At 38.1% G+C, this 144,179-nt stretch overlaps 2 protein-coding genes across 2 annotated transcripts; one reads left to right on the top strand and one right to left on the bottom strand.

Moving 5' to 3' along the window:
- The first annotated feature begins 35,841 nt into the window (after window positions 1–35,841).
- plekhf2 (pleckstrin homology domain containing, family F (with FYVE domain) member 2) lies at window positions 35,842–76,874 on the top strand. Its single transcript, XM_038272447.1, has 2 exons — window positions 35,842–36,021; window positions 75,347–76,874. The coding sequence occupies exon 2, from the start codon at window positions 75,358–75,360 to the stop codon at window positions 76,093–76,095; it is 738 nt and encodes a 245-aa protein (XP_038128375.1). The 5' UTR covers window positions 35,842–36,021; window positions 75,347–75,357; the 3' UTR covers window positions 76,096–76,874.
- Window positions 76,875–107,282: 30,408 nt separating this feature from the next.
- wdr73 (WD repeat domain 73) lies at window positions 107,283–122,657 on the bottom strand. The gene is made up of 8 exons (XM_038272419.1): window positions 122,515–122,657; window positions 119,366–119,433; window positions 118,922–119,007; window positions 118,744–118,832; window positions 117,183–117,250; window positions 111,999–112,160; window positions 111,549–111,905; window positions 107,283–107,830 (listed from the first exon to the last, which is right to left on the bottom strand). The coding sequence occupies exons 1-8, from the start codon at window positions 122,583–122,585 to the stop codon at window positions 107,595–107,597; spliced, it is 1,137 nt and encodes a 378-aa protein (XP_038128347.1). The 5' UTR covers window positions 122,586–122,657; the 3' UTR covers window positions 107,283–107,594.
- Window positions 122,658–144,179: the final 21,522 nt, after the last annotated feature.

The following is a 144,179-nucleotide window of genomic DNA, read 5'->3' as shown; positions in this document are numbered from 1 at the left end:
AGTACATTGTTCGGTATACTTTCTAAACTTATACTAAAGTATTCTTAATAGAATTTACTTCAGGTATACTACTTTTTGCTAAGGGTGACCACATTTGTTTTGCTTTTCTAGACTTATGCAGGGTCATGTCTTACTTGCTTACTGAATGCTGTGTGCATAACTTGCGTAAAAAACGTGACGTAAGTTGTATTGCACAGATCTAGGCTCTGGTGCTGCCTGGAATCGTTAAGAGAATCGTTAAATGCGCTGCCAAACGGTGCCATGGAATACACAGAACCGGTTGTGAACAGGAACCGGTTTTCGATTTCCATCCCTAGCTGTGTATTTCATTCAGTAATTTGAAAACATACTGAAATATTTTAAAATTAACGTAATTGAATCATTTATAAAAGAAAAAATAAATAATTATCAACTCTAAAATTTAAGTGACTCAACTAAGGTCTATACAACCCTAAAAGGGAAAAGAAAAAAGAAACAAAAATAAAATTAAAAATAATTAAATTTAATGATTTCAAACTTACGAAAAAGAAAATGTGTCAAGCTTTGAAAAACTAAAATAATAAATTACAGTTATATCTCCTTGTCAGTTTTTTTTTTTTTTTTTGCAGAACTTTTTAATCTGTAAAAATGGTTGTTTATTCTGTGTTGATACCCATTTAATAGAACATTGCTGTGCAGTTATACTTTGGATGTTTCTGCAAAATATTCCCAAACATTTTTTTTTTTAGATGAACCTTTCTTTTATAGTGCAAATGGTGTTTATAGTAACACCCATATTTGATGTACGTGTTTGGTTGTTTCCTAAAACAAACAAATAATTTAATGTTATGACACCAACTCAAAGCATTTAGGAATTCACAATTGGTAAAGATGAGTTACTGAGCTTCCAAGCATGTATTATAATAGGAAACTAAGCGGATTTAGGTGACTTTGAACATGACGTGGTTATTGTTCCCAGGCGGAGCAGTCTGAGCTTTTTGGATAACTGCTGATCTGCTGGGGTTTTCATCTCACAAATAGAGGTTGAGAAGTGAAAAAATATTCAGTGAGTCTCTGCTGGTGTGAAAGAAAATGTTTTCTTAATGTCAGAGTAATATGGTTAGACAGCTATACTTTCTTCATTTTAGGACATCCTCAGTTCTTTGGAAAAAGGTTGTCCTTTCTCAGGTGTCAGAAAATGTTGGATCCCTTTTTTTACATTTTGTGAAATTATTACCAACTGGGCAGATAATTGAAATTAACAAAGCAACATTCTTGCCTAAAAACACCTTAGTTTTTATTTTGGGTCTTATAAAGTGAAATATATATTGATTTTTCAACTACAATTTTTGCCACCATTGTCCACCATTTCTGTCCGAGCTGACCGATCCGCATTGATCTGCGCTGACTGATGAGAAATGGAGGATCTCGTAAGATGCTTGCCACACATGTTCCCTCTTATTTTTCATGTGTCTGGACATAGACTCACAAGCCCCCTGAGTTCACTAAGGACTACTGTGAGTTCTGCACTGTGGCCACACACCAATTATAAATCTGTTATAAACCCATGATTATAACTAGTGTTGCGCCGATGCCATTTTTTGGCCCCAATACCGATACCCGATACCTGGCTGTGCAGTATCGGCCGATACCGATACCATAATAATGTAAAATAATTGCCATCATGGCTTTGTCGAGCTGTTGCCTACCTTTGTGAAGCAGAAAAAAATCTAATACCGGTACAAAGTGAAACCAGTAGAACTTTTTATTGCCTACCAGGAATGGGTGACAATAGTTGAATAAACTTATGGCTCTCAAAATGGTATCGGTACCCTATTTGTTGGTACTCGCCGATACCGATACCGCCATTTTAGGGCACTATCGGGGCCCCCTCCGATACTGGTATCGGTATCGGTGCAACACTAATTATAACAAGTTACATTGTTTATTAACAGAATATGAGATTCTAGCATCAATTTCCAATAGTGTAATTCTAATTGGGGCTCAATTTATATGACAAAAAATAAAATAAACAAAAGAAAACCTGTTTATGGTATGTGTAATATGGTTTATGGTATGTGTACCTGAGCAAGACCTTTAAACCCACACTTCTCCCTGGGCACCACGCAGTGGCAGCCCACTGCTCCCCCAGGGGATGCGTTAAATGCAGAGGTAAATTTATCCAATGTGAGATCAATAAAGAAAAATTATCATTTATTATAGATTTTATTTTTTAGCTGAGAGCACTGTTCGAGCACTGTGCAATCGCACAAGAACGCAGCTTAGAGGCAACATCGCTTGACGCTGGACCAAACATGCCAGCTTGCTGCATCGCTGGTTTGTTCTGTCACCTTACTTGGTAAACTAGCGTGTCTTGGGTTAATAAAGAACCCCTAACCCAAACTGGGTAAACAGATAAAAGTAGCCAATTACATTTTTTAGAGGACTCAGATCTAGCCTGTGGACCTTAGTAACAGGCAGGGAACTGAAGAGCGCTACTTCTGTCATTTTACGTTCAAATCATCCTTTTAACTTATTCCCTCTGGCCGTCAGCATTTCTGTTTTCCCTTGCAGATATTGTCAAATAAAGTAAGATAAACTGTAAGCATTGTTGCCAGTATTATTGGACACTGCTGTCCATGTAGTATAATATATACGTGTCTAATTGATTTCTAAATAGGAATAATTCATTACCAAAGGTAGGAAAGCCTGATTTATAAATGTTTTGGTGTTGGGTTTGATTTATTTGGATTTTCTGCTTCATCCCCAACATTCTATGAAATCAGTGGAGCAAGGCCTTCATGTATGAGGAACTCCTGCAGTGATAGATTTTCCTGCAAAAATCAATACAGTTATTTTCTTCCAATAACTCTGAATGTACAGAGTGAAGGCAGAAATAAATGACTGTTTTTAATCCATATTGTTTCAAGTCAAGTTTGACCTTGTCTTTGAAATCTGCTCTGCAAACAGCTAGAAGGGAGGCAATGTAAATCACAAAAAAAGAGAAAGAAACGTGCATTTGGAACTTTGTTCAGTGAAAAAAAATCAAAATGTTTAAAAGTCATTTAAGTAGAAAAAAAGTTTTTTTTGTCTCAATATATGCGTTGCGAACTGGATTGTTGTTTGTGGTGGTTTGTTGTGGGGCCAGACTTTTATCATTGCCGTTGCAGGGAGCAAGCTGCCCTGTTGTGCCGCCTAAAATAGGATAGACAGCAGAAAAAGTGCAGGGTTATACTTCACTGCACCAAAAGAAAATAAAGGAGCACAACACCTGCATTTTCCAAACAAATCCCAGAACAGACACGAGATTTTCCTAGAGCCCTTACTAACAAACATTCGCTCGTATTAACACATCCATGCATTGTAAATGAAAGGTATAGGGAAAATCTTTTCTTAGCTCCTTGTTTATTATTCCTCTCCGCTGTCCCACATGTCATCTTTGTGCATCCTTGTTTCCTTTTGAGCACCTCTAGTGTTTATGCATCCAGTGAACTGTGTTTTAAGCCATTTGTTGTATTTAGCTCCACTGCTTTCACTCAACTCTGAAAATTGCTGATATCTTGGAAGAGTCGTACAAGTTAATCAGAAATAGAGGAAGGCCTCAGAAGAGAGAAACAAGACTAGTGTGTATTTCAGAGATTCTTTCACACAATAGCGGAGGAGCAGGTAAGATGGTTTTAAACGTTCGCAGTTATTCAAAAAGTGACTTGGGCATTTCCTACCTACATTTTTGTAATAAAATCTTCCATTTCACCCTTTATTCATTTATTCATTATACTTTCTACTTTTGTTAAACTATGTAAACTAAGCTACAAAACTCTGATAAAGTATCACTTATCTCACTTTAGTAACATTTCTGACAATTCTGCCAATTGTAACATTTATTTGATAAAAACAAGCTTGTTTTAAACAAATTTGCACCACTGAGAGGCAGATTTTTTGTACACGCGGTTTATTGGTTTAGTGCTATTTTCCATTTGCTGAGTCTGTGTCATTTGGAGGTCTAGTGAAAATACAGTAAACAGTATATTATAATTTAACCCATTCCAACATTCTGTAATATATGTTTATTTTTATTTTTTTAACCTCATTCTTTGAAACATCAGAATTTGTATACAATGTAATATTTGATTTAATACTATTTTGTAAAACCTTAAATGGATTGTTAGGATAATGTGTAATGTGTAATAAATACTGGTAGATCAATTACTTAGTACTTAACGTTTCTACCAAATACCTTGTCGGTCTAACTTGAGTCAGTTTTAGGAAAGCTGCTTTTTACTTTTACTTTCTTACAATATTTGGGTCCTTTACCCACCTCTGCTGGTGCTTCACCTTCAAGCTACTACTGAAGCCACAGAAGTGACATTGAACTCCTTATGAATGGAGGGGATACTTTAACCTCTTTCACTTTTGTCAAATCAGTTAAAAGATGAAACGCATGGAACATTTTGTCTGAATTCAGGTTTGAAAGAGGCCTATGCTCTTAGGCTGGTATGACTTCTGGGAAGAATTTTAACAGCTAATAAATTTTGCAAAGGGTTTACCCTTTGCAACAGGGTTTACCCAGAATGCAGTTGTTTGTAGGTGAACGGAGAAACTGACTGCCACTGAGATTTCCTGCGGTACTTCAACGGGTCATAATGGAAATGAATCCCTTTCTCAGTGTGAAGCTCAAATGATCTCTTGGGGAAAGTGGATCCAAACCTCCTGTTTGAACCCCAGCTCAGTTTGAAGCTCAGTTGATCCTTCCAGGGAGAGAAGGTCCGAAAAATCCAGTTTGCAGGATGACTTCCCAAAACTGGCAAACACTCAGGCGCCAAGGTAGTGGCAGTCAGCAGCTTAAGAACAATCGGTTAACGAGGAAACCATCAGCAGGCACTGCATGAAAAGTGGGATTTTCGTCAATATGCGGCACTGTAGATTGTCGTGGAACTTCAGGTTAGCGGCAGTTTACGACAATTTGCAGGCTTCGCCAAAAACTCCCGTAAATTGTCAGAAATTGACGTGGAATTTCTTAGGCAGTGTTCCCCCCATGCCTCCCCCCCATGGAATTCTAGGGGAGGCTTTAACATGTAAATGAACATGCTGTGAGCTATACAAATGCAAACCAGGGTTGCAGGGGGGGTTTTACCCCAAGTGACATTTTTTTCTGGGTAAGAAAATCTCTGATACAAAGAGATCAGGCTTAGTATAGCCTCTTACATTTTAGCTTGAATTGATTTATTTAATTAAAGTATAGAGACCAAAACAGATCTTTAGCTGACAGAGCAATACATTTAGAGCAGTAATTATAAAAAAAAACTGCATTTAAGATAAAAAATAAAATGTTGTCTGTCAATATGCTCAATTCACAATTACTTAAGTGGAAAAGTTTCAAGAAATGAGTCTGAGATGATTTACTTTATAACATGGCGCATTATCCTGTTGGAAGTAGCCATCAGAAGATTGGTACACTGTGGTCATAAGATCCGGCCAGGTCAAGATCCACAATTGCAATCGCACCAAACAGGAAAAAGAACATCGACAAATTCCGGTTCGTCAAATTAAAATATAGCAGCAACAGATCGGTGATTAGAAATTATAGCACAATTCTTATATATATATAAAAAAAAAAACTATCACCGTTTATTTAAATGATTGGATCCAAACTATTGGTTATTCACCAACGAGGAAGCAGATTTCTCATCTCCATCAAAATATTTATTTTATACCGAGGGACTTAAACTTTAATCAAATCCATTCAAAAGAAACTTCTTATTACAGGAATGAAAAGAGATGCTGAGTTTGGGAGTAGTGAACAAGTTCATTAAAAAAAAAGCAGTTTTGAATTATCCTTATCCCCGTTACAAAAATCTACAAAAATATATATATATATTTGGGCAGAAACTGAACATATGCTGGATGATGGTGGGATTTTTTTAATATGTCATATTAAATTAAGCGCTCACAGGGTTCATACAGGAATGAGTGACTCTAATTTAATGCTATTTTAATTCTATTTGAAATGATTTTAATGCCATCAACAAGAACCATGTAAACAAGTTATTAGTGTACATGAAATATGAAGGAGCTGTAAGCAGAGTTCCATGACTCCTGTATGTATGTAAACACACACACACACACATATATACGTATATATATATATATCCTCTAGCTTTTTCTCCGCCTGGAGCGATATAATATATCTGACGAAATTGTTTTTATAAGCATTTTATATTAAAGAATTCTAAATACATCAATAAACATATTTAAATAATTTTAGTGCCAATTAAGGCCTTGATTTAAAAAAAAAAAAAAAGAATGATTTTTTTATTATTTTTATTGATCCGCGGAAACTCTGGTTCATCTCGCGCATGCTCTGTACGATCTCCAAGAAACTCAGAGCGGCGCGGCTGGATCCACAGTGGAGGATGTATGATTTGCTTTGTGCAGGCGGTCAGGAGCGGAGAATGGGGGATTTCGGGGTAAAACTCCTCTTGGACGCGATGGCGACTCTGCATCGAACAAGACGAACTCAAAGAAGAGAAGCTAGCGGTAAATATATGTTCGATTACTGCCTGCTAAGCTAAAAGCAGCCTAGCCTAAGCTACGGCTAATAGCAGCCTAGCCTAGGCTACGGCTAATAGCGGCTAATAGTAGCCTTGCAAGATCAAGCTTTATTAAAGTGTATTTTTTGTGATTCACAGGAAGCAGTACGCCGTCTTCACAAGTCGGAGACTAATTGCAGGCGCTATGAACCGGAGCAAGGGTAAGATTTAAAGAATATGCTTTCATTCTGCGGTAAAAGGCAATGGATACGGATGGATACCGATCATAGCTTTACATTTTGTTTTCACAGACCTCCTATTTGCTCGGAGCCATATCAGCAAGTCCAGATTTGCACGATGTTGATAAAGACGACATTGTGTGTAAGTGACTTGTTTTAATGTTTTCTCCTTCCTTGTTACTGTGACTTGCGTTTGATTTTTTATTTATACCACTCTCATTTAATTGTTTTCCAGCTGCCTGTAAGACGTATTTTCAGACGGTACGCAGGAGCTTCAGATATACGCAGCCAGCCAACACGCTGCGTGCGGAGGCAATCCGCTCGGAGTCGGGCCAGAAGAAAGAGGGTAAGACTTTATTTGGTGACTATTTTTCAGGTGCATTAATAGATGTGTTGTGTCCATACGCAGTGCGCTGATTCAATGTTTTTTTTTTTAAGCTGCTGAAAGCGAGGCAGAGTGTGCTAGCAGATGAGGAAGAGGAACTCTGGAAGTCCGCCGTCGTCAGCGGTGTCTCTGGATGGATTGTACGGTCGCCGCCATTTCGTAGGCCGGATCTCACTGAACTCTGTGTTAAGCTGCAGTCCCGGTTAGAAGCGATGCCGAAGTACAGGGCCACGCACAGTAGGCGTCTGCACATCGGACCTGCCTCGGAGGGAATGCTGCCAGTTACCTCCAACCCCGAGGAAGCAAACGGACCGTTCACGGACTTTTAATTTTTAGAAACGCATGTGTTTGGATATGCGTTGTATATAGTTGTGTGTGTTTTAATAAAGCTCTTTCTTTGCATAAACAGCTTCCTGGCAAATCTTCATTTCCTGTATAAATTCATTCATGTCCTTGATGGTAGCATAATAATTGTGTAGTAGTGTAGGATAACATAAATACACACCATATGAATGAATAAATATATGAATGAATAAATATATATATATATATATATATATATATATATGTGTCATGATTGGTTCTCAAATGTGACCCAATGATGCAGAACACCACTAGACGGAAACAGTTTCAAAGGTTTAACAGAGTTTATTGTTCACAAGCACAAATGAACGGGTTCTGGTTCTGGTCCTGGGAGACAGGTACACCGGAGTCTGTGTGGAGGACAGTTTAGTTAGCGGAGCACTTAGGAACTTGTCTTTAGGATTGTTTCTGGCTTGTACCTTGTGGGTCCTTGAATGAAGCTTGGAGAGGGAGGTTGTTGGAACTGGAGAAGGTTTGGTAGCAGAGTCCGCTAGCTGTTTCAGCGTCTTGCTTCTCAGGAGGTAGCCGACCTTGGTTAGTGTTTCCAGCTCTTGGTCCAGAGCTGCATAAAAAACCAGAGGGAGTCTTCAGGTTTGGCTCAGAGGGCAGGCTCGGCAGGTTAAGCTCTTCCAGAGCTTCGCGGGAAAAAACTGGTTTCCAACTGGATCAACACTGCGGCGTTGAGGCAAGGTCTGAAGACAGCTTAAGTAGTGGATCCTCTGATGATGGTAACGAGCAGCAGCTGTGCAGGAGGCTCTGCTCAGGAGGATCCACGGCGGACTCTGCTGGAGAAGGGTGGAACTTCTCCAGCCTCCAACAGTACCCCCCCCTCAACGACCGCCCCTTGGCGGTCCGGAGGAAGTTGATGGGCAGGAACGCTCGTACTCCTCGATCAGGGAAGGATCGAGGATGTAAGAGCCAGGAACCCACTGACGATCTTCTGATCCGTAGCCCTCCCAGTCGACGAGGTACTGCCAGCCGCGACCTCGCCGACGGGAGTCCACTATGCGACGGACGGTGAATGCAGGATGGCCATCGACTTCCAGGGCGGGTGGTGGGGAGTCGGATGGTGGGCACAGGGGGCTAGAAACCACGGGCTTAATCTGAGAAACGTGGAAGGTGGGGTGTATGAGAAGAGTAGGAGGTAACTGGAGACGAACTGCAGATGGGTTGATGACCTGGGAAACCTTAAACGGACCAATGAATCTTGGGGATAACTTTCGAGACATACCCTTGAGGGGGATGTCTCGGGTAGACAGCCATACCTCCTGTCCAATGGAGTACTCGGGAGCGGGACGTCTCCTGGAGTCAGCGAAGCGTTTTGTGGTTTCAGATGATCTGTTGAGGGTGGTGATGGTTTCCTTCCAGATCTTCTGGCAGCGACGGATGTGCTGATTGATGGTTCTGATGGATATCTCCTTTTCATCTGCGGGAAAAAGTGGAGGTTGGTAACCATGACTGACCTGGAACGGGGACTGACCGGTGGATGCAGATCTCTGGGAGTTATGGGCGTATTCAATCCAAGGTAGATATTGGCACCAGTCGGAGGGGTTGTTGGAGGTTAGACAGCGGAGGGTGGATTCGAGATGCTGGTTCATACGTTCGGTTTGACCATTAGTTTGTGGGTGATAGCCAGAAGTCAGAGATGACCTGCAGCCCAGAGCTGCACAGAATGCTTTCCAGACTTGAGATATGAATTGAGGACCACGGTCTGACAGAATCTCCTGGGGAATTCCGTGTAACCGGAAGACGTGTTTCACAAGAAGCTGAGCCGTTTGGAATGCCGAGGGGAGCTTCCTGAGAGGAATGAGATGACATGACTTGGAAAAACGATCAACAATGGTGAATATAGTGGACATACCTCGAGAGACTGGGAGACCGGTGACAAAATCAATAGCAATGTGGGACCAAGGGCGAGAAGGGGTCGGAGGAGGCTGTAGCAGACCCGAGGGTGGCTGGTGCGAGGCCTTGTTTCTGGCACAAGTGGGACAGGCCAGCACGTATTCCTTTACGTCCCTGTGAAGCGAGGGCCACCAGAAACGTCTTGTAATGAGAGCGATGGTTCTACTGACTCCCGGATGGGCGGAAAATTTGGCAGCATGCATCCATTGTATCAATCGGGACCTGACGGAAGATGGAACATAGGTTCTGTTAGCCGGACCGTTACCTGGGTCGGGTTCCGAGGCCAGGGCGGAGTTAATGAGATCAGTGATCTCCCAGTTCACAACTCCAACAGTGCATGATGCCGGAAGGACAGGCTCAGGTGTCTCAGGTTGGTCGACGGAGTAAAGACGCGAGAGGGAGTCTGGTTTCACATTCTTAGATCCGGGTCTGTAGGAGATAATGAGATTAAATCTTGAGAAGAAAATGGACCACCTGGATTGACGAGGGTTGGCCTGTTTGGCTGACTGGATGCTAGCAAGGTTCTTGTGATCTGTCCAAACTAGAACCGGGTGCTCAGCTCCCTCTAGCCAGTGTCTCCACTCTTCCAATGCCAACTTAATGGCCAGTAACTCACGATCTCCAACGCCGTAGTTCTGTTCTGCTGAAGAGAGCCTACGAGAGAAAAAAGCACATGGATGGATCCTTTGGTCTGTGTCGAGTCTCTGGGACAGAACGGCTCCAACGCCAGAATCAGAAGCGTCAACCTCCAGGATGAACTGCTTAGAAGGGTCAGGCTGAATTAACACGGGTGCTCTGGAAAACAAAGATTTCAGCTTTTCAAAAGCAGTTTGAGCTTCGGGAGACCATTGGAAAGTTCTTTTAACAGACATTAATGAGGTTAAGGGTAAAGCTGTTTGGCTATAGTTCCTGATGAACCGGCGGTAAAAATTGGCGAATCCCAAAAATCTCTGTAGCTGTTTGCGATTTTCAGGAACCGGCCACTCCAAAACCGCCTTTATCTTGTCTTCAGAAGGCTTAACCTGCCCGCCCTCGAGCACAAACCCCAAAAAGGTCACTGAAGGTTGATGGAACTCACATTTTTCAGCCTTGACAAACAACTTGTTCTCCAATAACCTCTGTAACACCAGGCGGACATGTCTCTTATGCTCAGATAGGTTTCTTGAATAAATGAGTATGTCGTCTATATAAACGAACACAAACACATTTAGAAAGTCTCTGAGGATGTCATTCACTAGAGCTTGGAAGCAGGCGGGGGCATTAGTTAATCCAAAGGGCATCACCAAATATTCGAACTGACCTAAGGGGGTTTTGAAGGCAGTCTTCCATTCGTCTCCCTCTCTGATTCTGAGGAGATGATATGCATTTCTCAAATCCAACTTGGTAAAGACTGTAGCCCCCTGGACAGGCTCAAAGGCAGAGGCTAGGAGAGGCAGAGGGTACTTGTTCTTAACTGTTATTTGGTTCAAACCTCTGTAATCAATGCAAGGTCTTAAAGAACCATCCTTCTTGCCAACAAAGAAGAACCCTGCACCCAGAGGAGAAGAAGATGGGCGAATAATTCCAGCAGCTAAAGACTCGTTAATATACTTCTCCATGGTTTCTCGTTCGGGCTTGGAGATGTTGTATAGACGGCTGCTGGGTAACGGTGCTCCAGGTAGTAATTCAATGGCACAGTCATAAGGTCTGTGTGGTGGAAGGGACGTAGCACTGACCTTACTGAAGACCGGAGCCAAGTCATGGTACTCAGGGGGAACTGTAGAAAGGTCAGGAGAGTCCATCTCCCCCCCACCTCTAGGAGGCCCCACCATAGGGGCTGCCGCACGAAGGCATGTTTCATGACATAATGTAGACCAGGATTCCACGTGACGGTCGGACCAGTTAATACGTGGATTGTGCTTCTCCAACCATTCGAAGCCGAGCACCAGGGGCGAACATGCAGAGGGAAAAACAAAAAATGTGATGGTTTCACGATGGTTACCTGAGAGTAGTAGCTCGAGGGGTTGAGTTTGATGGGTAACCTGGTGGAGTTTTTTCCCATCAATTGCAGAGACACGAAGTGGTTGAGAAAGTGGAATAGTTTCAATTCCTAATTGTTGAACGAGGTTGGAATCAATGAGGTTCCGTTCACAGCCTGAATCAATAAATGCAGAGAAGGAGAGGTTCTGATTATCAAAAAACAAGGTGGCTGGAAGAAACAATCGAGGAGATTTCTTAGAATTAGTTCGGCCCGCCAAACTCCTCAGATCCTCTGGCGGGCCCAGGCTTTTAACTTAGCCGGACAGGAAGCGATGAAGTGTCCACTCTCACCACAATAAATGCAGAGTTTACTCAGAAAACGTCTTTGTCTTTCTTCAGGAGTGAGCCTAGTGTGTCCAACCTGCATAGGTACCTCTTCCATGTCACCTGAATGAGAAGCCAGAACAGGCAGAGGGAGAGACTGGACCTTAGGTCTCAACTTAGGCAACTGTTCTGTGGGAGGAGAAATAACAGACACATTATTTGAAGCAGGAGCAGATGAATGAGATCCTAGATTTCCTGGCTTGGAACTCCTTCTAGCTTGGATTCGGTTGTCCAATCTTATTGTCAGCTTGATTAATTCTTCGAGGGAGGCTGGTTCGTCGAGAGTAGCAAGTTCGTCCTTAATATTTTCATTTAAGGCCATAAAATAAGCCCCCTTTAGAGCGATTTGGTTCCATCCGGAAGCGGCTGCCTTAACCCGGAAGTTGATTGAGAAATCAGCCACAGAAGAATTTCCCTGTTTTAAACTGAAAAGGGAACGAGAGTCAATTGTTTGGTCCGTCTCCTGGTTAAAAACCTGGGAAAATTCAGAAATAAAGTCAGCATATCGGCAGTTGAGACTTTGATCAGAGGGGAATCTGGCTTGAGCCCACTCCAAAGCTCTTCCTGTAAGTTGGGAAAGAATAAAGGTTACTCTTTTATAGTCCGTGGAAAAACTGTTGGGAGAATTTTGAAAAAGTAACCGGCACTGAAATAAAAAACCCTTGCAATCCTTCATATTACCGGAGAATCTCTCAGGGAGGCAAGGACGGAACTCAGGTGACGTCACGGCTGGTGACCTCGGAGGGGGAACCGGACCCGGAAATGGTTGCGCTGCTGGCGTGGCGTTAGCACTGTTTACATAGTTAGCATAGCCTTGGATTACCTGGTTTTGCATCTCAATGCGGGTGTTTAGTTCACGTAAGGCCAAGGCGTGTCCATTGAGTTGGGCCGCCTGTTCTTCCAGATGACGGGTGAGGTGATCCGCTGGGCCTTGTGTTTGGCCGCAGTGTTCTGTCATGATTGGTTCTCAAATGTAACCCAATGATGCAGAACACCACTAGACGGAAACAGTTTCAAAGGTTTAACAGAGTTTATTGTTCACAAGCACAAATGAACGGGTTCTGGTTCTGGTCCTGGGAGACAGGTACACCGGAGTCTGTGTGGAGGACAGTTTAGTTAGCGGAGCACTTAGGAACTTGTCTTTAGGATTGTTTCTGGCTTGTACCTTGTGGGTCCTTGAATGAAGCTTGGAGAGGGAGGTTGTTGGAACTGGAGAAGGTTTGGTAGCAGAGTCCGCTAGCTGTTTCAGCGTCTTGCTTCTCAGGAGGTAGCCGACCTTGGTTAGTGTTTCCAGCTCTTGGTCCAGAGCTGCATAAAAAACCAGAGGGAGTCTTCAGGTTTGGCTCAGAGGGCAGGCTCGGCAGGTTAAGCTCTTCCAGAGCTTCGCGGGAAAAAACTGGTTTCCAACTGGATCAACACTGCGGCGTTGAGGCAAGGTCTGAAGACAGCTTAAGTAGTGGATCCTCTGATGATGGTAACGAGCAGCAGCTGTGCAGGAGGCTCTGCTCAGGAGGATCCACGGCGGACTCTGCTGGAGAAGGGTGGAACTTCTCCAGCCTCCAACAATATGAATAAATATATATATGTAAATTTATATGTAAATATATATATATGCCAACCAATCACGAGCGACTTTACTTGTTTAAAAAGAAGTGGTTCCGTCCAATACTCAGTAAGAAAAATTAAAGCCTGGCGTGGCCACGTGTGGTTTTGCTGCCAATCACGAGCGATTTCATTTGTTTGAGAATAGTGGTTTCAGCCAATACTGAGTAGGTTATTCAAGCCAGACCTGGCCAGCCGCGCGGGTTTGCTGCATTCATATGCTAATTAGGGCCATTAGTACAGCTGATCGCTCTCCACATACGTCATGGTACGTTTCCGACAATTTGTGGCACGACAAACGCGGACAAGCACGGGTTGCAAATTGTCGGAAACTGACGAAAATCAGGCAGATCTGCGGGAGTTTACGGGCGTTTACGGGGACGAAAATCTCACTTTTCATGCAGTGAGGTGTGTGAGGAGGCAGACCAGAACCAGGCGCCTCCTGGTGGAGGAAGGGAGACAAACACAGAACACAAACACACAGACAGGAGTCCTGACACTCATCCATCTTTGACTTTACATTCAGGTCTATTTGCTTAAACTACTTATATGTTACTTGCATCAAAGGCCCCAGAAACAAATTTTGAAATGTTTCTGCTTGAATCTGTTTAATGTAGCAAAGGTTCAGACTGAAATAGAGTCATTTCTAAAGGCTCTGGTACTCTGTATTTAGCCTTTTCAGTATGGTTTGGGTACCGATCAAAAAAGTTGTTTTATTTCTGACCAGATTCAGGTGGTAGCCAGGAGGTCCGACAGAGCGATAGACCTGCTTGGAGCCATGCCTTCAGCTCAGCTAACAAACAGACCATTTGTGGTTGTTGCTGCATCCCATTTAACTAATTTTAGATCAAAGCCAAGGAGGTTTGCATCTTCAGGCTTCCAACCCTCATATTGTTTGCTAAATGGTGCTGTGATAGGTTTTTCTCGGTCTTATTTTTATTTCATTGCTTTTTATTTGGTCGACAGGCCAGTTTTTATGGGAATGATGGGATGCAGATGTATTTACGAAGCGTAGCAGTGGAGATCTTTCATTTTTTGCTGTGAGCTATTTGGAATCAGTTACTGCTGTATACTCCTTTATGAGCTTTTTCTTTTCCTTAAATTCACCTAGGAAAATAAAGCTGTAAATATGATATCTGTATGAGGCAGAGAATAAACAACCAAGCTCCATAGATTAGGGAAAGCTCTGGTGGGAGAGCTGGAACCAGATATGAGGGAATTTGATGCACTAGAGTAGGTCTGATGGGAAAAAAAACAACCATTTGATAAAGTATATTTATGGCTAAGCAATATGTTTCCAGACCCTGAGGAATTTTGCTGCTTACACTCTAAGATAGCCATGCATCTGTTCCACAGAGTTCAGGATTTGTATTACCAGAACTCCAATCTAATGTTTTTTCTGTTCATCTCAATAAATGATCATCACTGAAGACATTTTAGGAATATAATGTTGGGCAAGATACTTAGAAACATGCTGTGAGTTGAGCTACAAGTTATTTTACATTAAATGAAACTTCACCAAATTGTATTTACCCACCAGAGAAATATAAGCTAAATCATTGCTATCTGGTGGATCAATCAAACTCTGACAAACAGGTCGGACCGATTCAATTATTTATCAAACTCTTTTTTCCCCAGCAAAACTAATACATTCATATTTTGAATCTAACTTCACTATTATGGTATAAATGAACAGTTAATTCTAAGATATTTGGGTAATCATCTCACAAACACATCAATATTATATGTCTCAGTCTAATACAGCAACTGTGAGTGAGTCAGCCCAATAAAGTCAGTGTAAATCAGTCTTTAGTTTTAATTAAATCTTTGATTTACCTTTTTGTTTTGATTAATTTAAAGGAGCTAAAGTAACACTTTATTATGCTTGGATTATGTATTCTTGCTATGGAGATGTCTATGTTTAGTAGAATATTTACTAGCCCCATTTTGTACTATTGCCATCTACACAAATATTATCTGTTTACCACAATTATGTTTTTTTATAGCAGAAACCTGCAGAAACTAATACTGTTCATCCTAAATTTTTGTGCCTGAATTTTTTTCTTACACACGCGCTTAGAACACACAAGCACAACATTATTTGTCTTCCGAAGGACGTGTTTTTGGCTAGTGCTATGTCAGCTGTTGATATTTGCTGGCTGAGCTTTGATGACTAGCTTAGCTGATTGTGTTAACCTCAGCAAATATCTGAATGTGTCCTTAAATTGGTGTTGAATGTCTTAAACGTTGACTGGAGCTTAATCTGGGGGTTGCACAGTAAACACTGGTAATGCTCTGTTAGCTCAATAATACCCCTTTCCCCATGACCGAAAAACCTGTTTATACCCAAGAACAATCGACTTGTAGCTGCAGCGGGAACAGCTCACTAACTCAAGTCTACCCGGGTCAAATGACTCGGCAAGAGGCCCGCATTAAAATTGCCTCGGCTCTGATCAGCATGCTGTGGGAAAAACAGAGTTTGACATACAGTATTATGTGACACCATTGAACGCAGCACAGGGACTTCAACACACCGTGCCTGTCGATTCTGATCTATCAAGCTGAAAAAACTCTGTTTACCTTCAATAAACGTGGCTCTGCATTTGTGAGAGGGATTCAGACAGATAAAAGAGTGAAACAAGAAAGCAAACTGATGTGTTTCTCTCCATTGTTTACTCTCCTGATTTATGTCAGTTTTCTGCCAGCGAGGGAGGGGTTAGACTCAGCTGTTTTTTGCCAGTTGGAAGGGAGCCAAATACCAATTTTCAGCGGATCGAACATGCGTTGACCTGCTATTTTCAGTGGGAAAGAGGCTTAAATGACATGAACTTACTGAGATACAGACATGGTGATTCACAAGACAGCTCTGCCTCCGCCTCCGTCTCCTTCAACTCCACTGTCTCCAGCTACATGCTTTCCATCCCAGCTTCAGACAGTTCTCACGGCATCTTTTTTTACACAGTCTAGGGCAAGAACCAGGATAATAGGTACGTAGTAACAAGCCAGCATACTCCCAGCACATCTGCATTAGGAGCAGACACAGGAGAGATGTGTTTAAGGTCTAAAAAATGCCTTGGAAAACGTAGATTCTGTGGATAGTATATGTAAATACAAATGACAAATGACATTTTCTTTATTTTTTAATCTACTGGGATGCATCTGTACTGTATGTAGGCAATACATTTACAAACAAAATAAATTTATGTTTTATATTCTGGAAAAAATATGTATATTTCTCTTACTTACCCTTTTTACAGACCCTTTTAGGTTTAAAGTAGGAGTAAACTTGTAAAATCATCAAATATTGTTTGGCTGTAGGTGGAGTACGTGTTATGTAATGCTAATTATTTCCTACATATATATTCATGGTTAAATATGTTTGTGACTTCTTTTAATAAGGAAGTGTTGACCTGAAATATTCCCAGAATCACAAAACTAATAAGTTGGAGGGGGAAGGGAACCACAAGAAATATTGATTTTATGTGGGATGTTTGCTGCTCTTCGAACACAGTTTCTTAATTTTGCAAAGTTTTCAAATGTTTTAGTATTGTGGTGTTAAAGTTCATTTTTATACGACCTGAGCTCTCAAAGCTGGACAAGCAAGAGATAGGATCCACTCAGGGTTATTGACACCTTTTCGAAACAAAGAAGCTTGCATATGAATACAAGTTCTACTTCATATTTCCATTCTTGGAGAATAAGGAAAGGGTGATTTAAAAATAATGTTTTTTAAATCTTTGTATCAATTTTTTTTTATCTCTTTCTAAGGTCAACGTTTTATGCTCAAAGCAGACCAAGATCAGGACGGATCCTCTTCAAAAGAGAGACCGGGCTTTGTGATTGTAGATTTAGGGTGGGCCTATCTGCAGCCACCAGATTTCAAATAGCTTCACAGAGGCTGAGCTGAAGATCAACAACAGAAGAAAGGAAGCCAAGGGGGAAATTATCCAGCCCATAGAGATGGAGATGATCTTTGCGGTGTTAGGGGAGAGGATGGCACAGCAGCTTGCGAGGCAAGGGCACCCAATCCCTCAGCTGCAGCGGGCATGCCAAAGCTGGATGTTGGATTAGTTCACTGTCATTGTGATGAGCTCGATTGGGAAAGATAAGCACCAAAGCCCCCTTTCCCCTTCCCCTTCAGACCCTGACCCACCACCCTTAACTCCAATCTCCTGCTGGGTAAATCTCCAGAGTCTTGATGAGGCTCTGCTTGGGGCCGATGCTGTGGATATCAGACGACAGATGGGGAAGTTTGCGGGCAGCTGGGCTCTGCAGCCTGCTGGCTCAGCTGGCCTCTGAGTCACATTTCAGTGTGCGATGTTGTCAGCTCTGTTAAAAGTTGCGTGTCCAAGTCAGCAGGGGTAGCACAGAAGCAGGTTGCAGCAGAGGTTGTCCCAGCTGTTGCCGTAAGATCATTACAGAAGGCTCAGCTGGGTTTCAACAGCTCACAGTGCTTTGCTGAGTGTTTGTTATGAAAATGAAAAAAAAAAAAGGTTTTACATGAGTGGACCTGGTGATTGAATAAAAGATAACATCATGACAACTGTACAGAAAAGCAAAACAAAAACAGGACCTGGTTGTACTAATACAAGTCTTCATTGCTTTTAAAGGGAATTGAGGCATTCAACTGGTTCAGTAACTATATAGCTTTATATTAAACAATTTTAGATTTTCAGTAAAATATTCGATTTTGGTTAATGGCCAAAAGTGTCTGCAGGATTCACAAGGCTTATTTGTTTCTGTGCCTCACCTTCTTAGATTGGGGGGTGTATCTGGCAAGCGTGCCGCTGCAGCTGAAGCTTGTTCAGGCCCATCAGTATGGCTTGGTATTGGTTCCAAAATCAGGACTGTTGCTTATCCAGCAGTGCCTACTTCCTTGCTGCAGGAGGCTATATCCCTTCTGATGCCAGCTATAGATGTAATCATAAGCTGGAACTGGTAACCGAGCCAGCACTGGCAAATTAGATGTTGGAGCTAGTAGGAGGGAGAGTACTCACCTGCATGAAAGTTTAATAAATTCAAAACTGGGTTTAAAGGAAAAGATTGGTCCCATTCAGAATACAAACTTCTGAAAGTACTTTAAGTATGAAATTATTACAGAATTTTCAGTGAATGCTAAGTGTTTTTAATTAAGAGTAATTTCATTTGAATATGGAGACATCCATGTTTGTCAAAGAGCAGTACTGCCTTCAAGTCCCAGTGCTTTGCTGGTGTTTGTCACAACGCACTATTATCCATGATGGCAACAATCAGTCATTTTAACTCATCTAAAATTGAGTTAAAATGGGCTACCTTTGTATCACCACTCTGGCAGATAGTCCTGTGCAGCCCTTTTGCTGTGTGGTGCAGCGCCATATTTGTAGTTGAGTTGAGTTTTAGTATCAAGCAGCATTGATACTAAAATAACAACGATCAATATCATCTGACATATACAGAATTTGCTGTTTTATCTATAAATTCAATATTGATAGTAGGAAAAGTATTACAATAGATCATGATATATATATATATATATTAGGGGTGGAACGGTTCACAAAATCCATGGTTCGGTTCGATTCTTGGTTTCGTGGTCACGGTTTTCGGTTTCGGTTCGGTTCGATTCGGTATATGTTGATTGTTACACCGAAATCCCATAAAAATTTATGAAATTAATGAAAAAATCCCCTCAAAAATAATGGATTGTAATTATTTTAAATGATCCGCGGAAACCCTGGATCATTTCCGTATGTTTTGCTGCTTTGAATTTAATCATCTCGAGCATGCTCTCTACCATCTCCAAGGAACTCAGAGCGGAGCGGATGGGAGCCACAGTGGAGGCTGTAGGCTTTGCTTTGCTTTGCTTTGTGGGCGGTCTGGAGCGCAGCGGAGCGGGGCGCTGACGGAGTATGAGGGATTTCAGGGTTAGCCTGACATGTTGGTCATGTTGCTGTTAGCATAAACAAAACGTGTTGCACAATGCTTGCACACTGTTTCACTTTTATCCACAACTTTCTTTCCGCCGTCATCGTAGGTCACTCTAAATGCAAAGCGCTCCCATACAGCAGATCTATAAAGTGCTGCTGGCGCGTCTTCCAACTCCTGTTCTTTCCCACTCGCCATACCCACACAATTCTCCACAACAACTGATTTTTTCCCCTGCTACACCCGGCTACGCTGCTCCACTTTTTCTTCTTCTTGTTTACTACTGGTGGTTGCTTTGGTCGCAGTACCGCCACCTTCTGCTCTGGAGTGTAAACGCTTCGCCTATGAGAAAAAGGAGCAGCGCATGAAGCGAACGAAACACACGCGAATCGAACCGAGACAGTCGAACCGAACAGTTCTGACGGTTTTCATAAATCGTCCCATCCCTAATATATATATATATATATATATATATATATATATATATATATATATATATATATATATATATATATATATATATATATATATATATATATATATATACATATATATGTATATAGTATTATAACGTGTATCGTGCTGTAAAGTCGACGATATAGTCCCCACTCTATATAAGGATTTAGGGGTTAGGACGGACCTTCAGACACAGACTTAATTTTGGTATCAGTACTCTGCACCATGTATTAGCAGTGATGGGACTAACGGTGCTGAAAGTAACGGCGTTACTAACGCCGTTACCTTGTTTTAGTAACGAGTAATCTAACTAATTACTTTGGCTGTAACTATAACGCAGTTACCATTGCAGACACCCCGTTACTGCGCGTTACTCAGGTCGCACAATGAACCTTTTTTCATGATAAGACTCGTGCGCAGCTGCGTGAAGCTGACACACCACCCACGTCAAAAAAAACTCTGCAAATAGACTGAATGGTTAGTGCAACGTTAGTGAAGATTTGTGCAGAAAAAAATATTGTTTGTGCTACTTTTGTTTAAGAGATATTAAAGATTATTTTTAGGTCATCCAGAGGTGCGCGCCTTGTCATGAGAGAGGGGAGGATGAGAATGGCTGATGTATAGTGAGATTCCGTCTGTCAGTTGGGTAGGCGGGTGTCTCCGCTGGTGGGTGTTAACGTACAGCACACACAGAGAGATGGAGAGTGAGGATGACTCCAGCAGCAAAACAGCGTTTTCCACATGGAAATACCGGTGTTAGGTCGAGCTGCGTTTCCCCACCACATACGGTTTCCCCTGCATCTCCGCACCGCACACGCGACAGGAAACGCGCATGCTCGCTAAAGGCGCGCAACAGTCGCCCTGTGCTCGCGCCACAGGAGAACTATGGAGAGCGTGAACGATCAAATGATAGCCTATATAGAGAAAGGGAGAAATCTGGATGGATGGATGGATGGATGGATGGATGGATGGATGGATGGATGGATGGATGGATGGATGGATGGATGGATGGATGGATGGATGGATGGATGGATGGATGGATGGATACTCTGCCTTCTCAACCTACTGTATTTTTTATTTTAAACATTATTTGATGGCCTTTGTGGCAGGGATGGAGATCCATATTTTATGTCACACACAGAGTATAGATTTAGATAGATAGATAGATAGATAGATAGATAGATAGATAGATAGATAGATAGATAGATAGATAGATAGATAGATAGATAGATAGATAGATAGATAGATAGATAGATGTTGCAGTACACAGTATTTCAGAATTAGACATCCCCAGTTATTAATTTCATATACTCACCAGATCTGAATGTCCTGTTATAAAACTTCACATCGCGTTCCCCCCTGATGTCATTTATGTTGAGTTGCAATAAATGCAAAACTCTCTGCAGGTTCTTGTCTTTGTCGTCCGCTCTATTCAGCTGGCTTTGGAAACACACGGCGAGAAGGTGGGGGCAGGGTGGTGAGGGTTACGGGGGCGAGAAACGCAAAAGTAACGCAATAGTTACTTTTACTAGTAACTAGTTACTTTTATTGTGGAGTAACTCAGTTAGTAACTCAGTTACGTTTTGGGAGAAGTAACTAGTAACTATAACTAATTACTTTTTCAAAGTAACGTGCCCAACACTGTGTATTAGTCCTTGTACTTTTGCTTTACTATTCCATGTAATCTTCAGTCCTCTGCTCCCCCCTAAGATTGATTCACCCCACACACCATCATCTTACAACCACCTCCATACACAACCTCAATCAATCTCACCCCCTGTGTATAAACTCACCTACTGCCCCAAGTCCTTTTCAGTTGGATTGAAGGTGGTTCAGGACGTAGGGGTTCATCCTGTAGCCTGTGGGTTTCTGGTTTGGGTCCAAGTTCTGTCCATCTCAGTCATTGTTTCTTTGGGCAACTGCTGTTGGTGTCAGAAGACCTGGAGGCACTGATGTTTGGCAGCATCACTTCTGTCAGTCCTTCCCGTAGGCTACTACCATCAGAGTTTGAAATAATGTGAGGCCCTTTTAGAGTCCTCAAACTTGATTTATGGACTCTCTTCTTTTATTAAAAAAAAAAACAAAAAACAAAAAACATTCAGTTTAAAGAATGTGGTTTAATTACAGTGAAGAAATAACCTGCAACTATAAAACATTGTAAAATTATAAAAAAAAAAAAACATTTACAAAGATCCTTAAAAGATAAGTCAGTACGTTAAGTAAATCAAGTAAAGTAAAAGATGGATGGATTTTTCAAAAACATCAAAGTTGCTTAGAAGCCCCATGTATCTTTAAGATGAACTGACTTGAAATAGTTATTAAAATTGTCCAGAAACAGTTTTAAGCAGTCCATGCATTTATTGTAGTAGATTCCCTTAGATGTATCTGGAGTAGGTCTGAAAATGTTAATTGGATTATTCGTGATTAACCCTTTATAGGGCAAATTATCATTTTTGATCACTTGGCTTACAAATGGACTCCCCTCCGTCCCTCAGTGAGGTCTAGAAGCACAAGATCTATATCCAGCCATTCATCAAAGATACTGCTACATGGCTGCACACCTTATTTTGGCATTTCACCAATTAGATGAGCCCTTGAATGATATATTACCTGCTATAAAATTAAGTTAAAAAAGGTAAAAAGCTAATTCAAAAGTTAATAAGCCTAGTTAACAATAATATTTAAGTTTATAAACTAAAAAATGTCAGTGCCAGTATCTGCATTAATGCCTCTAAGGTTATGTTGTACCAAAAAAATCTGAGTGTTTTTCATGAATTTCTTTTCGAAGTACTTTTGTTATGTTTCTTAATATATTCCAGCAAGTTGGCGTTTCTTGTTATTACAATTACATTCATTTCTGGCATCAAAATATCCATATTTATTGAATGTTCAAAAGGTAATAAGGTCTTGTCCTTATCCTTTTCCCTATCTTTTCCCTTTTCCATCTTTTCCCTATCCATGATTGTTTTTTTATGTTCCTGTATCTGTATTTTGTATTTTCATCTCTCTTTTTATTTATCTTTTGTATTATTTGTAAAGTGACCTTGAGTGTCAAGAAAGGCGCTGCTAAATAAAATGTATTATTATTATTATTATTGTCCTGGATTCCAATAACACTATTGGCAGGAAATTTGGGATTTTCAAAGTATTTCAATGAGCACCCTATAAGGAGTTAATCAATTATTTAAATAATCATAATTGATTAATCGTTAGCTGGAATATACAGACTTTAACACATGTCTGCTAAAAAAAAAAAACAACCCATTTATATTGTAAAAACTATATAAACATTTTGCATTTAAGATGAAAAACTTTTTCTTCAAAACTCTTTCTTCTTTTAGCTTCACCTTGTTGCAATTATCCAGTCTTTTTTATTTTTTATTTTTATGTATTGTCATTACACTGTCACAAAAACATGCTGCTAAAAAGAATAAAAAAAAACATTTGAAACTTAAGCTTCAGCATGTGAATCTTTCTCTCTGTGTTTCAGTTCCATTTTTGTTGATTAAGGTTGATTGTGAACTAAATCTACAAAGAAAGGTTACTCTGTTGTATATCTAGTGTATTCAGTAACAATACCAATCCAGCATCAATACAAATCCAGTTATGCAAAATCATTGCAGCCCTGTTTATTTTTTCTTTATTCTAATTTTACAAGTTAGGTTCTTACAAAATCGGTACGAATAACAACCATAAAATTTGTTTTAAATGAGAAAAAAGCTGCTTTCTTTCAACCTTTAGAAAAGCATATGGAAACAAAGATTTCATCTAAAAATTCACTGCACTTCTTAGAAGTCTACTAAATGAATCTTTGGTATTCTGGTATTCTAGGTGTTGAAAAGGTCAAGCTTTCCGCTAGCCTGACCTTCCAAATGATCTATACACTCAACAATGCCTGGTAGTAGCATGTATGGAAGCACATTCTGCGTAGATCATCCGCCGCTGACTTCGACAGCAGCCAACGCCTCCACTGTCAGCAAACACGTGACCTTCTACCTGTCAGCCAAACTGCTGACAGGTGCAGTGATGCATCATGCGTTTCCAAACTCAGAGTCAGCGTCGATCCCTGACCTGGAAAACCAAGACTGACAAAAGTAGAGCATGGACCAGTTATCAACCTTGGAAAAAATAACTATGTGGCTGTAACCTAACAAAGCATAAAGTGGTTTTAGATTTACATGGCCCTGTAAGAAGTTTAAATGTTTCTGTTGATTCATTAGTGGCTTAGTGACAAATTGCTGCAGAGTCTTGGGTAACAGAGACTCTATTTTGAGGCGGTTAGCTGTCTGTTCACACCCTCCTGTTTTCATGGTTTCCTGGCATAAGGGAGGTGTGAAATGGTTAGCATGCTTTTAGCTATGGAGTGCATCATATTTGAGCAGGTCTTTATTGCACAGCAGGGATTCAGATGGGTTAATGCTGTCAAAACATCATAAAGAAAAAAATGCTTTAATTTTTAAAGCGAAACCATCATTATTTACACAGACCTAAGATGTTTTTTTTTATTGTTGTGACCATATGGAAAACATGCAAAGTTTCCAGTCCTATAGGGTCATTGTGTTTCAGCTCTAGTGGTGCGTTCTTTTGGGCGTCAAAGCATCTGATTTACATGCAAAGTCTTTGGGGGACAGTGTCGAGCATCAGGAGTGGCAAACAAACATTCTGGCATCCAAGTGTTTTGCCGTGCAAGTGTCAGATCGTCTGAAAATCTGAACATTCAACGCTGGAGTTCACAAAATTTTTGCCGCTGGATGCAGGAGTGTCAACCGAATAAAAAAGCTGATCTAGGAGTTTTTGGGGGGAGACAGACACTAAATGCAAGCTGTTATGGTTTCTGCAGAGCTGAAGCGTTGGCCTGCGGCAGACTAGCGACCTGGGTGTACCCTGAGTTTCGCTCATAGACAGCTGGAGACAGGCACCGGCTCCACCTGCCTGATGGAATAAGTGGGAGAAGATGGATGGAAATCATTGTAAATGGTGCATCTTACTTTTTTTTTTTTTTTTTTAGCAAAAACAACTCCAGGCTCCTCCTCATTCTCAGGGCAGATCAGAGCTCCTTTTAATTTGTTGAAAACTGCTCCCATATTTACTCTCATCTTGTTCTGCTGCTCGTCAGACTCCAATTTGACACTTTTCATCATGCAGACAACATTTTCATAATTATCCCTTTAAAGCCTGATCCAAGAATAAAACAAAACAGAAAATTACTTTTTTTGGTTTGAATTCCTTATTTGCCCTTTTATCAAAAATAATTAAAAAGAAAAAGCAGAAATACATTTTTGATATCAATAATTTATTACTATGCGATAAGTCAAGATTATTTTTTGTGTAGTCTTCTAGCTGTTATCAGGTATATCTGATTGTGTCCAATACGATTTTGACCAAAGTTTTTACCATTAAGTTATGCAAAAGGTGTCAGATGCAAAACATTTAAAAAAAACTGTATGTATCAAATATGATACGATTTGGCATTATGGGGTTATTTATCATTTAATAAATATCATATTTTACTTATTTTTTTTATTTTATTTTCTCTCAATCTTTAGTGAATTCTGTGATAGGGTTTAAGGTGAGCTTGTGGCTGATTTTGTGATCCATTTTCAGAGAGTCGCCAATGATCTCTGGCTGATGCATCAATAATTCAACAACAGTCTGATGAAAGAAAGGAGGAAAGCAAATATGACCTTGAATTTCTTTTTTGTAAACTAACTAATGTAGCCTATAGAAATAACTGTGGTAAATAGAGGAAAAGTTATCTTACATTCTGGGTAATTTGAAAGGACATGTATGGAAAAGAGAAAAATATGTTTAACTTTTAAAATTGAGCAATGAAACTTTAAAGGTAATTCTAGGGATTTACTGATATAAATGAGTTATGCTATAGTTATGCTGCTATAGGCTTAGACTTCTGGAGGACATAGGGACCCCTTTTTCATCATTCTGTTTCATTCTATCTCTATTCTCTCACTCTGCAGAATCTGTTAGTTCAACCTCTAATGTTCTGCTCTCTCTGCTTTTTGTCATCGTCTGTTCCTGTCCTAGAGACTAGCCACGGAGGATCAAAGCAGAACGCTGGAAGATCAGTTTAGTCTGCTGGGCGGAGAAAGGGCTGATGGCAGGGGAGAGTGGCTGAGGCTTACCCTGAGGAGTGTGGCATGACATCAAAGGAGCCGGCCAAGGCGACAGAGCAGGAAGAGATGCAAGGCTAGCATCTAGAGGATAACTGCTGAAGATAGATGTAGGACAAGTGAGGTTCAATGGAACTTGCAGCTGTAAGAGCAGCATAGTGGGATGAGAGAAGGCATCAGCTGGTCGGTGTCTGTGCAGGATACAAAACAGTCTTTCAAGGACTCAATTAAGATGTTTTTTTTTGTTGCTTTTTTTTTAATGCCACTCATAAAACCAAAACATTCCCTGCTTCAGCCTTTGTCAACATTATTTTCTGTTTTCCATTTCGATTTTAAAAAGCTTGTCTCTGCAACCTCTTCCAGTAAAACAGTGGTCAATTCATGATACTTTCTCATCTCCTAATTTTTCTACTTGTCAAGATACTTGAGACAACAGTAATAATTTATGGATGTGAAATAAACCTCGTCACACTTGACAAGATAGGTAAAGAAGATGTTGCGGAGGCCATTTTGTACCATGACGGCCCCCGTGCTGTTGGAGCGGAGAGGCAGTGTGTGTGTGTGTGTGTGGGGGGGGGGGGGGGTAGTTCATGTTGCTGCAGTCAGCAGCCAGACCATTAGATGTTGCTGAATATTACACATTGTAGCTTTAAGGAAAGATTCGTCCTTCTGGTTCCTTTGCATTTGCAAACATTTTACTGAGTTTGTTTTGAGATTTTAAAATTTCTCAGCATTAAATAAACTATTCCCACAAATCCTAAACAACCTTTTTGTTCCAAAGTGATGTCATGGTCCTTGCCTGCAAAAGCGCAGTGCAGTGAAAAGCAAACCTCCCACGGAAAGACATCACTTTAAAAGCAGTGAGCATGTCTGTCAGGACAGTTTGAATTTCATTTCACAGAGCATATAACAAGAGATTTAGCCGGCTGATATATTAGGAGCTAAAGGCGAATTCTTCAGCTCTTATCTGTTTTCTGAGATGAGCTGTGAATTTGGTGCAGAGATACTGAAACCGTCACACTTTTTAACAGACTTGATAAAAATCCACTTACTTCTTATTTTTGCCCACAATAGTGTCTCATTCTACATTTTAAAAAATACTGCATGGAGCTAAGCAAGCATTTTGCAGTTAAAACGGTATTCTTTTGAGATCTGAAGCATAACATGCTATTATCTGCTTCACATAAAATAATTACCTTTCTGAAAAAAAATATTGACAAAGAATTTTTATCATCTTGAATCTTAGATCCGTCACAGAAAACACTTTACACTCAGTTTACACTCCATTTAGCACCAGCAGACATCTGAGCCATGTGGTCAGAAAGAACATTGATTTTCTCTGCACCCCACTGAGCCACCATGGTGATCACATTTATTTAAATTAGAGGACATTCTGTTTTTACTCCCACTTCACTGGCATTTACACTACATGACATTTAGAGTAGGGCAAGCAGAATCAGAGTTTGGATTTAAATACAGAGCCGCTCGTAGTTTCCTCTGCTGCTGCCAAGACTGAACCTATGACCTTTTTCTTGAAGGAGAAGCTTTATGGATCACTGTGTCATGATACCCCCAATTAAACTGGCCTCCATAGTTAACATCCTAGCAGACCTAACTGGGCAACTGCTGTTTCAGAGAAAATGGATTTGTTTTCCTTTTTAGTGTCAAAAAACTACAATAACTGATCTACCACAACTCTAGATTTGCTATCAAAGTTAAGGGTGGGTGAAGGATCTTTCATAAACATATGATTCATCTTGTATTAAATGTTCATGGCTTCAGGTTAATTTCCATTGAGTCTTTTAATGCAATTAGCTTTTTTTTTAATAATCAAAATCACAAAACAACCGTCATTCAGGTCAAACTTGCAGAGATAAAACTAATTGTCAGGATTTGGTTTTAAGGTTTTTGTTAGGACCCAAAAGCAGAAGCTGAGAGGCAGGGGGGAGATCTTGGAAGGTTTAATGAAAAATCAGGCAGCAAAACAGGAATCCAAAAATCCAACTTAAAAATGTAAATCAAAACAGAAATCCAAAAAAAAAAACAACATAAGAACTGAACACTAACCAGGACCATGGAAACATCAGGGGAAAAAGTGATGAGGAGCCAGGGTAGTATGAAATAAGACGAGGAACAGCAAAGAGGGACTGAAGGGGGAGTGTATTTATGGCTGACTGAACAAAGGTAGGACTAATGAGCTGATAAGGAGCAGGTGTGAGCAGAGCTGATGAGGAAGCCAAGGGAAAAGAACAGAAGGGGGCAACAGAGGACAGACAGAAAAACCTAAGCAACTTAAATGAATCCAGACACCAATAAAGCTAGAAAACAAGGAAAAACCTGGCTAAACTTGAAACTGAAAACTTAGAGAAAAACAACAGAACCAAGATCGTTACACTAATAGGGTTTCCATGGGTCCTTAAAAAGCATTAAAAGTCATTAAATAAATTTTTTTAAAATTAAGAGATCCAGAACGGCTTCCGGTTGATCGTAAAGTTGCATGCTTGGAAAAGAAAAAATAAAGCTTGGCACAATGAGTGCCAATGGTTTACAATCTCACATGCAGTGGGAAATCTGCAGATCACCTGCATGGGGGAGACAACAGCTAACAATGTCAAGTTACTTTTCTGTAACCAATGCAGTCACGTCCGCAGCAGCTACCACCACAAACAGCACAGCACCAGCTGGAGCAAGCGCTACCGCCACAAAGCTTCAGAATATTAGACTGTCGTAAAACAATATTTGGAATCAATGCAGCACTGCATGCGGAGGAGCTCTGGTGTCTGAACATAACCATGCAACACCACTTATACGCTTTTAATGAAGGTGTATCTGAATTGTTTCAGGCAATCTGTGCAGATTCAGAAACAGCCTAATCTGGGCGTGCAGCAGTGGTCAGTGCGCATGACCCATGTACGGAGGCCCTAGTCCTCAACGTGGGCGACCCGGGTTCAAATCTGACCTGTGGTCCTTCCCCGCATGTCTCTCCCCTTCTCTCATACCCCCTTTCCTGTCAAAAAAATGAGCTACAAATAGCCAAATCTTTCACCTGTGGGAAATAAATTATGGCAGAAATGCTAAGAAAATCTAATACTCTAAGAAAGATGTACAAGGACAAATGTAGTGAACTGAAAAATGTTGAGTCAGAACTCGAATCAATTAAATTAGAGTTACTAATTTCTGTATAAACCCTGACTACTTCATAACCAAGTTACAACAATATATTTGCAGACATAATTTTTGTGCTAATTGAAATCATTTAGATAATGACTTTTTTTTGCAAATGATTGCATTAAGTCCAAAGTAACAATTATAATCTTCAATGCATCATATAGCATTATTAAAGACAGACCTAAACAAGGTTATGAATGGCTTTTATTACAAATAGAAATCTGGTGTGGAGCCTCAGTCAGTGTGTGTGAGACTTACCAAAGATTTTCAAATTGATTTTTATCTCGGCCATTAGGACACATGAATAGGCTTTGATTCATACCAAGGGGGTCCAGCAGCTTGGTTGTTATTTTTGGCATCTGGAATAATACCCAGTAATTTATTTTAAAGGAGCAAAGCGCCTACATCTACATTTAATTGATTTATAAAAAAAACTCACCAAAAGTAAATGTTTTTATTCTTTATTCTTTTTCTTTTTTCTTGGGAGAGTTGAATATGGAATGGAATATGGTCAACTATTCAAAAGAAAAATGTATGTTTTTTTTGTTTTGTTTTTTTGGTACAACCAAACTGCATCAACTCATTAACTCCAATGCAATCCCTCACACTAAGCATGTTTGTAGCGACTGTGGAGAGGAAAAACTCCCTTTAATCAGGAAGAAACCTCCAGCGGAACCAGGCTCAGTGTGAGCGGCCATCTGCCGAGGCCGACTGGGGTTCAAGGAGACAGAAGCAGAGATACAAAAAGAAAGCTTCCAGTCTCTTAGTTGCCATTTTAAGTCCATCATAGCACAGTTAACTTCCTGTTCATTAAACATCACTTTACTGATTCTGTTTCTCCTCAGAGACCTTCCTGCAAGTGGGTAAAGACATTGAATAAACCCAACAGCTTTGAGCTTAATGACCACTGGACACCCAATTCAATTCAGTTTATTTCTATAGCGCCAATTCACAACACATGTCATCTCAAGGCACTTTACAGAGACAATTCAACCAGATCATCCAGTCAAATTTATTCAAAGTTTTCTATCTAAGGAAGTACACTTGATTGCATCGACTTCTAGAAGGTGAACCCTTGCCCAGTCTGAGAGCTTTTTAACTAGATTGCCTTGTATGATCCACCAAGCCCTTCCCATACCACCATGTTAGTATGCCTATATTCCACGAGTATCAGCTCAGAGCGTCTCACTATAGATGGATTGACCTTTATTAATGTTTCTATCTGATTCAAACCATTCTCTGGGTTAAAGGCTCTTATTGGTAATAGATGAAAGAAAGGATTGAAGTAACTTGAACTATTGAGATGGATGAGCTTTGGATTTATTTAAGGGGAATAGTGGAATCCCTGTGGTGTGGTAAATTTGATCCTGTATCATTAATATTGACATTCTCACCTTGATAGTGATATGTTTCAAGGATGCACCTGTTAGTACTTCAACCTGGAAAAACCATAATCAGCTTTTTTAGAAAGCTTTGACATTTATCAAGCCCACTTAGGTTCTGCTTCTTATCTCCAGGCATTAGTTTGGTTCTTTATCTGGTTTCTTTAGATCATTTCTTATTCTGTTAGCTTTGTCATTCAGGGGTTTCCGTATATGTTCCTTTATATATGGTTTCATCGCTTGCTTGTTATTTATTTTCCATTATTGCTACATTTTAGTTTATTTGTTATAAACCAGGTTTTGGATATAATCTTTCTCACCATCTTCATCTTGTTTTACATTATGATAGATTCCTTCCCTGTGTTTCTTTATATTTCTAGCCCTCCTCTGGTCAGTAATCTCTTTCTCCCTCAGCTCACTACCTTTATCCTCTTAAGCTGTTTCCACTTCTCTCCTTATTGCTTCACCTGTCTGTCTTGCTTCCCTCTATCCCTCCATTCCTCATTGTATTAAAGCAGTTGCTTTTCCACTTCTCCTTGCTAACGTCTCTGTCTATTTTGATGGTTTCCATGTCCATGCTCCTTTTTTTGTTTTCTGTTTGCATTATGTTATTTTCTTTGTTTAATATTTAATATTTTATTATAATCTCAAAGTTTAACCTTGAAGTTCTTGAACTCTGCTTTGCAATGTAGTCCAACATATCCAATTTGGGGCCCTAGCCCAAGACAGGCAGTGCATCCTCTGAATTCAGAAGACAACACATAGAACAGTCCCATTACAGAAATTTTAATAGAATACACATCCATTATTTGTTCTTGGTTTTGTCCCTCTCTTCTTGTCCCTTTTCTTGTTGTTTTCCTCTCAATCTTTTGTACTCAGCTGACTTTTCATGCTGTCTCAAAAGGAATGAAAGATTTTTTTCCAAGAACTAAGCTCACTTAGCTGATTGCTCCTTCCTGTGTTTCCAAAAAGGCCAAAGTAAATAACCCAGTCCTTCTTTTCACTGTAGACAAGCCATGATCTGCTTATCTGTTCTCCATTTTTCATTTGGATGAAATAATAGCTGCATGAATCATGACAGCAGACAAGATAGAGGAGAGCAGGAGGCGGGGTTACCAATCTACTTGCTCTGGAGAGCAGAGTTCGCTGCTTTTAGATGGTGTTGCCAAAGTCTCCAGTAGCAGAAAAAAGTCACCAGATTTGGCGCTAGGAGCTTTTTTGAAATAAATGTACCAGAGCATCCTGAAAAGTTGCTAAATATAGCGACAAAAGCGCTAAGTTGTCAACACTGCTCTTTAAACTGTTTGTTTTGAAATGGTTTGCTGCTGTCTGTTTGGACCTTTTTAAACATTTGCAGCAAATAGACTGATCCAGTGCAGCAAATAGACTGATCCAATGGTGGTCACATCTAATGGTGGCTATAGTGATTCGATATGTTGTGCCTTTCAGTCTAAAACTTGCCCCTTGTTTTAGCTTTGCTGGTTTCTGATTAAACAATTAATCGTACAAAGTCAATCTAAAGCAGCTGATTGTTTTTCTGATGAAATATCTGGTTTCAGTAAATCAAATGTTTTATCATTTGCTTAGGGGATGATCACCTCTATGGTTCCTACAATACTAAAGTTTTAAACTAGACAATATTTCATACCTGATATCATTTGCAATAGCATGGACATATTCACTTAATATTATAAGCGTTCTGATGACATTTTAGAGAAATTATTTTTATCAAAAACATAATTAATGTGCACAAATAGTTATATTAACCATGTAAACAGAGTTTTATGGGGCCCCCAGGAACTTGGGGCCCTAGGCAACTACCTCGGATTGCCTTATGGTAACCCCCCCGTCCATCACACAGGGTGGAAAAACCTTAAAAGGACAAACCAGGCCACTCTGCAGAGCAGTGGTAAAGCCCAAACATAAAGCTTAACATTTTCTCAAGCGAGAGATTAATAAGGTTCAATGATGATTTTTTTTATTATTATTATTACTAAATGCAATAAATGTTTGAAATAATCATATTGTAATCGTATTGTATATTATAGCATCATAGTGCATGGATGAACAGCTGTTAGAACTGTTGCATTTTAGACAAAGCGATTTGGGTTTAAATCCTTTATGACAAATCTTTTGTAGCAGGCAGATATTGGTCCCGGGGTTTTGTCAGAGTCCTGATAATGGGAATATTTTAAATTTTAACCCGTGTTCTATTTAAAAAAAAGCTACATCATGGTCATGGGTGAGAAAAATCTAAATATGATTTACTGCAGCATTACTTACAGGGGCTGCTACGTTTATTGAATTTTGACTGGTTGTTCCAGTCATTTTCAATCACTGAGAAGGAATTCCCAATTCTTTGCAAAAATATTCTAGTGTGGAGGTTTTAATTGTTTAATTTAATACCACAGTTTCCTTTGTATTTATATAGGTTACCTTTGTCTTATGTAAAAATATTTTTTATTGTTTGAAGTATAGAGTGTGAAAACTAAAAGTAGGAGTAATCTGATAGAGAAAACTTTTTTTTTCAATCTGCCATAAAGCTACTATGTGTTGCACCCTGAACATATTTTATTTAGATATATAATATTTGGTCGCTGTGTTATTGATTTGTTCGATGTGACCGTTATTTTTTTTTGGTCAATGCTGTTATTTAGAACATCGCATCTAGTTACTATTGTTTACGCATATCTGATCTAGGCTCTACGTCAGTGTTAGTGGCGGGAGTTTTCAGAGAAGAAGAATAAGGCTAGAGTGTGTGATGGTTTTTGATCTGCGTGTTCATGCCCGGCTGCTCCAGAGAGAACAAACAAAAAAAGAAAAACGTGTAGCGTGGGGCAAATAAAGTTGACAAAAACGAAGACGGAGTCCTTTCTGTTTTGGGAGTGCAACATATGCACCTCGTCCACAGCAGCAGAGAAGCAGTTAACCATGAGCATAGTCGGGCAGAAAACAAATCAGTTAGAAGTTGTGCAATTAATAAAAATACAGAATATTTTTCTTGTTCGTGAAACAAAAAAGCTAAAATTAGATTTTTTTTAAGCTTCAAATCTTGAGTCATTTGGTTAAACTTATTGCTTTTACTATCTGAGTTAAACACTTCTGCTTATTCATGTACTGATATGTATTTTTACCATATTTGCTAGCAATAAAGTCTCACTGCTCAGTATAATGAACTGTTAAACTGCAGTGAGCTGTGCTGTGAGGTCACAGGGTTTTTCTTGGAGGCGATTAGAGCTCCTCTCAGTACAGCGGCCTAATCTGGTCTCTTCCGGCGTCTCAGAGTAGCTCGTAAAGCTGTAATGATGCAAGTAAATAATCACATTACCTCGTTTTCCATCTATTAATGGACTGACAGGGTGTGTATAATTAGAAATCATCCTATAGTCTCTTTTTAGCCGGACATTTTGAGGAAATGTGACCTAACTTGATAATTGTGAAAACACCTTACCTCATATAAAGTCTATATAAACCAGCTCTGATCTTCTACTTCTTCTTTCTTTCCATTATTCTTGTTTACACATACAAAAATATTCCCGCAGGGTCTATAAGAGTGCAGATATGCCACTGGGCAAAACATGGTTTAAAATGCTTCAAACAGAATCTTCTATAGCTTCTGAAATATTTATAAGTTTAGATCTTTTTTGCCTTTGGGATATAAAATATATTTATCTGTTTGATTTCAGCTTTTTTCTTAGTCTGAAAGATAAGATATTTTAATTGATATTCATGTGTTTATATCAGCGGATTGAAACATTTAGGTGTGGATTATAACTGCTCGGGGTTCAGAGGACCAAGAAGCCAAATTACATTTTAATAAAAACCCCACATGCTTATACAACAATGTTGAAAAGTCGGGTCAAAAATCTACTTGGGGTCGCCACAAAAATCTATTTTTGTTAGATTTATTCTGTACCCTGACCTTGTGATTCATAACACGATGAGGACTTTTACTCCCTCTGGCATTTAGAAATGGAAAACATCTGCAGTGAAAAGTGTTTTATTTTGTACAAACTGCAACATTTTATGTAGCTTTTCCATTTCTTAAGTTGTTCTTGAAGCAGCGAAATGGTTGAACTTTTTAAACCACTTTGAACTAGACTATGATCTCCTCACAAGACAAGAGCCTGCATTTTGGTCGAGCTAATGCTGACTTTACTGCACTTTGTGATCAGCACATTAAGTTCTTCACTCTGAAAGACAGCAGAGGCAAAACAGAAATATGAGTTTCTGCTAAAGCTTGCTTTTGAGTTGCATGGAAGTGGAGAGAGGAGTTCATTTAAATAGAACTATGCAGGTTAGGTGTTTCTTATTTAACATCAATTATTTTTGACTACATGAATCAGAATTTTTGCTTTTTTGTTCATTTTCTTCTCATTCCAGCTATAAATTCTAACATCATAATAACCTCCCAACCTCCTGCTGTGGCTCCAAGCTTTGACCCCAATCTGAGCCTGCAAAAACATTCCGGAAGCCCCTCTGTTCATTTGATATGTAGGGGAGACTTTTTTTTCTTCTTCTGTTTTTCAATATTCATTAAGTGAAACAGGAGATTCAAAGGGCAAAGGGCATTCAAATCCATTCATTTTTACAAATAAACTTTTGCTTTTTGTCTAAATTAATCTATTACTCTGAGAATTTGTGTTATTCATAAAAATCAAAGAATAAACTGTAACCTTGAGTTGCTCATACACAGACAAATGTCAAATGAAATTCTGAAACTTTTCAAGCACAGCTTATGAAGATTTTTTATGACATCCCAAAAGCCAGTTTTGAATAAAAAAACAAACAAACAAAGAAGTTTATATATATATGTAAAGGGACATCCATATGAGAAAAATCTAACAACCCTCTTCCCTTCTATATCAAAAACATCTCCCCAGCTGTGATGTTTTAGGTATATTGTGGTGTAAATAAATATTAAATAATACAAAGTTTTGGAAGAAAAAAAATTCCAGAAAAAAATCCCTTGCAATAAACACAGAAAGAACAGTTCAATAAAATGTACAATGAAAAAGAGTCTGTTTAAGAATAAATAAGTGCAAAACTAAAGAGATAGATACAAACAAAATATGAAGAAAAATATAATTTTTTAGCTAATAAATTTATGCATAACTATCTTGATCACTTTGTTGCACTGCACACAAATGTATATATATATTTTTTAGCTTATTTTCCACTTTAGTTTGATTATACTGAGTATTTTATTTATTTCTGTATGAATTAGTTTTCCAGATTATTGTGAATTCCATACATAAAACATTGAATCTGTGATATCTGGGCTACATTATTGTAACAACGCGTTTTCCTTTAATATTTATATATCTTTTTAATTGATAAGAATCTATAGTAGGGAAGTTTGAACATCACAATCTACTGAACTGCACTCAGTTTTGTTGTTTCAGAACATTCTTAGCACAGGTGGTTTCTCCATTTCCCACCCGTCCGGTGGGCCGTGAACGCATCGCGGCGCTGCCATGTTGTTGTTTTATCTCCGGTACGGAGTTTCCAGCTGTCGGTGTCTGAGGACACGGTGGGCACTTTCTTTCTGACACAGTCGCACCGCCTTACACATATTTCCTGGAGTACAGCTAAACACCGAGTCACCGCAAAAGTTAGCGCAGAGCGGGGAGCTACCGTCGGGTACGTTTTTAATTCACTTCCAACTTGTCTCTGTTTACACTTTGCTGAATGGCTAAAGCTCGTTGTGTGGGTTTTGGCTACTTTTCCTGCCACTCTTGCTAACAGACGCTTTAAAACCGACTTCATGGTAAAAAGAAAAAAAAAAAGTAAAGAAATAGGAAAAAGTTTTCGGGGGAGTTATGAAACCGGTGACTGTTTTGTGGTTAAACAAAAAATAAATAAAGTTATCCTCGGTTAAAAAGTGAAATATCCGTAGTGTTTGGAAGCTAACGTCTTAGCTAGGTGGCTAAAGCTGGAAATGACCACTTTTCCCAACTTTGTCGATGGCTTGAAAAGTAATTATTACTCAGGATCGTGTGGTGTTAATAGGTTTGGGTGAGCTTTTGGAAATAAAGCTGAAATATATTTGTTCATTCAAGGTGTGGACTGAATGGAAACGGTCCAAAGATCACATATCTTTCCGCGTGTATTAATATATAACTTAAGATTAGATCAATAAAGGCTTTCCGCTGGAGGAATAAGGAGGGGATGTCTCTGGCCTGTTATCTAAATCTTGCGTGGGTAACCATTAAGTCAGTAAACCAGTCATTACTGCAAAGTTTCAGAAGTCATTATGTGAAACTTTTTCTCCCAGAAAAAAGGGAACTTTGTCATGTCTTCACTTCTTCTGAGTCATTTTGGGAGGGAAGCGATCCACAGTCTCCATTTGTATGAGTTTATGTTTGTTACTGGGTGGAGAGGTCAAGTTTTTTCATACAATCGCTCCTGGTTGTAAAGAGATGATCTATTTTAGCAATCTAACTGTTGCTCTCCAATCTGTTTCAAGCAGATAGATTGATTTGTTGCTTATTTAGAAACTGTTTGCCTCTTTTAAATGTTATTTAATAGGCTTTAACAGTCTATAAAAGGTCAAATTTGCTGTTCACATCTTTGAAAAGTGTGAAAATATTCATGCATGACTATGAGGAAGATAATGAAATATTATTCTTGACTTTTACGGTCAAATTAAAGTTTCTGATTACAACATATTTACACAACTACTATTTCATCATCGCACTGTCCTCCTGACTTTATGATCTCGGTCAGTTTGAGCTTTGTCAGAAGAAGATTAGAGAGCCGCAGTTTCAGTTTAGTGGTTTAGTACAAGCAGGCGGGTTTATTTAGCTACTGTAATTGTAAAATTGACCAATGGCGGCTCTGAAAAGCTTTTTTTTTTACTGTTCAAGGAGGTTTATGGAGACGCTGATGTCATTCACAGGTTCTCAATGATAAGCTACTCCTCTGATCTGTATCACTTACTAAAGAAAACAAAGGTTGGGTTAAAAATATCTAATAGGAAATTGAGTAGATTTGTTTTAAACAAAATAACTATCAGGATAATTAAAAATAAAAACATAAAAATAGAAGAAAAAGTGTCTTTGGGGCATAATGGAATGTTAATTGCCCCAATATCTCATTTTTTTATTTCACATATAACATTATTTGTCTCCTTTGTCTATTTCACATGCATTTATATGGACATTTAATCAGTTGTTGAAACTAGTAATATTTCTTCTTCTATTTTTATGTTTTTTCTGTTTAATCCCTGCTTTTTGTGTCTCTGCTTCTGTCTCAATGAACCCCAGTCAGCCTCAGCAGATGGCCGCTCACACTGAGCCTGGTTCTGCCGGAGGTTTCTTCCTGTTAAAAGGGAGTTTCTCCTCTCCACTGTCGCTACAAGCATGCTTAGTGTGAGGGATTGTATTTGAGTTAATGCAATCAACTGGTTTTTCTTAGAAAACTTTGATTCGATTTGACTGTATGATCTGGTTGAACTGTAAAGTGCCTTGAAATGACTTGTGTTGTGAATTTGGCGCTATATAAATAAACTGAATTGAATTGAATTGGATGTTTCTGCCAAAAGCTACTTTACCTCACTGGGGAAACAGCGGCTCTGTTTGCAAACTTTGTTTTAATGCTTGATATCTTCAATTTTATAACCTGACAAGTATTACTGCCAATAACTCCTCCAGTGCATCTGGAATAGTGCTGAATGCATCTTATGATGGTGATTTAATATGTTGTGCACTTTGGTCCAAAACTTTCCCCTTGTTTTAGTTTTGCTGGTTTCCCTTTTTCGGATTAAACAATCATATAAAATCAATCTGAAGCAGCTGATGATTTATTTGAAGAAATCATTATTTGTTCTGTTGGTTTCAGTAAATCAAATGTTTTATATTTTGCTTTCAGGGGGGTGATCACCTCTAGGTTTCGTAATACTAGAGAATATTTCATACCTGATATCATTTGCAATACCATGGGCAAAAAAAGCGACAAATTACAAAAAGCATAAAAAATAAACTAACTTTTCTCGTGTTACATCAAGCATAATCCTAGTAGCCAAGTTTGCACATTAATGTAAAAATGAATAACCCACATATAATTTCACAATATTTTAAGTTCTTCTGAGCTTTAGTATATTTCAGGAGCAAATAATCCAGAGATCTAAAAACTAACAATAACCAAACTATGTGCTAAATTAGTATTGTATCTGGATACAGCAACTTCACTATCAATGCTTTTCATATTATCTATATATCTGATAACCATAGTCACCTCAATATTTATTAAATGTTAAACTACGATCATTTGGATGTTATCCCGATATATTTAATTTTCAATGAAGGTTTGGAAAAAGTTGTGTTCTCGTCGGATTTAAAGGCCGTGTTCAGCTTTTCACCCCTGGCTGTAATCATTATAGAATGATCGGAGAATAAAGTCAGAGACATGTGTGGGGACGGCTTTTACTGAGCACATCTTATTCATTTGTTGCTAAAACTTGCTGCATTGAAACCTATCAACTGAGCACAGCCTACAGCTGCGTAGCTCAGGCTCCCTGTCTGTGGCGGACGTCTTCGCTCACCTGTGGCTCTTTTTGTTAAGCTCGAATCAATTGCACCCAGAACATCAGTCAGTGAAAAACCCTGTAAACACAGACTGCAGTGCATATCTAAATACAGGAAATATGTTCAAATGTCAGGTCACTGTTATTGAATAAAAGGTTATTTGAATTACTTTGGTTGTTGGTGTTAGACAGGCATGTTTGAGTATTTCAGAAACTGCTGATCTTCTAGGATTTTGACACACAACTATCTCTAGGGTTTACAGAGAACGGTCAGAAAAAAGGGAAAATATCCAGTGAGCGGTAGTCCAGCAGGCTTTTTAATGACAGGTCGGATGAGAATGGCCAGGCTGGTTCAAGTTTTTAGCAAGGCAACAGGAACTTAAATGACCATTTATTACAACCGAAGTATGCAGAAGAACATCTCTGAATGCTCAACACGTCCACCCTCGAGGCGGATAGGCTACAGCAGCAGCAGACCACACCTGCCGCCACTCCTGTCAGCTAAGAACAGGAAACACTGGCTACAGCTCACCAGAATTGGACAATAAAATTGGTTCGGCGACCTTGTATCAACAACTCAGGCTGGTGGCGGTATTGTAATGCTGTGTTCAGACCGCAAAGGCAGCAGAGGCGGCTAGTTTACATGCAAAGTCAATGGTTAAAGCATCAAGGTACGCACCACGGCGTGTTTTGAGCAGCAGGAGCAGCGTCTTACGAAGTTCTGAGCATCTGACACGCGCTTCAGAAGCAGCAGCTGTTAGAGTTGGAAAAATTGAACTTTTGCTGCTTGACGTGCCACAACAACCAATCAGAGAGGCTGATGTGGGAGCTGGCAGGGAGAGAGACACAGCACTGCTCATACAGATCGCTGTGATCACTCCTCTGAAACAGTTTAACGCCTAGATTAACTTACAATCGAAACCTTCTGGCAAAAAATGTTAGATTTTATTATTCTGCCTGCAGTTTGGATAATGTACATAAAAAAACGCCTTCCAGCTGCCAAGAACAGTAGCGGAAAACCGCAAAGAGACGACTGGACCAGAGGCTGCTGTTGTCTATTTTTTTTGTCTACTTCCAACAGGATAGGCGCCATGTCAGTGGTTTCTTGAATGGCAACGAGTTCACTGTATTAAAATGACCTCTACAGTCTCCAGATCTCAGTCCAATAGAGTTCATGTGGGCTGTGGTGGAACAGGAAGCTCTATCATGGAAGTGCAGCCCATAAATCTTCAGCATCTGCGTGATGCTATTATGTCCATATGGACCAAACTCTCTAAGAAATGTTTCTAATCTCTTTTTGCACGAATAACACAAATGATTAAGGCTGTTCTGAAGGCATTTAGGGGTCCATATAGATTGATAGTGAATTATTGTTGCCCAGCCCTCTTACGCTGTCAACCAGTGAATATTTTACTAATTAATTTATCTATTTTAAAGATTAATGGAATAATAAACAAAGGACCCTTAATAGGAGCATGCTGACAGGTAATATAATTTCATATTCCCACAATATGTTTTAACTTCAGCTTTAAAAAAAAAAAAAAACATCCGGTGAACTTGAAACCAGGCTGCATCTGGTGTCAACTTTTATTCCTGTTTCCTGAAGAGCAAAAAAATAAAAGCCCTGAAGTGTTGACTGCTTGCCTTATATGGAGTGAAGAAAGTGTGAAGAGCAGGGTGGGGGTTACGAAATGATTGAGATTAGTGTCTGTTATATCATTGAGGCTCTTATTTATAGTTCTGTGTTGCGAGTTTTTTGATGGATGGTCCAAGCAGACAATCATAGCCGACTTTGGATTTAAATTTGACTTGGAAACAAGGTTTTATGACAGATTGAATACTGGTTAATTGCTTTACTGTTTGCTAGATCTTTAAGGTGAAAACCTCAGGTAGGGGAACTCTGCTCAGGAAATGGTTTGTGAGATAAAATCTTGAATAATATCTGAAATGCCTTTATCTAATGTTCCATAGGTAATAGAAATCAGTGTGGGCTAGTCGCATATTTACAGCACTGCAACTCATTCTGTGTCTCTGGTTTTCTTGTTTAGGGTGTTTCCGTTAAGCTTAGTGTTCCCAACATGCCACATGGTTAGTATATGACCTTTATTGGAAATGAGATCAATGCTGCCAGACAGCTTGTCTGCGAAATCAGAGTTCAGAGGTAGGAATGACATCACACCTGCAAAACCTGATCTACAAATAAATAAAACTCCTCTTAAAAGGAGCTAAATCAGATGGTCTGCCAGTAAAATTAGTATGTTTGACCTTAAAATAAGATGGTTTTGATATAATGCACTGCAAATAAGAAAATAGTTTGATTTCTGCCAGATTATCACAGCAAATATAGCAATGCCGCTCTCTGCAGTTGAACAAGGAGCTGCAGATGCATCAAACGTATCTGGACTCATTTTAAGTCGGGCTTACACTGCGATTTATCTTGCCCTTTTTGGGGGCACTTTCCAGTCGTGCGAGAATTTTCCAATCGGCCCGTTTTTCAGCCTGATTGTGCGTTGTGTATTTTCAGTCAAACAAATCCCTCTGTGCGCAAACAAGGATTCTTCTTTTTCAGAGGAAAACACAGAAGCATGGCGGGGGTGCGGGTGAAGTGGAGTTCTTTCGGTAAAATTGACAGACTGTAGTAGCCATGTTTGCTCAGCCATGTCCTTATCCAAATGCTTCCGCCTTTTCTTCTTGGTGCTTTCAGCACAAAATTGCACAAAAATGCCAAGGCAGCGCATTTCTCTCTAGTGAGCTTCATATTCCTCTTCTACTGGTTTGGCTTCCGGATAGACAAGTCCGAGTAGCGCCATCTCACTGCAGGGCTGCGGTTTCGTCGTATAGTGTGAGCTGTAGCTGCATGCAACAATTGGGGAAAAAAAATCACGCAGTGTATGCCTAGCTTTACTGGACGCGCTTCAGGAGCATCAAAGATGCTGACTACACGCGTCGGACCTCAATGTGCAAGCATAGAAAAGGAAGCACAAGTGCTTCTTTGCTGCCCGAAGTGCATGTTATGTGAACGTAGCATAATCGTGGTCAATACAGCGGAGGCATCAAACAACTCTCAGGCAGCAAATAAATGTAGAGTGCAATGTTAGAAGATGGCGCCTTCAAAATGTCCGGAAAAATGTGAACAGCAAAAGAAACCCTTATCAGAAAATTGCAGAGCTGAAGGGTAAGAGGACGCAGAGGACGCATCGGGGCAGAGGACGTCTGTGAGTAAAACCCTCATGCAGGTTTTTGAGACGTTCCGTGTGCAAAGTTAAGTTTGCATTCGAGTTGACGTGTTTTAAGATTTCAATTAAATGTGTCATTAAACTACTATTTTAAAAACTTTTCTTTAATTGTACAAATCTTTAAATGCAATATTATTACAATAAATTGTTAGTATTTCAATATAAAATCGTTTATTAAAATAGTTTTTTTTTTTCCTTTTTTGGTCTTTTTGTTTTGTTCCTAAAAACTGTTCATGGAAAGGGGGGGGCGTCTTATAGTCAGGGTCGTCCTATATTCCGGTCAGTACGGTAGTTTTAAAAAATAAATGACCATACTTATATTTCAGTTTTTTTGGTGTAGGCCTTTCAAGCTGCAGGTTGGAAGAGATTGGCTTAATGTTTTGGTTCTTTTAGCTAATAGCAATACAATCTTTCGGTAAAATATAACCTATTTCTCTCAGCTTCATGCTTGCGAACAAAATATTACATTTTACAGTGAGATTCATACTGTCAGAAAAGGTAATAATAAACTTATAACTGTAACTTTGACTTTGTTTATGTTTGCAGCAATGAAGAGTATAGGAATCTGTCAGAGACCCATTTAAAATAGTTTTGTGTTATGTTTTTCTCCCCCTGAACTAGACACTTGATTGATTGCATTTATTGATCTCACAGTGTAGAAATATATTGTGTCAAAAACCTAATAAAATAATGTAACAGGTTAATAATGGAGAAACTATTAGTCAGCTTCATATTTTTTTAGTTTATAAAAACTATTTATTTTCTGACATTATGTTTATTTGAGAGCGACTATGCAAATTAACAAACGCCTAGAAAAAGTACATTATATTATATTATTTTCCGTGGGAATCCCAGATTGTTCATTCTTCTTTGCCTTTTCTAAAAAGTGCTTCAAATCAGTCCTACCTGTCTTTATCAATGCTGGGTCAGATCCTGACGTTTGAAAAAAAAGACAGGCAGTCAAGGCAGCAGAATAAAGCAGTAGCCTCGCTGCATGCAGTTAGCCAAGCCAATTTTGATGATCGGCCGATAATGTCTGCACAATTTCACCTCAAGCTTCTCTTGGTAAAGTTTGCTTGCTTCCTGTGACTTGGCCTGGCAGTCATCCGCACTGCAACTTTGACAGCAGTTCCTATCACCTCAGGGCGTATCAGAGTTCTCCTATATATCTCTAATGCAGAGGAGCTACTGCACATGCACAACTTTCAACGAGAGTCAATGAGCAAAGATTTTTGCGCCAAAGGGTGGAATTATGCGACCAATCTGACAAAAAAAATGAAACTGCTTTATATTTATCTTGCACATCTAAAAAATATATGTCAACATATTTCAAAATATTTTAAGTTCATGATTTAATTACATTTTTAAAAAATGTCTTAATCAAGGTTATTGGGTGGGTGGGGCAGTGACCTAGCGCCCTCTATTGGCCAGCCGCCACTGGTTGGACTGCAAGTCTATCGAACAGGTTTTATTTGAAAAGGGTGTGCAGGGCTCGATGTTAACCATCGCCCGAAGTAGTTTTTATTGTCGGGAGAGTTCAAATTTCATTGCATTTGCCCGCCGGGCAATATAATACAATTATATAAACTATAATACACGCTAGATTAAAAATGATCAGTCAAGGATTAGGAAAATAATAATAATAATTGTATGCGCGCAGTGTAAATATTTCTATCATATGGCAGTCTTCTGTACAGTGGTCATACATTAAAAAATGTTCATTACATTTTTTTTCTCTTAGACATCGGAGTGGTGCATTTAAATGTTATAGATCTAAACATGTTAAATTGGTGAGTAGTAGTAGTGTAAGTTTTTAACCTGTCAAATTTTTTCTTATTTTTAACATTACAATTTATATTTTTCCAAGCACACAACAGTTTAAAGCAAAGTTTAGTTTGAAAAGAATGTGCAGGAAGGATTGAAAAGTAATGTAGGCTTGAGTTCATTATCTGACGCATGCATATACACACCAGGAACCTGAAAAGTTACTGAATTACAAAAAAACATTTAAAAAAGAAACATGTTTACTTGATTTATATATACAAAAATGAATATTAGGAACTATATTTATCAAACATTATACTGGGCAAGTAAAAAATTGTTTCTGGGCAAATGAAATGTGAAAGCCACTTGCCCGAAGTGGTAAAAATCCTTAATGTCAACCCCTGGTGTAAGAAATAAAGCAAAAATACTTTTTCAAGTAAAATTACATGGTGTGAATTTATACCCGCATAATTGATATTTTCAATTTTGTAAGTTTGAAAAACTAATAAATAGATGTTAAAAAGCTGTTCAACTGCCTTTTTGAAATGCATAGGCTACTCTAAATGTCAGTAAAAAGTAAGAAAGGTTCTATTTATGTATTGCTAATTGTTTAAAGGCATTTTAAAGTGACAGAAGTCACCCAAAGCCATTTTCGTGTATGATTAACTTATATTTTAACCTGAAATAAAAGAAGAAAAGCTCATACATCGTTTCCTCACAGTATTAGAAAAAAAAACAAAAATCATGTGATCAAAGCTACAGATTCCGTTCTCAATTTTTATGTAGGTTTAACTTGCATAAGAAATGCAGTAATTTAACTATTTTCTTTCCCCTAAAAGAGGAAGGCTTGAAAGCTGCTGTTGTTTTGCATAAAGCCTCAGCTGGTTTCCTCTGGATGTCTTTCCCTCAGCCCAGAAGGGTGGAGCCTTCTGAGGATGTGAGTGATTTAACTAATGTTTACTTTAAAGACAATCTTCAACGCAAAGCCTGTCTTACATAATAAGATGGTTGAGACAAATACTACCTGACAAAAAATAGTGAAGTGGGTTTTGACACATGCAGAAACTAGGCAGCATTTTATAGAAGCAGGCCTCAAAGTCTTGGTTTCTATCAGTTCTTCCGGGTTAGGGATCCCTTAAGAGCTGCAGAAGCAATAATCATTAGTTGTATATTTTTTCTATGCATTTACCGTTTGCTGCAGCCTCCTTTGACCTGCATCGATCACCCAAACAATCCAAAACCTCCAACTGTTGCTTTTGAATATGCTTTTAAACATGCCTTCTATTTGGGGATGTGGGCTGAGTAACACTTCCACATAGTTTCAGTGGGCAGGGATTCGCTGACTTTATTTAAATGCAACTATCTGTAGCTGAGTATGAATATTTAATAAATGCGTTTTTTTAAATGTTTACAAAAAGCTTAACAAATGTCATGTATTTAATAAAAGCTGTGAAAATGAAACAATAATGGCTATTAATCCTAAAGTAAAGAATTGAACTTTAACACCTTCGTCCACTTGGTGACCAATTCTGCTTTTACACACGGTTAAGAAATGTCAAGTTTCTAAAGATTCACGTGTCTGAGGGGTGCTGTCACTCTAGTTCCTTAATCGAGAGTAAGCAGCTTGGTGGGGAATTATAATGAGCTTTTTTAACATGCAGCACCATCTGATTGCTGACTTTTTCTCTTTCTATACTGTTCAGTTACTAATAAAAGCTGATCATGCATGCCGATTAGCGACTTTACATTTTGAATAGTACTTCTGGTAAGCCAGGGAGATAAGGCATCCCTTTCTGGTAAAACTAGTTCTTCCAGAGCTCACGAGGTTGAAGAAATATCCCACCAGCCATGTTTCTTCTGTTCACCTTACGAGGACATTTCTACGTAATTCACCTCCATGGCACCTAATCCAACATGTCTTTGTTTATATATAGAGCCAGAAGCTTTGCTTAAAAAGAACATGCTACTTCCTGCTTGTTGCTTCAAACAGTTCACAGATAAACTGAGTATTTAATGTGCAGGCTGGTTATAGTGTGAATTTACAACATTTTCTATTATTTATCACTACACTTAAATTTTTTTAATCTTTTTTTTTAAATCCATTTTTTAGAAGGCTTTGGATTGTTGAAGCCTATTTTGATTTCTCCTTCCAATTACATAAGAATGACAGATTAGTAACGTGTTTTTCAATTTAAATAAAATAAAAAAAAACATTTATTGACAAATTTTAAAAATTCAGTTCAGTTTATTTATGTAGCGCCAATGCAGAACAATTATCATCTCAAGGCACTTTACAGGGACAATTCAATCAAATCATACCGTCTAACCCTGCAACTAATGTTTTGTTAATCGATTAATCTCTCTAATTATTTTTATCGATTATTGTATTAATAATTGGATATCAAATGGTTCCTTTTCTACAGAATTAAACCAGGTAAAACAAACATTTTTGAGAAGTGAATAGAGCATATTGACAGATGAAAATTTTTTTTTTCTTTAATGCGGGATATTAATGAATGTTTTTTAAATTTCTTTATAATTACTCCTCTGTCAGCTAGAGGCATGTTTTAGGTTCTTTTTATTCCAGTTAACGATTAATTGATTACACTAAATTAGTTTACAATTATTTTAATAATTGATCAATCAGATTAATTGTTGCAGACCTAATACAGTCCGAATTCAATTCAATTTCAATTCAGTTTATTTATATAGCGCCAATTCACAACACGTCATCTCAATGCAATTTACAGTTCACCAGATCATCCAGTCAAATTGATTCAAAGTTTTCTATCTAAGGAAAACCAGTTGATTGCATCAACTCATTGACTCGAATGCAATCCATCACACTAAGCATGCTTGTAGCGACAGTGGAGAGGAAAAACTCCCTTTTAACAGGAAGAAACCTCCAGCAGAACCAGGCTCAGTGTGAGCGGCCATCTGCTGAGGCCGACTGGGGTTCAAGGAGACAAAAGCAGAGATACAGAGGGAACATAGACGCACAGATCTATAAATACTTTGTATGTTAGAAAAGATAACACTGAAATAGCTCCACACGTGGCTCTGTCTAGGAGGGAAACAGCTTAACAGATTAGCTATGAGCCAGATTTCATGCCAAAACAGATCAAAAACAGCACATATAGATAGTCACAATGAAAGCTGAACACATAGGAGAGAAACAGGACTAGCACTGAATAACAGCTATAACTGAAGGTGATGATGGCAGCAGCTTAGCTGATATTTGCCCCTTAAGGATTAATAAGCTTTTTTGATTAATAATAATCAAGGAAGCAAATTAAAAGCAAATGGAGGGAGTCTCCTCTTGGATTTAGTGGGCATTAATTATGCTCACCTCCCAGGATGTAATGATTGACATCAAAGCTAAAATGAATAAATAACAATAAAACATGGCATTTTTTAAATTGGGGAGAATTGTTTGTTTGTTTTAAACCACACAATAGACACTGATGCTCTTTTTACTGTCCTGTTCTTCCGTTGCAGACACTTCAGTATATTTAAACCGACTAAAAGTATCCAAGCACATGCTGCTATCTGACTTTGCAAATGTTTGTTATCAATTGTTTTGTTGAAAAGAGGAAATAACTTTCAAATAATGTTCACGACTTTGGCAACTTCAAGAAAAGCAAAGCGTTTGCGTCAGCTATTTCTGGGTTTGAGTAGGCAGATAATGTATTTAACGCGCATGCTGCTAATTATTTATGCTGCAGTTGTAGAGCAGGCAGCTCAGGGCGTGCTGGTTGGTCTGAATGATCCCTTTGGTGAAATGTGAGCAGGACGATTCTCCACATGATGATCAGACTGGGATCTGGCCTGTGTGGTATTTTTCCATTCCGTTTCCAAAGGTTTGCTTTTACGTAGGACTCTCTTGTTCACTTAGAGATGCTGCTTAACCTCTGCTGTTGTAACAACAGATGCATTTACAAATACAGATCTATACTCTAGACTTTGAAGCTAAACCTGTGATCAGATTTTTTGTAGGTAGAACATAGAGGCATCTAGCCCTTTTCTCTTTTTACCCTTGAATCATGCCTTCCTGGCGTGTTTACACTTGTTCCTGACTAATCAGTTTCCTAAACTGCCCGCCTTGTTTAAAATCTGTTTGAACCTGTAGGAGTTATTGGTAAAACCTGCTTTGCTGGTGACTTTAATGAGACTTTAGATTTTCAAGAGTCTCTCGTCAGGTTGCAGTTTTCTCACACAAAATAAGTATCTTTTTCAAGTAAATAAAGCAGTAAAAATGTAATTAGTTTTACTGCATGTTTCTATAGAACCAAGTTTTTCTTGGACTCACCTGAGCTGCAGCTGAAATTCACATTTATTGATGAAAACATTCAAACTGTAGCTGAATTCCTACATGATAATTTCTAGGGGTGTGCAAAATAATCGTGATGATGATGGATCGTGATTCTAATTTTCGTGATCTACTGCATCGATTCTTGATGCCAAGAATCCATTATTAATTTAAAAAAATGAATAAATAAAATTGCATGAATGGTTGGCGAACATCAGCCAAAAACAAGTGCAATACCACTTCCAGTCCAGTAGATGTCGCTGCAAATGTGTTGACGCACGCTGCCTTGTGTCACAAGCATTTCCGGCCGTGGGATACTGTGCCGAGTCATTCAAAAACAAAACATGGAGGAGAAAATATCACAATGCATCGCAATATTTCAAGTATCATGATGCATCGTGATAGAATCGCATCGTGGCCTGTGAATCGTGATTCAAATCGAATCGTGACTTCTTTGGCAATACCCACCCCTAATAATTTCCCAGAAATGAGTTTGAATTTGTCTTTTACTTCTATTTCCAGTTAGTGATGTTTGCACAGATGGAGAACATATTAAACATAATTTTTCATATTTGTTTAATAGGGGTGGGTATTGGCAAAGAAGTCACGATTCGATTCGAATCACGATTCACATGCCACGATGCGATTCTATCACGATGCATCATGATACTTGAAATATTGCGATGCATTGTGATATTTTCACTGAACACTGTAGGAAAAAGATCCAGCCCTTACCAGTGGCTGACTGGCTGCTTATGATCTGCATAGTGTCTTCAATTGATACATAACTGAAAGCAACTGAATTCATACATAGCTGTATTTATTGAAAAGACTTTTGGAGGTGTTGCCATGGAAACAAATACTGGACACAAATATTACTATTACTGGCGTGGACTCACTGACAAAAAGATTTTAGGATTCATCAAACTTAAAATAACAAAATAAGGATAATCAGTGCCGTTTACATGGCCTCAGTGGTCCTTTAAACCAATGAAATGAAAACATTCAAATGTATATTTAACCTTTTGCAAATGACGTACAACATATCAATTTAATTTTTACCTTCTTTGTTTTTAAAGCCAAAATGCATCCAAGCATCTGACTTGAAATGTGATGGAGCCGAGGGGCGAATTTTATAGCGTCCTCCATGTTTTATTTCATATGACTCATCGCAGTATCCCACGGCCAGACATGCTTGTGACACAAGGCAGCGTGCGTCAACACATCCGCAGCGACATCTGCTGGACTGGAAGTTGTATTCCACTTGGTTTGGCTGATGTGCGCCAACCATTAATGTATTTTATTTGTTCATTTTTTTATTTTTATAATCGATTCTTGCCTTCAAGAATCGATGCAGTAGATCACAAAAATTAGAGTCGCGATGCACCGATATGACGATAATTTTGCACACCCTTAATGTTTAATATAAACCAAGAATGACTTTACATAAAACTAAAAACTGCAACAAGGATGCGTCTGGAGCGATGTGACTAGTGCACATTGGGAGATGATCAAAGGGAACCAGACATGGGTACAACAGACGCGTAGATAGTGTAAAGCAAATTTTAACAGTTTGATCCGTCCCCAAACCTCGTGCAGCAGAGTGGCGCTCTGTCGCCACCAGTTAGCTTCATACACTAACCGGCTTCACAGCAAGACAGACAGGAGCTGTGTAATATTTAAATGATATTTGAATTCATTTTAAGCTCTAATAATAAGCTTACTAATGTCCATATGCTTTGTCATACAGATAATAATATTTTACATGGTTTTTAATGCATTCTAAAGATGTGGCATCTTTTATTTTGCTATAGCGCAAACTTGTTGATTTGAAAATATTGTGGAGTGATATTAATCTTTTGTTTCTCTTTACTAAATTGCTATTGCAATTTTTTAATGTTAGCCTCCATGTTTTGCTACGCCCACCTAAAGTTGTATGTATATTAGATTTAGTATGATCCCTAAATGCAGTGTTTGTTTATTGTTAGAAGACAAAAGAAGGCAAGAGTAGAGGATTTCCTAAAAAATGCCTTGAGATTATTCTTTTAATCAAAGATGAACAAGCTTTTTAATTATCTCCTAATTAATAGCTTTCATTGATTTTGTTCCTGAGCCACTAATTATGTGCTGTGTGGTCTGTTAAAATGTGATTTCCTTCCTATTACTTCAAAGCCTTTGATTTTTAGTCTTTTCTTTTGAGCTGCTTGAGGCAGCAGAAAATTATGGCGATAGGATGTCGATGCTTTGTGACGACCTGAGTAAGCATTTCCCCAACTGCATTACTGCACAAAAAAAATGGTGAATGGTTCTTAGGCTTCTGGGGAAAAGCCGACAAAAACCTGTGATTTTGCCTTTCTCGTTTCTCTCTTAGGATTTAATTTCCTCTACAATTTGATGTGGGCTTTTCCAGCTACAGTATCCAAATAGCTTGTCAGCACTGATTTAAACTTTTAATTAAAGGAAATGCTTCTTTGCTCAGAAACCAACCTTTCAAATGGAAATAACTCCTACTAATCCAAAGGCTCCAGTCTCATTTATCTTAATTCCAACAGTGGCTCTGTGTTAAAAATATATAAAATTGTCTCCAGACTTCCATGTTTATGTAAAACACGTTGATGCATAATTATTTAGAGATTGAGCAAGCTGATACAGTTCAGAAATCACTACAGTATCAATTAGGCTATTATAAAGTCATTTTGTGATGTTTGATATTAATTAGAACCTATTAATGGGTTCTAATTAGTTTCAGGTGTTTTGATGATGATTTTTTAGAAAAAAATAGTTGTGAAGATGCAGATTGTGTCCATAGATGATGTGTGTTGGACGTAGTTTCATCTTCCAGTGAAGTTGACTGACGGTTAACATTGTATCAGTTTTCACAGCACCGAGTCTCGCACTAGATTAGCTTGAAATCCTCTTTATCCTGTGCTCATTCTCACACCGTACTGCAGCTCTATAATCCTTTGTATAGACTTGACGGGAGGTTGTTGACATATAGCAGGAGGACTCCATGTTCTGGCTGATAAGAGGGTCCGCAGGGAGGCTGTCCACATCAGATTCCTGTCAGACATTTACTAAAATTGAGTCTCTTCAGTGCGATTTATGACAGGTATGGGAACTCTATTATGAAGTATTAAGCTATGCTTCTCCGACGATTTGTTTTCGTTTCTTTTTTTGGAGTTTGACAGCCCTACAACTATAGTAGAGGATGTCTCTTTAATGATCCTTTTATTTAGTAGAATTTGTGACAAAGAAACTCTTTCTCTAACTTCATCCTCTGTTTATTAATGTTTATTTTGTCAAGCTGTAGCTATTTCCTCTAAGAGCCTTATCTGAAAGACTTAAAATTTCTCTTAAAGTCATAGGGAAGTCATATTTAAATTTCAAATCATTCTGGCTTAAACATGTATATAAATGTACTCAATATCAGAGGATATTGTCCCAAAAATTTCTATTTAAAAAAAATAAATCCTGTCTTAAAATCTGTTTTTTTTTTAATATATATATATATATATATATATATATATATATATATATATATATATATATATATATATATATATATATATATCTTATGCAGGCCAGTTAGTGACACAAACTGGCTGTTTCATAGCATCAGTAGATTACTTTAACTTACGATAAACAAAAATAGGCCCATCACATTGCGTAGTCTTTATGAAGTCAACGAAGTCTATCTTGTAATATAACATATTAAACCATCACAATAAAATTTATGTATTGAATGAATGGAGCAAAATAATACAGATGTACCAAAAGTGCTAAATTGATGATGCACATGTAATTACCATAACATGTGCATCAATTAGATGTATATTACATCTTGCATGTCTGATAATGTATGCAATTTACAGTACAGACCAAAAGTTTGGACACAACTTCTCATTAAGAGTTTCCTTTATTTTAATGACTATGAAAATTGTAGATTAAATTCAATGATGGCCTTTTTGTTATCTTCTGCAGGCCAGTTAGTTATACGTCAGCCTGAACACCTAAATCCGGCCATATCATATATCAACGGTCATCTGTCAATCAGATTTTTTCGGTCATAGCATCTTGATTCATATTTCATAGCTAATATACGCAACGGTTGAAAAAAGACATAAGAATCATTTAGTTTAGCATTGAGTTCCGTCCCAGTGTTCACAGGGATGGACGTCTGCGTCTTCAGCAGGCGTAGAGCTAACAGAACTGGCAGCGTTACGAGGCAAGGGCTCAAACATGTACGGCTGGAAGCCTTCTACACCAAACCAAGCTTCTGCCGCACTGGCACTAAGCACTAAGTTGCTAACTGGTTAGCAAGATGCTTCCGATAAACCAGCCACAACCAAAAAGCTTGCAAACCTCCCACCACAACAATCCAACCCCCCTGATAAACGACCAATCACATTTACTTTATTCACTCATATAAAGTCGGGCACCACTCGGGAGAATTCGGAAATGCAACGGTTAGAACAGCCGCTTCCCTACTACTTTAAATGTTAGCCGTTAGGCTGTGGTCATGCTGTTTATTAAGTCTCTATTTTATAGTGATTTAAAAGGGCGGTGTAAACAAGAGAAAATATATTTTCTTCACAAGTGATTTTTGCTGCATTTCCATTCTTAATAGTGCATGTGTATTTGAATTGAGGGTGTGGAGTTCTGCTGCCCTTTTGTTGCGTTTGTATCAAACATACAAAATCTATGGTGGGAGCGCATCAAAATGTCCTGCAAAGTGTGGGCAGCACCTCATGAGCATTTCAGCATCACTAGCAACTGATGCTTAATTTGGAAAATCTGAACTTTTGCCGCTCTCCTGAATCTGATCTGGGATCTGGCAGAAAGATAGACACGGCACCAAAGCCAAGATTTATATGTATACATATAACCTAATAGGTTTACATAAAAGGCAAGGAGAATATATTTTTTCATGTAGCCTACAAGGAAAAGTGAGCGCAAGATCACTCCAGTTTATTAATGCCTCAATTAACTTGAAATGTTGAACTCTGTTGGCAAAATAAGCATCTTTGTTATTCTGGTGCCTGCAGTTTGTACCACATACCTGAAAAATCCTAAGATATAAACCCTAATTTATAAAAGAAAATAGTTCACATAATTGTTGTTCTTTACTATTCTTCTCCGTTTAGGTTACATCAATTTATTAACATTCCACACTATAAAATAAGTACTAAAAGTATGTATGATTCATAATGAGGTCGTATTTGGTCAATATGGATGTTGGTCAGTGTTATGGGAAATGATGTCATATTGGGACACCCCTACTTAAGAACCTACTAATTATCAAACTCAGACCACTGCATTTTATATGAGCTGTGTGGCTCATGTGGACAATATTTTAGTTTGTCTAAATGTTGTTTATGCTTTAAAGCTAATTGCATAGTAGGTGATGGCAGAGCTTTAATTTAATTTTGTCGTAGAAGGGCGTCAACTATTTCCCTGAGGTATTTCTTCAATTAAAATAAAGGATTTGATTGTTTTTATGGAAGCTTACTTTGTATTTGACAAATAAATTTTGAATTGATTTTATTTGTTAAATTGGCTGAATCCTCCTTCAGTTGAGCTGCCCATAATGAGCAGGATCTGTATTTTGTCTGGATGATGTATGCAGCACACAGAATCCCTGCTTCGTCTCTCTATATCCGGTCTTAGCCATGATCTCTCTTTCTGACTCGTTGCGTCACTTTCCTCCCAGGCATCCTAGTTTAGCACCACTGGAGGGTAAAATACAGGTTATTCAGAGAAGTTGATGATCTGAAATTAAGGAAATTGTGTTCTCTATAGACTGATGGTGTTCATTCCGTTTTTCAAACACGCAGTTTGTCGAAGCAGATTTCCTATAGCGTTGCCTGATTTGAAGTAGCTCTCTTAACATTACCTTGGTAAGGTTTTATCCTGAACTAAAATAAAACTGTGGCATTTCCTCTGCCATATGTTAGTGAGATGATTTTTCAGAAAACATAAAAGGAAGTCAAATCAGTCTCAATAGATGAAGTTTAAATCAAAGTGCCGGTTTTAATATAAGGATTCTACTTTATTCCTAAACCAAGCGTCTTGTTCTACACCTTCGCCTCATTTAGTTAAACAGTATGAATGTATGTTCAATCATTTGCTTGAAGCTGTTTCTGCTCAACCTTGAATTTTATTGAAAATGATTTCATGACTTGACTATGTTTCCAAACCGGTAACGTTGCTCTGCACATGTTCCTTAAGATTGCCTGTATGAGATTGCTTTGGATTGACGTGCTGTTTAGTTATTTTTAGCAGTTGATTCTACAGACTGGGTTGTGAAAATACATCTTTGAAGAATTGAAAGGAACAGAAGTGATAGAAAATTTCACATAAAATATTTATCAAGCGCTTCATAACACTTGTATGTCATCATCCTGTAATGTTTTAGGTCATCTGATTGATTCTGATTAAGGCTTAAAGTTATGCGTTTATGAATCAATCTAAACTTAATTGATCTTAAAAATTGACTAACATTTTTTTGTTTTATTAAGATTATCTTCCCATAACATTTTTTACAATAACCTAAAAAAAAAAAAAAAAAAGCAGTCATCTGTGTTAAATACTGATTGAAAAGTTTTTTTTTTAGACTAAGATATAACAAAACAGTTGTATACCTCAATATGAATAAACCAAAACAGGCTCTGTCTAACCCCGCATGTTTGTCAGATATATTTAAGAACTTATATGTGATTTATTTTTACAAGCTTGATAATTAGAAAATAGGAGTCAGAAATCCTTCTAATGAAATATTCAGAACCTTGCATGGGGATTGAGTGGTTTGGTAGCACAACAAAGCTTTTAAATTAGATTTTACTGTCATCTCTGTGCCTTTTTTGGAAGTAAAAATAAAACTTTAAAAGAGTTCAGAAAGCTGTTTGATCCAATGGTGTATTTTTAACGAGCTGTTCTACCACAAACAGCTGTTTGGCGGCTTAGATTTTACCTCTATTTATGAGAAATTATGTAATGAATGTGTTACAACATTTTTCAAAACTAAAAATGTATTTTAATAGCAGTTACTGCTGAGTGTTTCTGCTGCATTTCCCCGTCTTCTAGGTTTTAAACATTACTACCTTTTCTAAAAAAAAAAAAAAAAAAAGGATTCCAACATCCTCAGAATCAGAATCAGACATACTTTGATAATCCCATCCCGTCATAATCCTGTCAGTGTTTTTCTTACTTCTATGTGCTCGATTAAGCTGAGCATACACTGTACGAGTGTTTGCCCTTTTCGTACGAGAGTTTTTTGAATTAGGCTGAGTTTCAGCCTCATCATGCATCCTGCGTCGTGTAGTAAACAAGAGGTAACGATGGGAGATTAGCCTCTCACGACCACCTCCTAATCAGGGAATCGTAAGGCCGGGAGACAATCAAACATGTTTGCAATTCAGCCGACCCTCGTTGGGTGTTTTTTCGTGAGTGAATTCTGCTGGTGAAGAAGATTTACAATCGTCTACAAGCCGATTTACCAGAACCTTGCGCCTTGCACATGGGCTACTAGGGGAATTATTTTTCTTCTACTTCCAGATCAACAAGTCCGACCAGCGCCATCTGTCGGCGCTGAGTAAAAACCTGTGGTTTCTGTACAAGGTGCATCATTTAAACTTACAACCCATCACTCAAAGCTTAAATCTGATCATCTCTTCTTTGCAATCCGTGCTCTGCTGCTGCAGTGCTTTACTTCACATGCTTGACAATGTTTCTGCACGCTGGCTGTGCTGTTTGCTTGGGATTCTTCCCCCCCCCCCCATGCTCAATGTGCCGTTTGTCGTGTCATCGCAAGTTTCTGCGGTGTTGTTTCTGCATTAAATATATATCGGCTGAAAACCAAAAAAGCACTTTTCTGGTTTAGAGTGATAACTTAATGAGGTATAGTCTAAAAATAAATGTAAAATAAATTACCCAAACATAATAGTTTGATGACTCTTTTAAATAGTTTAAGGTATTATTCTTTTAATCTGCAAAATATCTAGAAATCTAAAAATGAACAGAAAGAAATCTGAAAATATGCTGTGTTAGTGTCGTATCCAAATAAAGGGTTTGGGTATCAATATCCAATTCAAGGGGTACCGTCACAGTTTGATTTGATAAACCCTCAGTATATTCATAACTTATAATTTGGGAATTCTTAGTTCCACCCAAAATGTGTCTAGAATCTGGTCTTATTTTTTCCATCTTTGTGTTCGCACAACTGTAGTTGTTACCATTAAAGACCTAAAAGTTTGTACAAAATACAGAGGACACCTTTCTTCCCTTCTTTTTTGACTCCTAAAAGCTCCATCCTTTCATGAATCATGCAAATACGTCTCTAGTTTTAAATTAGATATCTTTCATTTATTCAACTAATATAATTACTGGTTGTTATTATTCAAATTATAAATTTGTTTTGGTTGAGAAAATTACATTAGGCATGCTTTGTTGGAGGGAATGCTAAAGAGTCGATACTGTCAGCTGGTTTTCCTTAGATAGAAAAATTTGAACCGATCTAATTGAATAGTTTTTGTAAAGGGCCTTGAGATGACATGTTGTGAATCAGCACATAAAAATAAAGTAAGTTGAACTGAATTTCTATCGAATTTGACCAGCAGCAACACCAAAACATGGCTTCCTTATCATTTAATGGATCAATTGCCTCGTCCAGTGGTTTAGTCCAAGCATCAGTATCGGGTTATCTTTGGAATCAGACTCATTTCTATCCCTGTCATGGTCTGTGTTGTTCGTGTTTCTAAAGCTCTGTAGTTCAAACTTTCTTTGGTCAGAGGTGCTAAGAGCGACGGTCGCTCTCAAGGCTGCAGGCTTTGAACACAGAAGCCTCTACAACCTGATTACTAACACCAACATAGCTGCAGCAGAGATCAGTTAAAATGAGGCAGAGAGAAAATTGTTTCTCTCCATGAATGGGGTCAAAAGTCTAAGCTATGGATTAACTTCACCTTTTTACAACCAACCGTAAATTCTTCGTCATGTCATCCACTGTACAACACGCATGCAAAGTGATTGTAATTAGTGAGAAATGGTGTGTACCTTGGTGTATGCAGTGAGGTGAATTAAATGGAAAAAAGTATATTTGTTTTGTTTTTTTTTATGGAAAATTTAAATGTACTTTTTTGCACTTGGCAAGGTTTTTTTTTCATAGTTACAGTAAAACAATTTTCAAACTTTTCATAGAGGCAAATTTATTGAATTCAGATATCTTGAAGATATCTTGACTCTACACTATGCGTATTTCTGGTTGATACCTTACCAGCTTGTTTTTTTTTTTTGTTTGACGGCCATTGTGGGAAACGGCTCATGACCAAATAGAAGAGCGAGGTGCACGAGAAAGCTGGGACCCTTTTTCCATCTGGATCCTCGCTCTTTTTCGCCCTCATGTCCATCCGTTGTCGCACAAACTTTCCCCGTTCCTCTTGCGTTGTGGCGTGGAATAACATAGCACAGACCACACTTCAAAATTGGGCATAAATATTGCCGCACAATGGCAGCCTACTGCTCCCCAAGGGTATGGGTTAAATGCAGAGCTAAATTTGTCCAATCTGAGATTAATAAAGTTCAAGTAATTATAGAATATTTTTTTATGTTGTTGATGACAATAAATTCTTTTTTTTTTAGTTTGTACATAAATACAAAATATATCCAAAATGAATATGAAATATATCTTGATTAATAAAGGTGAAAAGTTTTTTCTACAAAAGAGACGTCACATTTTCAGTTTCCTAGAAAATCAAAATGAGGAAAAAGACAATATGGAGTAATTAAATGCAAACAATGTTATAATAGTTTTTTTTCTTTAGGAAAATGTTAAATTTAATCAAAATCTCACTCTAAAAAAAAAAATAAAACAGTTGTTGGGTGGGGGGCCACGCAAACTCCTGCTCTGACCATCGAAATGTTTCTTAACAACAGCCCAGCATAGAAACGTTGTTTACTTTTCCCTTATTGTAAATGAGGAGGTGCTTCATGTCCTGAGATTTATCCGTATGTAATCTGTTCTGCCTCTGGATTAAATGACCTCATCTTGAAAACTGAGAAAGAAGGAACGGCGCTGCTGATGAATTAATTACTGTCCTGATCTAAAACCAGTTCTGCTTCTGTTATGTAACCTAAAGTAATCAAACTGTCCCAATATAAACACATCAGCACAGCTTTAACCTAAGCTGTTGTTTTGTGACACTTGTCAGACTGAATAGCCGGCTCCCCTGAAAGACTAATTGGATGAAGAAGTAATTTATTTATAAAGCAAATCAGAACCTATTAGTTGTTAAAGATCAGCTGCTACAACTAATGTGTGACTATCAAGCATATTTTTCAAATATTGGTTTTAACTTAAAAATAAGTTCCAAACATAATAACTAAAATAATGTATTAAGTTCCTTTTTTTTCAACCAAGAAATGTAACTCTTTATCTTTAATAAGCATTTCTGAAATTAAAACTGAACTCTTTCTGCAATAAAAAGCCCAATTCTAGGTAAATAAAGCCACATCTGTCTGTCCAGATGGGTTCTGTTCTGAAATGATTCAGCAGCTGGTAGATTTAAGCTTCCAGAGGACTGGTTCTGGTAGGCCTACCTTCTCCTCAGTTCACCCAGGATTTCAGTCCCTATAAAGTTGGGAAACTCACACCACGTACCGACGTAATGCAAATAAATAATTGCTTGTGGTCGCGAGGGTTATCTCCTCTACCCGCCACTTTTACACTCATTGAGTGTTTAATGATTAAAGCTGTTCAAGCTTAGTTTAGAGTAAAACTCTGGAAGCATGAGGCCGCAGTGAAAGGTCTGCATTTTGTTTAGAAAAAAAAATGCTGATCGTCACTCAAACCATAAATTAAACTACTAAACGGGCGATGAATTGCATTCGCAGTATAATTACAATTTAACAAAACACTATTTTTAAATGGTAGACATGAGGTAGTGCGCTGTACTCGCCTATTTTCTTAAACCTGCTCCCACCCACTGGGAGAAAATCCACACCTATATCAAACACTTTACACACCTGTTCAGGAAGGAATATATGCTGCCTGTAATGTCTTATGAGGGGGTTGTTTGTCTGTCGTTTACTTATTTCTGGACTGAGGGGCAGAAATTATTACGAGCCTCCGATCTAGATGATAAATCATCTAGATGCATGTAGGATGTTAAATTATACCACAGTATTAAAAAGTTCATTAAAAAACTGTTTTCTCTTAAATAAGTCTTAATGAAGTGGCTCATCCACCATTAGTGAAAGGCTGCTTCCTCCTCCCCCACCTGTTGCTTAGTACTGAAGGTGATGCTGTCTAACTTTGCTCTCCAGAAAACGTTAAGCAGTTGGTTAAAATGCAGAAACTGCTAAAAATTAGTTTTCCCTCAATTTGGTTTTCTATGCTAGAAATAATAATTCTGTGAAAATATAGAGTTTTAGGTAGGGTTGCACGATATTGGTATTTTGGCCGATATCCGATATGCCGATATTTTAAATCTCATGTAGCCGATAACCGATATCGATACAGATGTTAAAGCTGGACAAAAATAAGTAGTCATTGAAAATAGCAGTTTTGTTATCCATTTCTGACGCTTTGAAAAATAATATACTCAAATATATTTTCATATGCTGATATCAAATTGATTTTTAAAAAACGCGGTATCGATCTTTTTTACTTTCAAAATCTCGTGAAATTTTATCGTTCTGTTACAAACTCTTGTGATACTTTGCAAATTCTTCTGAGATTTTGTTAGTAAAATAGATCGTACCGCGTCAATATATCAACATATAAAAATATGGCAACATTTTGTGAATTTTCGGGGGATTTCGTAGCATAACGATGACGTATAGCAATATTTCATTAGTAAAAGAGATTGATATGGTGTTTTTAAATGGCAATATATCAGCATATGAAGATATTGGGATATTTTAATGTATCAATATTTTTTCCCTCTTCTTTAGAAGTTTTTAAGTCTGTAAAAAAGAAGTTTTTGAGGAAGAAGAAGAAGTAGTATATATATATATATATATTTTTTTTTTTAGACTTTAGAAACGCAGAAGCTGATCAAATATCGGGTTAAATATCGGTGGGGTGGCCGATGTCCGATATTCAGTTTTAAGGCCGATACAGGCCGATACCGATAGGGGGCCGATTATATCGTGCATCCCTAGTTTTAGGTAATTCCCTTAGTAGTGACTAAAGGCCAATTTATGCCTTTGACGCATAGCCTCTGCCACCGTCAAATCCCCCCCCCCATGCAACCGTCCTCAAAAAAATCTTGACTACCTGTCGGACGGTTGCGAACCCATGCAGACAAAAAGCGGCTGGGATTGGTCCTTGGTATGCCTTTCTGACTGTCTGTGAGCTCGTCCTTCTCTATTCCATGCTGGAGCGCTCCATTTTTAAAAACCGAGGAACAACTACAACGGACAACTACGAAGTTCTCGTGACCATCCGCCGAAGTTCTCGCGAGTTCTGGAATAGGCTCCTCCTCGCGCTTTGGCGGGAAACTGCTGTGCGTCCCTAGATATTCCAGAGCAATGGTGCACAACCGTACCAGAATAACTGGTTCGCGACCAGACCCAAAAGACATTTGATGTGTGCAGATGCAGAAATCTAATCTGTTGTTAAGGCTTAATTAATGAGTAATTAGAAGCCCCGCCTTCCTCATTTGACCCTGTTGGTTTCTTCCCCCAGATCTTGTATTTATTAACATTTGTCTCCTACATTTAAGGCAATAGGTATATACTTGATGTTAAGTGTAGGAGAAATCGCTCTTAGTAGAAACTAAGTATTATTAAATCCATAAGCGGCCTGTGTTTAACTGTAAGGCAGATAATCCAAATGTTTTGAATGAAAATAGTGTTTCCTTATAATGATTCTCTCTTTTTGGCACAAAAAGCTTTTTTTTTTCTCCTGCACTCTATTTTTATTCTCCTTTAATCCTGCTTTAATTTCTGGTCTGTGCGTCTGCTGTCTGTATTCCTGCCTCCTTCCCTCCCCAGAGCCTCCTGCTCCCTGCGCCCTCCGCTCTCTCTCTGCTAATGGGAGCCGGTCGCCCAGCACTGGGCAATAAGCCCTTGCTATCAGGGTGGATGTGTCAGCAGCCCCGCTGTCCTCTCCAAGGCGTTTAAGGCAGCTCACTTCGGGTTATTAGTGTGCAGATCACTGTGGAGTCAGCCCAAGCTGTTCTGGCATTGCTGCCTCATTAGCATAGCTTCTACTTCTACAGGTTTTTAAAGGGCAGGAAGAGGAAAAAAATGGTCAAAAAGGCACTTTATGTTTACTTTATTCAGATACAGCTCACCAACCTTTTAACAAACTGTGTATTCATTAAAAAAACTAGCATGTTTAACCTTGAAAGATTATAAATGTAACTTTATAGATTAAAATGATCTAAATAAGTGGAAAATAGTTGTCATAGTTACCGTAAGTGTGGCTCCTGGACACTACGTTAACTCTCCTCATTGATCATGTTTGACAGTTTTGTCTAAAAACATGCAGCTTCAGGCTTCCTACAGTAGCTCTGTTTACAGCATTTGGTCCAAATCAGCACAAAAGCAAACTTCTTAAGCCGTTTCCATGCGGTTAAATCGTAGACGTCAAACATAAGGAGCTTAGGTTGCATCAGTAGGTTATTAGGAATAGAAGGCCAACGTCAGAGCAGTGTTATTAAGATCGTTGTGCTACCAGGTCGCCTAAACAACCCCCACCTTTGGCACATTTTGATGGAAACTTGTTGATGTAATTGTGAATTGAATTTTTTTTTTTTTTGTCCAATCAGTAGAGCGGTCGTTGACGCTGTTCATTCCTCTCTCTGCTTTGTGTGGGCGCTCCTGCTGCTCTCACCACCTGCACGTTCCAACACATCTCAGGTCAACGTGCCTGTTCAGGTCTCAACATTATCAGATGCATTTTATATTAAAAATGAGTCCTGTGATTTTAAATCTTATAAAAAAATCTCTTTAAAGTCTGTCAACTTTTGAATAGAAACCATCTTATATCAATAAAATAAGGTCGTTAAAGCCTGATTTAGTGTGTAGTATATTACTGCTCAGGGCTATTGCTTTACTCCTGCTGAATTTTGACGCCAAGTCCTCCATTATTTGTAAACGAGCTCACCCCCGTTTGACCTACTTTAATTAATGCACGGTGTAGTTTTGTTACCATGGCAGCGCTCCAAGGCAGTGGCATATCACAAAATATGGCGCTTTAAACGATAAAAACTAGACATCAAACCCGAATCTATGATTGCCAACACCTGCTGGAGCTACGGTCACAAAATATTTTAAATACTGACATTTTTGACAAAATAAATCTGTCTAAGTCTAACTAAATAAATAAAAATATATCCTTTAAATCAGCGGTCCCCAACCTTTTTTGCACCACGGACCGCTATATGTTTTTTACTTGATCGTCTTCAAATCGACCCCCCAACCCCTACCCCCCTCGAGGACCGGCCGGGCGGGTAAATACGATCAAGTAAAATGATACGACTGGCATAAAATCAAATACAAACAGCATAAAAATAAAACAAGCCGTTCCCATCAAGGCGTAATCGGAGACAATGACACACGAAGTGTGCTCCTGATGTCCAGTCTGCTCTGTAGCTTTGTTTTGGTCGCTGTAACCGCAGAAAATCCCGCTTCACAAAGATAGGATGTTATAGATAGGATGAGTCTTAACCTGTGTCAAGAGGCACAGATACACAGACTGATGTAATTGGGAGAGAATACCGCAATTTTTTTTAATATTTTTCAAAATAAAACATCACTCAGACTCTGATCGTCGATAACTTATTCTGTGCGGCCCGGTACCAAATGACCGACGGACCGTTACCGGTCCGCGGCCCGGTGGTTGGGGACCGCTGCTTTAAATGTTTTATTACAGTCAGAACAGAGAGGAATAAAGGAACAAAGTATGAATGATTAATTTTCATGTAATCTGAGCTGAAACAAAAATTAACATCTTTATAGCAAAAATATATATATGTTACATATAAAAAGACATTAAAAATTCAGAATGATTGGAAATTAAGGCTCCAATCCTCTTCATGATTGAAAGTTGATAGCTAAGTGAAGCTGTGATATCTGTCTTACTTATAATTACCGTCCTGCTAAAAGTGGCCGGAACCAGTAGGAGCCTTTTCACGACCCAGTCCCAAATCCCTGTGAGGTGGTGGGAATTTAATGCAGCTTTATTGTAAATTTTATTGTAGTTTTATTGTAAATCTTCTTTGACAAATTTTGGCCTGAATTAAAGCCTCTGTAACCTGATCGCTGATGACCGTGCGCAGTCTGCTAGGACCAATTCAAAGGCTTCATTCTAAAACAATCGCTTGGCGCAGTGTGGCCAAAAGATCACAAAGGAAAGTGATTATTGGCCTAAACTACTGCATTTAAAACTAGTAATTAACTCTATCAGATATTTTCAAGTGTCAATATGTTCCTATGATGGTAATATGAACCCAAACTACATAAATCAATCTTATGTTACCAAATTCAACATTAACAGAGAGACATATGGATGAGGCGCTGTATGAATTTAGTGCAACAGTTTTAAATAAAAAATGAAAGATAAATAAACACATTATTTTATAAAGTATATTTACATTCTGCTTAGGAGAAGTTTGCACATGTTTGAATAATTTTCATTGGGGAAACAAAGGAGTCGCTCTTCTCTCTCTGACTGCAGGTACAGTTTGCTGCTGAGTCTGACATAGACATTAAAATCAGAGCAAACGGTTTTTTCTTTGAGAGAAGTTGATAGATAAATAAAAAGCTGCCAGAGGGGTCTGAAAAGTAACTATATATTGCAGTCTGTAAGTTGGAAACCGTGGTTTGGCATACCTCGATGAAAATATGACATATTTTAAAATGGAAACATTTTTCATTTGTATTTGTATTTCATTATTCATATTCTTCAATTACATTATTCTTTATATTCAATCTCCTCATTGGATTACCAATCATTTATCAGGTCCTGCTTAGAACAGTTTAAAGACATTGCGCTGACATATGCACGGTTTCTGCCGGTCATTAAAAATAATTAAAAGTCATTCAATTATAATTGTTTTAATTAAGGCCTTAATTGGCATTAAAATTCATTAAATGTGATTATCGTGGCATTTAAAATGCTTAATTGAAAAAAAAAATGAACCTTTATAAAAAACAATTTTGTCCGATATATCAGATTTAACTGGTTCCGCATGTTTACGCAGAACTGCTTCCGGTTGATCGTAAAGCCGTATATTAGGAAAAGGAGAAAAGGCTAGATAATGGGAAGATTCAAACTCCAACAAAAACGGCTGGAAAACGAGGACTTTTGGACACGGCTGCAGTCTGTCGATGGTAAAGATGACAAAAATTTTTTCCTTGTTTTATATATGTATATATGAGAGTCATAGTTACTTGTTGATTGCATTAAAATTATTTCTAAGAGCATTAAAAAAAATACTCATTCCTGTATAAACCCTGTTATGAATCTGCAAATGAAAGGAAACCCCCATCGGCTGGTTGAAGCACGTCCACCGCTACTCCTCCGGGTATTAAAAGCCTCCAGAGCCGAGATGTCTGTTAACCAGCAGCAGCAAAGCTTCACCTTTAACCTTTCTCAGATTTCTAAAGTCTGATTTCCTGATGTCTTACACTGATGATAGTGAGAAAATCAATCATTTGAATATATAACTTGTTTTTCAGACAAAGTCCCTTTAGAAATCACCCCATCTTTAATCTGAGGATGCAGTTAATTGTAAACTTAATTAGATATTAAACCCAATTAAGTTATAATCACCCATGCATTCCCAGTGCACACTTGTCCTTAAATGTTTATTGTGAAGCAGACTAATACCTCTGAAATAATATATCCATTTAAACTTTCATGTGTTTATTTGTTTACCCTGAATTGAGGATTTTTGCTTCTTTTTTAATTATTTTTTTAACTATTTTGAGATTTGCAGTACACTTTTAGTTTGCCTTTGATCTTTTTAAGACTCTACCTTTTCTTGGTTTCGTGTTGGACTTAAGATCCTACTTGCTCTATAGAAGGCTGAAAGTACCTGCTGCATATCTGCTTCATTTGTTTAGAATAAAAGGGAGTTTTTGAAAAAATGAAAAAATAACGTTTCTTTAAAGCAGGACTGTAAAACATATATGAACAGTAAACCTTAAACTACTCCAGAAATGAAATTTATTTGAGGTTTTATGGGAGCTTAAATTTTATGTTCGTTTTCTGGAGCTCTTAAGCCTCTAGAGAGAGCAATCAACCTTTCATCATCATCATTGCTGACCTTTGACCTCCACCAGTGTTGTTTATCAGAGAAGAATCAACCACTTGTGCTGCTTCCAGTTAGGTCATAGCTGAAAATACAATCACTTTGTTTCACTTATGTTTCTCTGTGGGGTTTCTGTTTAGCCGTCATAGAGGGATCATCTGAGAAAGAACATTATTATATAGGAACCTATATATTAGGGGTGTAAATCACATCCATCATGGCGATTCGATTCAGTATCGATTTCCTGACCCAACGATTCGATTATTTTCGATACTTAAGAATACACCACGATTCGATTCGATTAATCGATTAATCGGTTAATTTTTTTTTTTTATTATTATTATTTATTTTTTTTACACCTTACAGGCTAAACAAAGTTTCAAGTTTGAAATAAATCAATGAAAGCTGTAATATCATTATGCATTTTCTTTAGAAACAACAGCAAATAACAGAAGTAGAAAAGTTGCATCAAAAAAATACTGCAAAAATACTGCACAATATCAGTGTAATGAGTTCAATGCAATACCTCGGCTCCAGAGAAACTGTCCCAACATATTTTTTTAGAATGTAATAAATATACTCAGGAAAGAGAGATGTTGCTTAGAGAGTTAGACAGGAATAAAAATAAACTAGATATAAGGGAATTGTTTCAAAGGTCATCTGGGGATGTAGTTTTTGGGAGTATTTTTAATTTTCTAAGAAGAACGGGTATTTTAGGGAGAATATAATAGTTTGTCTGGTCCATACTCCATTCTGGAAGGTGGCGGTAATGCACCTATAAGTTGTTTGCCAACCGCCATTAAAAAAAAGAAGAAGAAGAAGGCTCCAGAGTGTTGACGTCACCGCCCCCTTGAGAGACGCTCCGCTGCTCCTCTCCCAGATTGTAGCTGACCGCAAACAGTGCACCAGACAGGAGGCCGGCTTGTTTTGTTTTTATGACCGAAATTGCGGAAAACAACTCGTGAAGTTTGACCCGCTAGAAGAGCGAGGTGCGCGAGAACGCTGGGAGCCTTTTTCCAGCTGAATCTCCGCTCTTTTTGCCCCATTGTCCCTCCGTCGTCGGACTAAACTCGCGCCCACTTCCTCATCGCCTCGGCCGTATCTAGACCCACAGCGTGTAGCCCAGACCACGCTTCAATACTGAGCATAATTTAAAAATGTCTGTGTGAAGCTTGCTGCAACAAACTGCTGTAAGAGTATAACCAGGAAGCGCGGTAGGAGGGCAAAATAGGTTTAGCGCCACCGCAGCACGGGAGGAAGAATTACGCCCAGGAGCAAATGGATAAAAATAGACCGGAGGGAAAAAAAAAACATGAATCGATTCTCTTGCGGACGTGTCGATGCATCGGATCGTCGGCTTTTGGATCGATGCATCGATACAAAACGATTATTATTTACACCCCTACTATATATATATATATATATATAGCTGCTATTATAGGTAAACAGTGAGTTTTGAGAAGTATCTTTAGCAATAATTTGAGTCTAATCCTGGCTGCTAACTCGAATAACGGTTAAAATTTACTTTAATAGTTTATTCACTGGATTCCATATAAATATTTCTAAATACAATGAATGGATTGAGGTCATATTAGAGCAGAACTATTTTGTAAACAATCAAAATTGTATTTTTTTCTCTTCCAATCAATATTGCCATCATGATTCTGTAATATTGTCAAAAATATTGATACTCTTAAAAGTATCGATACTTAAAAATAACTATTGGCAGCAGTTAAAAATTATTTAAACTCCAACTCAGACGCTGTTTCTGGAAACAATACAAATTTTTTGCTATAGTATTGATACTGAAGATTTGTTGTTTTCATATTTTGCTATTTTTTACTTTAGAATCCTGAATTATTTGCACATTAAAAAAATTATTCACGAGACAAACTTTTCAGGTTGCGTTATACTTGGGTTATTTATTCAGCATATATTTGCACACTTATTTAACAATAGCATCCATTATTCTGATGAATAAAGGTGAGGTTTTCATCTTTATAAAAATACGATTAGAGCTTTTAAGTATGTCATTTTTTATCCCGATGGTATTGGAAACAGTTTTGACTATCAAATATTTTTCTGGGTATCAATGAGTTGGAAATATTTGTATTTCAGCTCTAGGGCTCGAACGATCTAAAACAGGAGATTTGCTGAAAACAATAACCTGCTTACAGCAAATTGATTAAAACATCAATATATATCATGTTTATATTTAAGATTACATTGCTTCTATAAGTTGTGTGCATATACATAAATAATTACATTTATATGTAAAGATATTTTTATGTCATGCCATTTGCAATTAATAAAAAAAAACATTTAAGGGTTTTATAAATTAAATTAGGGCAGTAATTATCAAAAAATATATAAACATTTTTATATAAGATTAAAAAAATTACTTTTTGGTCTGTCAGTCTGCGTTATCCAGAACTACTCTAGTGGAAAAGTTTTAGTTTCACCTGCTTTTAATTTGGTAAAAAAATCTTCTTTAGGGAATCTTTGGCTTTATGATTATTAATCCATTAATCAAAAAAAATAATTGACAGATTAAACCTTTTGCAAAATAATCCTTAGTTGCAGCCATGTGTTAAATTGTTGTGCTAATGTTAATTTACTGTTTTCTGTTCTGTACATTAAGATAATATTTATAATGCACTGTCAGGTTCTTATGAAAGAAAGAAAGCTCATCTAAATTTGTTTAACTATTGACTTTGCAGCAATCGTTTCTCCTGAGCTAGCACGGGAAAGGTTGCTTTAATACTGGTGTGGTTTTCCTCTCAGTGGGGGGGAGCAGGATTAAGAAAATAGGCATGTTAAGGGGACTACCTCGTGTCCTTTTTTTCCCCCTAATGAAACTATCGTCACACATGGAAAGCTTTGCACTTCCCTCTGATAACGGGAAGCTAAAAAAACTGCTGATCCAAAACAGAAAACGTACAGCCTGGCAGATACTAATAAAAAGAACCTGTTAAAGTTGCTGCAGCTGCTTCATCACATGTGGACGTTGTCAGTGGTGTTTGTGGCGTCGCTAAATGACATTAAACTAGAGCTGCTCTGTGCTTCTACTTATAGAACCGGGTGCAAAGCCCCATCTGCCTCTAAAACTATCAGCATTTATTTAATTGAGGTGCATGTTTTTAGAGGAAAATCCATCACTGTGTACATATTTCTTATGTGAATCGCAGTGACAGCAAATTTACTGACGTTCTCGGAGAGCAGAGCTGTTTTAGTGATGCAGATAAGAAGGAAAATTACCGTCTGTAGAAAACTAATGTTCAGTTAGGTAACAGCAACCACCCCCAATAGTAATGAGACCTCTCAAATAGGAGCACATATGCAGTTATTACACACTTCAGTGTTATTTTGATGTCTGAAATAATTATAAAAGTTCTGACATTTATAGTATTTTTATATACAACACTTAAAGGCAGATTTTAATGCATTCTTATACGATGAGTTTAGGAGAAACCACTGTCATTTCTTTTCTCATCCGTTTGATGAAAGTGAGGCCTAAATATATCTGTTAATTTAAGATCAAATTGTATTGTTCTATCTTTGTGTTTGTGGCTAAAAAGGTCTCGACACATAGATAGGTGCAAACTGTTTCCGCTGACTTGCTGGGCAGGGTTTTCCCTGCATGATGTTTATACATCCTGCTTGGTAAAGAAAGAAGCTGTGAATGATGGAGGCAATTGGCTGCCTGGTGGAATCCCCCAGACTTTAACAGACTAATGGTGACGATTAGTCCATCTGAAACCATCCCCCGTTTTTCAAAGTTTAGAACCAGAATTAGCTTTATTAGCAAAGTTTGTTAAACAAACTTGGAAATTAAGGCTGATCAAGGCTTCCGCAGACACTCTGTGGTCACCTACAAATTTCCCTCCTCAGCACAAACCTCAAACTGATCAGCAGTTTCAGAAGAGGTGGCCTCCTGCTTATCCATTCCCACTGGGAGTACTCCTTTCTCAACCAAGCCACTGAAGACAAGAGATTTCAGTTCACGTTTAAGCAAAGACTTAGAGACACGGATACCAAAATGTGCAGCAATTTCATATAAATCATCTTTTCTACAGACATCAAACTGTTGTATGGTAGGATTACCAAAAAACTCCTCCAAAATAAACTGTGCCATGTTCAAAAAGTAATTCCGATCCCGGACAAGCCCCCACTTATGTTACAACCCCCACCCTTAAGACCACTAAAGGGTCAGTTCTGGCACTGGGTGTAACACAAAAGTCAGTAAACTAAAAGATGATGTCAGCAGGAAAATACGATTTATTTACAATTTGCAGGGGTCACAAAAAACAAACAAACAGCAAAACAGGGAAGCTTAAAGCTTTAGGGTCTCCAAGGCCAAAACAACAAACAAGCTTTAACTGCGAGCTTTAACACATTGCACCTGTAACAGCCAGGAAGACTTGAAACACAAACAGAGAGCCCTCTCATGAAGAGAGCTCCTAGAGGTCAGTGACCGTAACAGAGGTGCAGCAGACAGCAGGCGTCTGATTGGTCAAATCTACATCCGCTCTACACTATGCGTATTTCCTGTTTGGTACCTTACTGGCTTGTTTTGTTTTTTATGACGGCCATTGTGGAAAGGGACTCGTGAAGTTTGACCCGCTAGAAGAGCGAGGTGCGGGAGAACGCTGGGACCCTTTTTCCACCTGGATCCCCGCTCTTTTTCGCCCTCATGCCCCTCCGTTGTCGGACAAACTTGCCGCTTGCGTTTTTCCCCTTCCTCGCCGCCTCGGCTGTATCTGGACCCACAGTTAGTTCCTGATTGTCCCTCCTGGGTCGTGGTGTGGATAGGGCTGGGTATTTTAGCCGAAGTCCTGAATCGTTTCGATTTTGATTCATAGGGTTCTAAATCGATTAATTTCGATTCAATCTGTTTTTACAATAATAAAAGTGGTTTAACTGTGTTTCAAAATACTCATGTATTTTGTTTTTTCCTGTCACATTAAACACAAAGTGCAAATTTGAAAATCAGACAGTTTAAACATGAGATGTGAACTAAACTGTCTCAAAAGTGCAAACTTGTTTGTGAAAAGCGAAAAAGTGAAGCCTCACTAGAGCGAGCAGACGTGACACGGCAGACATGCATGAGCTGCATTATCTTCAATGCACAAACCATATTTGCAGCGTTGTCTGTAACAGCTACAGGGTGTTTGCTGGTCAGCCCCCATTTGTTAATGTCTTCAGTCAAGCTATTGGCTATATTTGCAGCTGTCTGGCTTGAAGTCATCTTGAGTGCATCTTTCCTGCTTATTTAAATGTGAACGTCACTATAAAATGAAGCGATCTCATTCCCTAGACATCGATTTTGCAAAAATGTAAAGGAATCGATTCAAAATCGATTTTACCCAGCCCTTGGTGTGGAATAACAGCACAGCCCACGCTTCAATATTAATGCATAAATCAAAAATATCTGCAGCAAGCTCACTGCGACACACTGCTGCAGGAGGATAACCAGCCCTTCAGTCTTTGTTGTTGGCTGCTTAATACTAATATGCTGTGTTTGCATTTTATTTTTTTTATTATTTGCATTTTGTGTCATTTTGTTATGGATGGGCTGCACAGCGAGGCAGTGGGTGGCACTGCTGCCTTGCAGGAAGAAGGTTCCGGGTTTGATTCCTACCCCAGGGTTTACTGCATGGAGTTTGCATGTTCTCCCTGAGCATGCATGGGTTCTCTCCAGGTACTCCAGCTTCCTCCCACAGTCCAAAAACATGACTGTTAGGTTAATTGGCTTCTCTAAATTCTCCTTAGGTGTGAGTGTGTGTGAATAGTTGTTTTTCCTGTGTGTCTCTATGTTGGCCTCTCGCCCGTAGACAGCTGGAGATTGGCACCAGCAGCCCTTGCGGCCCCAGCAGGAATAAACGTTTTGTGACCCTGGTTGGTTAAAAAAGTAAATCTGTTATCAGAAATGGGAAGTAACGAAGTACAAATACTTCGTTACTGTACTCAAGTAGATTTTTCTGATATTTTTACTTTACTTTACTACTTATTTTTATGGCGACTTTTTACTTCTACTCCTTACATTTTTACGGAAATATTTGTACTTTCTACTCCTTACATTTTAAAAAATTGGCTCGTTACTTTAGTTTTGAATCATTTCAATGGAGTTACCGTTATTATTTTTCACGTCATTAATACCAAATTCAATCTAATTGGATGGGAATCTACGTTGCATTTGACGCACCACTACAAGATGAATCGACAGATTCGGCGGTATTCATTGGCGGCAAATCATTGCAGCTTGGTGGCGGTGGCGTTAGCATAGTAGCATGGACGACGAGATGATTGAAAATGAACACAACGGAGATCTAATCCTATTGGCAGACATCCATTTAAAATGTAGGCAACGGCATGAAAAAAGTGGTTTCTACTTTTACTTTTATACTTTAAGTAAATTTACAAGCCTGTACTTTGTTACTTTTACTTGAGTAAAGAAGTTTAATCAGTACTTCCACTTTTACCAGAGTATTTTTTAACACAAGTATCTGTACTTTTACTCAAGTACGGAAAGTGAGTACTTTTGCCGTCTCTGTCTGTTAGTAAACTGACCTTAACAGATTTAACAGCATAATATCCAATAATTGGTTAATAAAAATACTTTTTAGATTAGATTAGATTAGATGAGCTTTATTGATCTCACAGCGGAGAAATTCACTGGTCACATATTGGCATAGTAATTAAAGAAGGTGCAAACAAAGGAGGAAAATGTGCATTAGGAATAAAAATTAATAAAAAAAAGAATAACAATAAGAAAGGAAAAAAAAAAAGATATCATACATCGTTTTAATTACAGAAAACGGCCAATTTCATCAGCCGTCCCTGTATCCCTCATTTCTACATGGCATTCAGCAGCTGTGGGAGACTTACTAAAATAGAAGATGAGAGGAACGTGACTGAAGTGCAACTGTGGTCCAAACATTTACTCGCCTTGCGGCGACCTCTGCTCTGGCATTAATCGCCAGATGAAAAATTTCGTCACATTTGGCAAGTGGAGGGTGTTAATTAGAACCCTGTATTTATGACTGTACACATGTATATCCCCAAAGGCACCTTTGGATTAGTATAGGTAAATGAATTGTTAAAATGACAATTCCATCCTGAAAACAAATATCAACCGTAAGAGTTAAAAATGATGCTATCTATTAAATCAAAGACAGATGCTTAGAAAGAGGTAAACTCTCCTGCAGTTCAAGAGATTTTTAACCTAAATTAAATTAGTCATAGCTGAAATAGATCTGCCCTTATGATTTTCTCCAATTTTAATGGATGATCGATCTTCTTTAGTAGTGGGAAAAAAAATCATTAATGCATATTTGCTTTAGTTTAAGGAGAATTCCTATAGAGAAATCTGTAATGCAGAAGCTGGTAGAGGTGTCCCGATCTGAAAACGATATCCGAAGTTGGTCCAATGGAAACACTCCGCTTCTATCCGTTTCTGTAATCTACTGGTTAGTGATAAAAAGAAGTATTTTCTAATATTTCTCTCTACAAAATAGTTGAAGTATAATTTGTGATGATAAACAAACGGGGTCAATATCCCATATAGCTGCAATTTTTGGTTCGTATCGGTAATGAAAAAACGTCTGGCTAACCTCTGCTTTTTTCTCTGCTTTAATCTTTTGACATCTCAACCTAAATCTGGTAAAAATCTAAAGCTCATTTAAAAAAAAAACTCAAAGACTGAAACAAAAAGTGTTCTTTGATCTTGCCTTTTTCCTCTGTAGATCTTTACCAAAGAACATCGCTGAAGTCTTGGGCTAATAGTTGCCAGCCGCCTCTCTGTTTTGATATGACTTTCTGATAAGTCGGCTAATTTTTTTTTTAAGGTGTTTAGTAGTTTAATTTCAGATAAAGGTGCTTCTCCTCTTTTTGAATTGAACACTTTGCTTGAGCTACTGTTTAACTATAATGCTACGTTCAGGCCGCAAGCGGCAAGAGCAGCAAAAATGTGCGTGCTGCTTCATTTTTGATGCTTGTACAAGTTTAGTTCTGACACACGCCTGAAGCAACTTTGCTGCTTTAGCTGCGCGATGGTAAGTCGGTCTGGTGCTCGTTGGGCGGAGCTAACCTATCCTTTCTTTGCCTGTAACAATGGCAGCTATATATGCTGTCATTAGTGGGTTAAAAGTAGTTTTAATATGTTTTTTAAGTGAGAAAGTCCACCTGAAAACTTCATCAGTGCAGTCAGTTCATCCAGATTACCATCCTGCCTTCAAAAATGATTTCGCTGTCAGAGCCCATGTTTCCCGCGCGTCCTTAAAAAGTCTTAAAAGGCATTGAATTCTTCAAAATAAAACTAAGGCCTTAATTGGTATTAAAATGTCTTGAATCAGTCTTTCGTAGGTCTTAATTATTAAAACGTCATAAATAGGATTATTTTTATTACGATTTATTTTTGTAATCTAAATAAAACATTAAAATTGACAATTTTTGTTTTTATTATTTAAAAAAAATAACGGCTCGCCATTATTGGTTCCATCCCGATAGCGTAACCAATAACAGCGTTGTTGCGGCCGGGACATTTGGGAGATGCACCATTAACCTTTTTGTCTGGAAAATATGAGCAAGTGTAAATGTAACCAAAATTGTCTCCAGCCAAGAGTTTTCTCCATGGCTAAAACCAGGGAACATACATGAGGCTCAGTGGATTTTGTGCAAGAAGCGATTCAAGCTCAGAACGATGGGAATTAAGGCAGTGGAGTCGCACATGCGAAGCACGAAACACAAAGCGTCAAAATGGAGTTACCGACAAACAGCCGGTATTTCTCAGTTTAGTTCCACCCTTGCCTCTGCAACGCCTCCACTTCTCACCAAATCAAACATACTAAGAAAACGATACAAAGAAAAATAGCTGCAAAAAAGACTTATGGCTTTAAAACTGATTTGTTTTGTTCCCTGCTAAAACAAAGTTTGTGAATTCAGTTAAATAATTGTTAAAATATATCTGTCATTTGTGTGTTTTTAGCTTTCTTCCTGTATGGGAAGTTTTTCAAAATTTGAAACATTAGTGCAGTGGTTTATGTTAGAATAAACCTTTGGGTTAAGTTGTCGCAAGCAGGTTTTTCTTGTGTTTCTTGTGAATTTGGTCTTAAATTTTTATTTCAAGTGGCATTAAAAAGTCTTAAAAAGTCTTGAATTTAACTTGCCTTATGCTGTAGGAACCCTGGAGCCGCTCAGACCCCCACATACTGCCGGTGCGCTGTCACTAGGAATCCCATTCAACAGCAGCCTCTGGCCCGGTCGTCTCTATAAGTGAACATGTTTTGCAGGCAGATTTCGGTATTTTAAGTTAATTTAGGTGTCAATAAACTGTTTCAGAGGAGTGATCATATAGTGATCTGTATCATCTTGTGTCTCTCTCTCTGGTTGATGTGGCACGTCGAGCAGCAAAAGTTCAATTTTTCCAACCCTAGCAGCTGCTGCGTTTGCAGCTCGTCCCGTGCGTCAGATCCTCAGAAGCTCACAAAGCGCTGCTCCTGCTGCACAAAACGTGCTGCAGGACCTTTTGCTGCACCTTGATGTGCGTCAACCATTGACTTTGCATGTAAACTAGCTGCTCCTGGTGCTGCTCTAGGTGTGAACGTAGCATAAAGGAGAGACGAATGCACACATTTTTCTTCTTTTTAAAATTGGCCATGTGCGCTGCAGTCACAGCGGTCTGAGGGAGACCCCAACCGAGTGGGTCAGGAAGCTGATCGTTTATCCAGAAAATTACCGTAAAGTTTGCAAAACATTTGTCTGCATTTTATAAATCTCTAAAGCCATAAAGAAAGCATAGAAGTTTCAATAATCTTGTTTTGGCGACTGGATTGATTTCTGTTGGTAAAGTTCTGACGCTGTTTCTCTGCAGGCGAGGTGAAGATGGTGGACCGGCTTGCCAACAGCGAGGCCAACTCCAAGCGGATTGGGTTGGTGGAGAGCTGCTTTGGAGCTGCAGGCCAGCCGCTGGCCATCCCGGGTCGAGTTCTAATCGGAGAGGGCGTCCTCACCAAACTCTGCCGCAAGAAGCCCAAAGCGCGGCAGTTTTTCCTCTTCAACGACATCCTGGTTTACGGAAACATCGTCATCCAGAAGAAGAAGTACAACAAACAGCACATCATCCCCCTGGAGAGTGTCACCATCGACACGGTGCCGGACGAGGGCGAGCTACGGAACGGCTGGCTGATCAAGACCCCCACTAAGTCCTTCGCCGTCTACGCCGCCACCGCCACGGAGAAATCCGAATGGATGAACCACATCGGGAAGTGCGTGAGAGAACTGCTGCAGAAGAGCGGCAAATCTCCGACGGGCGAGCACGCTGCCGTCTGGGTGCCTGACTCGGAGGCGACCGTGTGCATGCGCTGCAAGAAGGTGAAGTTCACGGCGGTCAGCCGCCGCCACCACTGCAGGAAGTGCGGCTACGTGGTCTGCGGGCCGTGCTCGGACAAGAAGTTCCTCCTGCCCAGTCAGTCCTCCAAGCCCGTGCGCGTGTGCGAGCACTGCTACGCGATGCTGTCGGGAAGCCTGGGGCCGCGCTCCGACTCCATCACCCGGCCGGGTGCCAACTTCAACAACAACACCCTGTCAGACGACGAGGACGAAGACGACAGCAGTGACTGAGAAACGCCTGAACCTCCGGAGGACTCGCCCCGTCTCTGCACTCAGGAGCAAATCCTCTCCTCTCATGATGTCAGTTGATTTATTTTTTTCTATTTCACCTCGTTTCTCTGATTGAATCCAGATCAGGGAGGATTGTTTTCTCCTCTTCAGTGGATATTTTCCTTTCTATGAACCCAAATGAGGAATTTCCTGAAACGTAAATTCATCAGTGAAACGAGGAATGAACTGGATCACCGGCAGAACTCTGACTGCATCATCTGCTCAGTCCAGCTCATTCTCATGCCTCCTGACCAGGCTGCAGTTATTCACTACAAAGCACAGGTGCTAACCTGCGCTGTCCCCCAACCTCTTCCTCCTCCGCTCATTTTTATTTCATTTCTGTGAATCAAGGTCACAGAAATGAATCACGGTGATAACAGTCAGAAGTTTTGTCCCGTCTGACTTGCTTTATATTCTCACATTTTTCTACTCTATTTTTGTAGCTCTCTCCTGCATACAATGTTTTCTTTAATAATTAACAAAATGTAGATATTACTCTAAACCTAGAGATGTTCTAGTTGAACTAATGCAGTTGCTTATGACAAATCAGCTAAAGCTCATCTAACAGTGAGTTTCCTCAGTGGTCCTAAAAACTAACTCCGGCCTCCATCTGTACGGCCACAGAGTGCCTTCTAGAAAACAGAGCTCTGCTTCCAGAAAGGGAGAGATTATCTGTAAACCAAGCAAAAAAAATAACAACAGGGATTTCATGATAGGTTTTCTCTGACATGCATTACTCTACAAAAGAAAGCAGATTATAAAAAGAAAGAAATGGGTCATTATATGGAGTAAAAAGAACAGAAATAAAAATAAGGCAATCCAGAAAATCTTTTCAATTCTTCTCCAACAAAAGGATTTGAATAATTTTTCTGTTTTCTCAGATTTCTTCCGACTTTTCTTTTTTTTATTCTATAAACTTGTTTTTTCCCCCACATTTTTTAAACAAATAATATTAGAAATGTTTATAATTTTAAATTTGTCTTTTGAAGATTAAGCTTTACAAATCGCAATCTTTTCAAATTGCACCTTACAGATTACATATAGGAATATAAGAAGGAAAAAAATATAACATCAAAAGAATTTGAAAGAATAGTTTGAAAAACTATTTAAAAAAGTATTTAATAAAATTTGAAGATTATACCATTTGAAAAATAAAATAACACAATTTAAAAAAACAATAATGTACAAAAAATTTGAAAACAAAATATAAAAAGGAATTTAAACGTTTACCATATAAAAAAACAATTAGTAAAATTCTATTTTAAAAATGAATGAAAAGAAATTGAGAAAATAAAATAAAAACATTAATTTAAATAAAAGCAAACCTTGATTTTTTTTTTTTTTTTTTCTGGATTTATTTAGATTTTTGTTTTATTATTTTTTTATCTTAAATTACAAAGCATGTAGTTTGCCTACAACATTAATGAAACTAAATTAACTCCATATGAGGATCGTTTAGAAAGCCATTCCTCTGTGAGGGTTTGCTTCATGCTTCCATGCGGCTCTGACTGCATCATGACCAGCAGGCCGCTGTCAGGCAGCCATGTTTCAGTTAGAAGAAACTCTTTAAAAACAAAGGAAAGGGTTGGTTCGTCTCAGAACACATGGATGTCGTCAGTAAACTGCACTTCGCACGGTTTCCTATGCGGTGCCGGTTGGATCATTACTCAGCTGTTTTTGCTGCCATGTTTGTTTCTGTGTCTCTCTAAGACTCACCGTCCTGGGAATTCCTGGAATTTGGACGTAGCGTTACCTCATGGGTGGAGTTCTGTGGAGATGAAAGGAAAAGCATTTTCTAGAGGAGCTGCTGATAGGAGAGTTTCTTTCAGGGAAAAACATAAAAGATAAAAAAAAATAATAATAATTTTTGTCGAGATTCATTTTCATCTTAAATAAGAAATGCAAAAAAAAAAGTAGAGCTGTAAAGGAAATAGATCCCCCCCCCAGCAATTTGTGTAGTTTGTTTACTATTTCACAACAAATTCATGAAATCAAGTCGTCTGCTATAATAGAGAAGTGTTATTTCCTATTGTCACATGATGATGATGTCTTAACATTTTCTACACGCAGTTCCTCTGTTTAGAGGCTCTGCTGGTTTTCTGGAATGAAAGTGAGGATATCATTTAGCGTCTTCCTGCACATAAGCCCCTCCCCTCGCTGATCTGAGGTCATATGGACACACTGAGTCATGAAACAAACAGACCGGCTCTGAACTCTGCTCCTCCTAAGCTAACATTAGCATCCTTCCTTCCTGGCTTTCCTTTAAAACCCTTCAAAGGAAATGGTTTTAAGAGACAAACGGCAGCGCCTGCAACAGGAGTCACAAGATCAGTCGATGAAATCTGGAAGTGAGAGATCTCTGGGAGGAATCGGTTCCACCTGTAAAGAACTTTAGGAGATTTCATGGCTTCTTTGCAGGGATTTTACTCCCTTAAACGGGCAGATTTTTAACAGCTAAAAGAGCTGAAAAACGGTTATTGCATCACTATATTGGAACACGGTTCTTAAGATAAACCATCCGCCATTTTTTTCCCACAGGATTTAAAAGCTCTAAATGTTTCTGGGAAACTGAGCGTAGCTTCCTCTGTGCCTCCACTCAGATGCAGTGGGTAGAGTCTGTTCCATGGCTGCGTTCACTGACCAGACAAGTGAAGGGGATTTTTTTTAATATATATATCTGCAAAAAGGGAATAAAAACAAACATTAAAGTTTTTCTATTTCAGTAGAAGAATAAAATAAATCCTGCCCAAATATCTCTGTCCTCCTAAATAATCATCTGGGACAGGAGACCAGTTAGCTCCACCAGTTCATAGATTCAAAGCAGCCAAATAAATCTGTATGTTTTATTTTTTTTGCTCCAATTGTTGAATTTAGGAGAAACAACGGAGATGATTTTATCGGTAAGGATCTAAATTTCATAAATTCACTTCCTGAGCTGGATGAAGTGGATGAACCAGGAGATAAAGCAGATTCCCTCTTGATGTTGGAATAAAATGTTCTGCTTGTTTATTTTAGTTTTTACAGTGTTGGCATTAAGTGTCCGAAACGCATCGCTTACAGCAGCACAACGGAAGGAAGAAAGGGAATTTTCCTTATTTTTATTTTTTTGTCTTGGTTTCATAAATGTTTGTTTTGCTGCGATCTGTGATTAGAGGAATTAACGGTTATTGATCACTAACTAGCTGTGCTTTATAGTTGCTGTGGCTGATGGGGAGACGGCGCGGCTGCCGGGACAAAAAGCACAAAGTCTGGCTCTCAGCTGTGGATTGCACTTAAATGGACTCTGATCCGGGTTGTCGACGCATCCCGTCAGAACCACAGTGACTCTAGATGTTTAACAGTGATTCTTGGTTTTAATCCTGGGGATTTTTGTACATGTGTGCAGATTTGTTTGGGTTTTTTTTTTTTTTAACATTGTACTGTTCTGAAAATATTCTTTCTGAAGTTTCAATTTTTCTTTCTTCTTTAAACATTTTCATCCATACTTGGTAAAAAAAAATTGGTAGGAAAGTGTCTAAATTCACCAGAGATGTTCAGTTTTTTTTATTTCCACCAGCTATGCAGAAATAAAGACACTCTGAGGTTTAAGGGATTTCATCTGCACTTTAACAACCTGCTAAGCACCGGCCGTCCAGAGTCCAACAAGTTTTAACCAAAACCAACCAAGCATCGTTCGACCCTTAAGCATCAGAGCTGAAGCAAACCTGCCAAGAAAAGGTGTAATCAAATTCCTCCACGTGAAGCACTGAAGCAAACGTCTGTTGGCTGTCCTCCAGCACCCACTCACATCCAGCCATTTCCTGAGGAACCGGGTTACCTGAGTGCATCAACGGATTATTTGTTCCTTCTGATTCTGCGGCAGAATAAAGCTGCAGCAGGGGATCCTGTGAATGCTGGACTCTAGCCGATGCTCCATGGGTTTACATCGTCACGCTGCAAACACTGCACCTAAAATCTATCTTGCTTATGATGCAGTAAAGGTTTCTGATAACATTCACAACCCCTTTCTTCCTGTTTGGTTTTAAGAGCGCAGCTTCGATTATGATAACGCATGTAGACACATCAAACCTGTAACAGGATGTTGTTTGTTTTGTGGAGGGTTTATTTTCAAAAGGATTGGGGCAAAGCAAGTACTGAGAAGGTTATTATTAAATATTAAACACAGCTTTTCTTACTGTCTTCTGTTTTGTTTTGTTTTTTGTTTGATACTAAATCTTTCTTTTTGAGCTGATCACCCAAAACTGACAATTCAACAGCCATGAAGAAAAAAAAACAAGCTGGTTGAACATGAAAAAACCCACAAGTTATAAGTATCGGAATACTAACATGTTCTCCTATTGATCAGCTGTAATCATTCCTGAAATAAGTTAATATAAAAGAAAAAAAATTTACAGTAAAAGGTAGAGTTATCGGTGTAATGGGTAAAGATGTTTGCACATTTAGAAATCCACAATATAAATTTTTCTTTTTAACACTTTATAGGACAAGTTACCATTTTTGATCACTTGCAAATGGAGTCACCCCACACACACCCTCACCCTCAGTGAGGTCTAGAAGCAAAAGATCTATATCCTGCCATTTAGCAAAAATACTGCTACATGGCTGTACATGTTATTTTGGTATTTGACCAATAAGATGAACCCTTGAATGATTTATTACCTGCTGTAAAGTTGAGAAAAAAAATAAGACAAAAGTTAAAAAGCTAATTAAAAAGTTATTAAGACAAGTTAAAGGAATAAATGTAAGTGCCTGTATCAGCATTAAAGCTCTAAGGTTATGCTATAACTAATAAGTTGTTCATTTCATTCTGTGTTTTTCATGAATTTCTTATAGAAGCACCTTTGGGATTTTTCTTAGTATATTAGGGCAATTGCTGTTTCCTATTATTGCATTGGCCTTAATTTTTACCATCAAAATAGACAAAGGTAATAAGGTCTGGTCCTGTCCTCCAATACCTCTGAGGTTAAAATTGTTTATTTTCAAAGTATTTCACTAAGTGCTTTCCCCTGCAAAAGTATTGATTTGTTCAAAATTTAGCCTAAACTTTGTTCTGTTTTTGTTGAAAACAAAATGTTTAAATGGAAAAACAGAAAATGCTTTTTTTTTTCTTACTTTATAAAAAATATTTTAAAATTTTGCTAAAATATCTCTTTCGGATTGAGTTACAATTTGCATAATTACGTTTTACAGATTTCAGGGGGCTTTCCTCTGGAGTTACGAGCAAAGATTAATTAATATTGGTCGGCACGGACGTTAGCAACCACCTTTTATTGTTGCATCAAGACTACACTGGAAAAACGATCAAGACATAAGTAAAAATTTCTTAAATTAAGTGTATTTAGCCTTAATTTGAGTAGTTAAATGATATGATTTGCCAATGGAATGAGTGTTATTACTCTTAAAATAAGATAATTAGATAATATGCACTCAAAATAAGACAAACCAATTGTGTTTTCCTATTTAAGTGTAAATTGTCTTGTTTCATTGGCAAAATCCAAGAACAAATGCACTTATTTTAAGAAAAAATGACTTATCTAGATTTCGATTTTTTCCAGTCTAAGAATTTGTATTGGGAATACATAGAGAATCAACTATCTATTTGCCACATCTAAATAAAAAATATTTGGAGCTCAGTCTCCGAATGGTTATTCTGAAATCTTTCCAAAACATGAGCTGAATGGCGGCCGGGACCTTTTCTGGGTTCTGACTCATGAAGGTAAAGAAGCTAAACTGAAGTTCTCCTCAAAGGAACCTTCATCACAGTTTGAAAGCTTTTCCAGCTTGAAGCTCTAGTCCTGCATTATCCTTCCACTCACCAACTCTTATTCTCTTATTAAGAAAATCATTCCCTCAGCATGACACGTTCACCACCGTGTTTTAAAGAGGATGGTGTCTTCAGGATGTACACCATGCTGTTTTCCATTCCTGGTTACAACTTCACATAAAGGCTTCCCTTTTAGATTAATAATAAATAGTTTATAGATGTGTTAATTTGTGTTTATGATGCTTTAATTAAGGATTAGTAAGGGACAAAACTGGCAGGTTTCTTACCAAATAGCCTCTTTAATGAGATTCAACTTTTCAGACTAAATTACAACCTTGTTAGCCCCATGTTAGCATTTAGGCTAATCTTGATAGTATTTCAGATCATCTTTATTGGCCAGGTTTGCGTTTACATTTCCATCGCTAATAGGCAAGGCAGCCCAGGCAAGGCAAATTTATTTGTATAGCACAATTCAGTACAAAGACAATGTAAAGTGCTTTACATGATTAAAATACAGGAAGATAAAACTGAATCGAAGCAAAGAGGGAAAAAAAATAAAATAATAAATCAACATTAAGTTTTACAGATAAGTTAAAGCAACACTCTATCTCCAGCCAACTGTTTGATCCAACTATTAGCTTAATTTGATATATTTAATGAGCAATATTCATTGGTTATTGTGTACTAATGCACTGTGCTGCTCCTATTAATAAAAAAAAAAATCCCTTTGGATCCATCTGTGAATAAGTCAAGTGACCCGAAGACCCGCTTTACAGCAGCCTGAGCTCCATTAAACAACGCAAGTAGCAGATGTTGTTTGCCAACAAAACCGATATGATCAGAATGTTTTTGATTCTCTGAACTAGGATTTAATCTAGGGGGATAAACGTGTCCTTTTCTCTACATGAAACTCTATACCTTCTTAATCTGCTGGTCCAAACAGGACTACTATCAGAAAACACAGAGAGAGACCGGTTAATTTTGTGCTTTCAGTGGCTAAAAGTTGCACTGTTTCTTCAAAAATTATTTACCGTAGTCCCGTTTCTCTTTCTGCTGATCACATTTTGTTTTTTGCATGAAAAGTGACATGCATGTGTAATTGTTAAATCCAAACCAGTTGTGACTGGTGGTAAAATGCAAATCAAGCAACCTCTTGATCACTTTCAACACATTTCTGCTCTCCATCTTTCTATAAAGACAAAGTGTCCGGTAAACTAAATCCCCTCCCTGAGCTGTGGCTCTCTGCAGCTCCTCCAGAGTCACTCTGGCTTCCTCTCTGACCCTGGTCTGTCGGTTAAGGTGGACCTCCATGGCAGATGTTCAGAAGCTGAACCTGCTCCAAACTTCTTCACGCTCAACCTGACCCTTTCTGCTGTTTCTTAGTCTTCCTGATGCTTTTTGTGGTCTTTTCAAAACAGCTCTGTTTATACTGAGATGAAATTATAAGTAGGAGGACTGATTAACTGACTTCTGAAAATTATAGTTTCTATTTAGGGGTGTTGGAGCAAAAGGGGCTAAACAAAAATACTTTTTTTAATTTGAAAGAATTTAGAAAGTCGTGCATCGTTTTGAATCCACCTGCACAATAGGTCCTAATATTAAAAAAGGGAAAATGTTAATTGAACAAACAAGAATACAAAACTAGTTTTTTAAAGTTTAGCCTTAGATCATTTGTTTCATCAGAGGCCTGATGTGATGCCTTCAGATGTCTCACACTGTCCAGCCTAAACGGTTAATGAGCAAAACCTGGAATGCAACTTAAAAAACAGGTGGGAAAAAAATACAAAACTAGAACTATAGCAGCTGAGTTTCTGCTCAAAATGTGAATCTTTTGACTGAAAGGAGGAGAAACGTCCAGCTGTGTTTGAAAGAGTCCATCTGGAGGAGAGCAGTCAGACCAGAACCTGAAAAAAACCCCACCTCTATTCACCTGAAAGAGAAAAGTTTCTTTTAAGACCTTCTTAAATAAGCTTCACTCACAATACAGCCCCTTAAATAATTATTACAAACTCCTTAAAGCTCATTCTATGCATTAAAAAAGTCTTAGCTAAAGTTCATGTTCCCTTTTCATAAGGATTAAAAAGTCCTTTTTGCAGCTATTTAAATTTCTTTTTTTGAAACCATGGCCTGTCCTGTGGTTTAATTCATATTTTATTTTCAGAAACCAGTGAAGTCTGAAAAGTTGAAATTAAACATTTTCTGTCGACGTCGGCTGCCTCACAGACTCCCAGTGGTGCTGCTCTGCTGCTTCGCTCTTGAGAACATTAATAAAAAGGAAAAGCCTTTGTGGGTCACCTGCAGGAACAAACTGTCCCTGCAGGAACAAACAAAGTTCAGGTGATAAATATTAATATCTAATTACATACAGCCGACTGACACGGTGGAAGCTGCTCAAACTCCCTGGATGCTCCCTGTTCATGGTGCTGCTGCACTGAAGGAGAACGCTGAAGGTTAGGGAGCATCTTTCACCCATTAGAAAAGCTATTTTAGGCGTGAAAATGTAAAAGCTTCACTGGTATTAGTGAAGCATGTTTCACTTCTAACCCTGAATTTAAGTTTTAAGCTCATCATTCATTCTGTTTTGTTACTTAGACAGGTATGCAGCATTGCAGGCTAACAAAAGAAGCCAAACGAAGTTTCAATTTGCATGTTTTCAAAACAAAAACAAGGCTTTGTTAGGCTAAAATCTCCAACTCCACGCTATTCCTGACATTTTGAATTGGAAAAAGCTTCCTGGATGGGAAGCGAAACGTCTTCAAACTTGGTAACAGAGTCCAGTGGATTGTTTTGATTTTCTTGTTCTTTGGAATCTTCATCAGCATTACGGTATTGCGGTTTTATAAATAAAATGCAGATATTTAGAGGTAAAGTCAACAACGGAAAGTAAAACTGCATGCAAAATCTGTTTTAAATATGTTAAAGGATTTAAAAATAACTTCAAAGAGAGAAAAATATACATGGCTGCATCTTGGATCTGCAGAAATGTCCAAATCTAGAAAATAAAAATAAAAAAATCTGGTGAAAAAGAAAAAAAAGTTTAGTTATTTTTAATCCTTGTGGAATCTAGAATCACCTAAATAGAACCTTTTAGACATGAAGGTCTGGAGGAGCAAGGCGTCATGCCCTGATCTAAATTTAAAAGGAGAAAAGCATCAACTTCTATCAGGAGGCAAGGAGTAATGGAGGCCGTGGGTTCCAGAAAACCACAGTGACAGTCAGTATGCATGAATGGAGACGGCATGAACCGCTGCTGATGCTTTCCAGGAGTGGCCAACCTACCAAAATTACTTCCAGAGGACATCAGTGACTCATCCATGAGGTCACTGAAGAACCAAGAACCACATCTAAAGCTCTGCAGGCCTGTTAGGGTCAGAACTCATAATTCAATAATTGGATTGAGGAACTCATGGGAAAGTTCCAAGAAAAAAAACATTATGATCAACAAGAATATTGAGAAAATATTCTGAGAAAAGAGGCAGAAGCAAACACACAAAGGATGAATTTTATTGCATTTTTGCAGAAAAAAAAACATATATTTTCCAACTAATTACAGTAAAAATAACAACCTGTAAACCCTAAACTTATTTTCTCTTAAGTGTCTTGAGCCTTTCAACTATTTATAATACAATATATTGTAAACAATATATAATTGTTTTAACTTAAATTTGAAAAATAAAAGTTATATGAGATTCACCTCCAAAGGATTTCATAAAAAAGGAACCAGAGTTAGATTTTAAATTCATGAATTATAAACTTTGTTGCTAATAAAATGATCCATCGTTTCGATTTATATTAATATACCTCAAAGCTTTTTTTTTTCATTAAAAGTAGCGCAAAGAAAAAGCTCAACGAGGACAGTTTGCTTGAATAATTTATATTTGATAAAATTGATATTTGTCTTTGATCATGCTTCATGTTCACTGTTGCAAAGGTTGGTATTTGCTGAGCAGAGATTGAAAAATCTGGGAATGAAGTTGAGTTTATTTCAGCAGCATATAAAGTGGGAGTAAAAATTTTCCAATGAATATATTGAGGACAGGAACAATAAAGGAAACAGGACACTCCCCAACCTGAAGAAGATATTATTTGGTCCAGGTCTCCCCCGAAGCGCTGACACGCAGGCCTTCCCTCTGTCTGCTTCCTTAGACGAGCCCCTCTGTGGCGAACTTCATTTATTCTGGGATGAAAAAAAGATAATTAGTTTTCTCAGTGTAAGCCTGCAGTGCTGCCTTTAAGTTTGAACTGTCTGCAGCATCACTGTGAGTGGCAGGTAATCGAAGCAAGCAGTCGCCATTAGCTAGCTGATAATGGGGGATAATTGCAGTAATCATGTTGGTTTATGAAAGGGGAAACTAATCCTGCATTACACCAGTGCTAGATGATAAAGCTCCAGGTCAGACAGGGGCCGGATGCTCTAATTACACTTTGAGGCCGTAAAAATTTTAAATTGGGAAGACTTTACATAACTGAAAAGCAGAATTGTACTTTATTCTCCTTTCAATTCAGTTTATTTATATAGTCGCAGCATGTAATCCCTAATCACGTCACAGAGACAGTTACATACAGACTGGTCAAAACCTTTCTATCCACGGTAAACCAGCTGATTGCATCAACTCACCTGCTAGGTTTATGCAATGATGATTATAAAATTATTATGTGTGTGCATATGAAACATTGGAGGAAAGGAGATGCTTCACTCTGTCCTATGATTCAATCAGAGAACCGCTTTGCCTTGTGATTCGGTCAGTGGAGCATCCTGTCTTATGACCTGATCAATTGTCCTTTCAGAACAATACTCTGTTTTGTAACCATGTGTTATGTTCTGTTAATAAATAAGGCACTGCAAGGAGGGCAGAGATGGGAAGTAACGAAGTACAAATACTTCGTTACTATACTTAAGTAGATTTTTCTGATATTTTTACTTTACTACTTATTTTTAAGGTGACTTTTTACTTCTACTCCTTACATTTTTACACAAATATCTGTACTTTCTACTCCTTACATTTTAAAAAATTGTCTCGTTACTTTAGTTTTGAATCATTTCAATGGAGTTACCGTTATTATTTTTCACGTCATTAATACCAAATTCAGTCTAATTGGATGGGAATCTACGTTGCATTTGACGCACCACTACAAGATGAATCGACAGATTCGGCGGTATTCATTCGCGGCAAATCATTGCAGCTTGGTGGCGGTGGCGTTAGCATAGTAGCATGGACGACGAGATGATTGAAAATGAACGCAACGGAGATCTAGTCCTATTGGCAGACATCCATTTAAAATGTAGGCAACGGCATGAAAAAAGTGGTTTCTACTTTTACTTTTATACTTTAAGTAAATTTACAAGCCTGTACTTTGTTACTTTTACTTGAGTAAAGAAGTTTAATCAGTACTTCCACTTTTACCAGAGTATTTTTTAACACAAGTATCTGTACTTTTACTCAAGTACGGAAAGTGAGCACTTTTGCCATCTCTGAAGGAGGGGGGTCGGAGAGAGAGTGTTGGGTGCAGTTCTTTCTCCCCTCCTGCAGGAAGCTGTTGTTGAAAATCCCTTACTGTGTACTAAGTCCTTCTTTTACGAACCTACATTTTTGAACCTAACATCACCGATTTGCAGTATTCACTCCACCTGGATGAACTAAAAAATACTGCTTAACGGGAGAATAGATATAGCATAAAGCAGAATAATGAAATATGTTCCCCATGTCCTCCAGCAGTCTAAGCCTATAGCAGCATAACTATGTAGATAGTTCAGAATACCCTGAGCCACTATATGCTTTATCAGAAAGAGAAGCTATTAATTGTGAATAATTAACAGACTTTTAGTGAGCTGCAGTCCTCAAAATTAGATGTGCTGAAGCCAGGAAACTTCTAAAACCTGCAGGACAGAGGCATTTGGGGGCCCACTTTTGCCATGCCTTTCCTAAGTGATCAAAGGGTATGTATTGTTGTCAAAAGCACACTTTTATCAAACATTTTGTGGGTTTTGTCAACACTAAAATCATGAAAAGGTTTGCAAATAAAATAATAGTAGTTCCTACATTTGTTTAATTCCTGTTTTCATTTGGAAAACTTTGGGAGTTTTTTCCTGGCTGAAAGCAGAGGACGGATTTTCAAACCCTTTTCTCTGCTGCATTAAAACAAAATATTCTGAGGCAGCCACACATCTTTTTTCTATAAAAATATACAGTAGCTTGCACTGAAATCAGAATCAGCATTTTGCATGGATGGATGCATCTTTCAATAATGTGTATGCACATGTTTGGGGGTTACGTTTCAGTTTTAATCCTAATTCAATAGCTTCAGTTAAGGACGTAACCAGCATTTAGCCATCATGAGAAACACATCTTATTGAGGTTTAAACTGGATCTTTAGCGCTTTCTTACCAGCAGCAAGTCGCAAAGAGATGATCTGGTCAAATCTATGATAAACACTAAAGTTAAAACAGTCTAGTGGCCAGAATAAAAGGATTGAAGCCCCAATGAGGTAAGGTGTCTCAGAGGCTGAGGATTTACAGCAGATGAATAGCTATAGGGTCATATAGATGTTAGCTCCCGTGTCTGCTGGGGTTTATTCCTGCTTCTTAAAGATGAAAACCTCAGACATCATTCTTCTTCTGGAGATGTTGTTTCTATCTTTTCTGTCACTTTTCTGTCATCTTCTTCCTCTTTCTGTTTTTTTTTATGTGTATTCTGCAGAATATGTTGTCATGGCTGCAAAGACTGGACTAAACAGTGAATCCAAAAAAATAATGGACTGCTTGGTTTGATTCACCAGGAAAAAAAAATCAAAACAAAATTACTCAATACTTTTAAATATGCTGTTATTATTTTTGTTTTATTTTTAAATGTGGCCAATTAATGTTTACTAATAATCAATAATTCAAGTTATTTTCTGAGACCCTCCAGTGACCACAGGAGACAAGTCATTAAGTCCTTTCTTTAAGTGTTTCTTTATTCTCAACATGGATTTAAACGTTGCCTCCTTTTACTGGCTGGATTATTGGTTAATAATAACACCCACCATAAGCAAAGACTTATGTTAGAATAATTGCATATAAATGTATCTGTGTAGTGTTATCATGCATAAAGCTGTGTGTTATGTGCATGTGTTTATAGCCATCTTTTCTGAAGTATAGTGTGATTTGTAGATTTGCTTTTGGGGAGGTTGTGGTTGATCTACGAGCAGCACTAAACCTGCTGAACTTTAGTGAACAGCTTCAAAAGCTAAAAATTGGACTGAACCCTGAGATTTAGAGGACATGTTTACGGAGGCTGAGTTCCTTATGTGTTCCCCCCCGTGTAGCAAGGAGAACGTTGAGACTGCAGGGTGGGTTTTGTAGACTCTGCAGTCTCTTCCAACTCTCCTCGCGAGTAAACTAAATTAATTGTCGCTGTGCCTTCTTTCTTTCCCTGCATGTATGTATGATGTTTTAGGTGCTTAAACCTGACAAATTAAAGGAATAGTACACCCAAAACATGATTAGCCTTCATTTTCTACTCACCCCCATGCTGAACAACACCCTGGAGTACTTTTTTGATATCTCAAATGCATCTGGAGATCTGGGAGGCTTCTTGCTGTCTGCTGACATTCAAATAATGGAGGTCTATGGCGCCCGAGGCAGAAAGGTCCATAAAAGTCCACAAAAAACATGTCAATATTCCTCCATACTGCTCGTCCAATGTATTCCAAGTGTCCTGAGTGGGTAGCATCCAGAATTTACTCGAAACGAAGTCATTTAGAATGTTTTTAGAGCATAAACAGTAGTGTATAGGATTTCCTGAAAGCGCGCACATGCGCGTTCACGGCGCTACGGAAGCCGGCAGACCAAACCAGATGAAAGTGCGCATTCAGCGTCTGCTCTGCCAATAATGCAAGCGTAGAAGAAGAAATGTGCTGTTTACCTGTGCAAAGAAAGAAACAACGAAAGAAAAATGTCTGAGGACTTCAGTGTTGAGGAAAAGCATGAGTTCTTTGCCGAGCTGAATGCGCACTTTCATCTGGTTTGGTCTGCCGGCTTCCGTAGCGTCGTGAACGCGCATGTGCGCGCTTTCAGGAAATCCTATATACTACTGTTTATGCTCTAAAAACATTCTAAATGACTTCGTTTCGAGTAAATTATGGACGCTACCAACTCAGGACACTTGGAATACATTGGACGAGCAGTATGGAGGAATATTGACACGTTTTTTGTGGACTTTTATGGACCTTTCTGCCTCGGGCACCATAGACCTCCATTATTTGAATGTCAGCAGACAGCAAGAAGCCTCCCAGATCTCCAGATGCATTTGAGATATCAAAAAGGTACTCCAGAGTGTTGTTCAGCATGGGGGTGAGTAGAAAATGAAGGCTAATCATGTTTTGGGTGTACTATTCCTTTAAATGTCTCAAAGATCATGAGAGCTCCAGCCAACAATGATTTATGCTCCTGATCTCCGAACTGCACTGCTGCCTTCGCTCCCATTAGCTTCAAGCGAATCAGGAAAGTATTTTATTGAATATTGTGCCAGTTTCTAAGATTGCCGTTTAAATGAAAAATGATAAGATGAAACAGAGAGAAAAATGTTTCTCTTTCCCTCAAAATATATGGAAACAATCAATGCCTTGCAATAAAAATTCACACCTTTAGAGACAGAAATATTTGTCATTTCTTTCTTTTTTTTAACACTGGTATTTTAACTGAACAAAATATTTCATCAATATTCATTCACAACAGTATACTACAAATAAAGAGGACAAATATAGAATATTTGCTTTTTTTTATGAATTTGTTTTTAGTTCTATAGGGGAGAATTCGTCTCTGCAGTCACATAGAAGTCTTCTCTAAAGATAGAGAATGTTGCTCAACCAATTTGATGTATATATCATGTAGAACCATACATTCATTTGAACGGTAGTAATGTATAAATATGCGCATAGTTTTATCAGCAAGGACTCTAATGAACATCTGATTCAGTGATTTATTCAGAAAATATAGAAGTTCTGCTTATTTTTTGTCCTGTTGGTTTATTTTAATCAGTATAAATTGACCATAAGATGTTTTTGGCACCAATAAGTTTTCAGACACCCCTCAGTGCACATTGGCTCCTGCCTGGCCACCCCTACAATATAAACATTTTCTAGGACTGCCACTGGACAGGAACCCCCTGATTCCAGACCCTCTGTTCGCTCCTCTTACGCACGTCCACTTGTGCAGTAACGTTAACCAATGGTTGTGTCTGAATGTCTCCCCCAATCACTGTATATATTGGTTACGCCATTTTAGATGAGTGTCCGAACGTTTACTTGATAGACAAAGTAGTGGACTCTAAATTTCCCACAATGCACCTTGAAAAGTAGTGATCATCTATTGTCGGAGACGAGCAGATAAATCCCATGATGCTTTGGGAGAACTGTTCTTGCAAAGCATCCTGGGATTTGTTGTGGCCCAAACATCTTACAAAGATGGTGTGCAATAGTTGAAGTTTTCTTCCAGGGACAGCTATTTTTCTTTCCCAAAAAGTCCTAAAAGATGTTTTTTCCAACTTTCCTGACCAGCGCTCTTCCTTCTTTGCGGCTTTTAGCAAAGTTTTAATGTGACTTCATGTATTCTTCTTTCAGTTCTTCTGAAAAGGTCAGACATCTCGGTCAGTAAAGGATTTAGACTAATAGTGTAAGTACATCAAACAACAGAAAATGGCATATAACAAAAAAATCTAATTCATAGAACTATGCTCATGCAAAGAAAACATGTAATTTTTGTTTATAGATTACAGCTATATTTTAAAGTTTGTGTTCAAAATCCAAATTAATCTTTTTAGTAGAAGTCTTCTTTTTCTGGAGCCGCAGTTGGTCTGCCAAATATTCACTTTCATCAGACAGTCCACTAAGGAAAAACAAAAATAAAATATGAACAGACAATAAGGAGAACAATATTTATATCTTATCCCTAAATATATCAGAGGATGTTGTAAAACTTGTGGATTAATTTGGTGTTGAAGTTTATTTTCCATACCTTTTATTTGTTCAGAGTTTATCTTCTTTCTCTACGTGATGCAACATAATCTGATTGCAAAGCTGCAGCTGTTGAATGATAAGCAACCGCAGCGATATCCCAGTGCTTTCATATCAGGCAAACTTGTCTTATTAAAGTGGATTAAAAAGAATCTCACAGGTAGACTAAGCTTCTATGTTGAGATTAAAATAAACAAAATTAAAGCCTGCATCAATGGGAAAAAATATAATAATTTCCAAATAAGAAGAAAATAAGAGGATAAGTTTATTATAAGCAGCAATAATAAACTTTAGATTAGTTGCCTTGCTTGGAGAACTGAGGAAGTTTTTAAAATACATAATGAATATTAGGATCATTACAATGATTATTGTTCCCATAATGCAAATTTGACCCAAACTACAGAATTTTCCACAGGGTGCCAAATGCTAAAGTTTGCAATTAACTCTTGCTTTCTGTTCCTGAAGATCTGAAACACAGTCTCCTACTCATTAATTAAAAGCTTTTGTGTTGTTTTTTACTAGCAAGAAACAATGCCGAGTTTATCTGCTGCTGTCATCATATGAATCAAGCCACAGTTTGCAGAAATCATGTTTACATTACACTGCAAAAATTTTTAATCTTAAGTCTATTTTTCTTAAAATAAGTGCATTTTTTCTTGAATTGATGAGGTAAATAAGACACTTTGCCAATGGAACAAGACAATTTACCGTTAAAATTAGTAAAAACAATTGCATTTTCTTATTTCAAGTGAATTTTATCTAATTATCTTATTTTAAGGGTAAAAATACTCATTCCATTGGCAAATCCTCTTAGTTATGTACTCAAATTAAGGGTAAATACACTTAATTTAAGAAATCTTTACTTATTTCTAGATTGTTTTTGCTGTGTAACGAGGTCTGCTTAGAAATAGAAGCTGCATTTTTCTGCTGCTTTTTGTGCTGGAAGTTACAAAAACTCACACAGTTTCAGCTTCATATTGTTCCACTTCCGTCTTCACACTAAACCGGTTGTTTTTGGGTTTACTCAGCTCCGCTGGTGAGACTTTCTGCACCTGTGTGAAGGTCAAGCTGAAAAGAACAAACTCTGACATCAAATTGTGACTCGGTTATAAATTTGTCATCAGATTTTTGAGCTCTTGACTCACAAGTTTGAAAGCTCTGACTTTTGATCCCCTTTAGATTGAGAATTTAAAATTCTTTTAAATAGAGGTTGGATATTTTTAAACTGATTTAAAATTGAGCCATGTTCACAGGGTGATATATCTAAAGATCTTTTTAATCCTCCACCCTTCCAGCTTAGGCCTTACTGCTGATCTAGACTGTTTCAGTCCTTTCCTGCATATACCATGCAGGATGTTATTTCTATTTATTTGCCAACATAAAATCTAACAATGAGCCTAATTAGCATAATGAGAAATTATATCTTTTAAATTTTGCAGAACACAGAATGATTATGTGCCCATCAGGTTCTCTGGTTTGCTAACTGCAGAGCATGGAGCTGTCAGTTGGAGCAGTGGCTTATCTGCAGCTGAGAGAAAGCAGCTGGATCAGCTGATCAGGAAGGTCAGCTCTGTGATTGGATGCCCTCTGGACTCATACAGGAGGTGGGAAACTAAAGGATCCTAACCAAATTAACATCTCTGTTGGATAATGTTTCCCACCGCATGCATGAAGCTGGTGCTGAAATGGACAGTGACAGACTGCTGCACCTTAAATGCACCAGGGAGCGTTATCACAGATCCTTCCTTCCAGCAGCTGGAAGACTTTATAACCTTCTCTGTTCCCAACAACCTCAATAAGTTGTTTCATTCATGCTGATTTTGCACAGTTTCTATCTTAGTCAGTTAAATAACATGCTGCTGTCATTTTACACATCTCTGATGTTGCTGCTATTTTCAAATATCCATTACTGTAAAAATGTCCATAGCATTAAATTGGTTATTTTATTCTCCAGGTGCACAGTTTTTATATTATTAAAAGACTTTACAGTACAGTATTTTATTATTTATCTTTTAACTCTTCACTACTGTTATTCTTATACATTTTTCTAAGGTCCACATTTTTTCTACAATCTTTTTGCTGCTGTAAAAACCAGAATCTCCCCATTGTGAGACAATAAACCTATTCTATTCTATTCTATTCTATTCTATTCTATTCTATTCATTATCTCTAAAGCTCATTCGGCTGCAGAATTGGCTTCTTTCTTTTGAGTTTCTCCACCTCTGCTGGAAAGACAAAGACCAATAAAGGACTTCGGGAACAAGTCGATTTGCACATGATCGTCAGCAAACAGATTAATTCAAGGGTGACGGCTCCTGTCTGGTGACGGGAAATAGAGGTTATGATAAAAGGATTTTCTGTAGTCAGGAACTCCATGCAAAGTCTTCCTTTGTGGGCCAAGGATGATGTGTTAATGTAGTCGGAACAGTAGTCACCGAAAACACCACTGGTAGCATATATTTCGTCGGTTTGGCAGAGAAAAGCAAAATGATTCAGTGAAGTTTTGTGAGACACAGAAATCAATTACTTGTCAATCAGCTTATTTAGAGAAAACTTCATCCATATAGTCTAACATGGAGGTGGGAAAATCATGGTTTGATGGGTTTTCTGCTGCATGAAAGAAGTTTAACAAGAAACTTCTTCCCTAAAACAAAAAATAAAGGAAGAATCAGGTGAGTGGAATCAAAGGAGTGACTGAAGAAGAAGAAATACCCTAAAGTTTCAACAAGACCCCAGATCTGAGGACAGAACATTTGTGAAGGGATCTAAATTCTTCCCAAACAGCATCCAGGAGACCTTAAAGCTTTCATTTCTAAAAAAGGAGATTAAAAAAAAAAACACGAGGATCAGTGAACAATGAGACATTACCATGGTGATCTCTCTGATTTCTCCTGGTAAAATTTTCATATGGACAAAACGAAGCTGAAATTACTATTTGTGTGAAAGCTATTTGAGCACAGGTTATTATTCCCCACAGAGCAGAACTCTCCACTCTGTGTTCTTCATAATGGAGCCCAATCAGGAGCTCATTCAGAACCAGGTTGGACATATTCTGGTTCAAACCGTATTTTTGTCCGTGTGTTTTTAGGCACTCTCTGTCGCCTTGAAGGCAGAGCGGCTCCGATATTTTTTCTTCTAAAAGCACTGATAACTAATTTGCTCAGCAAGTTCACTTTTCTCATTTTTAACCATGCTTTACTTTTAAAGGTGACCTCTTTCCTGCGGTATTTTCATCTGATTTTCGCTTTTGACTCAACCTGAGGAACAAAATACTTTGGCCTTGTAGTTTATTTAGCTCTACTTCACCTTGTTAGTTTCATCTTCGTGGAGTCCCTTTGGGCTTTCAGCTGCTTTACGCTAATTTGGCAGATTTGTCACTAAAGCTGTTTTTATTAGAAATGTTCTGTTTGGTAATATTTTTATTAGATTGTAATTTGAATGATTAGGAAATACTCAGAAATTGCATTTTAGGCTGCAATCTCATTTGATGGAGAATATAAAAATAAAAGCTCCTAAAGGAGACATTTCACCTGAATTAATTTCATTTGATATTTTAAAATGGAAACACATATTTTAGATACAGTTTACGAAATTAACCAACTGTTAGTAGAGTTTCAATGACTGTAATGTTGTATTTTAACTTATTATTATGATCATTTTTCTATCCCACATCACATTAAACCCATAAACTTTGAAATACTTTATTGGGATTTTATGTGGCAGACCTAGAAATACTAACAACATTTATTTTAAAAATTAAAATCTGCAAATCATGAAATAAAAATTGCTTTACATTGATTTACTTTGACATCCTGATTTAATTTCAGTATAAACACATCTCACTCTCAGACACAAACTGGGCCCATTGGTTTCTTCTTTTTCTCTTTTTCATGTCCTATTTTCCTCAATATGGCTCCAGGCATAGTTCTTCCAGAGCTAGATGATAACCCAACAGATTTACTTGCACGTGTAGACCATTGTGACTGTTGTCATTTCTGCCTGGTACTTGTATATAAAAGTTCATTGAACATTATTTCGGGAGTAAATCAAATACAACAGACTTGGAGACGGAAATGAAGGTGAGAAAAAAAGAGGGTTATAAGAACTAAGGAGAGAGAGAGAGACAGGAAAGAGTTCATGAAAGAAAGGCAAAATAATAGAACAAATCAAAAATAGACAACACAGGAGACATGCAGTAACTCCTAGAAGTCTGCTTCCACACCAGTATAAGAGAAAACAGAGAACATAACAGCAAAAAGAAGACAATAGACAAGCAAAATAAACATAAAAAAACTTCAAGAATAGAAGGTATCCCTCAGATATCCACGTGTCTGGAAGGTAACACCTATGGTGTTTACACAATATTATTCAGGGTGGTATATATCTGTAGCTGCATTAGCGTGTATCCATGGTACCTGGAGCAAAGCTCACATAGTATGCATGCATGAGGATGCTTATAAAGGATTTACAAAGCTTCTTCAGAAGGAAAATCTGTTCAATAGCAGGTGTGGGGGCCCAAGACTCGTCCTACAGGGCTCAGGACCGATAAAGACGCGATCCTGACCCCAGGTATCCAGAGACTGATCACTGGGACAGAAGGGCAGGCATAGTGATGGCCGCACCCACCACAGAGGGGCAGACAACAGCTACCAAAGCCCAACCTCCGGGGGAACACCCCAAAGGGGCCCAGTCCCTGAGGCGCCCGACCCTGGAGACCATAGTGGCTAGGTCCCCTGGAGCAGAGGAAGCGAGCCCATGGGCTCTGCTGGCAGCTGGTCACAGACAAGGTTGACCTGGATGAGAGATCAGGGATCTGAGGTTAAGGAGCGCCCCACCCTCTAATGGGGACCCCACAGGGCCAGGAGGCCTAAGCCAGGCCAGGCAGCCATCAGGAATGAGACAGCGCCCCCCAGAGCACCGAACTCAGAACCATCAGGGCGCCAGTAGACACAAGCACCTCTGGGAGCATTAGAAAGGGGGAGGAGACATGCACAATTCACACCCTGGTCTTAATCATGACCCCTGACCCGAAAGCAGCTATTCCCCTTTTACGGTCCAGGCATTGGCAAGGAGCAGTCTGACCCCACAATGTGCTATTTTTCCAGAAATGGGTGCAAACAATGTATTTAAAAAAAGGAGACATGCTCTAATAAACCTTTGGTTGTATGTATAGATGTGTGTGTGTGTTTATATATCTGTCTATGCATCAGAGTGAGGACCATTTTTCAGATTTCATCATCACAATGAGGACCGGTTTTTAATGAAATTCTGCTGTCCTCACATACAATTTTGCTAACGTTAGGTTTAGGGCTATGGTGTGAGCTGGGTTAGTATGCATTGGTAATGGTTAGGTTTAGGGTTATTTTTATGGTTAAGGCATAGAAAGATATGAACATGAGGCGACAGTGGCGTTGGATGTTGGAGTTTGCCCTTAAATCGGAGGGTTGACGGTTCAAGCCCTGGCTCTGACTTTCATTGTCGTTGTGTCCTTGGGCAAGACACTTCACCTGCATTGTCTATTGGTGGTGGTCAGAGGGCCCGGTGGCGCCAGTGTATGGCAGCCCCGCTTCTGTCAGTGAGCCCCAGGGCAGCTGTGGCTACAATGTAGCTTGCCACCATCAGTGTGTGTGTGTGAATGGGTGAATGAATGTAGTGTAAAGCGCTTTGGTCAAGTCTACTGACTTGAAAAAAGGTGCTATATAAGTACATGCCATTTACCATGATTAAAAATCAATGGGAGTCAACAAATGGTCCTCACTACATATAGCAAAACAAGTATGTGTGTGTGTTCTTGTTTTTAATATATTGTTTGGACCCAGTTCTGGAAAAATAGCACATTGTGGGAACGGACTGCTCCTTGCCGATGCCTGGACTCTAAATGGGGAATTGCTGTTTTTGGGTCAGGGGTCATGATTAAGACCAGGGTGTGAATTGTGCATATTTAGAGACATCCTGTGATTAGACCAAAGATATCACCACTATTAACAGATTGTGGAAAAACTCAAAAGAAACACAAAGAAATTACTTTTGATTAGATTGATTTGAGGGGTGAGGAAAGATGAACAGGACAGATGGTTAGAGAAACAGTTGCTGTAGTTTTTTGTACTCTTTCACCTCCTGTTACCAAAGTGATGTGGCTTGGATGCTGTTTTAAAGTGTTAACTCCTTGCTTTTCATTCCACTCCATTGTACGTTAGTTTTTTTTTTTGAATGAAAGACTCAGTAATGCAGAATTAATCCCTACATAACCCGTGTTTCTGAGTGACTATAACTTCAGTTGTATTCTTTTTTTTAAGTACGTTGTTTCATTAAAGCTGTCCTTCCAGGTTTTTGAACAAAAATGACCTTTTATCATTTATGATAAACGTTATGATAATTTGCTCATTAATTCTTCGCTTTGGCAGATTGCTTTGTTATGGGGTCACTCTTACCCTCACCTGTGACCAATTTTAAAATGGTCAAGTCTTTTGTCCCAATAAACATTTTTGACGTTTAGGTTAATATTTTAATGAGGCGTTTGTAAAATAATGAAATTCACAGGACAGGGGGTTATTTTGCAGCTTAACATAAAGTTAGGAGGTAAAAACGAAGTTAGTCTGTTGGTTTAATTTACATACAAACAGTGAAACAATCTTCTAATGGCTTAACTTGTTTAGAAAATGTTAGCGATTTGCATAAATGTGGTAAAGAACTTATTATTATTATTTTTTATTCCAATCTGAATTTGTCAGTTATTTTCATCCCAAGTGTCCTCCTGAATGGAGGCACATTTCCATTGAAACCTCTGTTCCCAGACAGACACTTTGGAGCTTGAGAGCTTCCATCTCGGCGACTCACAGTTCATAGAAGCGAGCTGACTCATTACCATCATTTAGTGAAGATCTGTTATAATAGGAGTCTCATTGTGGGGCCTCTGGAAAGTTCAGTCGCACAGCTCGCGGTTCTGTCAGTCAGTGTAATTATAGTCTCTGGTGACCTTTTCAGAAGCCTCCTCAATTCTGCCTCCTAAACACACTTTAATACACAGCAGCAAAGCCCCCCCAAAACAACTTTCTACCAGAGTTAACGCTTTTGTTTGCAGTTTATGCACTTTATTCAGTATACCACTTCTTGCTCAGTTCTGTACTTTCATAGCCTGATATAGATCTGTAGCAGGCTTGGACTGATACTCTGTGATACCGGCCCCGAAGAGCCAGCCAAATGCCTCCTTCAATCATACCGGCACCAAAACTTACTCTCCAAACGAAGCTCCAACCTGTGGCAGTAAATAACTCAAGGAGAACAAGCAGTAACACAATGTTAACTACCTAAATGATGCATGCAGTATCTATAGCCCTTCCTTGTCGTGCACATCTTTGTGACGGCTGGTATATTTTGTAGTTTTCTATTTCTTCAAACTGTAAAATCCTTGCAACAAACTAAATTATAATAAACTAAAATGCTTTCTTTAAACCAAACTAAGATGGTCCTCTTATATTTGGCGAATTTATGTTATATTTAATTTATAAATTTTACAAAAGTATGTTGCGGTGCATGATGGGGTTTTGCATCTAAAGGCTAATGTTTCCCGTCTTACGTGCATTGTTGCCAGGTTGGGATGTTTCCCAATCTAGCAGTTTAGGATTAAACTGACTCCGCCAGATGGATTTGCTCCGCATATCCATCTGGAAAGCTTCCGTTGAAGTAATTTTGGGAAGGGGCGAAAATACTGGTTAGCTGATTGGCCTATGTTGGTGATAGACGGGCCAAATAAACCAATCAGATCAACGAAGCATATGACGTACTAACAGAGCGACGACGAAAACACAACCACAAGCCAGGCTATTTTTGCCAAAACCAGTCTGGAGAAGAGCAAAAACATCTTTTCCTCTGAGAAAAGCCTCCAGAGCAGTGTTTTGCTCTTCTTTCAGTGAAGAAATACTCTGTAATTCCGATAAAACTTGCTCGATAGCCACGCTAATGCTAGTTTCATCGGCTGAAGCCGCCATGTTCTTTAGACTGAACTGTTGCGCTTGTCGTTGCATCACACCTCAACCCGCCTCAAAGCCAACGCTGATTGGACGTTCGTTTGGTGAACGGCTCCAAATTTTCTTTAACGGAGAGTCTCCAGACTGATCTGCGAGTGAAACCTTGAAAGCTCGCGAGATCTGGATGGTCTCACGAGGCTAGTTTAGGATGGCCGTCTATGGGTAAAAAGAATGTTTCTTTAGATTTATGGCCAAAGAGATCAATGGACTTTGGTTCAAATTGGGCGATATTTTGTATATCCAGGTGGTTTATGAACATTTTTTGGACTAGAAAAAGTGAGTCAGTGACATCTGTCAAACCTGCTGATGTGAGTGTGGACGTTACGCAGCAGCAGTCACTGTTGCATCCGTGTTAATAACCAAAGCCAGTAAAACTGCATTATAGAATAAGTGGGCCTGTGTAGATGGAAAAATGCCAGGGTCGAAAATCGTTCCGAGTCCAATGGGGTTCCAAAAAAAAAAAGAAAACATTCCACTGGACTTCCCTTCCAGGAAGCTTTTTCCTTGAAATTTAATTTCAGTAGCACCATAAATTAAATATTTTATCACCTTAGGCTGGAGCATTTGTCCTATTACTGTTATGCCTAATTATGTCTATTGTCAATCTGCATAACAAATGAATAAACTACAATTAATGAAGCAACTAGACAGAACCTGTTTTGTACACTGAATGAATTTGAGTGTATATAATTACAGAAGTTGTAAAAACGTGTCTTTTTTTAAGCTGTTGGGAGTAAATGGTCAATTTCAATCTACCATCAAGGTTTTTCATGGCTAAGGCTGGGTGGGGCTAAGTGAACGTTGATGATTTCCCTCTAATTCTGACTTTGTTCAACATTTTTTTGCTGTAATTACATGTTTATGGTTATATGCACTTTAGAAATGCAGACATGTTACGGATCATTAGGAAATCGGTGCCCTTCTCTGGTTTTTCTCCAAGATGTAACTAATAAAACCTTGGTGGTTTGGTGCAAAGACAATTTATGAACTCTGTTCGGATTGACTATAATCCATAAAATCCTCAACTAATGAACATTGTAGTGATGAACAGTCCCTAGTAGAAGGTGGTTTTAGCCTTTAATTTTCCTCTGGTTTGCATTTTGAGGCATAGAAATACAGTATTTTCAATGGAAATTGAGTTTCTTTTTAATGCAGATTTAACGGAAAAGTCAGTTCTGAAGGAATAACTAATGGGTCATTATTTATACCTAAAACTAATACGTTTGCGGTGATTTAATGAATTTAGCATTAATCTGCCATAAAATAAAAACAATAATTTTTGGTGGGATCATTGATTTTTTTCCCAAATATAGTAACTCCTCACTCCTGCCATCTTCCAGTAGTGACGTCACGTCATGGTGCGGTAAGCCTAGCGCCATTCTCCCCGCTTTACAAGCAGAATCAATGGGAACTACTAGACACATCTGCAATCAACAACAATTATTGAAGATTTCCAGAGGACTTCACCATTGAAATTCACCAGAGCTATAGTGAAACTGACAATGCCCACGTGCATAGCAGCTGGATGTTGGAATAGATCGGCTAAAAGTGAAAAGAAAATTAGTTATTTCACCTTTCTGATTCATGATCCACCATGGACAGGTTCATCGTTGGATCGCCAACTTGAAGAGGGAGGATTTGCCATCGAACTTCTGGCCAGAGTAAAAAAAACGTTAATCCGTTACTCTCTGCTTCGCATAGTACACTGGTCGTCACCATCATGGATAATAGTGCGTTGTGACAAACACCAGATACAGAACTGGGACTTGATCAACAGCCGATACCGCACCGTGACATCATAAACCTGTAGGTGGCAGTAGTGTTCTTTGACAAACATGGATGCCTCCAGTAAAGCATATTTAAATGAAATTACTCTTAGTTAAAAACACTTAACTTTTATTGAAAAGTATGTAATAATTTCATTCTTACAGTACTTTCAGAAGCTTGTATTCTGAATGTGAGCGGACTTTTCCTTTAAGTTGAAGAAATTACAAGCAGGTTGTGGGTTTGTAACTTTTCACCCACAGACACCGTCAGCGGCTGCTTTTTACAGTCATACATGCATTTACTGGCAAATGAAATGAGAATCAAAGGTAATGTCACGTAGGGGTCAGATTTAATGCTATCAGATGGTGGGAGTTTCCGCCTGGTTTTAGGAAGCTTCTTCTACCAGCTGCTAACGTTTCTAGATAGATTTAAGAAGAATAAAGGTTACACCAAGTAGTCTGAATAGAAGCTCTAGTGTAGCAGGTTTGTGTTTGAGTCACCAGGTTTAAAATGCTGTCAGTTTATTTTTTAAAGTAGGACAATTTCTTCAGCACTGGTGGGTGTTTTGGGTTGCCGAGGTGCAGCGGTTTGCTCCACAGCAGAATGGTTGTCATTATGTGGGGACATTAGAGTTGGAGGTGAGTCTGAAGACACATTCGGTGAGAAAAGGAGGCAGTAAAGTATGAAATTACCTTCACCCTGCATGATCTTTGCCCCCCTGAGCTGTGGGAAGGAGGACAATGCTGTGGAAAGAAATCATTTATCTTGTTGTAGCCTGTTGAATTATAAAGGGTCTTTTTCCATTTTTCTTTTTCGTTGCTGCGACTGTGTGGTCTGTATTGTTTTTACTCCGAGCCTCTGTGGGAGTCTTGTGTGTCATCAGGGCAAAATGTGTCTCAGGAGCATAAAAATAGCACTGTCACAGCTTTGTAAAATTTTGCATTTACCAACATCTCAGCATCAAATTTGTTTTCAGCATAGAGGCAAACCTTTGAAATATTTATTCACATTTGAGAATTAAAGAAACAACGGCCGTTTCTCAATAACCTGACTCCGCCAGATGGATTTGCTCCGCATATCCATCTGGAAACCTTCCCTTGAAGTAATTTTGGGAAGGGGCGAAAATACTGGTTAGCTGATTGGCCTATGTTGGTGATAGGCGGGCCAAATAAACCAATCAGATCAACGAAGCATACGACGTACTAACAGAGCGACGACGAAAACACAACCACAAGCCAGGCTACTCTTGCCGAAACCAGTCGGGAGAAGAGCAAATATATATTTAGTCAAGCTAGAGAATGTCAATATGGCCAGAAGGCGTTCAGTGCTCAGAGACAGCCAAGGTAACGAAGGCTGAAACCAGAATGCCACTGAACAAGACATGGAATTCGAAACATCCATATTGGGCCAAGACATATCTGAAGAAAAGTTTTTCAAAGATAGAGGATTTGTTTTGCAATTTTACAAGCAGATTATGAATCTATTAATAAGTAGAACTTGGGAGTTATAGTTAACTAATATGTAATTCAAATCAAGGGTAAAACCAAATAATTATATAGAGAATTTAGAGGAGTCTCTACCTTTCTGATCGATGATATAAATCTAATATAAAAGTATTCTTGCAGACTGTAATGAGTCAAAATGCAAAAGAAATCAGAACCTGATCACATATACTACCGTTCAAAAGTTTGGGGTCACACATTTCCTTATTTTTTAAGAAAAAGCACTGCACTTTTCAATGAGGATAACTTTAAACTAGTCTTAACTTTAAAGAAATACACTCAATACATTGCTAATGTGGTAAATGACTATTCTACTTATTGTGCTGTCCTCTGAAGGGAGTTGTACACACTATTGTAGGAAATCTTCAATTTCTTAGCAATTTCTCGCATGGAATAGCCTTCATTTCTAAGAACAAGAATAGACTGTCGATTTTCAGATGAAAGTTCTCTTTTTCTGGCCATTTTGAGCGTTTAATTGACCCCACAAATGTGATGCTCTAGAAATCTGCTCAAAAGAAGGTCAGTTTTGTAGCTTCTGTGACGAGCTAAACTGTTTTCAGATGTGTGAACATGATTGCACAATTAATCACCAATTAGCCTTCTGAGCCAACGAGGAAACACATTGTACCATTAGAACACTGGAGTGATAGTTGCTGGAAATGAGCCTCTAAACACCTATTTAGGTATTGCACCAAAAAGCAGACATTTGCAGCTAGAATAGTCATTTACCACATTAGCAATATATAGAGTGTATTTCTTTAAAGTTAAGACTAGTTTAAAGTTATCTTCATTGAAAAGTAAAGTGCTTTTCCTTCAAAAACCATAACATTTCAATGTGACCCCCAACGGTAGTGTATATTACCCTGAGAATAGATGCAAACCAACAAGGAAATATTTCCATTGAATATTAGAAAAATAAAACATTGAGATAATTAGTAAAAAGGGAGAGAAAAAGTCATATTTGCCTTGGATGGATTCTGTGAATGATTGGCTTAAGGTTGCAAACCAACCGATAATTAAAAGTGGACTAAAAGCTGTACTCAAGGTCAAACTACATTCTGTAAAATATTTTAATTATGTGCTAACCTTCTATAAAATAAAGCCAGAAAAACAGAAACTTCAACCTGACTGAAAAAAACCCACACATTCAGGACCTTGAATGACAGTTAAAACCCCATAAAAGTTTTCTTTTCTATTTCATCTCATTACAAACACAAACTAGTTCATTTTAATGAGATTTTACGTAATGATAAATTATTAAAACTCAAGAGAGATGCATTAGTTACAGTCGATAAAAAATAATAAGCGAAAAACTGTATCTGATAAAAGACTCTGTCGTAATTAAGGTCAGTCGATCCTCTTTCATCTAAAGCCATTCAGGTTTTAGGCTTTGCCATTTTTTCAGCAAACCCATGAAGCAAATTGCAATAAATGGCGACTGCTTGTTAGTTCAAATGAGTCTGCTTGTTGCACTTTCAGCACAAATTGCTGTTTTAAATCAACATCCAACCCAGTTTCCCCCTATAGTGACCAGGAAAGAAAAATATTTTAAAGGTATTTTTAACTTTACTACATTAACATGAAATATTATACAGGAAAATATACATAATGGAAATTAAATGTTGGCGATCATCTCATTAAAGCTCTCAGAACATCATGCAGAATAAGCAATAGAATGAGAATGTTCAGCAGGTCTGGCGTTTAAAGGAAATATTTGAATAAAGCTGAAAGCTCTCAGCATGATTAAAGCCAAATCTCTGGGGGTTTCTCTACATCGAATGTTTAAAATATATATTTCCAGGCTAGTTGCATCAGGCTAAGAGCAGCTTTAAAAAAAAAATAGACTGAAAACTGTACCTTCAGTGAACTCTCTCATTACTCACAGAGGATGGAAAGCTGCAAAGGAAATAACACATAATGTAATAAATAAAACAAAATAAAATGTTATGCGAGTAGTAGGTTATTTAGTCTATCCTTGCATCAATCTATCTCTGTTGAGCAAAAGGAAAAGATGAAGATAAACATATAGCTAGAGCTACCATAGACTAAGCAATCAAATGGACCAGTCGAAGCCCAAATTAGCGAAGTGCAGTGGAGCCGAAAGATGCATCAAAACATAATCCTGTCATATCAGTCTATTGATAATTACTGATTAGTCGTTTTAATCTATTTGAAATAAGGACATGGGGGGCTGAAGAAATTAGGTCTCTAACCCTATTTAAACGTAACCTTTAACCTTTGAAAAGAGTTTAACCCTATCTTCGGTAAGGGTGTGCAAAATAATCGTCATAACGATGCATCACGATTCTAATTTTTGTGATCTACTGCATTGATTCTTGAAGGCAAGAATCGATTATATGAATAAAAAAAACGAACAAATAAAATTAGTGTTGCGCCGATGCCATTTTTTGGCCCCGATACCGATACCTGGCTGTGCAGTATCGGCCGATACCGATACCAAAATAATGTAAAATAATTGCCATCATGGCTTTGTCAAGCTGCTGCCTACCTTTGTGCAGCAGGAAAAAATCTAATACAAAGTGAATCCAGTAGAACTTTTTATTGCCTACCTGGAGTGGGTGACAATAGTTGAATAACCTTATGGCTCTCAAAATGGTATCGGTGCCCTATTTGTTGGTACTCGCCGATACCGATACCACCATTTTAGGGCAGTATCAGGGCCCGTCCGATACTGGTATCGGTATCGGTGCAACACTAAATAAAATACATGAATGGTTGGCGCACATCAGCCAAACCAAGTGGAATACAACTTCCAGTCCAGCAGCTGTCGCTGCGGATGTGTTGACGCCCGCTGCCTTGTGTCACAAGCATTTCCGGCCGTGGGATACTGCGACGAGTCATATGAAATAAAACATGGAGGACACTATGAAAATTCGCCCCCCGACTCCATCACATTTCAAGTCAGATGCTTGGATGCATTTTGGCTTTAAAAACAAAGAAGGTAAAAACTAAATTGATATGATGCACGTCATTTGCAAAAGGTTAAATGTACATTTGAATGTTTTCATTTCATTGGTTTAAAAGACCACTGAGGCCATGTAAACATACTGATTATCCTTATTTTGTTATTTTAAATTTAATGAATCCCAAGATCTTTTTGTCAGTGTGTCCACGCCAGTAATAGTAATATTTCTGTCCAGGATTTGTTTTCATGGCAACACCTCCAAAAGTCGTTTCAATAAATACATCTATGTATGAATTCAGTTGCTTTCAGTTATGTATCCATTGAAGACACTATCCAGATCATAAGCAGCCAGTCAGCCACTAGTAAGGGCTGGATCTTTTTCTTGCAGTGTTCAGTGGAAATATCGCGATGCATCGCAATATTTCAAGTATCATGATGCATCGTGATAGAATCGCATCGTGGCATGTGAATCGTGATTCAAATCGAATCATGACTTCTTTGCCAATACTCACCTCTAATCTTCGGCTCAATCCGAGTCCATGAAATTGTAGCTCCTATCCTGTAGCTCCTATCCCTTACCTTTAAAGAGTAAACGGTAAATTTCTCTAGGGAGCAAACTGCTTTATGCTGCATTTCTTCCACATTTCCAGCTGGTGTCCTCCATATAAACCTTTAAGAGAATAACATCAGAGCTGCGCTGCTAGTTTTGATCAGCCTCACTGTGACCTGCACAGTCAACAGAGGTGAGTAATGTTCTATCAGCCTCTGAGCATACAAGAAATAGTCAGTAAAAGTAAAATAAAGTTTAAATTTCTCTTTTTTTAAACCTCAACAGGCTGGAATCTCATCCAAAATTTATAATAAGGGTTCAACTGAACAGCAAAACTCGTATCCAGAAATATTAAAGAGGGGAGAATAAGTAAGCAGAGCTCTGAACGTCTACTGGGTGCAGATCCTGTGCAATGAAGTTTCTGAAATTAAAGTATTTTACTGTATTCCCATTTTTCTGAGAAAACTTGACTGCAGCCAAATTCATCATAAACTTTTAAGTTTTTGTTTCAGGTTGAAATGTATTTTAATAAATTTCAGAAAAGGGCCAACTGAAACAGGATAGATGGGGCAAATTTAGGCTAAAATATACACAGAGAAATAATTGTCTAAAAAAGGGAAATGAGACGGAAACCTTTTAGAAACCAAATTGAAACAGAAATAAAAGCTGCAGCATAAACATGTCCCATCAACGCCTCAAACTGGATTTAAATTAAGAGTTAAAAGGAACAGCCGTCATTTCAAACAATCTATTTTCAATTTACAGCAGCAAAGATTGCTCACGTTTTCTGTTTTTCATATGAACTCATCACAGACTGAGGAAATAGGCAGTTCTGGAGTTAAACCATCAAAAATCAATCAGTCCGGGATTCGTTCCTCTGCACTGACTGAATAAAACCTACGGCAAACATATGCATTACTCTCTGATGCTTCTAGTCTCTTTGTGGTTCCACCCAGTCCCAGACGTGGACCGACCCGTCTGAAGCTGCAGACAGCAGAGTCCTGGGACGCTCAGGATGCCAGGCGTGGGAGGTGATGAAGGTGGGGACGGAGTCGGCGGCGTGTGGCGAAGAAAGGGCGTGACCGCTGTGCTGAAACAGTGGCTGAGCGTCCTGCAGCTCCGTCCTCCATCCACGGGTGTCGTAGATCTGAATGAGTCCGCTGAAACCTGGAGAGGCAGGTGAGAAATTCTCATCAGAGGAGTTTCTACATAACTCTAAGACTTCTGGCTGTTTAGTGAAACTAAAGCATCAGAAAAAACTCCAACAGCTTCTTTTTTGTTAAAGACTCTGAAACTGAACACCAAGCAGTTTTCTAGCTACTAGTTTTTAAATTAAACGATTGATTTTAAAGAGAGAATTAATCCACAGAACAACTAAAGTGGTGCAGAATAAAAGTATTAACTGGGGGGAAAATAGTATACTATTTATTATATTATATTTACTTCTGCTTATGATGCCGACATCCACATCAAAGGACTGCAGAACATAGCGCTAAAAGTCGAGTGATATGGATTATAAATCCGATTTAGCGATTTTTTTTATTTCTCGTTTCTCTTCAGTTTTATAACAAAAATGACAAATTAGTCATACTGCATCTAAAAACCTGTGGGAGGTTTTCTTAATTTTTTTTCTAATTTAACTTTTATTTAACCAGGAAAAATAAATCCCACTGAGTTTAAAAACCTCTTTTTCATGGGAGTCCTGGTCAAGATGCAGCAAAGTTACATAATAAACAGAGATACATTAAATTAAATGACAGGTACATAAAAAAAAACATATCAAGTAAAACAATTACAGATCATTGAGGCTGCTTCAAATTCTTTCACTTTCAACTTAAAAGCATTTAAAGATAAAAACTCAGTAAACTTCTAGTACTTTCTTTGTAAAAAAAAATAAAAAATTCCCCCCACAAGAAGCTGCGTAGCTAAAGGCTTTCTTCCCTAATTTTGTGCGGGAAAAAGGAACAGTGAGCAACGTTGGATCTCAAGGCATAAGAAGCCATGCTTTTCTGTCTAAGTAAGGTATAAATGTAACAAGGCAGTAATCCAAGAAAGGCCTTGTAAATAAAAGTGTAGAGGGAAGCCCTATGGCAAGCCGTTTTAACATACATTCGGTTGTACCGGCTTTACATTCAAGATATCTGAAATTGTTTTATGACTAGACATTTTAGCGATTTAAGATATCTCTAATGACATTCTGACTAGTCGAAATGACGTCAGATTTACCATTAACATCTAGATATGAGATATCTAGAATGAATGACTGACTATCTCTAATACAAATTTCAGATATCTACGATTAAATTAAGACTAGTCATAAAGTAATTTCAAGATATCTCGATTTAGTCATAATTCTACTTAAAGCTGCAGTCTGTAACATTGAGAAGAGAGCAGACTTCGACTGAAAATTTGAAGAAAAACAGGTTTCACGCCACTCCCCCACCCTCTCTGCTTCACTCATGCCCCACCTCCAAGCTCCACCCCTCTCACAGCATCTGCGCGGCTACCGCATGCGACCAGGAGCGGGGGCGGGATTTAGCGTGTGTGAGCTGTGATTGACACTCCATCAGACGCTCCTCCGGCTGTGATTGGTTGTTTTGACTCGTCCCGAATTATTCTTTCCAGATTGAAATACAGGCCGTAGGCGGGACCAATTGAAGCAGTTTTTTTTCGCAGGTTACATATCACATGAACTGCTGTCTGGGCATAGGGACAGTTTTAGCGTATATGACAAAAAAGTGATTTTTAAAAACTTACAGACTTCAGCTTTAAAGACATCTCAAATGCCACCATAATTCATGATATCTTAAATGTATTTTAGGATAGGAGATATGCAGTTTTCACTAGTAAAAACTCAATTATAGATATCTTAAAAGCAAATAATGACTAGACAAAACAAATTTAAAGATATCTTGAATTGTAATTTTGACTATTCGAAATTCCTTTTAAGATATCTCTAAATGAATTAAAGATATCTTTAATTATTTAGCTTTTCCATTAAAGATATCTTAAATGGACATTCTGACTAGTCAAAATGTGTAATGATCTTTTTAATGGGCTTCCAGAAGGATCATTCCTAAAAAAATTCCTTACTGTCAGTTTAATCCAAAGGAGGAAAAGTCAAATCAGTGTGTTACGCTTTAAATGATAAATCCGGTGTCGTAATTTGAGATATCTTGAAAGGAATTTTTACTAGGCAAAATGTGGTTTTGTCTAGTCAAAATGTATTTTAAGATATCTGGAACGTAATTATGGATGGTCAGACAAAACCGAATTAATGTTAAAAAGGCTTGCCATAGGGGGCCATCCCACCTGAGAGTACAGGTGACAGTGATGTCATGGCTCTACAGTTTATGATGAATCTTAATGAAGCATGGTAAACAGAGTCCAACATCTGAACACATGAAGCAGCAGCATTCTTATAAAAAAAAAAAAAAAAGGTCACCATAATCTATTTTAAAGAGGAACAAAGTTCAAGCAGTGAAAAATGCTGTAAAACAATCATGTTTCACAAGAATGAAAGTAAAAGAAAGTTACTCCAATCAGCCGAGACGGTTCTGCCAAATGTCCCTTTAAGGGCCTAATTTGGCTCCTAATTGGCTGCAAAAATGAAGACTGTCAGAGAAATTAATAATAAAGTGATTCTGGACTCTCTGAAAATAAAAACCAACATCAAGAGGTTCCTGTTTTCCAAAAGAAGAGCTCAACTTTAGTTATAAAAATACTCGCTGAGTTGACTACATACAAACTGAAATATAACCATTAATTTTCTAGAAGGAAACCTGTTTTACTCAGACCTTCCACAGCAGCTGTACATTGTTCTTATTACAGCAGGAGGCTGACCTGACTGAAAGGAGAAGAGGTCCTAAACAAAAACATAGTAATAAAATAGGATATATCTACCATCTGTGATCATAAGCCAGATTTCAACAACATTCATGATTTCGTATATAATGAATTAATTAAATACTGTGTAGAACCTAATTTGAGGGCTACATTTTATTAATCTGGCTTAAGAGGTTAACAGTATTCAGATTAAAGGCCCAAAAAAAGCCAAAGAAAACGAAGGAGTGTTGGCACCGACTTAAAAAAGAAAAGGAGCTCAGCAGACATTAGGAAGTTGTCTCTTTCTGAACAAATAAATCAAATGTTAGCTAATGCTAAACTTTGGTTACCGGACCTCGAAACTGACTTTTAAACAGTACAAGAGCAGGGTAGAGTAAATGTGCGACTTCCACGCCTGGAAGAGTTAAACTTGTAGCTATCTCCTTTAAAACCCAAATTTCATTTAAAAGTTCTAACATGAACCCAGAACAGAACAAATGTGTTTCTAGATGAGTTTAGTTAAATGTCACAGTGAGCAGAAATTCATCCTTTTTATAATAGACGGAAAACTAAGTTGATTCTGATGCATTATTTAAACTTGTTCTTCATGATTCAATCCCTTAAGTCATGGTGACATTAGAAATATACATCAGAGATGCTATTAGACTAAATATCACCTGCATTTCAAGCTTTTTCCTCCTAATTTTTCTGAATAAAAATCTTTTTTTTTAAAACCTGAATCAGAAAGCAGATTTCTTTAATGCCGAATCATCCATGAATGACGCAAGTAAAAATTATTTTTATGAGGGAAAAAATCCCATTCCAATATGAATGAAAAGTTAAAGTCATTGCAGGTATTTTACCTTCAAATTTTGAGGGATTAACTAAAACCTCCGTCTGTTTTAAGTTTGTTTAATCATGCTTCCCCAAGATCTCCAAATGTGGAAAAACTGATTAGATGAAATGAAAATTTCCAAACCAGAAAAATTTAATTAGCCCAACCAGAACACTCCAGTTGATGGTAAATTTCAGAGCATTTACAATGTGTGAAGAAACTGACCTGAGACCGAGAAGCACCCGTCCAGCACCGGAGCCCACCACACGGTGACATCACATGGTCTGCATGGAGCCATCTGGATGTCCAGGCGGGCCGTACACACAGGTTCTTCCAGGTTCCTCAGGTCTGAAACGACCGCCTGACCCGAGGAGGAAAGCCTGAGGACCTTACAGCAGGACTGCGGAGCGGCAGAGGCGTCCGTCCACCACTGCAGCGATTCACCTGAAGGTGGAGCTGAAACCTGAGGAGCAGCGGACGTCCGAGTGTCTGCCATGTAAACGCTCCCGTTACAGCAGCTGGCGAGGAAGACGGTGTCTCCCACAAACTTTAAGGCACTCAGAGGTTCTGTCGAGTCGGTCTCTGTTGGAAAAGTGACAGAAGAAAACCTAATTAAAGACCCCAGAAGCTGAAGGTTCCCAAGCAGCAGCTGACTGTAGAGAATCTGCAGCTTACCCAGTTTATAGAGCGTCTGTCCTGAACTCAGATGGGTCAGCTGTACGCTGCTGCTCTGAGCCCCATGAAGGACTTGAGGTATTGCTGAGAGTGGAGCTGCAATCCTGCTGCCGGTTTGGGAAACACTGGACCCCTGGATGCTTCCTGTTCTCCTGATCACATCTGGAATAGAACATTTAACAGGATTCACACCCAGATTCTACTTTAATGAATATGAAACTGACACGTTAGCATTGTTGAGGTACTTGAGGGTGAATTACTCTGATTTGGTTCTGATTGCTAATTATTTTTAACCAAATCCTCCCAAAATCAGCAGCATTCTGTGTTAGATTTCCTCTACAGAAGGATGCAGTGCATCAAGACAAACAGGTTTTAATTTGCAGCATTGGTGTGTAAAGTATAGGTGAAACATTCAGGGCTGGTTATACTCCTGCAGCAGTATGTCGCAGATATTTTTGATTTATGCCCAAATTTAAAGCGTGGTCTGCTCTATGTTATTCCCCGCCACAACCCAAGAGGGACAATCAGGAACTAGCTGTGGGACAGATATGGCCAAGGCGGTGAGGGAGTGGGGGCAAGTTTGTGCAACAACGGAGGGACATGAGGGCGAAAGAGCGGGGATCCGGGTGGAAAAAGGTTCCCAGCGTTCTCTTGCACCTCGCTCTTCTAGCTGGTCCATCTTCACGAGTCGTTTTCCACAATGGTGGTCATACAAACAAAACAAGACGGTGATGTACCAAACAAGAAATACGCATAGTGTAGTGCAGACGACGTGGTTGTTGAGTATGAACCAGCCTTTATTCTACAGAAAATGATCCCTAAAATAACAGTAAATATGAAAGGTTGTTGAAGTATGAAGATCTGTAGGACCAACTGTGAGGGTAGGGTCACTAGGGATTGGAATCGAAAACCAATTCCTGTTCAGAACCGGTTCCGTGTGTTCCAATTCAATGGCATCGTTTGGCAGCTAGCTTAACGATTCTTTTAGCAATTCCAGGCAGCACAAGAGCCTAGCTCTGGGCAGCATGACTTGCGTCACATTTTTTACGCAAGTTACGCACACGGCATTCAGTAAGCAAGTACGACATGACCAGGCGTAAGTCGGGTAAAGCAATTGAAAGTTTGGCTTCATTTTAAGGAAGAGAAAGATGGCAACAACGCACTTTGCAGTCATTGCAAAGTGGCAATTACATCCGCAGGAGGAAATACATCCAACATGTAGAAACAGCTGCGCACACAACATGGCATACATTTTAACGAATGCCGTGTTTTTGATGCTTCCGGACAGAAGCTAAAGTTACGACCAGCATGGAAGGCAACTCTGGTGGCAAGTAGCTAGTTTTACATCACTGGCTGTGCTTAATGTGGTTCCTGGTAAATCTTATGCCATTTCTGGAAATAAACCAATTTCCTAGCTCTCTTTGGGGCTATTAAGGGAGTGAGCCTTTCTCGTTAATCCTGCCCTTCATTGCTAGCAAGTTTAATTAGAACTACAGGTTGCTGGAATTCTTACATGATTCTAGCTCTTGCAATGGATGTAACGAAACATGCTACGAAGTTGCTCCGCAGTTCAGGGAGCAAGAGAAAGGTGACGCTCCTTTATTTAAATCAGGGGGAGATGAGTTTATTTCCTGAATTTGTACAGTAATACTTTTTCATTAAACGGATGCCTTTGTAGCTGTGCCAATATATTGCATATTAAAAATTATTTTATTTCTAATTTTTTCATTTTGGTGAACATTCTCAAAACCTGTGAGTAATATTTTCCATGTTAAATCAGCGTTAAATTGAATTTTTTGTTTTCTTGTTCTGTGTCACCTGTTGTAGCGGGGGTGGTGGTGGTGGGGGGGGTGGACTTTAATTACTGGTACACAACAACGTGATAGTGGCGTGGCTCTATCTGCTGGGCAAAACTCTGCAAGCTTTTGCACTGGAGACTGAGAGAGCACTGTCCCCTGTGCACTGTGGTGAAATAAAAATGCGGATCCTGATTCCTGGTCTGAGTGGTGTCTTCCATTTTAAAGCAACCAGATTAAAGCCCCATTTACACTACCCTTGAACAACCGATCCATGACGAGACCGGTCCGAGCTCGGATCAGTTAACCAGGCCGAGCTCGGTTCTGACGACCGTTTACACATCACGCTATCTCGGTTCCTCGACTCCTCGCCTCCTAGTGACGATCTGCGGTATTACTGCCAGTATTGAAGGAGGAAATCAAGCAGTTGGTGGCAGTAATGCACCAAAAGTTGTTTGCCAACCGCCATAAAACACAAGAAGAAGAAGACGAAGAAGGAAGGAATCAAGCAAATCAAAATGGCGGTGCCCGTCATATTCAGAAAGTTATGCTTGATTATTATTTTTGTACTTCATTGTTATTATTTAAAATGCCATTATTTAAAATATTGCGTGGAGAAGATTTAGATTGTTGTTTACGGTTGACGAAGAAGTTGTTCTTCTTCTTCTCTTTCTGGCGGGGCATTACCGCCACCTACTGGAATGGAGTGTGAATCGGGATGTGCAGTCAGACGGAGATGACGCGTTCTGCTCATGCGCTCTTGTTATCAGAAAACCGAGCCAGGGAAAAACCGAGCCGAACCCACCTCTGGAACTGGTCTGCAGTTAGCTCGGTTCTGTTGTGTCTAGCTCGGTTCAGTTCAGTTTGCTTTCCATTTACACACAATAAGTTATCTCAGTTACTGAGCTCGGACCGGTCTCGGCACGGTTTTTCAAGGGTAGTGTAAATGGGGTAAAATCTGCTACCCCTTCCCCATGAGATTTAGATGACTGTGACAAGAATCAATAACGAATCAAATGGTTTCACAGAATCGATAAGGGATTCAAAATCGTGAAAATCTTATCAATTCCCAGCTCCATTCATCACACTGAGGCTGACATCTTTACAGGAAACCTGGACCTTCATGAAGATGAGGATTAAAGTTAGTTTTTTGTCTCTATAAAAAGCAAGGACACCTGGTGGCACCGGAGCTTTTAAACTGTTGAATATTTTCACCTTATAACTCTGCCTGAATGTCACAAATATTTAATAAATCATCAATGTGACCGTGATGGTTTCAGGGTTTTAAATGACGATAAGGTTTTCAATTAAAAATTTCTACCAGGTTAAATTAATTTGATCCGGATACAGTCCATCGACCTGCTGGGATTTATTCACAAGGATTTTTCTTCTAACAAAGAGCAGAATTTCCCTTCAGAGTCTTTTTTACATCTAATCTGTTTTATTTCCAGACGCACTGTGTAACTTTTTAACCAAGTATTACATTAATCTGAAATAAATTAAATGACTTTTCAGGTCATACTTTGGTTCTTTTTGTGTATCTAGGCCCCCTGACCTTCTGAAAAACCCACCTTATGTGAATGAGTCATGTGAGTCATGTGCTCCTCTACAGCGCTAACCAAGCTAACACTTGTTTGACCCTAACCTGATCGGTCATATTTTTGGTTTTCTGATGTAGGATTAAATCTAACAGGGTGAATGCAGCCTTGTCCTTTTAAAGAACTCCATGACTGCTCGGTCTGGAGCTCCATAGTAGTCTGATATCAGAGTTTCAAAACACGGAGGGAGACTGGTTCATTTTGACAGTTCAGTACTGCCAGTAGGGCTGCTAAGTAACGCAGCAAGATGTTCCGGGTTCAAATCCCGACCCGGGATTTCTGCATGGAGTTTGCATGTTCTCTCCGGGTACTCCAGCTTCCTCCCACGGTCCAAAAACGTGACTGTTATGTTAATTGGCTTTTCTAAATTCTCCTTAGGTGTGAGTGTGTGCGTGAATGGTTGTCTTTGTTGCGCTGCAATAGACTGGCGACCTGTTTAGACCTGTTTAGACAACCGTAGACAGCTGGAGATAGGCACCAGCACCCCTCGTGACCCCACTTGGGATAAGTGTGAAACTGGATGGATGGATGGATGGATGGATGGATGGATGGATGGATGGATGGATGGATGGATGGATGGATGGATGGTGCTGATAGAAGGTTCCTGGGAAAATAATGAAGCTTGTTCTGTTATTTTTACACCCAAATAACAAGTTTGTACGGAGCCCCTAAAGGGACATGGAGGGGAAAAAAAGAACTTTAGCGAGATCCCGCAATAGTTTCGCGAAATCTCGCAAAAGTTTACTTTTGGAAAGATCTCGCAAAAGTTTTTTTATTTCCCTCCATGTCCTTTTAGGGGCTCCATAGCATTGCATACTGACCTTGTCTCTCTTCATTCATGTAATGTCGTGTTTTGGGACTTCTCTAGAAATTAAGAACCACTCCAAATCATCCTCCATGGTTGTATCTGACACATGGGCGTATTATCCTCCCATAGTAGTACGCTTTGCACCTCCACTGTTGTGTGTCTGTTTTATTTCCGGTTAGCTGACATGGCAAAACGTTTTGCGAGATATCGCAAAAGTATTGCGGGATCTCGCAAAAGCTTATTTTTTGCGAGATGTCGCAAAAGTAATGTGGGATCTCACAAAAGTTTATTTTTTTCCTCCATGTCCCTTTAGGGGCTCCGTATGTTTTGTAAATAGAAATGAAAATAAAATATAATCCGGAACTTTGGAAACCACTTCTTAATCAAAACAGGTTAACTATGCTTTTTATCTGGGATATTTTTTCATTACCTATTTAATATTTCACTTTTTCAAACTTTACATTTATTTATTTTATTTTTTTCAGATTTCTTTTTGAGCCTGGATTTTACAAATGACCTTATTTTCAAATTTTGTTTTTTTTTACCCTCAACAAATTTCTTGATTAAGATATTTCTCAATGTTTCGTTACTGGATTGAGATCGAGCAGAAGAGTGCTGCAGTTCTGTGTTTTGGCCACAGGTGGCAGCATCATTAGAAAACTGCCTCTTTAAACTTGTTAGTTACAGCTCTAGCGCCCCTAGTGGGTGAAAGTTAACGAGTGTCCCTTTAAACTGCTTTCTGTGGCCTTATCTTGTACAGATATACATTAAAGAAGCGATTTCTTGTAATAAAATCTGTTCAACATCCCTGTCTGATGAAACAGAACTACTTTTCAGTGCATCAAAGACAAAAAAAAACATTCCTGTGATGAATAAGACTAAATAATCTAAAACATGTACCGGTACATTAAAATTCCTGAAGATGATTAAACTAATTTGTTTTATTCAAGCTGCATCAGTGAGGACATTATATTTAACTCACCACTGTCGTCTCCTCCCAGGTCCCAGAGCTGCAGGTCAGAGCTCTGCCCGTCGTTGGTCACCATGTACCTGATGGAGCATCAGGGTCATTTAAATCATGGGGTCATCTACAGAACTCCTCTGGAGTAAAGAGGAAAACTTCAAAGCAAAGCGGTTCTGGCTCTTCAAATTGTTTTTTCTTTCTATCTTTAGGATGTTTAAAACTTAAAAATTTACAGCTGCATGGCTGGATTTAGATTTTCACAAATTTATTTAGATCAGCTCATATAAGTGAGATGCTAACGTAAGGCAAGGCAAGGCAGCTTTATTTGTATAGCACATTTCAGCAACAGGGCAATTCAAAGTGCTTTATATAAAATCAGTTAAAAAAATAAATAAGCATAGCAGAAACAGAACACACAAGAAACACAAGAATAAAAATGACAGTGCAGTATAAAAGATTAAACAGAAAAGAAATGAACGCCATTTAGAGAAAGGCAACATCAAAAAGAAAGGTCTTCAGCACTGATTTAAAAGAACTGAGAGTAACAGCGGACCTGCAGGTTTCTGGGAGTTTATTCCAGATGTGAGGACCATAGAAACTGAAAGCTGCTTCCCCCTGTTTAGTTCTGACCCTAGGAACAGAAAGTAGACCTGTCCAAGATGACCTTAGAGGTCTGGGGGGGTCATAGTGTACTAGCAGGTCAGAAATGTAAACCGTTTAGTGATTTATAAACTAGCAAAAGTACTTTGAAATCAATTCTTTGAGACACAGGAAGCCAATGTAAGGACTTCAGAACTGGAGTGATGTGATCTAGTCTCTTGGTCTTAGTGAGGACTCGAGCAGCAGCATTCTGAATCAGCTGTAGCTGTCTGATAGATTTTTTTTTGGGAGACCTGTAAAGACCCCGTTACAGTAGTCAAGTCTACTGAAGATGAAAGCATGGACAAGTTTTTCCAAGTCCTGTTGACACATAAGTCCTTTAACCCTTGATATATTCTTAAGGTGATAATAGGCTGACTTTGTAATTGTCTTAATGTGGCTGTTAAAATTCAGGTCAGAGTCCATGACTACACCAAGATTTCTGGCTTTGTCTGTTGTTTTTAACATTGTTCCCATTGAGGATCAGAATTATTGTAAAAACTTGAGATGAAGCCAAATTAAGAGTCACAGTGGAGGGTGTCTAAAGAGCCAGCTGTGGTTGGAGACCCCTGATCTATAATAGATGCATCTCCATATGAGAACAGAGCTTTAAAAATAAGCAGGAGGTAGAAGTGTTTATCATGAGATATAAATGTTTATTTATCCCAACTTTACAATAAGTATAAAACAAACTGTCTAAAGAAATATTAAAAGTTTCTTTCATGGTTTGTTCATATTTCTGCTTCTGTTTGGATTTGATTTCTACTTAATAATGTCTTTGTTCCTCAGGATTAATCAATTTACTTTTGCTTCAAAGAAAATCCCAGGAGCTTTGAAGGCGTCTTCCTCCAGGGGAGGCACATCAGAGACTCAGACAGAACAAAGAACGCGGTCCGGCTCAGCAGATTGGGCTCTTTACGCCGCAGGTGTCACAACTCACCGGGTTCCTGGGACGTGTCTGAGGCAGCGAATGGGCCCTTCTGAGAAACCACCATGGACAACTTTGAAGTCCCTCTCTGCACAGAGACCCTGAACACAACACGCCACGCCGAAGCTTAGATCTATCTGGAGAGCCGTTTCATAACATCAAAGACAGTTTCAGTATCTTTGCTCCCCACCTTCTTTTCATCTGCCAAAAGTTTCAACGGCAAACAGAGTTCCAGGATTTCATTTTTAGACGAGTCGTATCCGGCAACGCAGACGGCTGAAAACAGAAGAAACTAAGACGTCAAATACAGAAATACTTACTCCGTTTGGCTTTTTAGGAAGAGAAAGAAAAAATAAAGGATAGACTAACATTTTTAGAAAAGCAAATTTGAAAAGTGTGGCTTGCATCCTTTTTCTTATGCCTCATATTAGTCGTCTGTTAACAGGAAAAAAACATAAAAAGCAGGAACCTGTCGATACATCATAAAGGAATCATTTATAAATCTATTGATTCAATCAATGAGATCAACCACCTTCATGGTTCGACTCTTTCTGCATGAAGACTGTTTCACATTAAGCTCTAACCAGTCAATGAAGCAGTGAATATCATTACCACCGTATCTAAATCCACTCACTCTTTCCGGACGTCCACTCGATGACACCGGTGGGATGTTCCAGCTGATACACATGAAGATCTTTGTATCTGTAGGAATCAAACAGTCAAGTTCCCATAGATTACCATAGAAACAAGGAAGCAGACGTTCCCAAAGTTTCCAAAAGAAAAATACCAAAGAGCTATAACTTTAGAAAACAATGACGCTACATCATTCTGGTCGGCTGACTGAATCTAACTGACTGCATCTGTGCAGCAAACAGAGCAGAAGTTTATAAATGAATGAGAGATTTAAATAGGGAAAAAAAAGTGTATCCTCATTTTATAATTTATGTTAAACTCATTTAAGTTTCCTAAAAAGAACGGGTACAGATGAAAATACCGGTAATATTCTTTCTAACGTTTCTAACAAAATGCAAACAATGCATAGATGCATATTTTGCTAGAATCTAAACTGTAGAAAATAGCTTATTAACCAGGAATGAAGCCTGTATGATTGTATTTATAAAAAAAAAAACTATGTTTCTCTGTTGCTTTCACAGGTAGCAACCAGAAGTAGGGATATCCTGGTCCGATATTTAAAATCATTCCGATATCAGCCAGAAAAAGAATATCAGAATATATCAGCCTGCATCTAAAATATGCAAATTAGCAAACAGACAAAAACACTCTGCTTCTATCAGCTTCTGCTTAAGGTTTCTGTGACCAATAGCTTTATAATAAATGGGTCAGTTGATGACTATTGTTCCTCGATCAGGTCTATATCAGTATCAGTCAGCACTCAAAGCTGCAATAGCTGGAAACTAAAACGTTTTGTCAGAAAATCTCGAACCAGAAGCTGCAACAAAGAAATAAAACCACTAAATTCACTGATCAAAGGTGTTAAAATCTCCATAACAAAATAATAAAAAAAAATATTTTGGGCTGTTTGTTGGTCTGGAGCACACAGGTATGTGTTAACACCCATACACAGAAACAATTGCTGTTATGCATTGATCCCAAAGGGTAATTTTCCCATCAATCTGTAGGAAATCATCTCGCAGACAGAAAAACATTCTAAGAGAAGAAAACATTTCAGACACCTGACAATGATCCCAGTAGGGATTGCTCTGAGAAAAGAAAGAAACCCTCAAAGAGCAAAACATGTTACCAGGTAAAGATTAGGAAAAAGACTGAACACGTTTGCCTTGTTTTGGAAAAAGTAAAGGAAAAAGCTTCTCCTCTCTGAAAATAACACGAAAGCTTGGCTTGTTTGCCAGGATGAAGAATAACTGACATCTTTGCTAATGAAAAGTAACAAGGTATCAGCCTTCCTGCCATTTGGCACAGTAGTGGAGGAGTGATGGTTTAGGTTATGCAACCAATGGACCTGATCACCTTGCAGTCATTGAATTGATCACAAACTTTTCTCTACAGCAACGTTTCCTGGGGTCAATTATTAGGGCTATAACACAGCAGAAGCTTTAACACTTTCGGGCTGCAATGGCCTAGTCAAAGTCCCAACTTTAACCTGATTACAAAGCTGCAACTGAAATGTAAAAAAAAAAAAAAAAAGAAGAAAAAACCTTTTTTTATAAATCAGTATCCGCAAATTTCATGACTGTAAAAGAAATGGCTCAATATTCCTTCTGAGAATCTGATTATTTTTTTCCTTTTTGTACCAAAAGCTATTGAATTATGGGTTATATTTGATTTTTACAGAGCGTCTTTGCTCTGGCTTCATTTTTATTTATTCAATTAAATAATGCATTATGCTTTTTGTGCTCAAATAGATTCAAATAGTATTACAGCTTTTCTGAAAGCTTTAAATCATGGTGTCAAAATTCCGGCTCCCAGATGGTTACCATTTGTGATCACTTTCATACCCCGAACAAATGGAGTCCCCTCCGTCCCTCAGTGAGGTCTAGAAGCACAAGATCTGTATCTTGTGAAAAGTTAAAAAGTAAAGCAAAAAAAAATTATAAACCTTGTAAACAATTATATTCAGGTATATAAAATAAAAAATGTAATTGCTATTATCAGCAATAATGCCTCTAAGGTTATGTTGTACCAAAAAAAAAAAAAGTGTTTCTTTCACTCAGAGTGTTTTTCATTATTTTCTTATTGAAGCACTTTTGTTAATTTTTCTTAATATATTCAATCAAGTTGGCATTTCTTGTTATTACATTGACATTAATATTTGCCATCAAATTACCCATATTTTTCGAATGTTACAAAGGTAATAAAGTATGGAGGACCAACTCTGCCATATTTAAAAATAATTACAGAAATAAATAAATGCTCAATAAATAAATAAGTATACAATTAATTGCCCCGAAAAATACAATAAAGAAATAAATGTAGGTAGGAATTAAATTATATAATAAGACATAAATGTTTGTAATAATAGCCTTATTTATTTATTGTCCATTATAATCTTCAACTTTATTTATTTATAACTTATTTAACTATTTAATTATGTGCATCACATACTATTTTTGACTATTTTTTTCTTTCTTTGAATTTTAGCATTGAAAAAATTAATAGGGTAAAAAAAAAAAGGCAATTATTACAAAGGCAAATAAATAAAGGAGCTTATTAAAAGAGAAATATACATTTATGTCTCACTGTATGATTTAATTTCTACCTACATTTATTTGTTAATTATATTTTTGGGGGCAATTAATTGTATGCTTATTTATTTATTGAACATTTGTTAATTTATGTATATATTTCTAATTATGGCAGGATTGGTCCTCCATAATAAGGTCTGGATTCCAATAAGACGACTGGCTGGAAATTTGGATTTTCAAAGGATTTCACTGAGTGCTCTATAAAGTGTTATTAAGCTCCTAAGTATGACAGAAAAGTAATCTGATAGTTTCTCATATATATATTTAGAATATTAACTAATGTGAACTCACTGAACATTTATCTTCTCAATGCAAGTATACCAGATTAAACATCTAAAGTTTAAATTGCAGCCACAATGGTTGAAGCTTGATTTAAAAAATAAAGCCGAATATTATCAATAGATAATATCGACACAGAATTAACTTAATATTTAAAGCCGAGTGAATTGAAAGGAGTGTCAATTTTAATCTTTAAGGTAATGTGGAAGATACATCGTTCCCTGTCAGCTAATAGAGCCAAAATTACACGAGGTTTAATGAAGAATCAACGTTTTCTCACGATTTCAGAGATTCGATGAACCAGTCGTCTAAAATATCATCAATCTCTGCTGCTTCCATCTCTCCCATCATCTCATTTTAAAAACTCTTCCTGCTGTTTTCTTTCTCCGCCACTTTCTGCTCGACTTCCTGAACGTTTGCTCCAGACAGCGGCTGGAATACAACACTGCCACCTGCTGGTGTGGAGGGGTGGAGTTTCCACTTGTTCACAGCCCAGCTGAACATTTAAGAGCAAAAAAAAAAAAAAATGTTTTATATATACAAATTATACTATGAGGAATTTTTGTAAATTCTATGGCAAGGTATTTTTTTTGTTTGGTTTTAGATTGTAAGACACAGTAAATAATAAAGATTTTATGTAAAGGAAATCATTATATTTCTTTAACATACCTTAAAATCAGATCAGAAAAACACATAGTTGACAATCAAGTGACACAAAAAGTATTTTATTAAAAAAATCTTGACATTATTAGTACCATTCTTTGTGAAAATGAGACTTATGTTGATTGAATATATATTTAGTTTGATGGCATGCTTTTTATTGGAACTCATAGTAAAAATCTGCACAAACTCTTAAAACTGCATTTATTGGTGCCGAGATATACATTTACCCACTTTTTTCAGCTCACATAATTTGAGTAAAATTCGATTTTTTTTCTCTCTTATCATTCTTCTCACTCTATGCAGTGAGTCACTGTGATACAGTTCCAGGTATTATAAGGTTTTATATCTCTAACAGCAAATTTTACCAAGATATGGCAAAGATGAAGTGCGTGTGTGTCATGGCATAATTACACACCACAGAAACAATGAGTCATGGATTAGTAACTCAAAATTCCTAAACACAGTGCAAAAAACATTTAAATCAATTTACAGGCTGTGTTTTTTCCATGTATTTCTCTGTATGTAGATGTATATATGTTAAAGATTTTTAGGCATCTTTAGCAAGTGAGTCTGCACATCTAAAGAAAGATGTTTTTTGTTTGTTTTTGCCGCAAAAAAAGAAACATACTCTCTGACTTCAATATTTCTTGAATATATAATATGACGAGAAACAAGCAATAATAAAATATCCATCCATTTTCTCCTACTTATTTAGCAGGGTGACGGTGGGGCTGAGCCTATCTCCTGCAGTCTATGTGTGAGAGGTGGTTTACACCCTATACAGGTCGCCAGTCTATCGCAGGCTAACAAAATGTGTTGCTCAGAAATATTCAATTCAATTCAGTTTATTTTTATAGCGCTAATTCGCAACACATGTCATCTCAAGGCACTTTGCAGCTCATCAGATCATACAGTCAAATTGATTTAAAGTTTTCTATCTAAGGAAAACCAGTTGATTGCATCGACTCATTGAATTAAAGGCAATCCCTCACACTAAGCAGGCTTGTAGCGACAGTGGAGAGGAAAAACTCCCTTTTAACAGGAAGAAACCTCCAGCAGAACCAGGCTCAGTGTGAGCAGCCATCTGCCGAGGCCGACTAGGGTTCAAAGAGACAGAAGCAGAGATACAAAAAGCAGCTGTAAAAGGCGGCCCAGTCCAGGAAACACACAGCCATGTCAGAGGATGAAGAGAGCACATCCAGCCAGTCACAGTCAGAGAAACAGGACTACACTGGAAAACAGGCCGATCTCCAACATCTATAAACAAAGGTGTTGATGGCAGCAGCACAGCTGATGTTTCTCTCTAGGATGGAGTCACAGCCAAACAGGAACAGACCAGATGAAGCTACTATGAGAAAAAGCAGAGAGAGCAGAACGTTAGAGATTGAACTAACAGATTCTGCAGAATAGGAGAATAGAGATAGAATGAAGCAGAATGATGAAATGGGGGTCCCTATGTCCTCGAGAAGTCTAAGCCTATAGCAGCATAACTATAGAGATAGCTCAGGATAACCTGAGCCACTCTAACCAGAAGCTTTATCAAAAAGGAAAGTTTTAAGCCTAGCCTTAAAAGTAGACAGGGTGTCTGCCTCACGGACTAAAACTGGTAGTTGGTTCCACAGGAGAGGAGCCTGATAACTAAAAGATCTGCCTCCCGTTCTACTTTTAGAAATTCTAGGAACCACTAGTAAACCTGCAGATTGAGAGCGAAGTGCTCTGTTAGGAACATAAGGAACAATCAGATCTCTGATATAAGATGGAGCTTGGCCATTTAAGGCTTTATATGTGAGAAGGAGGATTTTAAATTATGTTCTAAATTTAACAGGAAGCCAATGAAGAGAAGCCAGGATAGGAGAGATATGATCTCTCTTTTTAATTTTCATCAGAACTCTGGCTGCAGCCTTTTGGATCAGCTGAAGGCTTTTAACTACTTAAAAACATAGTCCCTTCAGCATGTTCTGGGTCTCTAACCTGACTCCGCCAAATAGATTTGCTCCGCATAACCATCTGGAAACCTTCCATTGAAGTAATTTTGGGAAGGGGCGAAAATACCAGTTAGCTGATTGGCCTATGTTGGTGATAGACGGGCCAAATAAACCAATCAGATCAACGAAGCATATGACGTACTAACAGAGCGACGACGAAAACACAACCACAAGCCAGGCTACTCTTGCCGAAACCAGTCAGGAGAAGAGCAAAAACATCTTTTCCTCTGAGAAAAGCCTCCAGAGCAGTGTTTTGCTCTTCTTTCAGTGAAGAAATACTCTGTAATTCCGATAAAACTTGCTCGATAGCCACGCTAACGCTAGTTTCATCGGCTGAAGCCGCCATGTTCTTTAGACTGAACTGTCGCGCTTCTCGTTGTGTCACACCTCAACCCGCCTCAAAGCCAACGCTGACTGGACGTTCGTTTGGTGAACGACTCCAAATTTTCTTTAACGGAGAGTCTCCAGACTGATTAGCGAGTAAAACCTTTAAAGCTCGCAAGATCAGGATGGTCTCATGAGGCTACTGGGTCTCCCCCTGGGCCTCCTCCCGGTGGGACATGCCCAGAAAAACCTCATTAGCGACACGTCCAGGAGGCATCCTAACCAGATGCCCGAACCACCTCAACTGGTTCCTACAAATTATACACAACTACAAATTATAAAATGCAATAACATATTTAAAAACCCAACAATGTATTCAAAAGCGCAACATTTCCAAAAACACACAATTCTCAGAAACAAAGGTATTTTTTTTTATTAGTCAGTGATTTCTGATTTTCTGTCAGATGGTATTATTCAAAATGCTGTGACAAAAACAGAACATAGATAATTACCTTTGCTGTGCCTTTAATGAAATCAAGAAAAACTGAACAGCAGTGCCTTACCTTGAGTAAAAAAAATATGTCATGCTTTATAAATAAGACTGTAACTAAAGATGATATTTTTATATTAGATAATAATTTACCTAAAAAAGAAACAAAGCAGCATTTACAATTCTATTGGCACGGTGCTACTCATGGTTTCACAACATTGCTCCTTGGCCCTGAGTGTTCTCCTGGACAGCCTGCTAACGGCATCCTGCCCACGCTGAGCAGCCCTCCATCACTGCAGCTGTTGTTTGCCTCCCTCTCTATCTTCCTTTCAGGAGCCTCGTCATTCTGCTCTTCCTGCTGTGTGACAGGCGGAGACAGGCGGAGATCTGAGTCACTTTCGGTAAGTCTAGAGTCTGGATAATATCATAAAATCATCTATGAATTACTGCAGGTGCATCTTAGTAAATTAGAATATATCATCACAAAAACAGGTATTTCAGTAGTTCATTTCAAAAACTGAAACTACTTTAAAAATTCAGCCCATAAAATTAAATTTAGTGAAAACCTTCATAGCTTTTATCAGTCATTCATCCATATTATACATTTTTTACACTTGGGGTGAAATATTTCATGCCTTTGTTTTCTTGTAATTTGGGAGATTCTGGTTTATAGTGATGTAAGCCCATAATTCAGTGTCCCAGATAAGTTAACTATTACACAAGACCAATAAAAATTATAGTTGACAGACAAATATCTCTTTGTTTGTGTAAATTGTTGGTTGGGTCTCCTTTTGCATGACTCATTGCATCAATGCATCACGGCATAGAGGAGTTCCATGGTTTTGTAAAGAATGGCATTCAGTCATTCCCTATTGCTGGGTTCTAGTGTCTCTCATATTCTTCCAAACAATAGTCCAGAAATCCTCTATGTAGTTAAAGTCAGGCTAACTTGACTCAGCTTTTTGTACATTTGACAATGCAGTAAACAACTACTGATGAGGCACCAGCCATCTTTTATGGAGCTGTGTGTTGGAGTAGTGACTTATGTGTAGCTGAAAGGAATGGGCTGGATCAGCTGATCAGGAAGGTCAGCTCTGTGATTGGATGCCCTCTGGACTTAGTACAGGAGGTGGGAAACAAAAGCATCCTAACTAAATGAACATCTCTGTTGGATAATGTCTCCCACCCCATGCATGAAGCTGGTGCTGAACTGGAGAGCTCCTTCAATGTCAGACTTGCTGCACCCTAAATGCACCAGGGAGCGTTATCACAGATCCTTCCTCCCAGCAGCTGTAAGCCTTTATAACCATCTCTGCTCCAAGGAACCTCAAAAAGTTGTTACATTCATGCTAATTTTAGAACAGTTTCTGTCTTAGTCAGTTAAATTACATTTTGCTCTCATTTTTTGCACATCTCTGGGTTTACTGCTATTTTCTCATATCCATTACTATAAAAAATGACGACAGCTGTTTATTGATTATTTATTCTCCTGATAAGTTCCAGTAAAACCCTGCACAGTTTAGTATTTTATTTGTTTATGTTGTTAACTTTGTCTCTTATTCTGTTATTTTATACACTTTTCTAAGGTCCATATTGTGTGAACACTTCTGCTATAACCTTTTGCTACTGCTGTAACACCACTATTTCCTCATTGTGGGACAAAAAATGATTTTCTGTTCTATTCTACTAAGTTCTGCTGGACTAATCAGAATCTCTGTCAAGCTTTATTAAGCAGAAAGCAGCTGCAGCAAGCAGAGGTGCTCCAGAAATGGCAGATTGTTGTGGTGACTGTAGACTTGAGACGTGGATGAGAACCAATTGATGACATGACCCAAAATCAGAAATGACTATGGAAACTTTTCTCTGGACTTAAAGCAACATTGATTATTTACCTCTCCACTCTTCCTCCAGACTCTGGCTTTCATCTAAGAGGATGAGTTTGCACCATTGAATAGTTTAGTTCTTCTACTCCTTACCATTGGAATAAATTATTTCAATAAATCCAAAATCTGGATTTATTCTTGATTGGCTGTACTAAATTTTTTTTTGTGATTTCAAATTTGATGAGACTAGCTATCACAGCACCTGTCCATGCCTGTGTATAAACATCACAGAACATTCAGAGAACCAGTCCCACATTGTCTAACATGTTGTGTCAGACTAAACAAACATTTTCAAGAAAACTAGTTTTAAAAAAAGAAGACGATCCTGCTTCATATCATCTGTTGCTGTTGAGTTTATAACAACACATATATCTGTCAGACCTCCTTCTACTGTTGTTGTCTCACAGGCTCAGCGGGAGCGCTTTTATCTTCCCCAGTTAAGAGTATCCTCCAGCCAACCATGAGATGACCCTGTTAACAGGGGGGATAAAAAAAGAAAAATGTCTACCGGAAAAACAATCAGCATCATACCATTCATAGCTTTTAGATTTATACATGGATATTCTATCTTTATTTTACTTCTTTTACAAAAGTAGGTTATGATTGCTTCGGGTAAAACAATGGAAGATTGTTTCCTGAATCAGTTTGTCGACTGACGCACTTTGCAATTGTTAAACAGGATGCACTGATCTGTGTGGGCTAGATTCTTATAAATCTCAATACTGAGTTCTATCTTATTCCATAAGCAACAAACTGTGTAAAGAGATTGTTAAACTGCTCTCTGGTGAACATGACGTTAATCTCTACAGAGCTCATATGTCTGGTTAATGCTTCTACTTCCTTCGATTGTATTTTGACCGGGGTATAACCCATATATGAACCTGTGCCTCAGTGGTATTCCCTCATAGGAGTTTGGAGCTCTCTTTCTGATGTCATTCACATATAGTTGACTGTAGAGATCCCAAAGCCCTCTCCATGGTGCTGTGTAAAGCTTGTCATTATATTTGAAATAAGTGGTTGACGGAGAGAGATCCAGCAGGGTAGGGTTCTGATCCAGGGGGAAAATTGGTTCTGTTGTTGTAGTTTAAATCTTGATTAAGTCTTCATCTGATTGTTTTCTAAAAGCTTTCAGGAAGTGTATGGTTCAGCATTAATGATGCACTCAAATTTAGGGCATTGCGCTTGGGTCAGGGACCCACTCAGGGTCCCTGAGCAAGACCCTTGACCCAACACTGCTCCCTGGGCGCCACACAGATGGGTTAAATGCAGAGAGTTCATTTTGTTGCTTAGTACTTGTGACAGTGTAATGGCAATAAAGTTGAATTCTATTTCTATTTATTTATAAAGTTAAATACCTATTACCTTTATAAATAAAGAGAAAGAGAGAAATCTGGATGGATGGATGGATGGATGGATGGATGGATGGATGGATGGATGGATGGATGGATGGATGGATGGATGGAGCTACATGTTGCAGTATCTATAACAACCCAAACACAGGATTTCAGAATTAGACATCCCCAGTTATTAATTTCATACACTCGCAAAAGTAACGCAGCAGTTACTTTTACTACTAACTAGTTACTTTTATTGTGGAGTAACTCAGTTACTAACTAAGTTACTTTTTGGGAGAAGTAACTAGTAACTATAACTAATTACTTTTTCAAAGTAACGTGCCCAACACTGAACATCACAGACTGCTTTCTATGCATGTTAGAAGAGTTTGGGTTGTGTGTAGCAGCAGAATATGCAGCACTGCCAAAATCTGCACACCAACTGTCTGAAAAGACGTTTTCAGTGTTGATACACATGAGAAACAAATGCAGATCTCCTCAGAGTTGAGAGTGATCTCTGTGTAGCTGTTTTCTAACGTGAAGCCAAGATGCTGTTCTGTTCAAACAAGCACATCCAGACGTCACATTAAACGTCTCTGGTTTTGACCAATAAGTTATTTTTTGTTTAATCTCTCAGAAACATAGATGTTTAAAATTAAACATGAGATGTTTTCTAATGTGTTTTGTTTAGAGTTGAGAGTAGTTTACACGTGTGTTTTAAATAAAACTGCAAATATGGGTATTAATTAAACGTGCGCACTTTTAGCAGAATGTGGACTTCATCATCATCTTCATTAATCACAGAATTCCTGTCATTCTGTCATTTAACAAATTCTCGCAGGAAAACACATAAAACATGCAAGGAAAGTTGTTCCTCTAGTACATGGTTGGAGAATCTTAACCAGAAATACATTTTAAAGATCACAGCCTTTGCTTTTTATCTTGCTTTGAAGGATCTTAATATTTTTAGAAACAACATTCAGCACTCTGATTATAAAATTCAGCCGGCAGCATCGTTTTGCCTGATAATAAACTGTGACAAATTACTCTGTGAAAGTGAGCAATGTGGGTTTCTCGTCAGTGCTCCCAAAAATAAGTGAGCAAGGAATCATCCAGCAGCAATAGAGCAGACTGGTGAATACTAATGCTGGGAAAATATGTAATCTAATGAAATGATGCACATTAACAAACTGATGGAGTGAGCACTTTCACCCAACAGGTGGGATGCAAATCATCTTTTTCTGTTTGCCTGTCCTCCTTGTTGAGAAATCACTTATGAGCGGTAATTAACTGAGCACAAAGTTAGTCAGAATAGGTTTTATGTTGAGAGAAAAAGAGAAAAACTGATTTTCTGCTCCTCTTATTAACACAAAATGGAGGTGACAGAGTTCTGCTGTGTTCCGAGAAAAATAAGTACAGGTAAGCTTTAATTTCTGAGTGCATCTTTATCCAAACATCACCCCTGCACGGTGATCTAAATGTTCCCGTAGCCACTTTTGATTTGATGTTTTTATCTTTGGTTCATAGACCCTGGATTAGCAACATGTCATCTTATTTTAGATGTGTAAAATGTTAAGGTTTTATTAGCAGTTGGTGCATCAGAAAGTGTGAAAAACACCTCAGTTGAAGTGGTAGAAACAGCAGGTACTATCTCCAATAGTTTGTAGCCAGTTGTCCAGAGAAGCTGATAGAAACTAAAGAAGTAAAAATATCGACCATAAAGATTAATGCAACAAATGTTCTTAGAAAACGTCTTTTTCTGAACAGATTTTAGTTAATAACTAAACAAGAAGGAGGAAAATAGCTGAGAAAATGTTGCTCTGGGATTTATATATATATATATATATATATATATATATATATATATATATATATATATATATATATATATATATATATATATATATATATATATATACACACATATTTTAATGTTTAGAGCAACATTTAACCGTGTTCCTACTTGGTATTTAACCTTCTGGTCTAACATTAAAGATCACACTGAAGTGGTAGTGAAAAGTCTGCTATGTCCAAATTGTTTACTGTAAAGGTTAAACTGGAAAAACAGAAAAAATCTGGTCATGAAAAAGACATTAAACTTGAAGACACATTATTATTTAATTAGACGTATCATTTAAAATTATCTTTGCACTGAATCATAAACACATTTTAAACATTTTTTTAAACACATTTTTTCTGATTAGGATTTTTTCAAACAGAAATAGTATTTTCACTTTATTATGAGGGACTATTTATATTGGTTTTATCCCAAATGCTAGTGATCTAGCATTTCAAGGAAGGGTTACCACGTGGTGATGTAGTGCGATGAAGAGAATTAGTTTATTAATACTGAAAATCCCAAAGTAAAAAAATCCTTGTGATGTTTACCTGCTTCAAATAAATAAACAAGCAGTTAAACAACAAACAGGATGGAAACAGATCTAATGATGTTTCTGTAACATATCAGAGAATCATAAATTAATCAGATATTAAAATCTCACACTCATTGCCTCTTTTAGGAATCATATGCTGTTAAAAGCCCTAATGACCCTGATTAGGGAGCTTATCAGAGAATATATTAGGAATGTAAAAGAGAATCAGTGACGTTGGCTGAATATCAGCGCAGACACTAAAGATTTTAAACCCTTCTACAAAAGGTTTTTGACTGTTTCAGGTGGGTATTTGTTTAACTGAAAGACAAGTCAAGACAAGTTAAATGATTCACAGGAATGTTTATGAAAATGTCTGAGGGAATGATCGTTGGTCCTGTGGTCCGTGCTGTGCGAGCGGTGCACTGGTGCAGGTTCCAGCTGTGAGGTCTGAGCATCAGTCCTTGTGTTTGCCACAGACCCATCTGAGCTGGGGCTGGTCTCTGAGGTCCATCGCCTCTAAGGAGGAGAACCAGTTGCACTGGCAAGCATAGGCCCGCAAACCTTTCCTCTTCTTCAGCTTGGCTCGGAGCTTGTGGCGATCCGGCATGTTGTTCCTGCACACAGACAGAGCCCATATGGCAGCAGTTTAATCATTGCTGAAGAGATGACTCCTGCATTCCCAACCTAAAGACCATTCTTTAACAAACAGCCAATCTATTTCCCATTAAAACAACAATAGAGTTAATCCAAAGCGGTATGTAGTCATTATAACAAGACAGAACTTTTCTTCTGTGTTTTGGAAACAAAACTGACCATCCGGCTGTAAAGAGAACTTTTAATAACTTAAAAATGCAGTTGTTCACCCAAAAATCGCATTAAAAGTTTAAGAATTGTTTTCTTATTCTTAATCAGCCTGCAGCCGGAAGTAAAACTGGGGTGATTTTTTTTTTTTCTAAATATTTACACATGGTTATAGATGTAAATAAGTGAGTCATCAAATAATGATGTGTTGTACAAATTAAAACACTGTATGATTTATAGTATTATAGTATAGAAGCTCTGCTGTTTGTATTTTAACACAAGAAGCATTTAAAAACAAACTCAGTTAAATTATCTATTAAGTTACTTATTTTCTCTAATTATAGCATGAAACACTGAAAAACATCACATTCTCTATTTTAGTCTCAATAAATTAAACTGTTTATAGCAATAAAACAAGTTGAGAGATGTTATCCTCCCAATAAATGGTCATTATTAGCAGTTTTTCTTCAATAGTTCAGTAGTTCTTCATGTACTGTAAGAATAAATAAAGATAAAATGATCCGCATGTCGCTCCTATTAAACAAACCAAAGACAAATACATTTCCTATCCTGTCACTGAGTTGAACAATCCTCTCCCTATAAATATTTAATTCTCTGTGAAGAAGTGCCAATCATTCTTTAATAAGATGCTCGTCAAATGTTTGTTTTTAAAACCTAATGCATGTTACGGACCTAGTGTCAGGTTTCTGTTTCTGTTATAGTATTCAGTCTTGCTTTACTCTTGGTTTCTAGTGTTCGTGGTTTTATTTTTATTTTGCTGTGTTCTTTGGTTTTTTTCCAGTTACTGTCCTAGTCTTGGTTCTGTTATGTTTTCTTTTGAGTGTTTCGTTTTCTTTTCTCCATGTTTTATAGTCCTAGTAATTTAACATTGTGTTGTTATTTCCAGTCTTCCAGGTTTCTGTTTGTTGCTCTCTGCTGCCCTCTAGTGTTCTCCTTTTTCCCTAGCTCTTTCCCTCTTGTTCTGTGCACACCTGCTCCCAGTTTCCTCATTAGCCCCCTCTTTGTCTCTGTCTCCTTTAAAAGCCCTCTCTCTTCAGTTCCCCTTTGCTGGGTCCTCGTCAAACACTGCCAAACTTTGTCAAACTTCTTCCAACTCCGTCTTCCTCATTGTGACAGTGATTCCCCTGATGTCTCTATGGTTCAGTTTGACTAGTTTTTATATGTGATTATTTTGGATTTTTGGACTCCTGATTTCATGCTTGTTTTGACTTTGTTTTCATTATTGGATTTTTGGATAACCTGCCTTTGTTTTCAGTTTCCCTTTTTAATTAAATCTAAAGAAATTCACCTCTGCCTCCCTGCCTCTGCTTTTGGGTCAACACTCCATAACCAACTCCTGACACCTAGTGAATTATTATTATTTTATTTTATTTTTTTAAGCACAAAACTACGACAAAAATTGAACAAAATCAGGAAATAAAACAAAGTGATTGGCAGCAACAAGAGCAGAGATGGAGGACACTCTGAGTTTATTGAAAAACCTGCTCTTAACCAGGTTAGCTCTGGGGAGAATGTTACTATGGTGACTCAAATAGAGATTGAGGAAACTGTTTGCGAAACAGAAAAGTCAGAGTTTCCCATATTTCAGGTTTAGAAACCTGTTTTGTGAAACTTTTGGTACCTCTACATCATCAGTAGGATCTTTTTCATCTTCCAATACCTGACATATACAATCAGACAGATGTAATAGTCAGAAAATCTAAAATAAAAAGCATAAAAATTCCCAGTATTTGTCAGATTGTTTAAATGTCAACTCTAGTTTGAAAACTATTAATTTGGGAATTATTTCCTGTTTCAGGCTTTAAAGGGTGGAATGGCGAGTCCAGGCATGTGCCTGAAAAATATATTTTCTCACTATAACACCGACACCTGCCTGGACTGTTGATGAAAGGCAGGCTGAGTCCATTAATTCCTGCTGTTAGGGCCCATTTCTGGACCCACCACCAGCAGCCTCTTCAAAAATCCAAATAAGACTTTTGATGTGAATTTTAGCGGAAGCTTCTTACAGCTGAGTTTCACATGCTGTCCTGCTGCTGCATCGATGGCTGATTGGGTAATTGCTCATTAAGGTGCTCAGTGTAAACATCATTTTTCTTTCTGAAATACAATTTATTGTTTTAAGTCTAAATTAAACCCAAAACATTGCTATTACTATTTTTCTTTGCCACTTTTTTTGTTATTTTAAATGGAAATCATCTTATTCCATCGGCAAATTGTCTTACTTATTTGTTCAAATCAAGGAAAATACATTTATTTTAAGAGAATTCAACTCACTTTGATTTAATTTCTTGAGGTGAACAGATCAAACCTTTTGAAAAACAGACATAAATTGCGTGGGAAATCCAAAAGGTCACAACTGTGAGGCTGCTTTTTAACAACATTTATTTAACATTCCATATCAAAAGAAGCCGTACCAGATGAAAAGCTCCTTTTTTATTGCTTCAGCTTTATGTTTCACAACTGGTGCAGGATTTACATGAACAAAAGGATTTGCTTTTAGATTTTGTGCAATAAATATTTATAGGTTTTTTTTGTTCAGACATTTATTTGTTTTGGTTTGTTCAATTTCTACGGTATGTTTTTTTTTTTAGATTAATGGCTGAAAGCAATCACTAGATTAACCATTTATTGAAAATAATTGATGGTTGCACACTGCACAGGGATGTGACAACCAAACAGTTTTCTTTATGTTAAGGAACCTTTCTCTTTATAAAATCTGGTTGTTTTTAAGCTCTCCCTCCAGACCTGAAACCTTTGAAATAAATATCCTTTGATTGTATTAGCATAGTCTCACATTGAATAATTAAGAAATGTATTCAGATGGAAGAATCCATTATTAAAACATTTAAAAAATTACAGTTTTTTTGATAAAATCAAAATACTGTCTCTAATACTACTAACAATGTGAATAAGATGGCTATAAATGAGTTTTATCCTTCATCTTAAGCTGATCAGAATCTCTGTAAAAGTCCAGATCATCAGCTGAAGACTTCCTGTTGTATTTTAGTAACCAGCCTGGATGAGAACCCATGCTGAAGTCACCATAATGCACAATGAGAATGTACATTGTGGTACATTCCTAAAGAAGTGCAACAAGTAGCGTAGCATGTAGCAACAGCCAAGCCTTTATGACAACAGTTAGGACACTATCTGATTGCCAATTGGTTGAGAAGAAGCAGTTTGTTATGTCCTTAAACTTTCCAAAAGGTTTGACTTTTCATAGTTTCTTACTCCAGGTTCTTTTCTCCCCTTATTTCTTTTTTTTTAGCTTTCATTACATTTGGGTTTTATTATACAGACAAACACAAGTGAGTAAAATATATATATTTTACTATTTTTTAATACTCTTTCTAGTATGTAACAGACAGGAATGTCTAACACAAAAGGTGAAAAATGGGGGGAATGGTTGTCTATGTAAAACGACTCGAAAAATATCAGATGTGCGATTTTACAGTAAAAAAAACAACACATTTTTTTTCGAAAGATTACTTTTAAAATTATGAATGCAGCACTGCTTAACTTACTTAGGGCTTATTGTTTGAGTTCCTCTTAAAAACAAGAGCAAAATAAACTAAACGTTATCATTGGCCATTAGAACAGATATGACGCGCGCCTGATCAGATTACTTCTCTGATATAGGATCTAATCTAGAGGGATGAATGTGGCTGTGAATTTTAAAGATGCCACGGTCTATATTTTCCGATCCAATCAGCAGATCAGCAGATGTCCGATACTGATCCAATACTGCTGTTGAATGAATGAACCTTATAACGTACCCCAGCATGTGAATAAAGGCTTCATGGTTAACATAAACAATGTTAAAAAAGGTAACAAATGAACACAGATATAAATCATATATAGCTGCTGTGTGTGGTTTGAGGTTTGACATAGATATGACAATCAGCATTTAAATCAGAAAACTGAAGTCACTAGATCTCTGTAACCGCATTGCTGCATATGATATCGATAGAAAAGCCAACGACTGGATCAGAATGTTGAATCGGAGTTATTCATCCGCTAATTATAAAATATTGAAGCTGATATCCTTTCCGGATATTACTCATTACTTATATAGAGTGTTATGAAGGAGGAGGCCCAGGGAGGGAATTGAAAAAAAATAAATAAAATAACTTAAAAAATCAAGAAGAGCACATCAGGAAAAACAGCTCTGTCCAAACACGTCCCCATGGCCCACAGCAGGTGATTTGGCACAAGGAAAAATGGAGAAAAATGAACATCACTGTTGGATAATGCCTCCCTCCCCATGCAGGACACAGTTTCAGCACTGGAGAGCTCCCTTGGTGACCGGCTGCTGCTTCCTATATGTACAAAGGAGTGGTTTACAGAGGCGGTTAGAACAGCCATAACTTCTCCCAGCAAACAAAACAAGATGTTTACATTCCAGCTAGTCTGTGCACAACTTTCTATTTTCCCGCAAATGCTCCATTTGCATAAATATACAAAAAAGGACAAAGAAAAAAGTTCTTACTGCATTTCTGATGTTGTAAATATGACCTTCCTTTACAGTCTCTCTTCTATTCTGTTCGTCTCTGGCAGAAAACATTAAACAGAGCTTCTTAATTCCTGTGTCGGGATTATTTCTTTGACTGTATAGAGTGAAAGGCTGAAGCTTTGCTGCTGCAGGACTGCAGCTTTCTGTGTGGACACTTTGAGTGACATTACAGCAAGAAGGCCAAACTCATCCCTCTGAGTGCTCACCGAGTGTTTTTCAAAGTGTTCTGAACTTAAAGCAGCGCAAAGAAATAAATTACACAGTGCTAAACAAAAAAGGTCAGTGAAGAAGTGTCAGGGGTCAGGATGAAGAGCGGGGGGGTTTAGGAAAAGCAGTTTGAAAAGACTTGTCGTCTGTTTCTTGGCTTCAAAATAAATAAATTAAGATTCTATTGATGTATTCATTTTTTTTTAACACTGACACTGTTTTCAGACAGTTTCCATCTGTTTCTGCTCGTATGCTTTTCCCAAAAAGTAAACAGAATGTTTCCATTTGAGCCAAACTTTCTACTGAATGTGTGTCATTCAAATGATTCACATGGAAACCCACTGGTACATCTAGTGCTCACAGATTCACACATCACAGTACAAACTGGTGCTTCCTCAGACAATGACTTGATTGCAGTTTTCGCCCATCACAAGATGCAATCAAATCACAGTTTTAAAATAAGTTTCCTTGTCTTGCCGAACAGAACACAGAAAAAAAGAATGGATGTGCTGGAGAACTAAAACACAGAAAGTGACAGTGTGCTTTGTGAGAGCTGTTCTGGGTGTCAGGTAGCTTCAAGGTTCCTTTCTGTGTCTGTAATTTCCAGAGAACTCATCTCAGCCTGTTGAGCCAAAATATTCCCGTCTCTTACGGGACGACACGCTTTACCGCACAAACCTGTCCTTCCAAACCATCTGGAATTTAAAACAAGATTTCTTTTGTTGTTTTATAAAATTCACAAAACTAAAACATGAGACAAAAGAACAGGAGGTGTGAGAAACATTAGACTAGATTCATAACTGGGCAGACCCACTGACGGATGGCCGACCCTGAATCCTGTGTTGGAAAATGAAATACTGAGAAAACGTTAAAAATTCAGGAATATTAATTGTTTTTGTGTAAGATAGCAAAAAAATAAAAAAAGGTCATGATATTTTCGCTGAACAGCAGAGATCGCTGATTGAGATGACGACCCTTTCTCAGAAATAGCATATCATACATCACTGTAACCGGAAAGTCAGCAGAAAACAACAGGAGGAGTGGGCATCGGATGATTCATTGGTGTTATTTTTGACTAGACGGGGGGAATCAGCCGGACAGAGCAGGAATGAGAATGAGACAACAGCCATCATGCAGACGGCTGTAATGTATCCATCACATCTCTTTGCATCGGAAGCTTGTTCTCTCTACTAGTTTCAGCGCCTCTGGTTGAGAGGTGAACTCTCCTTTCAGCAACCATTAAGCCGCCTCAGATTTAAATTACTTATTGCTGCTATTACAGGAAAATAGAGGTAAAGACAGTTTCAGACGACAGAAGTAAAACTTTCATTGTCAAATCAAACATTATTCCATTAATTAGAAGGTTTTATCAAAATAAAAGTTTGCGTCATTATTTTCAAACTACCAAACCTCTGATACAACAGAGGGTGAAATGCTGACAGCTGTGTTGACGAGCAGGAAGCAAAAAATCTCACTTAGAGAGGGATGAAGGATCAACTCTGTCCTCAGAGTTTAATCAACCTTTCTGTGCTCCTACACACACCTCAGTCATTCCACTACCCATTGTCCACGGTGGGCTGTCGAACACAATTACTGTAACAAACGACACGCCGTCACATGAAATTAGTTTGTGTGCCTCTGGATGACGCACGTGTTCAGCCAATATGGGCGTGATCTTAGGGTCACCTCGATCAGGAGGCGGCGGGGGGATCGTGACCTTCGCAGTCACGTTCTGATCTGTTACTGATTTATTACTGAGAAAGTAATTGATTTACAGAGAGTTAATCAATGCCATTATGAAGAAACTGACTGGACACTGAATAAGAAAGATTTTATCAGGTAGATCAAACTGCATTCGCTGAATCAGGAATAAAGAATTTGAAAAGGCAAATTTTGTAGATAACTTTTCACACTGACAAAAACTGAAGGTTTTAAATAGAGGTGCTAGCCGATAGATTAACCATCATTTTCTTAGATTTGGAAGATTGTTGGTCGGTCAATAATTAGATGTGTGTGGTGGATGATCCTCCCACCACCACATCGTGTTAGTATTTTCTTTTCTTGCTTTATATTATATTACAATTTATGTTTAAGTTGGGTGCACACTTTAGTTAATGTCTGTCTGAATGGTTTATTTAAACTTGTTCTTTTGTTTGAGGTGCTGCTGATGCAAACCAGCTGGAGGAGGAAACCTGGAGCGTACCATTTTTGAAAGACTGACGGGGGAGACCTGTTTCAAGTTGTTTTCAATTAGTTTGTCACTTAAATACTCACTTATTGTTTCTGCTAAGTAAAAGTTAGTTTTGCTTTGTTTGTTTCATAGAATGGTTCATTTTGTATTTATTGGTTCTTTTGTTATGTTGTGCCTCCCTCATTTTGTCGACTTGGGTTACTCCATCCCTTTTTAAGCAGCCTTTAGTTCTTTGTTTGCAGGTCAGTTTTTTGTTTGAGTTGGATCCTCAGTTGACCTCAGTTAAGTTGGGCCCAGATTCTGTATTTAAGTTATTTTGTATTGCTTTTGAGCCTTTGTTAACCATTTTTACACAATTAAAGTAAAGCAATTTTTTGGATTTTGAACACCTTTTGTCCTTATTTAAGTTTGGTCCCTCACAAAGTGAAACAAATCCTTTATGCTGATCTTATCAAACTCTGTAAAAGGTCTAAAAAAATGACAATAATACAATAGACTGGTGACCCCTATAAATACATGGTAAATGGTAAATGGCATGTACTTATATAGCGCCTTTATTCAAGTTAGGAGACTTGACCAAAGCACTTTACACTACATTCATTCACCCATTCACGCACACACTCACACACTGATGGTGGCAAGCTACATTGTAGCCACAGCTGCCCTGGGGTCACTGACAGAAGCGGGGCTGCCGTACATTGGCGCCACCGGGCCCTCTGACCACCATCAGTAGACAATGCAGGTGAAGTGTCTTTTCCAAGGACACAACGGCACTGAAGGTCGGAGTCGGGGCTTTGAACCGTCAACCCTTCGATTTCAGGGCAAACTCCTACATCCAACGCCACTGTCGCCCCATACATAGAAATTAGGCTTGTCCCGATCCGATCCACGTATCGGATCGGGACGCCGATATTGGCAAAAAAATGCGTATCGGCAAAGCATGTAAAATGCCGATCCAGACTGCCGATCCAGTTTTAAAAAAAAAAAATCCGGTCCGTATTTTCCAGTTTCGCCGATTGAAACGATCCATTCCACTATTTTGCGCCAGTGTTTCCCTGTTTTGCATTTTTATTAAAACTTACAGTAATACTTGCACCTTTAACTGTTTACGGTTTTACTGCTCACTGTGCAATTTCAGATTGCTATTCATAATTTTGTCCAGTTTGTGTTTATCCCTTAATAAACAGGAAAGTTTGTTGTTACCAAGCATTGTGTTTTATTCAATCTCACCTAATTCAGCTGGCTAGATGTTATCAAGAGTACTAAAACCCTTTTCAACATGAGTCTTACAACTAAGGCTAAATACTTTAACTTAAACTTAATACATGCTCGGATAGGCTGGTATCGGCCAGTATCGGATCGGAAGTGCAAAAACCTGGATCGGGACATCTCTAATAGAAATATTTCAGTCTATATCTGTTTATACGTACAAAGGGAAGTAATTACATTCATTTTTAAATACATTTTTATTTCTTAAACTGACATTTAATTACATAATCATTTTTTGTTTTTATTTTTTTTTTATTTTGTGTAACTTTCCGTTATTTAACTGTGAATTTTATAATTTAAATGGTACATTCAGTCTCTGCATTCTATGGTGCATTCACATTTATTTATATTATGATACATTCTGCCCTTCCATTAACAACAGGGATCGTCTCACAATGATTGTAAAAAACCTTCTGGGAACTACTGCTCTAAATATATTTGTGAGCAGTTATTTAAGAAGTTTTAATTGCTTCAATGGTATTATTCTGTGTTTTTAATAAGATAAGATAGAAATATTGAAGGTGTTTATTGAAATTTAAACATTTGGTAATTGTTAATTCAACTGTATTATTTTATCTCACACTGGGGCAGAAACAAGGTTCTGAATTATTGCCTCCTCCCAAGGGGAACACTTGGTTTTTCATTGTACTGGACAAAAATGGTAAACTGTCTGTATTAATACAGGGTTTTATGAAGCCTGAGGACTCCAAAGAGGGGCACAGTACATTAACATATTCATCCCTTCACACACCCATATGCTGATGGTGGTTAGCTACACTGCAGCACTGAAGTGAGGCTGCTGTGCAGTAGGCGCCACCAACAATAACAGGAATAAATGGACAGAACAGGAACCATCAGGCTACTTTTACTGGTCTGATTAACGTCCTCCTGAGTTATTGTTGCCTCTGCATGTTTTTTTTTCCTTTTACTGTTCCCCGTGTTTTTCTTTTCATATGTACAGCATTTAGTTTTCCAACATACAGAAATATGAATGGAGTTAAGAAATTTCCATTCACTCTTTTTGCCTGGCCTTGCAGATCAGATGGACAGCCATGTTTGGTTTCACTGGATTTTATTTGGGGGTAACAGAGTAAACAGAGATGATTACAAATGCACACCGCAGTTTTTAGTTTTTCACTTGTTAAAAATATTTAAAAACAATACATAAATGTTTTCCCATATCATGACCCTACTCTATTTTGTGTTGATCTATCGCAGAGGTGTCAAATAAAAAAGTGCAAATACTTTGTTGCTATGCTTAAGTACACTTTTTAGGTATCTATACTTTACTCCATTACTTATTTTTCTTCCTACTTCTGACTTCTACTCATTACATTTTCACACAAGTATCTGTACTTTCTATTCCTTACATTTTTAAAACAAACGTTTCTCTTGGCTTCGGTCCAATGCAGATCATTGGCTCCATCCACATCTAGTGAAAACTCGTGTAATTGGATGAGTTATATAAACAAACTAATTGGTTAGCTATTTGTCAAATTTGTGCTGACCCCAAAGGAAATAATCAGAAGCAAGCAGGTGTTCTTCAAACTGCAAACGTGAATTGTCGATGCCATGCTACAATGTTGGATACAGAAAAAGATGCTGAAATGTCTAAAAGGAGACGTAGACCAACAAGACCTCCCTCATCCTTGACCTTATCTCAAAGATATTTTCAAAATAGTTCGAAAAATGGAGCTTTCAATTCATATAGTGGCATCTGGCTGTTTTTTTTTTTTAAAGGTTACTTTATACTTTTATACTTTAAGTAGTTTTTGGAGCACATACTTTTTCACTATTACTTGAGTAAAGAGGTCAAGTTGATACTTCAACTTTTACCAGAGTGTTTTTAAACTGCAGTATCTATACTTCTACTTAAGTAACAAATGTGTGTACATTTGACACCACTGGTCTATTGCAAATACAACAATTAAATTTATTATATCTTGTAATTAGGTGTACAACTGTCAAAAGCTTACAATACTTTTCTTAATTCTTGATAATATCAAAATAACTGAAAGTAAATCAAATAAAACTAAGTGCTGAAATAATCCTCATCAGGCTGTGCCAAGTTTAAGTGTGCAGTGTGAGATAACACATGTTTACTGTCCTTATTGTTCACATGAAATAAAGCAGCAGTTTGGCCCAGCCAGGTATGAATTAATCAAAGGAAAAAAAAAATCAAATTATATAAAGTTATAAATCAGATCTCAGTATCAGGCAGTCCATTTTTTCATTCACAAAATCATACAGTTTCTAAAATAACATAACAAATAAAAAAAAACAAAAAACAATGAGATAAACATAATATTGTTGCCTCAATTTACAACTTAGTAGGTTGGGAATAAAAGTTATGTCTTCATATATTTCCAGGTTAGATTCCCTTAGTTTGAATGTAAAAGCAACCAGCTGTGAGTTGGTCTAAATAAGACATGTTTTCTGATTGTCTATATTCCGGTCAGCGAGTTGTCCAGACTACAGCAATGCTTTCATCAGGAGGAAAAAGCAGCAGCTCTCCTGGTCTGACAGGGATGTGGGTGGCTTAATGAGGCTCTCACATTATTCTATAAAGATGCTCATCACTTAAAATATTGTTTTTAAACCTCTTATCTCAGCTGTGTTGGTTATAAAGGGCTTTAAACACAATGTCTGCATTGATGAATACTGCCACCTTCTGGTCAACATCTAAAATATCATCCAAATATCATCCATCTAAAATATCACGCTTCTCTGAAACAGCAGAAGAGAGGCTGCAGGCTTTTTCTATTTTGAGACTAACTGACAATAGAGAGAGAACCCATGCTGCCAGATTTTGGAGATGAAGCAAGGGGCGGACCCCAACAAAGCTTTGCTTTTGGTCTAATCTATAAAGCCTCAAACTCAACAGTATTTCTGACATTTTAAATTGAAAAAGGTACCTAGATGGGAAGCAAAATGTCTTCAAACTTGGAAACAAAGTCCAGTGGATTGTTTTTTTGTTTTACCTTTTTGGAATGATTACGACCTGGATGACTGAGAATCTTCACCAGCATACAAGCAAGAAACACACAAGCTAATGCTAACAGATTCCAAAAAAGTGGAAAAAACCAATCCACTGGACTTGGTTTCTAAGTTGGAAGACGTTTCACTTCCCATGAAGGAAGCTTTTTCCAATTCAAAATGTTGGAATTGGCGTTGACCTTTTTTTCAAACTTGGAAACAAATTCAAGTGGAATTTTGTTTTTTTTTTACTTTTTTGGAATGACTACGACCTGGATGACTGAGAATCTTCACCAGCATACAAGCCAGATCAATAACACACAAGCTAATGCTAACAGATTCCAAAAAAGTGAAAAACCAATCCACCGGACTTGGTTTCTAAGTTCGAAGACGTTTCGCTTCCCATCCAGGAAGCTTTTTCCTATTGAAAATGTCTGAATTGGCGTTGAAGATGTCTTCAAACTTGGAAACAAAGTTCAGTGGAAATTCTTTTTTTTTTTTTTTTACTTTTTTGGAATGACTACGACCTGGATGACTGAGAATCTTCACCAGCATAATGCATCTTTCATTTCCTGACCATGCCTAATCCTGTCCTCTTTAGAGCAACAGAGAATCTTCCTTTCAAACAGAAACCAACAACCATCCTGCAGCAGGAGGCTGACATCAACACCAGCAGCAAACACAGAGCAACAGCTTCATTACAGCTTTATAGCTAAGAGTCAAAGATTAATTTAAACAGTATGAGATACAAACCTTAATTTTTGGTGAAGCTTTATAGTAAAAGTCAGAGGAATAAAAGTTGTCAGCTGGGATTTTATACTCTGAAACATTCACTGAAAGGATTAGAAACCTGGGAGGATGCATCGAACAGCCTGCAAGAATGTTTCCTCATCAGTTCAGTCCAAAAGCTGCTCAA

The sequence above is a fragment of the Cyprinodon tularosa genome, unplaced genomic scaffold (genome assembly GCF_016077235.1).
Source record: "Cyprinodon tularosa strain WSP-4 unplaced genomic scaffold, ASM1607723v1 ctg83, whole genome shotgun sequence".
Taxonomy (NCBI): Eukaryota; Metazoa; Chordata; class Actinopteri; order Cyprinodontiformes; family Cyprinodontidae; genus Cyprinodon; species Cyprinodon tularosa.
This window is presented reverse-complemented; position numbering and strand designations above follow the sequence as displayed.

Coding starts and splice junctions, on each gene's coding strand:
- wdr73 (XM_038272419.1), bottom strand. CDS start 122,585: ATGATGGGAGAGATGGAAGCAGCAGAGATTGATGATATTTTAGACGAC. Junction 119,008..119,365: donor CGAGTGGACGTCCGGAAAGA/GTGAGTGGATTT, acceptor TTCTGTTTTCAG/CCGTCTGCGTTGCCGGATAC. Junction 117,251..118,743: donor AGACACGTCCCAGGAACCCG/GTGAGTTGTGAC, acceptor ATGCTCCATCAG/GTACATGGTGACCAACGACG.
- plekhf2 (XM_038272447.1), top strand. CDS start 75,358: ATGGTGGACCGGCTTGCCAACAGCGAGGCCAACTCCAAGCGGATTGGG.